At 34.3% G+C, this 144,179-nt stretch overlaps 1 protein-coding gene and 2 non-coding genes across 3 annotated transcripts; 2 read left to right on the top strand and 1 right to left on the bottom strand.

The window, feature by feature from the left end:
- The first annotated feature begins 18,059 nt into the window (after nucleotides 1-18,059).
- Nucleotides 18,060-18,261, top strand: LOC145284845 (U2 spliceosomal RNA). The gene has a single exon (XR_013868900.1). It is a non-coding gene; the product is annotated as a U2 spliceosomal RNA (small nuclear RNA).
- Nucleotides 18,262-42,740: 24,479 nt separating this feature from the next.
- Nucleotides 42,741-125,147, bottom strand: LOC145278762 (protein rogdi-like). Its single transcript, XM_080130685.1, has 11 exons — nucleotides 124,901-125,147; nucleotides 79,551-79,622; nucleotides 77,279-77,321; nucleotides 71,508-71,562; nucleotides 70,856-70,913; nucleotides 66,799-66,885; nucleotides 64,151-64,243; nucleotides 59,840-59,938; nucleotides 58,104-58,238; nucleotides 49,664-49,747; nucleotides 42,741-43,565 (listed from the first exon to the last, which is right to left on the bottom strand). The coding sequence occupies exons 1-11, from the start codon at nucleotides 124,940-124,942 to the stop codon at nucleotides 43,503-43,505; spliced, it is 831 nt and encodes a 276-aa protein (XP_079986811.1). The 5' UTR covers nucleotides 124,943-125,147; the 3' UTR covers nucleotides 42,741-43,502.
- On the top strand, nucleotides 93,692-93,764 carry Trnah-aug (transfer RNA histidin (anticodon AUG)). The gene has a single exon. It is a non-coding gene; the product is annotated as a tRNA-His (tRNA).
- Nucleotides 125,148-144,179: the final 19,032 nt, after the last annotated feature.

Below are 144,179 nucleotides of genomic sequence, written 5' to 3'. Positions count from 1 at the left end.
AGAGAATCCAAGCCAGTTTTTGTGGTGGACATTAAAGTCACCAAACACATGTATTTGTGCGCTAGTGTCGAGGGACAGTGCCGTGTCTATGCTGTCAGATACTTTGTTTATTATGGAGCAGTCCTGAGTCGAGGGAGAGCGGTAGAGAAAATAATAGTAGCTAATACTGTGTTGCACGTTTAGTCTAAAGCACATAAAGGCTTGATCATCTGTTTCTAGGTTTGTTTCTCTAGTCAAGGGAAGGGTATTACGAATGTAAACTCCAAGTCCGTGCATATGTCTGTCAGAGTCCTTACGGCAGAGTGGGAGATATCCAGGCATGTTAAAGTGGTTAGAGGGAATGGAGGAGTGTAGGTTAGTCTCACTTAGTGCTAAGATATCCGGGGTATTTGTTAAGAGAAATGCTTCAACATCAGCTAAGTTAGTTCTAAGCCCACGGATATTTGTGAATGAGAGCCTCAAGGGAGGAGGCAAGTTGAATTTGTTTGTCCCTAATCCTGGTTTAAGCTTATTTTTTTTAGATTGTACTGTCGTCATATTTTTTTTTAAGAGTTTCGGTAAGGGGGAGCTAAGCAAGAGGTTATGCGGAGCTTCAGACATGCATCACAAGTAGACCATCAGCTGACCTTTCTCTAATTAGGATTGTGGCCTCAGGAAAGCCCACCGGGGATGAGTGCAGGGTCCCTTTCCATGCGCGTCATGGCACTGCAAACAACCCGATATTATTCAACTGTTGATGGAGCAGCCGCTCTAAGCGCTACCAAAGAGTTAGGGCTCCTGTACTACCAGTCGGGAACAGCAGCCAGGAACTGTCAATCCGGTACCCTCAACCCTTTAGGAGAAGGTCAACCCAATCTAACTGCTCAGGCATATCTTATACTCAAGCACTCCCAAATGTTCAGTTTTAGGGGTGGGGCATGCTGGGAATGGGGAAGAACGGCGTTCATTGCCCTAGCCAGGAAACAAGATCTACCGCTGGGTGTTTCTGTCGAATCACTGAGATAGTGTCTCTGCGCTTGTCTAATAGGCAAAGAAGGAGTATGGAAGCCGGGCGATAGACAGAGCCTATCTACTCCTTAAGCAATTTAGGTTTGCAAACCGGTGAATTTGTTTGAGTCACCAGCTCTAGGAAGGTTGTCATCCAAGACTGAAGAGGCCTCTCTCCCCTTTGGTTTAGTTTCAGAGTTTTCCTTCTCCTAGACGGATGATCTGGGAAGATCTACTGGGTCCGTCAGCCCTGAGAGGGTTTTCTCCGCGCCTAGGTTCTAATCCAGGTATTTCTGCGACCCCGCGTTGTTAGTGTTACTGGGTTAGTTTGTTGGGGATTATATCTACTGATTAGTTACACTCCTCAAAGTGATTTAGGGACATGCTATTTACTTGTTAATGGATAAAGGGGGTGGGTGAAGTTCATGCAGTGTAAGCGTCTATGTTTGTAAGAGGGCTTGTTAGGGAGGAGATAATGTGATTTTAGTCGTACCCATTTTTTTTATTTTATTAATGTTAGCTTAGGTCTAGTATAGTGTTACAGTATGAGTAGGTATTAAGAATTGAGCTACGAGTTGTGCCCGAGCTATTTTAGATGATAGGAGGGTTAAGATGTAAGTGCAATATAGCATGGATAAGACAGCAAGTATTGAGTCATGCGTAATTAGGTGAATAGATATATATGGGCAGGTTTTCAGTAGGTGCGAATAGAGTTGGAGTTGTAGGTATTTTTTAGTAAGAGTCATGGGGCGTTTTGCATAACAAGGAGTGTCGTTTCAATATCGTAATTAATCGTTGCAAAACTCGAGACAGTTGTGTAGTGCATATCGCTTTGTTTCTGGGTACTTTGGCTGTTAAGTACCTGCCTTTGTGTGCATAGGCTGTTAAGTCCCTTACTGGATAGGAATGAGCTGTAATGCATGCCTTAGAGGTAGAAATTTATAGATGTTTAGATGACTGCTTAGTGTTAGTGTTGCAACCCGCACTGAACCGGGAAAATTCATCTATGATATGCAAATACCATAGGTTATGTTCGAGTTGATGAAGATCCATGGCTACAGTATGGTTGTAGTCATTAGCTAAGGAAAAACCAACAACTGGTATTGGTGCAGGTTTTCTTTACTTCCTACATATTTCACAATTGGCTACAATTTTTTCCAAAATTTTAGCCACCGCCACAACATCTGAGCCAGCAGACTTTAATAGCAGTTTTAATTTCTCAGCTGAGGCATGTCCAAACTTCCTGTGCAGTTGTTCTAAACTTTTTATTTTTTTCTTTATTGGTCATGTTATCAACAATTAGCACATCGGAATGGGAGTTTCTTGTATGATGACCACTACCAATAATATCTACACAGTAATGTTCACTAGATGTGAATTGTAGGTCCACTGGCTTCTCAAACATGACAGCTTTGTCTGAATTAAGATCCAGAACAGCTCCAGCCCTCTTCAACGAAGCTTTACTCAAAAGCAGAGGAATATCAGCTTGAATTACCTCAGCACTTATATTACACCTAGTGGAACCTATTATCGCCGGTAGAGTTAGCTGGGTAGAGGAGTTTATAAGTTTTCCGCCGCCAAATCGGAAGGGTCTATTAATTCTCTTAATAATAATATCTTCTTTGTTGATATTCTTTTTATATTCATCCAACCATCTTTGGCCACAAACGGTCCGAGTACAAACTGTGTTAATCACTGCCATGTTCAATGACTCAACTAAAAAAATTTTACTTGGAGAATATTCATCGTATGAGAGAAGTGTGATGTTATACTCTTCCATTTCTGTTTCTTTATGCTCCAATTCGTCTGTTTCGGTTAACCTAACAGCTTCACTTTTGTGGGGGCACTCTCTCCACCAATGCAAAACGCTCTGGCAAATAGAACATTTAGTAACTTTCCCATATCTGTTAGTAGGGTTCCCGTTTCTAAATCTATTAGATTTTCCCATATCTGATCTAGGAAAGTTACGGGATTTTTGTTTCCTTGATGTTGTTGCATATAAAGCGGTTTCCTGCTTTACAATAGGCTCCTCATTAGAAGGTATAACATTTGATTCTCCAAATATACGTTTTAATGCGGATTTCATGTTTTTATATTTCAATTCTGACGAAGCACACGCTGTCAATGCAAGTTGGCGATGTTGATAATCCAGGCCTGACTTATCTAATAGTTTAAAAGCTAGGACGGCATCCAGCAAAGTCATTTCAAACTTGGTACTTTTGAGATATCTCTGGTCGAATTCTATAATATATTCAGAGATACTCATGTTTTCAGGCCGCTGGAATTTATCAAAGTTTTGGTAAGCCTCGTACATAGAGTCTAGAGAATCCTTTAAAAACAAATTGTCTAATACATTAATAAGATTCGACATACCTTCGTCTGTGTTGAGTTCTTCCATTTCAATTCTCATAGCTGCCCGTTTTGCATTTCCGTTAAGTGAAAGGCTAACAGCCAATGCCTGTTTGTTCTTTGGTAAATCCGTCATCATTGTCCAAATCTTTATTTAATTTTTCCAGCATGGGTAGTCGTTCTCATCAAATCTAGGGGGATTTTTGTAGTTAACGGCCATTTCCTCTTTGTGGTCGTTCGTTAAAAAAAAACTTCAATTATTGTTCCGTAGATCGTTTTCGCTCGCAACTACGCTCTGCTACCATAAAAAACCAGTAAAATAATCCAACTCCGACGGTATATATATATAAGCAATATATATATAATTTATTACGGCAGCTAATACATTAATTGAATAAATATGCAACACACTCACGACTAGAGTTTAACGGTTAACAAACACATAAACATTACGACGCCATATTGAAAAGAAAAGTTTGTTAACTCTGCCTTTTTATAAGGGAGATAACTTAACAAATTATATGCATATTAATGCCAATATAAAGGGAGACAACTTAACAGCTAGAAGTAACGTTAAGAAAGAAATAGCGACAGCTAAGAGAGAATTTACGGAAACCACTAAAAAACGCATCAAAAACTAGGAACTCGTGACTTCTGGAAAATCTACTATTCCTCCACTAACCAACAATCATGAGGTTGTTTGCTCAGCAACTGAGAAGGCTAACATGCTTGCCAGTCAGTTTGCCTCAAACTCCACACTGGACCCTTCCAACCACCCCCTTCCTGAATTTCCTATGCATACAGATGCCACGTCAGACGATCTGAAAATCACCCTTGCTCAGGTGCATGCTATCATAAAAAACCTTGACACTTCAAAAGCATGTGGACCTGATCTCATCCCAGCTGTGCTATTAAAAAAGTGCTCAGCCGAAGTAGCTCCAGTTCTCTCCAAACTCTACAACAAATGCCTTAATGAATTATGCTTTCTGGATTGTTGGAAAACTGTTTCTGTGGTACCAGTATTTAAGAATTCTGGTGAAAGAACTGACCCATTAAATTATCACTCCATTAGCCTCCTCCCACTTTTTGCCAAAATATTTGAGACCTTAATTAACCATGCTCTAGTCCAGCACCTTACAGATGCTAAACTTCTGACTGACCAACAATATGGATTTAGACAAGCCCGTTCCACAGCAGACATCCTAACTGTAATCTCTGAATGTATATACCATTCACTGGACAAAGCAGGGGAGGGCAGAGCGGTAGCTCTAGATATATCTAAGGCTTTTGACAGGGTATGGTATGAGGGTTTCCTCAGAAAAATTAGATCATACGGTATCACTGGTAGAATACTTAACATAATTAAATCCGTCTTAGATAAGAGAAAAATCCAGGTTGTCCTCGACGGTCGTACATCTAAACAATATATAAATGTGGGAGTTCCTCAGGGGTCTATCCTTGGACCTTTACTGTTCCTGATATTCATAAATGACCTCCCCGACAAAATTGCCTCTGAGATGGGTATAAATGCTGATGATACCACACTCTATAACAGGCACAACAGGAAAACAAATGAACACATATCTAAAGAAATGGCAGAAACACTAGAGGATGACCTCCAATCAGTAGTGGAATGGGGACAAAAATTGATGGTCACATTCAATGCCACCAAGACTAAACTGGTTTCATTCAATAATTACAAGAAACCTTCTCTATCACCTATAGCAATGGCCAACGACTCTTTATCTGAGAGTATATCTTTCAAACTCCTTGGCCCAACGTTCACAGGAAACATGAGTTGGAACAATTACATTGAAGGCATTGCCAGGGCCGCTGGAAGGAAGGTGGGCTCTCTCTACCGTGCTAGAAAACTACTAACACCCGAAAGTATCCAGTACCTCTATAAGGCCACCATTCGCCCATGTATGGAGTATTGCTGTCATATTTTGGCTGGTGCATCTGCTACTCATCTCTCGCTCCTTGACAAGATTCAAAAGAGAGTCGCAAATCTGATAGGCCCTGAACTGGCATCTAAGCTTCAGCCTCTGTCTTGTTTACTTTTCATTCAAATATTCCATGATTGCGACAATCCATTTCTCCAGACACGACAAAGACATAATACAAAGAAGCTGGTTGAAAGATAGAGAAAAGAAGAGATGGACAATGCTTAAGCACTCTGGCTCCAAATGGTAGAGCTTGGAAGATACTTAGTAATGTTAATGCATATTCTGCAGTTTATGCATATTCTGCAGTTTATGCATATTCTGCAGTTTATGCGTATTCTGCAGTTAGCAGAGAACACAATTAAAAAAAAAAACTATATATAAGATGAGGGTACTTTTAATTTTGGTAAGATGCGAGAGGAGCAGCAAGATGTCTGTTCACATTGCACTTGAACTTCTGCATGTCAGTACAGTTGGGGAAAGCAGAATCCCAAAAGTGAGTCCCAAAGTCTAGCAGTTCTAGGGAAGAAACTATTAGATTAGAAGGCTTTCTTACAACTAGGGATCTCTACTGTGAAGGGGTGGGATTTAGCTGCTTATCGTGTTTGTCGGAGGTATTTACGTCAAGGGGCTTGTAGTTCGTTAGAGCATTCACCATTAAAGTACTTGTAGATCAGGCAGAGGAATGCAACATTTCATCGATGGGACAGAGGCTGAAGCTTAGATGACAGTTCAGGACCTATCAGGTTGGCAACTCTCTTTTGAATCCTATCCAGGAGTGAGAGACTAGTAGCAGATGCACCAGCCCAAATGTGACAACATTACTCCATACATAGACAAATGGTGGCCTTATAGAGGTACAGGATACTTTTAAGCGTAAGTAGTTTTCTAGCACAGTAGAGAGAGCCCACCTTCTTTGCAGCATCCTTGGCAATGCTCTCAATGTATCTGTTCCAGCTCATGTTTCCTGTGAATGTTAGGCGGAGGAGTTTGAAAGAAGTAATGTGTTTTTGGCCATTGCCATTGGTGGTAGAGAAGGTTTCTTGTAATTATTGAAGGAAACAAGCTTAATCTTGAAAGCATTGAATGCGACCATCCATTTTTGTCCCCATTCCACTACATATATATATATATATATATATATATATATATATATATATATATATATATATATATATATATATATGCATGTATATAATTATTCTTTGCTGACTTTGGCAGTTTTTATTTGTTGTGTATCATGGATAATCCATATATGCATCTTTATTGCTGTACTGAAAAAATACAACACTTGTGTTAAAAAGAAACAAAAAAGAGAAACAATTGATTAAAACGTTTAATTTATTCACAATTTGTCAAAGACAAACTGTAGAGTTGAATGTAATAAGCAAAGAAGAAAGCGCCCACGTGTATGCGCTTTATGCGGTTATACAACTTACCTTCAAATGGGATCAGAGAGAGAGAGATATTAAAAATGGCCAGATACCAGAATGGCATGTAGTGGGAAGGACTATTTTAATATTGAAAGATCCTGCTAAAGGGCCGGATGTTGAAAATTATAGACCAATTGTTTGCTTGAATTTGCTTAGGAAGACACTGAGAGGGGTAATCAGTTCAAAAATATATGGCCATATTGAAGTAAATGGTTCACTACCAGTGAAACAAAAAAGAAAAAGGTGTTTAGGAACGTGTAGAGTTGAATGTAATAATCAAAGAAGAAAGCGTCCACGTGTGTGTGCATTATGTGGCTATACGACTTACCTTTAGGTGGGATTTGAGAGAGAGAGAGAGAGAGAGAGAGAGAGAGAGAGAGAGAGAGAGAGAGAGAGAGATTAAAGATGGCAGCCATGGCTTTATAATGTGTAATCTCGTGGAATCGTACAAGATCACACCGTCCACTGCACACATATGTAAATAAAATGAGTCAGCTTTTTAATAAAATGCCTGTTGGCAGAGATGAGAGGAAGAACGCGTGCTGGAAGTTGATAGAGAAAGTTGACAGTGACGAATTCTAGCTGAACTTTATTTATTTTATTTATTTATTTTTTGCTGTTTACCAGCCCATTTAACTGCACAAACATTAAAGCACAATTAAAGACATGCAATGCATAGATATTTAAAGGGAAATAACTTGTACAAATGAAATTTAAATCAGAATATACTGTCCCTTGACAATAATTCATACACCATCTACCATGACAGCTGCGTATCTTGAAAACGAAGCTATTAAACCTGACATAGTAAGATGGAGCAAAAAAGGAGAAAAAAGCAACCTTAATAGAAATTAATGATACTACCTGACAAATATACTCGGTGAACCAAGTGCAAGAGAGATTAAAACAATTGTACTTCAAGGGACGCTCAGCATTTTAAAAAAGGTATCTCGGTTGGAATATATGAGATAGCGGGTGAATGTCTAGCATCCAGTAGGATGCCTTACCCCCAGCTTGAACAAACTGATAAGAAAGTTGAAAAAAAAAGAAGAATATATCATAAATAATACATGACTTTATTGCTGTATTCACAAAATGCAATGCGTGTGTTAGAAAAGAAACTGAAAAACGTTTAATTTAACATTTAACGTTTAATTTAACATTTAACGTTTAATTTATTCACAATTCGTCAAACATTAAACTAGTTCTACCAGATCAGGCTATTTGAAGATATTGGCTTCCTGAGACGAAATGCACCTAACATTTATGTTTTTCTACTTCTTTTTGTAAAATTTAATTATATTCTACAAAACCAAAACCAACAACCCACCTTTTCCCCTTTTTTCTTCTTCTCATTTCTATCTTCTCCACTTCCTGGCTGATTTCCTAACTTAAAAATGGACAAAACATTAATACTGTAACCCTTTTCCCTTCTCCCATTGCAAAACTCATTCATGTTCTGCAGGGCAGGGAACAAAAACGTTAAGATCCACGATAAAACAACCAAACCAAACCAAACACTACAAACTAGCGATTGAAGATACAAAAATCTTGAAGAATAAAAATATTCTACAAAATAACTGGATGCAACATGAATACTATTTCCAAAATAACTCGATTCGGTATTAAATAACCCGAATTGAGGTTAATATGCCATAAAGTAACCAAGCCAAACTATTAATAAATATTTGAAAATATAAAGAATTTGAAGCATAAAAACTATTTCCAAAATAACTGGATTCGGCATTAAATAACCTGAAAAGGGTTGATATGTGTAAAGCAACTAAACCAAAGACAAACATTAAAGCACAATTGAAGGCATACAATACATAGATATTTAAAAGGAAAATAACTAATAGAAATAAAATTTAAATCAGAATATAATGTCCCATGACAATAAGAATATGCTGTTAGGTTTTATTTACATCTAGATGGCAGCAGTGCTTTGATTTTTTTCAAAGCACATTGTGTTAACGTACTTATAGAGATGCCATATTGCAGTGATGGAACAGGAGGCTGGAGCTTGGCTGACATTGCAGGATCTATTAGACTGTTTGTTGGACCCTGTCTAAGAGCAAAAGACCATAGTACATGAATGATGCATCAGCTCATATAATATAGGATATTGTGGCAGGTGTGAGTAGGTTTCAGCCAATATAACCTTTGACCTTCTTCAGGTGCATTTTATTGAACTCTGGAATCTTTCTTTCGAACTTGGAAATCTATACAGAATTTTGAATAGTACTCTTTATTTAATTCACATGAGTAGCTTGCTTTCATTCCGTCAACCATTACCAGGTAAAAGTCTTAAGTAATTCGTAACTTAACATCTAAATCTGATGTCTTGAAGACCAACATAAACAAATTCCTGACGAACCGCCCCCTTAAGTAAAACACTTTATCAAATCTCCAATACTAATGATTACTACGATACTATCCCATTGATTACTGTACACGCAATAACCCTTATCCCTGAGTGGCTTCCGGACCTTGATAAGTGGTGACACCCATGTAAAAAAGAATTGTATTCTTAGTATCATCTACGTCGAAGATTGAACCTTCAACTTCCAGAAAACTGTCGCTTAGAACTGATTACTTAGCACTTATATCCACTGCTCCATAGGATAATACAAATGTACTCTTTGTAAATTGAATAGAAAATATTTTACTTTTTCAGTAAAGTAAAGCCACCTATATATATTTAAACTCAAAAAGTTGAAGAATTACGAAGATGGGAGTGATACCATTAAAACGAGCGACCTTTTGTACTCCCAAATTTATTTTTTGATATAGTCACCACCATTCTCGATGCAATTTTGCCGGGAATTTAATGACGCATCTCTGCTTCTGACACACATCCATGACAGGGGTTGCTTTCTTAGAGTCTCACACCATCAATATCTGCAATGAAGAGGATGAAGCTTATAGGTCCTGAATGCATAAGTTCAGTCAACATAACAATACAATTTGCATCCAATCAGGCAAAATAAAAAGATAGGAGGTATTACTATTCACCATTCTCAATGCACTTTTGTTAGAAATTTAATGATGCATCTCTGCTTCTGATGCATATCCCCTAGCAACTGGCATCAACCAACACAAACCAAGACTGTCCATAAACTGCTGTAAAACTCATCATCACTCTCAAAACTGACCGTAAACTAACTCTAAATATATCTTACATGCTCTTTTGTCTGACACACCTTGATTAACAATCCCATCTTAGCTTCCTTTTTTGTGTGTTAGCGGACAATTTTCTATATCTTTGTTCTGCTGAAAAATCTTTTTCTCTTTTTTTTTTTAAAAATTCCTAACACTTTTTGGTGAGAGTACTGTAACAGAGCCGCTATGTGTATGTAGTAGCAACGGCAGCATGACACGTATGCAAATGACCAAATGTGTGAGGTGACGTCACAGCGGAGGAAGAGAAGGGAAAGAAAAAAGCAGAGAGATTTTTTTAAATCATGTGAGCAGCGACAGGACAGAGAACAGGAAGCCGATACCAGCAAGAGATTTAAAAAACCCGCATGGCGGGACATGAACAAAGAAGGACTGCCATGAGAGCTTTGAAACCCGCACGGCAAAGGACGAACAGATGTGCCAACATTGGAGGAGAAAAAGTATGTGTTTGAAATAGCATAATTTTGTTAGATGGCAAATGAAGAAACTTGTAAAACCAAAATGCAGGCATAGCTTAGAAAGTTCCATGAATAAATGCCTTTTATTTCAACAAAAAAAAAGCTAAATCAAATTTCTTTTTTTCCTTTGTGAGACTTCCATGAACAATGTCAGTCCATGTTAACATATAACTACAACGTTACAGTATCGCAATTAAAACAAACAAAAAATATCTTACCTTAATATTCCCTACTGCAGTTGAATGATTCAAAAACAATCAGGCACATAGGTCATTTTAAATTTAAAAAAAATATATTTTGTTGATTGGGTGAATTAAGATAAATTAAGATGGATATGAAATTTTTTAGAACATTTATTTCATAATCATTGGATTAATATAGGCTTGTACATTATACAATTAGGTGTATATGTGTCTGTCCAGACATTCACATATTAATAAAAAAAAAAAAAAAACATGAGTAAACACGCATATTTACTTATTCAAGCATGACCAACATAAATAGAAGGCCCTTCCATTAAAGTCACATAATCTGCTGATGTCACAAAATAAAGTATAATGGTTATGATTAGGCGAATAACAACTATTACGAGGATAGTTATTATCTGTTTCAGTTCTCAAAGAAATTGCAGAGGGATTTATAAAACTGATCCAAAAGTGACTGTATTTTTTTTTTTTCTGAAAGATAAATTTAAATTTTTTTTATTTGAATACGGGCAATTAAAAGGGAGTATTTTTGCTGGGAAAATAAGTTTTTTTTTTTTTTCCAACATATATTCAATTATTAATTTTAAAATACACCTGTTTTAAAATAATTTTCATAATAGGTGTCTATTGCTAACCATGGCCTTTGTACTTTATTCTGTGATGTTTGCAAGTCACATAACTTTAATGGAAGGGTCTTCTATTTACGATGGCCACGCTAAATAAGTAAATATATGTGTTTGCCAAAACATGTTTAAAAATGGCTATAGTCTGCAAGAGATTACCAATCATCCATGGATTTTTTTTTTACTTAGAAATAATTCTACATTTCATTAAATTATGAAAAACTTTAAAATAAAATAAACAAACAAAAAAAAAACTTTTGAATATGTTGCATACCCATCTTGTTTAATAGTTGGATTTCAACAGATTCAAAATAATCCTAAAAAAAAAAAAAATATTTTTATTCACAACCTATAATATTTTATTCAAGTTATTTATAAGAATGTGAAAGATTTTTAGGCGGCATCAGCATTGGGTTTCAATTTTTGGTGCTAGTGTATGAAAGAGATCCCAAATTTCTGACCTCTGAAAATTTTGGTCATGTTGTATTTATTAGCTGACCTGTGTCACACTAAATGATATAGCATCGAATTTACATGAAATATAACCAGCATGAGCCAGATTGTCTAAAAGAGTAACTTATCTTGCCTTTGGTAACATTTATTTGCTATATATTTGCTATATTTTTATTTGCTATATATTTATTTGCTATATATTTATTTGCCATATATTTGTTATATTTATTTGCTATATATTTGTTATATTTATTTGTTATATTTGTTATATATCTGTTTTCTATATATTTGTTTGCTATATTTATTTGTTATATATTTGTTTGCTATATATTTGTTATATATTTATTTGCTATATATTTGTTATATTTATTTGCTATATATTTGCCATATATTTGTTATATTTATTTGCTATATATTTGTTATATTTATTTGTTATATTTGTTATATATCTGTTTGCTATATATTTGTTTGCTATATTTATTTGTTATATATTTGTTTGCTATATATTTGTTATATATTTATTTGTTATATATTTGTTTGCTATATATTTGTTATATATTTATTTGCTATATATTTATTTGCTATATATTTGTTATATATTTATTTGCTATATATTTGTTTGCTATATATTTGTTATATATTTATTTGCTATATATTTATTTGCTATATATTTGTTATATATTTATTTGTTATATATTTGTTTGCTATATATTTGTTATATATTTATTTGCTATATATTTGTTTGCTATATATTTGTTATATATTTATTTGTTATATATTTGTTTGCTATATATTTGTTATATATTTATTTGTTATATATTTATTTGCTATATATTTGTTATATATTTATTTGCTATATATTTGTTTGCTATATATTTGTTATATATTTATTTGCTATATATTTATTTGCTATATATTTGTTATATATTTATTTGTTATATATTTGTTTGCTATATATTTGTTATATATTTATTTGTTATATATTTATTTGCTATATATTTGTTTGCTATATATTTGTTATATATTTATTTGCTATATATTTATTTGCTATATATTTGTTATATATATTTGCTATATATTTGTTATATATATTTGTTTCTTCACCACGTTTTCGATTTGTTGTCTATATTAAAAAAAAAAAGTATTGTTTAATTTCTAAAATGAAAAAAAAAAAATTGGTTCTTTCGGTTGGGGGGAGAAGGGGGTATCGAAAGAAAAAAAAAATTGGTTCTTTCGGTTGGGGGAGAAGGGGGTATTGAAAGACCGCCTGGATCAAAAAACTAGGAGGTTATGTCATTTGATGCAACACCAGTCAGCTAATCCCATGTGACCTAAATTTTCAGAAACCAGAAATTTGGGACCCCTTTCAGTATACTAGGATCCAATTTAAAAAAAAAAAAAAAAAAAAAAATGAAAAGAGAACTTTGATATACAGCTCAAAAAGATTTCTAAAAAAAAGTAACAAAAATAAATAAATGGTTTTGTTCTTCATTTGAAGTGATTCATCCACCCACCCATGAACCCAACCCCACCCCAAATTCACAATTGTGATCAATAAGATCTGATAGTAAGTTTATTACTTTTCGTACTTTGGCATCATTCGTAAAATATTGCTATTATCATTAAATTGGTGCAAAAATAATTTCGTTTCTTGACGTTCAATTATATTTTAAAAAAAAACATTATTTTTGCACCAACCTGATATTATTGTTATTATTGTGTCCCCTGTTTAAAACTCAACACTTTAGTAACAAAACTGGAAGCTGACCCTTCGGCATATGTGACAATAAGAAACATAATTTCACCTCTCTTTGTACATCTAATGTTTTGTCAAGCAATCAGGTGAGGGAGATCTAGACACTCCGACCTGTTGCGAATAATATAAAAAACATTTTTTTTTGTTTTTTACATTCACTTTACATTGGGGGATGACACCACACTTGCCGTCAAACGATATGTTAGCTTATGGCGGATATGGCTTGTAGCAGGGATTCTGCCCACAATGCTGTCAGGAGCTTCTGATCCTTTTCATAACACTATCCTAATCCACTGTAGCGGCTCTATTTCTGTCTGCAACATCAACACTGACTTGACAATGACAGTAGCATCCTTTAAGTTCGTGTTAAAGTGATCCTGACAAACAGGACCCGGGTGAAAATCTAAGAGTCTAAGAGATGGTATTAGAATTTGTTAAGGAATGTCAAGAGCAGAACCATGAATCAATGGAATTGCTTCTGCGTCAATCCTTTGGGTGTTCGGGTCAATACCTCTTCTCGCTTTGCAGGCAATTTCTGAACCTTGCTGCTTTTGGTGTTTAAAACTCTGTAATCCTCTAGGTTAGTGGTCACCAAACTTTTTACCACGGGCCGGATAACTGAAAGAATGACAAACGCGGGCCGCATAATCATTCTATTCAATACAAGCCAGAACGAAATACCTAATTTAAAGAACAAAGCATCAGGAGGTCTCTGCAAGTATGAAAATCTCCTAAAACATAATATTCTAAACATTTTATCACAAAGTTTTGTGTTCCATACATTTTATCAAGCAAATTCAGGCCAAATGAACTTACGTCGCAGGCCGGATGCAGCTTGTGGGCCATAGTTTGGTGACCCCTGCTCTAGGTTAACGAATAGCTGCGATTAATGAGGACTTCATGCAAACCAGACAATCCTGAGGCGCAATCTTTGTGAGCTCTATGTAGAAGTCTAACTTGCTTAACAACAACTACAACAACAGTAGCAATACAGCTGACTCCCTTGGTGATTCCAGATGGCAGGTGACCTACAAACACTGCTAAGAGAAAGCATCATCATCAGCAGCAGCAGCTCTACTACTAATGATTCATATATATTGGGAAGGAGACGGATTTATTTCCCAAAATAAATTTTTTTTTTTTAAATTTTTTACACACGAATTTGTTTTCTTTTATTGTTGTCACATTCATCACAGCATTTTTATTTTTAATTGCTAGTAGATGTCATGGTACGCTAGACAACTGGGCTGGCAATTCTTTGTTTTTAGAGCGAAATTTAAAAAAAAAAAAAAAAAAATGGTATCTAATCCTAACATTGTAAATTTTCAGAAAATAATTACCTCCCCTGTTATGATATAAACTTTTGTTTATTTTTTTTTAAACAAAATTCAATTTTTACTAATTTTCTTTGAAAACTATTTTTATTAATTAATTTTCTACCTTTTTTCGTAATTTCTCGATATGTCCATTACTGCGAGATGACAATTAGTAGATATCATTTGTTTTCTGTGAAGGAGGAGATCAAACTCTACATTGAACAACACTGAAAGAAGTCACTGAGTTTACATACCTGGGCAGCAACATAGGTTCCATGAAGAGCGATATAGAAATTCGCATATCAAAAGCTGCATTGGATAAGATGCGGTCAGTATGGACTTCAAGACAAACAGACAAACTAAAAAGGCAGTTTTTGAGAGCAGTCTGTCCTTGTTTATGGTGCTACAACCTGGACACTCACCAAAAGATGGGAAATAAAACTAGACAGCACATGCACCTGTATGCTATGAACAGTGTTAAATATATCTTGGCAAGATCATCCCATAAAGCAGCAACTTTATGGCAACATACCTACCATATCTACTACCATCAGGGAGTAACATCTATGATTTGCCAGTGACTGCCAGAGGAGCAAGCAAAAGTTAATGAGAAATGTATTGCTGTGGACTCTACGGCATAGGCGCATGAGTATAGGACGACCTAAATCCACATTCATCCAGCAAATTACACATGATGCCAACTGTGATCCTGAAGATCCGAGGTAGCTGATGGAAGACAGGAGAATCTGGAGAGAGAAAGTAACATTGGTTCGGGCAAATTCAATATTTCAATTTTTGAATTTCTTCCAATAATGAAGAAGCACCACTGGATCTTAATTATCTAACTTGTGCCACAGTTCCTGCTATAATTAACCAAATAATTCAATTTGATATTTCCAATTTAAAAAAAAAAAGAAAAAAAGTCTTTTAATCTTATAAACAAAAGCTCCTGTGCCGTTTGTGTGCTTTTCCCAGGACTACAGCACAGCCCCCAAAAAACAAAAGAAAAAAAACAATAACATATTTAAAGTTCAACTTAAAAGTAGGTAGGATTTGTTCTCAATAGGGGAATAAAACAAAGTATGCTGTCACCTGTCTTTTTCGACTCATCCTGGACTGCTTCTATGCTGTTGTCATGACTGCAGCACAGTGCAACAAAAACAATAACAATCATGTCTAGAAGTCTGCTTCAATGTTATTACAATGTACATGGACAGGTGACCATTTGGGTTTTTTTTTTGGTTTTTTTACACGGAGGTCACCACTTATCAAGGCCTGGTTACCAGGTGATTGATGTATGTAAAACACAGCCCGAGTCTCCGACAATCATTTGCAGATATAATGAACAGAAATGATAATGTTAAACTGTTTATTGTGATCTGTGACCACCAGACACATCATGGCGATAGTAAACTGAATTAAGTATAAAGAAAAGAATTTATAGTTATGTCATGGGTTTATGTTTTGGCCAATCTTGTCAAACTGTACATCAAGTCAATTTTTATTTTTTTATTTTATTTTTAAGATCAAATAATTTTTCGTTAATGCAAACAAAATTGCCATTCCATTACTTATTGCTGGATTATTTTCTTTTAGTTTCGACATTTCCAGTTCTGGTACAGATTTCCTTCCCCCAGTATCTAACAAACATTTTTTTTTTAATCTGTATGATGTACGTATCGATGAAGAAACAAAAATGTCATCATCAAACATTATGTAAATTGATAATACAGTTTTTTGGGGTTTTTTTTTAAAGAAAATTGTTTTTAAGCTATTAATGGGAATTCATAGGCATTACAACATAAATATCACAAGTTCGAATCATTGAGTTATCTCCCTTTGCTTTTGTTTTGTTTTTTTTAGATTGTTTTCAAAATGGTGCACAAGATTTCTGGTACTCATAAAATTTGATTTTCTTATTAAAAAAAAACAAAAAAAACTACTAGATCAATTTACGTGATTTTTGGAATATGATATTTTTGTTCCATCATGAGTATGTACACAATACAGATTTTTCTGTTTTCTTTTTCAAATATAGGGTGAATTCTGAACAAGAACGACATTTCCTCCCAAATATTTAACAAATGAAGCTCGTTTTGTTGCCATTATTTCTACTACAAATAGATCTTTTTAAAAGAGGTATATGTTTTTATCGTTTTTAAAACAGTAAATAAAAACGTAATTAAACATTACAAACTGATATGCTCAAAATAATTTTCAAATGTTTTTTTGTTTTTTTTAGTAAACAGTTTTTAATATTAGTTTGATTTTAAAAAAAACAAAATAAATTTTATTAACTTTATTCGGTAGTTTATTATGGATGAGAAAATAAGTTCCTCAAAATTCCTAAAATAAAAAAAAGAAGAGTGCCCTAAAAATATATCTATAAATTTAAAAATAAGAGAAAGAAAACAGAAAACAAAAAAAAAGGAAATTTATTAAAAAGAAAACTAAAAAAACAAACAATAAAAATAGAAAAGAAAAAGTGAAAAAACGAGAGAGAAAAAAATGTTTCATATAAAAAATTCATTGTATTTTTAAAAATTACCAAAAACAATCTTGATTAATAATTCACAGGGATCTTGAAAAAAAAAGTTTCATTTTTTTTTCTTTTTTTTTAATGGATTTCAACTTTCAAGTGATTGACAAAACAAAACCGATTTATAATACAACCAGGTAAACTATTTACAAACATTTGATGATGGTACAAACAAAATGTTTCCCTCGATTTTGTAAGAGCCTTAAAAAAAGTCAGAATCAGAAACAGATTAAAGAAAAAAAAATTATGCAAAGTTTAATTTTGGAGTTTTGTTACCGTCAGGTTTTTGCCCTTATTAAATATGAAGATTTTTTTAACGGTACAAATTTTTTAAAATTGGGTATCATAAGAGCAAAAAAAACAACATTTTTTTTATTTTTACAATCTATTTAATTAAGTTGTTTTTGTTCACAAACTCCTGCTAGAGTTTGAGATAGAGCCCCTCCCCCATCATAAATGTATATATTTGGAAAGCACATTCGCCAGGGTACTTGGCAAAGTATATATCATCTATATATTAATACTGTAGTATGTGTATCATAATTTCCAAGTTATAAATTATTTGATCGGGAGATCCTATTTATTAAAAAGGAGGGTAGGAGGTGATAACATACTACGAACATTAAGTTATTCGTATATAGATACGCTGATTTAACATTTGTAGTATTTTATCACCTTCTATCCACTTTTTAATAAATAGGATCTCCCGGTCACCAAAGACACAATGTAAAAAAAAAAAAAAAACGAAAGAAAAGAAAAAGAAATTAAAATAAAATAAAAATAATGTCGCTTTTGGGTCAAACATGAAACTAAAATATACCTTCTTGGTCTTCTGGCTAGGATTCAAGGGTAGTATCTGTTCTGTCTAAAAATAATATAATGACATTGTGAGGTTTCTGTTCGCGCCCAGCGTCCATACAATGGAAATATGTTATAGTCTCTTATAAAGATATTGGGGACAAACTGTATTAACCAGATATATTCTGGTATTACATTAACCAGATTAATGCAACATTTTATTTTATTCATGAATCAAAACTAATAGAAATTAAAACATAAAAAGAAACGGGTACTAATCCAGAATCATTTTTGTACAATTTTTAATAGTAGTCATTACAGGACTGATTTTAATGTCTATTTCTGGAGAGGTTTTCAAGGGAAGGGTAACGAGTGATGAATTTTAAAGATGGCGGAAGGAGACACACCATATTTGCTTCCTCATAAAATTTGATTTTATCATTAAAAAAAAAAAGTTACTTGATCAATTTACATGATTTTTGGAATGTGATAGTTTCGTCTCATAACAAATATGTGCATCATGAAGATTATTATTATTATTATTATTATTATTATTATTTTTAATTAGGTTGAATTCTAGACAACCAACATCATTTAAAAATTGGTTTTCTTTTAGATTATTATAACTTAATTCTTTTAAATATTGTTAGGTGAAAGTTGCTATTTTTAAGAAATACATTTTATTTTCAATTAAAATGTTTTTTTGTTTTGCTCTTATGTTGTCTCCACTTAATAAAAAAAAAAATGGATCAAATTTTGTTTCGTTTTATGGTCAAGGAAGAGTTGTTGTTTTTTTTCTAAAAGTTGGTTATCACGAATTCATGAAAAAAAACAACATAAAATGAAAAGTAAAAATCACAGATAAGAATGAATATTTAAAGGAGAACCGTGACGTTGTTCAATAAAAAATACTAAAGACAAAATTAAAAGAACCATTTTTTTTTTCTTGTTTATTGGGGTTGTTTTGTGTTCAGCCTTTTTTTTTTTAATGATTCAGCAGAGAAATTCTTTGGCTTTCGTAAAAGATAAAAAAAATATTTAAAAAATTAATCTTAAAAATTAAAAAAAAAAATAATCAAAAAAGAATTAAAAAAAAATTTTTTTTTTCAAATCTAAAAAAAAAATCTTTTTAATCTAAAAAAAAAAAAAAAAAATGAATTTTAGAGTTTTTTTTGTTCAAAATTACTAAAAGATTTCTTGTGTCACTTTTCCTTCAAATGTAAATTATACAAATTTGAATTGCGTGCCTGTTTATAATTTCATAAGTTTTAAAAAGTTTCGAATGAGGACAGAAAATTTGTTTAAAAACAAGTCAATTAGGACTGTTTCCGTTCTTGAATGTTATTCTTATGTTTCGTCCAAGGAGACCATCGGCATTCTTAAGGTGAATCTTGTCAAACTCTGGAATCTTTCCATCGCATCCTGGAATCTGTGCGGACTTACAAACAGAACCCTTTATTCAATCCATAGAAAGATTCACGAGTTTGACAAAATACACGTGAAGAAAGTTGGAGGATATATCGGCAGAAACGTTGTGGGAATAACACTCGAGATGAGAAGGCTGTTCTGAATAAGCAAAATAATCAAAATAATCAATTCTTATCTTAAAATTTCAGAAACATAATGAATGATATTTAAAACGTTATTTTGCAAATTCTTCCATGTTATGAATTAAAAAAAAAATGACATTCAAGAGAGTTGATGAAATTCTTAAAGTCATGACACACTACATTAGTGAAAATAAGAACTAAATAAAATCAAAAGCAACGTCTGGCAATAATTTCTTAGGGATATGAAACCCAGTGTAATGTTGGTACCTGTGTGTGTTTTTTTTTTTAGGATTCTTTAGGTTTAGAGAGATCATCTGCACAGTGACTGGCATGTTCTCACCTGGTTTTCATCAGATTTTTGACGAGCACAAAACAAAACTGAGAGTCAAGATATGATGTTGATTCGCATGCTCTATCACCGATAATATTGAGTCCCCTCCCTTTATAAATGTAATCCCGCATGTGCACGTGCGTGTGGAATTAAGTCAAATATATTGATAACATGAACTTAAAACGAATATTTTTTCAAAAGAGCTCAATAAAAAAGTAGTTTTTACATACAGACTGCTTCTGATATGTAACACTAGAAGGGCACCCAGCATTGCCCGGTTGTAAAATATGCTTAAATATGATCTTTTAATTCATGCAGATTTCATATTTATTATTATAGAGCCAATCTTCTATTGTTGATTATATTGTACCCAATATATAGTAGTGATATCAAAAGTAAAAAAAAAAAAAAAATAACTCAAGTGCCATCAACTAGAATCGAAACCAAAACATTTAGATCTCCAGTCTTAGTCACTACCATTTAAGCTACCATCAGATGAAAAATAGTTAAAAAAAAAAATAAATAAATAAAAATAAAATCAACTTTAACATATAAATGTATATATTTTTTAGGCATGTGTACAAGAACACTTTAAGTCGACCTATGTCTGCTAATTTTCAATTGTTTCGATTTTGACCCCCTTAGCAGTTATTTTTACCAGCTAAAAACCCATAAAAGAATGATCTAGAAAAAAATGCAATCATTTGACTTGTGTCCACTGTGTCCTCGCGTCTAGGAGGAGAACAGACACACACACACACACACACACACAAATGTAATGAGTTTTATAAGTTGGATTATATAATGACGTAGACATGTTACATAATTATATAGCTATATTATATAAACATATACTTATATACATTATATAAACATTATGTAATTGTATATACATTACATAATAGTATATACTTTCATGTTAATTATAATTTCATAAACATATATATATATTTCCTGCTAGTGTGTGTGTGTGTGTATATATATATAATTATTATAGTAAAAAAATAATTATATATATATATATATATATATATATATATATATATTGTGTACAGAAAGTTGTTAGTTGAGACAGATCATTGGTACCGTCGGTTTCAAGCTTGAATATTGGCTGAAGAGAGCTTGATAAGGATACCTTAAACGTGCCTTATTATCGGGCTTGAAACCGACGGTACCAATGATCTGTCTCAACTAACAACTTTCTGTACACAAAATATAAATACGCTCTTACAATTTGGATTTTCCTTTTAATTGAGCACTCTGCTCGAATTCTTTTTCCAAAAAAAACTAATCATATATATATATATATATATATATATATATATATATATATATATATATATATAAAAATATATATATTCTAGCAGGAAGACCCACACACACACAAATGTAATGAGTTTTATAAGTTGGATTATATAACGACGTAGACATGTTACATAATTATATAGCTATATTATATAAACATATACTTATATACATTATATAAACATTATGTAATTGTATATACATTACATAATAGTATATACTTTCATGTTAATTATAATTTCATAAACATATATATATTTCCTGCTAGTGTGTGTGTGTGTGTATATATATATATATATATATATATATATATATTCTAGCAGGAAGACCCAATGTTACCCGGGATTGAATGAGGATCAATGAATGTTCTACACTCCCAATATTGTTATTGTCATTAAAGTTAGTGAAATCGCCTGGTCTAGTCGAGAACCCACCACAGTGCATTAGGAAGAAGCTCATATGCCTTTAGTTATTGGAGGTATTCTGATACAAAACCTGTGTAAGAACACTCCAAGATACATGAAGTATTTTTGTACAAAATTTCATAAAAATTGGTCCTGTTGTTTTTTTAACCCCAACCTACATACAAAGTGCTTTTTATATATATAATCATCCACAGAAAGATTGTTCTGCTGTATCACAGCTCTTCAGTGTGGCTAGACTAGCAACTACCTCAAGTCAGGATTGAAACGACCACTAGATGACATTTAGTGCTTCTTAGTTCTGCTATTTACCTACTGATAATATATATATATATATATATGAAAAAAGAAAATGCCAAATTAGATATTCAATGTTTCATGTTTATTTCAAGACTTTCTCAAAATGCCTCATCCTGAGAAAGTCTTGTAATAAAAACAAAACATTTATATAAATAATTTTGGTTTTTCTATTACATTTGAATATTATTTCCATAATTATCATATATATATATTATTCATACCCCCCCCCCTTGAAAATTGAGTTTATTAGGTGTAACTTTGTAAGAATTTATTGTTTACGTCCATATTGATACATATTCTTAATAAACCTCTTCTGATCATTTTCGTCATTTTAAAATCTCGGGATACTTGTAATAAAAGAAATATACAGCTATTTATAAAATCTGCAATGTTCAAAAATAATCATACCCCCTTATTTTTTCAGTATTAATCGAGTTTCTGACTGTTTGTTTCCTATTTGATTCTTATTTTGAATGCTTTTATACAACCTTTGATTAATTTCATTGCGTTTTTTGCATTTTTTCAGAATTTAAATGATATCAACTGAAAACCAATAAAAGAATAAAAATTATTAGAATGGGGAACAAAAAAGAGCTTAGTAATGATCTTAGGACTAAAATTGTGAATTCACATAAGGATGGTTTAGGTTACAAGTCAATTTCCAAGAAATTTGAGGTCCCTACAGCAACAGTACAGAGCATCATTAAAAAATTCCAGAGCCACCACACAACAAACAACTTGATTGGTAGAGGAAGGAAAAGGAAACTGTCTGCTAGAGCCACCCGGAATATTGTAAGAAGTGTTAATGCAAATCCAACCACCACTACTAAGGACATTTTAGAAAATCTGGAGTCTTCTGGCATAAAAATATCAAGGCAAACATTGCAAAGGACTCTGCATGAAAATGGTCTGAAAGGAAGAAGACCAAGAAGGACTCCATTGCACACCGGAAAACACCTTGCAGCACGTCTAAAGTTTGCTAGGACCCATGTGAATTCTCCAGAGTCCGTTTTCTCAAGTATTTTGTGGACAGACGAAACAAAAATTGAATTGTTTGGCCATATGGATGCTTCTTACGTTTGGAGGAAGAAAGGAGAAGCTTACAACCCAAAGAACACCATACCCACGGTGAAACATGGTGGTGGTAGCCTAATGTTTTGGGGCTCCTTTTCGGCTAGTGGTCCAGGTAGTTTGGTCAAGATAGATGGAACCATGAAGAAGGAGCAATATTTGGAGATACTCCAGAAAAACATTAGACAGGATGCGGAGAAGCTCCATTTAGGACCAAACTGGGTCCTTCAACAGGATAATAATCCAAAACATACTGCCAAAATAGTCAAGAAATGGTTTGAGGATAATCAAATTAATGTTTTGGAATGGCCTAGCCAGAGTCCCGACCTGAACCCTATCGAAAACCTCTGGCACATATTGAAAACTGAGGTTAAAAAGCGGAAACCTAGAAATTTGAGGGATTTGGAGAACTACTGCATTGAAGAATGGTCAAAAATCAGTGTTGATGCTTGTAAAAACCTTGTTGATAAATATCAAAAACGGTTACAGGCAGTTATTAAGAATAAAGGGCATGCTATTGACTATTAGTAAGAGAAGTATGAATAATTTTGAACTAGTGCCATTATTGTTTTTCTTTGTATAATGTTTCAAACTTGCATAATTTATTTATTTGTTGAGTTTAAATTAAATGCTTATGCTTGATTTATTGTTTGAAATCCCTTTAATATTGTCTACCTTCTGGTTTGAGCAATATTCTTATAGAAATCTAAAAGATCCGAGGGGTATGAATAATATCGGGCACAAGTGTATATCACGTATATATATATGTGTATATATATATATATATCACGTATATATATATATATATATATATATATATATATATATATATATATCACGTATATATATATATATATATATATCACGTATATATATATATATATATATATATATATCACGTATATATATATATCACGTATATATATATATATATCACGTATATATATATATCACGTATATATATATATCACGTATATATATATATATATCACGTATATATATATATATATATCACGTATATATATATCACGTATATATAGATATCACGTATATATATATATCACGTATATATATATATCACGTATATATATATATATATATATATATATATATATATATCACGTATATATATATATATATATATATCACGTATATATATATATATATCACGTATATATATATATATCACGTATATATATATATATATCACGTATATATATATATATATATATATCACGTATATATATATATATATATCACGTATATATATATATCACGTATATATATATATATATATATATATATCACGTATATATATATATATATATATATATATCACGTATATATATATATATATATATATATCACGTATATATATATATATATATATATATCACGTATATATATATATATATATATATATATATATATATATATATATATATATATACCATATATGTATATACACTAGCATTAAAAATTAGTAACAAAATACAGTTCAGTATATAATACACATGTATATAATCAAATAACATTATAATTATATTGTTATCAAATAGCACCATAAGATGGGGCAAATACTGTAACCAGGTGCTAGAAAAAACTTTGTATTCCACATCGTAACCTGAAAAAACGTATCCTAGGGATACCGTATCCCGAGGTTCTACTATATATATATATATTTAATTAAATAATATAGACAATTTCTGTATACATATTTTGCCTAAGATTCTTTCTAGTTTTTTATTAGTTTCTTTATTTCTGGCAAGGATTGGCTGATGTATTCCAGAGTCATTTTTTACCCAAGTAATGATGATTACCAGTAAAAACTTAGGTTATTTTTAAACGTGATTTTTTTTTCTTTCAGTAAATCACATTTTATTAACTATATCAATCGGTTCTTTGTTGTTGTTAAATGCATTTAAGAATATTATCACCGTTATTGAAATTTATTTTGTTAACGTTTGATTTCTTTGATTTAATTAGTAATGCTTTTCTAGCATATGAAGTTTGTTTATTAGTGGTATCTTCAAGAAAAGATGTGTTGTCTAATAAAAGTTTTCAATATTGGTAGCGGGGACAAGAATGTTGGTTAGTAAGGTGTTTAGCAATGGCACTGTTATTAGAAAGGTGCATGGTTAACCTCTTTGACAAGGTTGTAATAGTCAAGCCTATGTATATGTTCTTTCCTTCTTTGCCAGAGATACGGCCCACAATGATAATTTAAACTCATAACCTATCAGACTATAAGTGACTGTGGAAGTTATACCAGATGATTCACGTCAGAAACAAGAATAAATGAGCGTTATTCCAAAAGGATCAGATAGTTGTAAGAAATCTCAAGTGTAAAAGCTCAATGTGGCGCAGAGCATACATAAATAAATCTAATCTCATTATAAATTTATTTCAGCCCTGTATGGGCATCTTCAGATGGGACGAGCTAATCAGGCTGATAGTGGACTTAAAAAGTAAGAAACTTGCATGTTGCATGTATTTATTGCTTAAGGTATTGCAATAAATACATACAACAGCTCTGAAGATGCCCATACAGGGTTGAAATAAATTTATAAGATTGGGTTAAGTTTATATTGTATTTTTTTAACCCTTGTGTGTGTGTGTGTGTGTGTGTATATATATATAGATAAGAACAAGTAGTTAATAAAACATGTTAAAAACACTTTGAAAAAGAATTAAAAATATATTTAATTTTTAAAAGGAAGCATAAAATAAGTGGATAGTCCTTAATCCGTGGAGTTTCGAAGAAATACTTTCCTTCTCGTCAGAGGGTAGGATTTACCAAAATGCGGGATCGGATTTTGCTTGCAAAAGTATTTAATGAAACTATAAGCAAGTCATAGATCTTACTTGGTAACAAATTATTATTATTATTATAAGCTCTATTTACTATTTGGTTTTATCGAGCTTTTACATCTGGTTGAGATTACTTTATAAATATTAACTCTTCAATATTTATAATATACTTTAGTTTTGCCATCTTGGATTATTTTGGTAAACTTAATTGAAAGTCTTATTTCATTATATATATATATATATATATATATATATATATATATATATATTATATAGATAGATAGATAGAGAGAGAGAGAGATAGATAGAACGCCACAATATCAGATACAAAACAGATATCAATATAACTATGATACATGGACAGTAATGAAATTGTAGATCCTGAAAGTATGCAGGGATTTTCAATTGCTGTACAAACATTAATTTAAATTCTATAATCATATCTCAATTAGCATCCAGGAATAAGGAGCAACCCACACATAGCTACAAACAACTTTAAAATATTGTACCCCAATCAAATCATGTGCAAACATCTGTATGGTTTAAAATTCATCTGATCTTAGATGAAATTTCTTGAAAAAAGAAATGACATACAACCACTTCATACAATTCTGAGTTCCATGCAAGATTCAATTCTCCCAATTTTAAACATGTCTAAAATTGCAATTTAGTAATATAATACGTAGTTGTTGAGATGGGAACTTCCGATGGAAGCAAGGTCAGGTTCCTAGCCAAGCTAAAACACGAAGCAAGCAATGAAATGAAATATGTATCAGTTCGAAGAGCATTAATATGGAATCAAATCACATAGTTTTGGGTATTCATTAATCAAGCAAAAAACTGACAGTTACAATATGTCGTTAATTCTATGCGAATACTCTTTCAAACTTAGATCAAAATATCCCCAGCATGCACTGTTCTCTTCTACAAACTAATACAAATATTAGGATCAATTAGGGTTTAAGGATCACAGCAGATGGGTAAAACATCTCCTATATTAACAATTGATCTTGTGATGAAAATAACTCAGCTTTTTTTTTTCTTATTTAAAAATCAAAATGCCTAAGAAAAAAACAAAAAAAACTTTATGGGGAACCTCTATCCAGTCATGGCTGACGGACGGATAGCATACTACTTCCATAAAATAAATAAAAAGTTCCGTTCAAAATTTCATCCAAATTCCTGAATTCGACAAGATACACCTGAAGAAGGTTGGAGGTTACATTGACCAAAATTTTGTGCAAATAACATCCTAGATGAAAACAGTAGTCTGAGGAGTCCAAATAATATGGATCTTATAGAATTTCATGTGTTTGAATGAAGGTCAAGGTCAACCAATGTCGAGTGAAAGCTGTTCCTCTCATTTTACAAGTATTTTAATGGTGGATGCTCTGACGAACTACAAGCCCTTGTACCCCCCTCAATGAAAATACCCCCGACAACCCGACAAGCAGCAAAGTCCCACCCCTACACAGTTGATATCCCTAGATGTAAGAAAACCTTTTACTCTAATAGCTTCTTCCCCAGAACTGTAGGACTTTGGAATTCTCTTCCAGTTTCCTGCTTCCCAACTGTACTGACATGCAGAAGTGTAGTGAACAGACATCTTGTTGCTAAACTCCCTACATAGTACCCCTGCAACTTAGGTCCCTGATAGTAGCAAAGCGGCAACGTGCCTTGTTTGGGGTGAAAATGTAATAAAAAAATAAATAAATAAATAAAAAATTTGCTGGGGTCGGTCCTTCAATTCGAATATTATATATGTGTGTGAAGTGCACTCTTGAACCACTGAATGCATTCTAAATGAAATTTGAAACAGAAATTCTAAGCATAAAAGACGTTGTCAGAAGCAGATCTCTAACGTCAACCAGCATTTTAGTTGTGTAACTGATGTTGACATCCTTATATATAATTCCATATACTAACCATCCCATTTTGTTTGAAATTTTATTTCACATTTTAAACTTCCACATATAAGTAAGGCCCTTTTTAAATGGATTTTAATTTCAAAGAATAATCAGAAAGGATTTAATGTTCCATTTAAACAAAGGGCATTACTTATGCTGCACCCTGTAAAAGGATAGCGAGAGAGAACCCTAGCAGAGTGTTTGATTATTAGAAAAAAAAAAAAAAAATTTTTAATAGAAAGCTGTGCTTATATTATACTCCTTATATTATACTCCTTAAAAGTCTTCAAAATAATCTAACGAAACTGAATTTTCCATTTTGTTTGAAATTTCATTTCATGTTTTAAACTTCTCCATATATATACAAGATGCAGCATAAGTAACGGCCTTTTAAGTTAAATCAAATGCAATTCTCTATCTGTATAAGAGATAAGTACACCCTAAAATGGAGTACTGTTGCCACATCTAGGCAGGAGCTGTTCAGCATGCCCTATCTTGACTTGATAGAGTTCAAAACGGGCTTTAAAACCTAGTAGGGGATGCCCTTTTCTCTTCAACCTCTTTCCCCCAGAAGAGACATTACAAGCCTGTCTCTGCTCTATTGTTATTTTCATGGCAAGTGCTCGTCTGAGCTCCAATCTATGGTTCCCTCCTTGTCAAATTTTTACAAAAACACTCAACTATCTACAACCACTATAACAATTTCCCCCGCTCTATATCTGTGCCTAAACCTACATCTCAGATTCCATGAACAAAGCTTCTTTCCTAGAACTGCCCGCCTATGGAACTGTTCCATTGGCCTGCTTTCAGGCTGATTACAATATGGTAACCTTCAAGTCCAATGTAAACAAGTTCTTGTTGAGGCATCCCCTTAAATAATCAAAATCTACACTATTAACAATTACTACACTACCATCTTACATTCATTAACCCTTATCCTTGAGTGGCCTTCAAGCCTTGATAATTGGTGACACCCTTGTAAAAAAAAAAAAACTTTTCTAGCCCGTACATTAATAAAAGCTTGTATTTACGTTTATGAAACGGTTAAAGTATGGATGACCTTAAAACTAATATTGAGATGATTAATTGGAATCAGAATCAAGAATAAAAAAAAATCAGAACTTTTTGCGATATCGCAATCGGGAAAAAATGATGCTTATTTTCCAATGCCAAAAACGATTCCTTTAATTATTGTTATTTTTTCTTTAAAAAAAAAAAATCTTCCACTGCTGGTAGTAATAATAAAATGATAAATATTTATTGACTTTAAATTACCAGTAAAACTAAAATCGATAGATCATTTTCTCAATGTGTGTTGAGAAAATATTTGCACATTTAACGTGTGTTTTTATGGTAACCGGGGGGGGGGGGAGAAATAACAACTTTATAGTTAAATATTAAAGATTTATAAAGAATCAGAATGAGCAATTGTATTGGAATTGGGTATTTAGTACGGAATCGGGAAAATATTGGTATCATCCCATCACTACTAGAAATAATAAAATTTACAATAGCACATGTATATCCAAATGATAAAATCACGGGACGCACAAAATGAAGCGGTATCACACTCTGTAGTTTTGTTTTTCAATTTTTCTAGCGGACTGTTATCGAATGAACACTAGTCTACGAGATTATCAAAAGAAAAAATTTTTTTAAATCAATATTTAAATATTTAGGTGCCCAGTTTCTAATTAAACGTTCTTGCAAATCGATCACCCATTTTATATCCATTCAATGTATTTATGCCAAATTTCACAAATTTAGCCTTTTTTTTAGGAGATTATTTTAAAAAGTGAAATTTTAAAAAAGACCAAACTGCTTCAAAAGAGCTAAATTCACAAAATTTGGCCTAAAAAAACATCAAGTGGTTCTAAAATGGGGGATCGATTTACTGAAATGTTGCATTAGAAACTGGGCACCCCTACACTTATTTAAATATTGACTTAAAAATAATTTTTTTTGATAATCTAATAGACTAATTCGATAATAATCCGCTGAAAAAATTGAAAAAGACAAAAAAAAAAAAAAAAATACAGAGAAGGGTACCGCTTCCATACTTGGAATAGCTGAAGTATTGATGACCAGAAAAACAAAAAAATCTACAATATCACACACATTCTCCTCTCATTAAAGCACTGTAACATGCAATCGATTTGGCTACTTAATGTTTTAAACTACAAACTTATACAATATGGCCACTGCAGATTGTCCTCATCTAAAAGATGGCTTCCTGAATTTCCATCAACTTTTTTACACTTTAGATTTAAACATTGAATTACATCAAAGGAACAAAAACAATTTAAAAAAAAAAAAAAAAAAGAAGGTACTTGTACAGTTTAATCACGATATTAAAAAAATGAAAATATCGAAAAAAAAAAAAAAAAAAGGTTATATTGTACGCATCTGTTTTGAACTGAAGATCTCCGAAAAAAAATTTTATGACAGCACGTTGAAGGCAGACCCCTTGGAAATTTTATTAATTTTTGCCACGGGAGATAACTCCAGTTAAAGTGCCGACACTCCCTCCCCATCTTTAATACTAGCTTTTCTTCCTAAAAATCGAACCTTTTACTCGGTATCATAACAAACTGTTCTTTTGCTGTAAAACAAAAACTACTCGATGAAATTAAGTGAAATTTTTTTTCGGAGAACTTTGTTCCATAATGGATACGTACAATTTAAACTTTTTTTCAATATTTTCATTTTTTAATGTCTTGATTAAACTGTACAAGTCCAAAAAAAATAAAAACATTGGCTCTCATCCCCCCAAAAAAAAAACCCTATATTAAAAAACATAAATACAGGATAATTTATTTTATATGATGTAAGTTCCTGTGAAGAAACAAAAACATCATATTCCAAAAATTACGTAAATTGATCAAGTAGTTTTATTTTTGTAAAGAAAATAAGTTTAAGAGATTAATAGTAATTCACCGTAAACCTGGTTCATATGAATTATTGGGTTATCTCCCTTTGTTTTTCTTTTTATATCCTTTTGTTTTTTTTTGTTTTTTTACATAAAATTTGATTTTCTTATTTAAAAATAAAACTACTTGATCAGTTTATGTGATTTTTGGAATATGATATTTTCATTATTTTTGTTTTTTCATATGAGGGGTTTCTGGATAAGAATCGAAATTCGTGCCGCTTCAAATCATTTATGCAATTTACATCATGAATAGTTGTTGGGTTTATATGTCCTTACTTTATAGCTGACCAACCGCCAGTGAAACAGATCAATATCCTCCCAGCTAAGATGATCACATTAAAATATGATTTTTGGAAAAATTTTGAGTGCTTGTTAAGATAGTCGACAGATTCATTTTTATTTTTTTTAAATATGTCGTTTTAAACAAAAACAATATTATGTAGTTAATTATCCTAGTAATATGTCTAAAAATTACAAAAATTCACCCAGTAGGAAGTTATTCATAAGTAAAAGTAATTATTACAGAAAAATGGGTAAAATTACATTTTTCTTAGACGTTAAAAAGTAGAGTGAAGATGGGAAATAACTCAGAACGAATGTTTTAGATTACTTGTTCATGGATGCAATATTTGTCGTTTTTAGTGATAGATTTATTTTATTTATTTATTTATTTTTTTTTACTAAAAACACAATAGCAGTTGTACTCCTCAAATTTTCATAATTTTTTGATATATTACTATTTTCGACATGACAAGTAAGTAATATTGTCTTTTGCTTAAAACAACATATTTTTAAAATTGATCAGTCGACTTTATCTTAACAAGCATCAAATTTTCTTTATGGATTTTCAAGTTTTATACGAAAACCGATTTAGTTGGAAAACAAAAAAAAAACAACAATATCTTGAGGATGAGATGGAATTTCAAGTGACTAATTATTATAAAATTTATCAACTGTGAGAACGAAGATGGAGATGGCAAAACACAAAGTGCAAATTTGTGAAGAGGTTATTGCTAAATGTTACAGTTATTTGGCTTTTACAAAAAATGATTAAAAAATGGTATCTATAATTACATGTGTTTGCTGATTAAAGTTTAAGCTACTGTGTGTTTTCAATGATGGAGTGAGGGAAGAGGTAAGACAATATTTGGTATGAAAGAATTACGTGGAGGAGGGGGAGGTGCATAGAAGAGGGGGAAAAATCTGCTGCTTTTTAAATATTTAAACAAATATGGATATTTCAGAAGTTTTTGCCAAATCAGTCAATTAGGCTTCCACGCTATTTTTTTTTTAATTCAGAATTTTCAAAAAGAAAAAAAATATTTGTTGTTGTTTCACTTAATTTCATCGAGTAGTTTTTTTTGCATTTAAAATTTTTTGGGGAAAAAAAAAAAAAAATTATTTTATAAATTATTTAAATCATTTTACTTGTCTAAAATTACCCCTATGTTAAAAAAAAGAAAAGAAAGAAAACCTTGTATGATGTACGTACCATAACAAAACAGAAATATCATATTCCAAAAATCATGTAAATTGACCAAGTAATTTTATTTTTATGAAGATAATCATGTTTAAGTGATTAATGGGAATTCTTAGGCATTACAGCATAAATCTCACCAATTTAAATTATTGCTGAGTTATCTCCCTTTATTTCTTAATATTGTTCTCAAAATGGCAGAAGAATGGCCGTTCTTTGGTTACTCATGAACTTGATTTTCTTATTTAAAAATAAAAATACTAGATCAATTTATATGATTTTTAGAATATGATATTTTCCTTACGTCACAGGTACATACATCATACAGATTTTCTTTGTTTTTTTTAATGTAGGGGTATTATGGACAAGAACCCAAATTTCAGTTTATTAATCACATAAGAAAACTAGGCGCTTCTACACTATTGGGACAAGATTTTGTAATCGATAAATGGAGTTTTCAGATAAAAACAAGTATCAACTGATTTTTTTTTTTTGTCAATTCTAATAAGTTACAATGGTAGCTTCCAAATTATCCAGTCGAAATTACCTGAATATTACTGAATTACTAAGCAAAACAACTTTAATCGTGTTAGCAGGTGAAAATTGCTGCCATCTTGTTTAAATCAAAACGGAAAATTACCTCCCTTTTGAACTCTCCTGTGTTTTATGATCATTTTCATCAAATTCTATTTTAAAAATTTTTTTTGCTGATTAAAATTTAAGCTACTGTGTGTTTTCAATAATTTTCTACCTTATCGGTTTTCGTAATTTTTGGATATACTCATCTTAAAAATATGAGGAATACGTAGATACCATTGTTTTCAGGTGAAATCCAGTTTTATGATTTTTGAAATTTCGTCCCAGTGTAGAAGTGCTGAAAATTATTCTTTTTTTTTTTCATTTATAACTAAAATAATAAATATTTGTAGCCTTATTCGGTACAAAGTTCAACTTTGTAATATGACTGAAAGTAACCATATTTCTTTAAAAAAAAAAATAAATTAAAGAAGTTGTGTTTATTTAGAATTACATTTTCTTTAAAAAAAAAATAAATAAATAAATAAATAAAAACTTTTATGATGTACATACAAACTCGGCATGGAACGAAGATGGCGTATTCCTAAAATCATGTAAATTGATCAAGTATTTTTTTAATAAAGATTTTGACTATTTTATGACTGTAGCATAGTGATTTGATCAACCATGATATATAAATAAAAGGTAGATAACTCAATTCGAACTATCCAGATAAAAAATCAGCTTTATAATGAATACATTTAGTATTACAATTGAAAAAGGTTGTCAATTTTGATCTTGGTTAAAAAAAAGATTACTTAATCAATTTACGTGATTTTTGGAATATAATATGACTAATTAATTACTTATTATTATATATATATTTTTTCACCGTTACAATTTTTTGTTTATGTCATCCTTATTCAAAAGAAGGTTTTTGAAAAATATTGCTGATAAAATGTGGAGATTCTGAAATATCCTTAACAGCTCAAGCAACTGGACATTTATAGACTACACAAGTGGCAAAAAAAAAAAAAAAAAAAAAAAAAAAAAAATGGCACATCGATTATTTTAGTTGGCGAGTGTTGAACATTTTTAGCAAACATACTTTTCTCTTCTGATTAGCATTTCCAAATAAAGACGGCATAAGATAAACTGCGGAAATAACAATTTAAAGAAAATCAAAATGACAAATGTCAGCACGCCTGGAAAAAATTCCAACAACCATTCTCAAATTTAAAATCACATCATATAAAGAAAAATAAGCAAAATTGAAATGAGTTACAAGAATAATAATTCTTACCACTCTTCCAACTATATACACTAACGATAAAAAAACGTGGTTCTTGTCCAGAATTCAACCTAATAAAAAAAAAAACATAGAAAAATCTTTATGATGTATGTACCCATCACAGAACCAAAATATCGTATTCCAAAAATCACATAAATTGATCCAGTAGTTTTTTTTTTATATATATATAAAATATATATTTTTTAACAATTTTAAGCAATTAATTAGTAACTCATGGGCATTACAAGTCTGAGTCTGTTTTCTATTTTTGTCTCGATAGTTCAAATTAAGTTGTTTTCCTTTATTAGATGAAGCAGATTGAGATATACTGTTCTCGTTTCCTCATAAGATTTGACGGGTTTGTATTCCAATCCACAGAGGTACGAACAAGTTATAAAAAAAACAAACAAAAATCAAATATATAACAAATAAATGTTATCAAAGGCAAGGTAAGTTACTTTTTTACCTAACTGGATAGGTTTTTAGTGTTTTTATTTAATATAAAATCTCTATCCGCTTTGAAAAACAAATAACATTGAATGTTACCAAAGAACAAGAAAAAATGGCTGTGATGTCTCTTTACATTTTTGAAGTCTCGATAATTACTTAAAAAAAGAGATAAAACAAAATGGTGGTAGAAACCCACCCAATGAATGTTACCGTGACATTTATTGGTGGGTTCCTACCGTAATTTTGTTTTATTTCTTATTTTGAAGTTTTTGTGAAGTCTTCATCTTTATGCAGCCATTTTTTCCTGTTCTTCGGTAGCGTTAAATATTACTTGCTTTCCAAATCACATAAACATTTTACATTAAATAAAAACACTAAGAACTTATCCAGCTAGGTAGAAAAGTATCTTGCCTTTGATAACATTTATTTGTTATATATTTGCTTTTTGACAACTTTTTCGTACCTCTGTGGATTGTAATACAAACCTGATTTGACTTTATTTGGTTAAAAAAAAATTGATAAATTTACATGGTTTTTCGAAAATGACAATTTCTGTTCCCTGACAATGTATACATCACAAACGTTTTTCTGTAATTTTGTTTTTTAATAAGGTTGAATTCAGGACAAGAACAGAAAAACGTTTAAAACATACAAAATGGACCTGTGTATGCACCCGTGTGCATCTCTAGAGGTTTGTGTGTAATGCAGTGAGAAAATGAATCATTCTAGAAATATCTACAAAAAATTGTTGACACGTGTTCATTGACTATGTACAAAATCGTAAGACGTGTTTATAAATATACAATAGAAGTGTCAGGTCGGCCACTCGAGTAGAAAGTTTAAAGTTGTTCATTTGGTTTTTATTTGGTGTTGTGTGGTTTTATTTTGAATACTTTTTTGTGCAAATTTGAACAAAAACGAAAAAAAAAGTTGTTTTTTTTTCTTTCTAGCTGACATAATTTGATTTCTTAAAAAAAAAAAAAAGAGTGGGTGAGGGTTTACAACAACCCATCTTTAAAAATAAAGAAAAAAGGAGGATGTTTACAATCACCTTACTTTAAAAAAAAAAAAGAAGAAAAAGGGGGTGGGTGTTTACAATCACCCTACTGTTTTAAAAATAAAAAAAGGAGGGGCTATACAATCACACTACTTTAAAAAGAAAAAATATAAAAAGGGGAGTGTTTACAATCATCCTACTTTTAAAAAGAAATGCACCTAATTATTGCATTAATTATTCCAATAAATATAGATTTTGGAATCTCAGAGCATTTTGATAACAAACAAGTAGTTTTCATTTTATTTTATTTTTATTACGTGATAGGTGTTTTAGTTGTGTTTGTTGTTTTACGACATACAAAAACAGGTAGGTATTTTAAATGACAAAACATAGTTGTCTAGGATTCTCTAAGTTATTTTAAATCACATAAATTAATCAAGTAGTTTTATTTTTATAAAGAAAATCATTTTAAAGCAATTAATGGGAATTCATAGGTATTTTTTAAACATTAACCTAATAACTAAGGATTATTATTGAGTTATCTCCCTTCTGTTTTTTGTTTTTTTTCTAGATTTTTTTTTTTTAAATAAAACTACTTTATCAATTTATGTGACTTTTAGAATATATATCGTTTTGTCAAACATACATACACCATTTTTCTTTAATTTTTATTTTTAATTAAGAAGAATTCAGAACAAGAACCATTTATTTGCACTAATAAAACTATATTGTGCATCTGTTTGTGTTTCTCGGCTACACGTAACTTTGATAAATATACATTAATTTTTTTTTTTCCTTTTTGCATACGGGGATTTATTGAAATCAAAATTAAAATAAGGAAAACTAAAACAATTTTTTTAAATTGAATTTTAAAAAATTCGCAAAAATGATTGGTGCTTCTCGATTATGAGAACGAAATTTGAAATATTGAATTTCAAGTAAAACCAACATTTATTTGTCATGTCACAGTAATTAGCATGTCCCAAAATTAAAAAAAAAAAACAATAGAGTAGAAAATTAATTATTAATGAAAATAGTTTACGAAGACAATTAGTAAAAATTGAGTTTTGTTAAATTGACCTAAGATTTCAGAAAATTATTACCTCCCTTGTCACAAGTCAAACTACAGTTTCTTTTCTTTTTTAAGCAAAACTAAATTCTCGCTAATTGTCTTTAAAAACCGTTTTTAGTAATAATTAATTTTCTACCTTAATGTTTTTCGTAATTTTTGGATATGTTCATTACTGTGACATGTGGTTTTACTTAAAATCCAATTTTGTTTTGAATTTCGTTCTAATAGCGAAGAAGTACCAAATGATTTTATCTTTAATATTTTTTAATTGGTAATAAGTCACTGAGTTAATAAAACTTTTGAATTTTGGTAATAAAATTGATTTTTTTTTTTTTTTTAATCCAAAAGAAATAGTTTTATCAAATACTCAAACATCTAAATTGGGAATGGTTCTTGTTCTAACTGTAAATACAACACTCGTAATATTATCATGTAAGAAGTTATATTTCAAAAGAAAATAAAAAAATATTCAAGGAAATATTGGAAGGGTTATCACAATGCAAGAAATTGTTGTTGGCATTGATATTTTTTTTTTTCTATAAATTTATATATTTATAGTTTTTTTTTTGTTTGTTTTGGAAGATTGCCTTATAGCAAGCTTTTTTTTTTCTTTCAAATTTTATTCTTATGATTTTGCAAACATTATACGATTTCCATCTTCTTTATCAATGTTTTTTTTCACCGTATCCTTTTTTTTTTTGCTATTCAATAAAACACATGTAAGATATACTATATATGAATAAAATACTAGGAGCGTAAAATAAATACATCTTTTGATTTGGGAATGATAACTAACTTATAATAATAAACCTTACTTGAAAACTTCTACACAATCTAATGTGAATATTATATTTCAAGGAAAATCTTTCTTGTGAAATGGTAGGCGTTTTAAACTACCATTGAAATATCAATGATAAAGAGAATTTTCCTCAAAATATATATTACGGAGTGCAGTCAAACACACTAGATCACAGTGTAGAAGTTTGGATTTTTAAAGTAAAATTTACTAATGTATATATATATATATATATATATAATAATAAAAATTACAATTAAATTTACCAAAATGATCCAAGATGGTAAAATTAAAGTATATAATAAATATTACAGAATTAATATTTATAAAGTTATCTCAGCCAGATGTACCTATTTACTATGCCTCCCCACGGGACAGAGTTAGACACCAGGGTCGTTTTTTAACGTGGAGAAAAGGTACAAAAATAAAAATTGTCTCAGTCGTGAAGGATTTCTCCTCCACCGAAAGAGAACAAGAAATAGAAGTGCCGCATCTGAAGAACAGATACTACACTTTGATCTTGTCCCGAAGGCCAAGCGCAACAATTTCAGCCAGATGTAAAAGCTCGATAAAACCAAATAGGAGATAGAGCTTATAATTTTTTTTTTTTTTTTTTTTTTTTTTTATTACATTTTCACCCCAAACAAGGCAAATTGCCACTTTGGTGTAGGGGGCTACTATCAGGGGCAACAACTACTGGGGTACTATGTAGGGATTTGGGCAGCAAGGTGTCGGTTCACGTTACACTTGAACTTCTGCACGTCAGTACTGTTGGGGAAGCAGGGACCTGGAATGGAATTCCAGAGTCTTGCGGTTCTGGGGAAGAAACTATTGGAGTAAAAAGATCTTTTACATCTAGGGACCTCTACAGTGTGGGGGTGGGATCTAGTAGCCTGTCGGGTTTGTCGAGGGTGCTCGCGTCGTGGGGGCACAAGTGCCTGCAGTTCATCAGAGCATTCACCACTAAAATACTTGTAGAACAGGCAGAGGGATGCAACATTTCGTCGATGGGACAGAGGCTGAAGCTTAGATGCCAGTTCAGGGCCTATCAGATTTGCGACTCTCTTTTGAACCTTGTCAAGGAGCGAGAGACTAGTAGCAGATGCACCAGCCCAGATGTGGCAGCAATACTCCATACATGGGCGAATGGTGGCCTTATAGAGGTACAGGATACTTTCGGGTGTTAGTAGTTTTCTAGCACGGTAGAGAGAGCCCACCTTTCTTGCAGCGGCCCTGGCAATGCCTTCAATGTAATTGTTCCAACTCATGTTTCCTGTGAACGTTAGGCCAAGGAGTTTGAAAGATGGACTCTCAGATAAAGAGTCGTTGGCCATTGCTATTGGTGGTAGAGAGGGTTTCTTGTAATTATTGAATGAAACTAGTTTAGTCTTGGCAGCATTGAACGCGACCAACCACTTTTGTCCCCATTCCACTACAGATTGGAGGTCTTCCTCTAGTGTTTCTGCCATTTCTTTAGAAATGTGTTCATTCGTCTTCCTGTCGTGTCTGCCATAGAGTGTAGTGTCATCAGCATATATACCCATCTCAGAGGCAATGTTGTCGGGGAGGTCATTTATGAATATCAGGAACAATAGAGGTCCAAGGATAGAACCCTGGGGCACTCCCGCATTTATATCATATTGTTTAGATGTGCGACCGTCGAGGACTACCTGGATTTTTCTCTTATCTAAGAAGGATTTAATTATGTTAAGTATTCTACCAGTGATACCGTATGATCTGATTTTACTGAGGAGACCCTCATGCCATACCCTGTCAAAAGCCTTAGATATATCTAGAGCTACCGCTCTGCCTTCCCCCGCTTTGTCCAGTGATTGGTATATACGTTCAGAGATCACGGTGAGGATGTCTGCTGTGGAACGGGCTTGTCTAAATCCATATTGTTTGTCAGTCAGTAGTTTAGCATCTGTAAGATGATGGATTAGAGCGTGGTTAATTATGGTCTCAAATATTTTGGCAAAAAGTGGAAGGAGGCTAATGGGGCGATAATTTGATGGGTCTGTCCTTTCACCAGAATTCTTGAATACTGGTACAACAGAAGCAGTTTTCCAACAGCCCGGAAAGCAAGCTTCATTAAGACATTTGTTGTAGAGTTTGGAGAGAACTGGAGCTACTTCGGCTGAGCACTTTTTTAATAGCACAGCTGGGATAAGATCGGGTCCACATGCTTTTGAGGTGTCAAGGTTTTTTATGATAGCATGCACCTGAGCAGGGGTGGTTTTCAGATCGTCTAGTGTGGCGTCTGTCCGCATAGGAAAGTCAGGTAGGGGGTGGTTGGAAGGGTCCAGTGTGGAGTTTGAGGCAAACCGACTGGCAAGCATGTTAGCCTTGTCGGTTGCTGAGGAGACAACCTCGTGATTGTTGGTTAGTGGGGGAATTGTCGATTGCCCATTATTTACTACACTGTTGTAGATTTTCCAGAAGTCTCGAGTTCCTAGTTTTTGTGCTTCGATGCGCTTTTTAGTGGTTTCCGTAAATTCTCTCTTAGCTGTCGCTATTTCTTTCTTAACGTTATTTCTAGCTTCTATATACTTCAGTCTGTTTGAACTGGACTTATGTCGGTTAAACCTACGGTATGCATGCTGCTTTTGAGTAATGGCAGTTGCACAAGTCGACGTAAACCATTGGGGAGAGTGGGGCTTACTATAAAATTTCCGCATGGGAACATGCGCTTCGATTGCAGTTTTGAACCAGTCAGTGGTCTCGTTTGCACACTGTTCAGCAGGGAGAGAGAAAATATTTTTCCATGGAGCATCTCTGATTAGTTCCCTGATGGCTTCCCAGTCAGCCTTATTATAATATCTCGTTGTTTTGAGCACTGGCTCTTCAGTTTTGGGTCTAGAGTTTAGGGCGATTTCAACCATTATCACTGCATGATCAGCGTTCCCGAGTGGGCTGTGGGCCTTCGCTATGCAGTCATCGGGAACTGTGGTCAAAAACAGATCTAGAAGTGATGCGTGTTGTTCTTCCTGGTCAGGGAAACGGGTTGGAAACGTAACAATTTGTGATAGGGAGTGAGATATAGCGAAGCTATGGGTTGTGCTGCCCGCTGCATCTGTGTGAGCAGAGAATCCAAGCCAGTTTTTGTGGTGGACATTAAAGTCACCAAACACATGTATTTGTGCGCTAGTGTCGAGGGACAGTGCCGTGTCTATGCTGTCAGATACTTTGTATATTATGGAGCAGTCCTGAGTCGAGGGAGAGCGGTAGAGAAAATAATAGTAGCTAATACTGTGTTGCACGTTTAGTCTAAAGCACATAAAGGCTTGATCATCTGTTTCTAGGTTTGTTTCTCTAGTCAAGGGAAGGGTATTACGAATGTAAACTCCAAGTCCGTGCATATGTCTGTCAGAGTCCTTACGGCAGAGTGGGAGATATCCAGGCATGTTAAAGTGGTTAGAGGGAATGGAGGAGTGTAGGTTAGTCTCACTTAGTGCTAAGATATCCGGGGTATTTGTTAAGAGAAATGCTTCAACATCAGCTAAGTTAGTTCTAAGCCCACGGATATTTGTGAATGAGAGCCTCAAGGGAGGAGGCAAGTTGAATTTGTTTGTCCCTAATCCTGGTTTAAGCTTATTTTTAGATTGTACTGTCGTCATATTTTTTTTTAAGAGTTTCGGTAAGGGGGAGCTAAGCAAGAGGTTATGCGGAGCTTCAGACATGCATCACAAGTAGACCATCAGCTGACCTTTCTCCAATTAGGATTGTGGCCTCAGGAAAGCCCACCGGGGATGAGTGCAGGGTCCCTTTCCATGCGCGTCATGGCACTGCAAACAACCCGATATTATTCAACTGTTGATGGAGCAGCCGCTCTAAGCGCTACCAAAGAGTTAGGGCTCCTGTATAAAACATGTTAAAAAACACTTTGAAATGAGTTAAAAACATATTTAATCTGAAAAGGATACATACATATATATATATATATATATATATATTTGTTTACTGTTTTGGGGGAAAGAATTCCAACAAAGTGCTCGATTACAAAGAAAAACCTTTTTCAATATAAGAGCTTAATATTTATTTATTTATTAAAACCACATGACTGATGAGAGCCTAACATTATTTACGATTTACCATTAACTGGTCGCCCTTACGTTAGGCTTGAAACCGATGGTACCAATGTTGTTCTGACCTTCTGTACAATTTTAAATAAATAAATAAATATATATAGTTTGGATTTTTAAAGTAAAATTTACTAATGTATGTATGTATGTATGTATATATATATATATATATATATATATATATATATATATAGATAGATAGATAGAGAGAGAGAGAGAGTGAGAAATCTCCATCCTGCTAGATGCCACATTTCCTTATATGTTACCTAGTCCCTTCTCTCTTCCTTTGATGAGAAGCATTAGGTTTGAAATGTCTAGGTATATGATAACATATCCTTCAATCTATGTATCTTCCTTATTGAACTGATAAATAAATTTATATGCACCAATATGTATTTTTGTATTGCCGATAATTTCTTCATGCACTTAAACTCCACCTTACATGTTGAGTCTTTATATTTCTTGGATCCCTTTAAATATATATATATATATATATATATATATATATAGTATGTTTATTAAACAAACATTATTAGTTACATATGTGCATACATGTTTCAAAGGAATCTGAATTTAAAGAGACCCACCTCATCAGACCAAAAAAATGATGATGTGGGTGTCTCTAAATTGAAATTCCACTGAAACATGATGAAGTGGGTCTCTCTAAATTCAGATTCAACTGAAACATGTATGCACATATGTAACCAATAATGTTTGTACAATAAACATTCTATATACCTGCTCTGTCATCCATTGAGCACTCTTTAATAATCACATAGGTTTCAGTAGATCTATATTTAGGAAACCAAACTATGCAACCATTATTATATATAACTACTTGCGTTACCCCCCCTTTTCAACACCAAGAAGTTTTTATTTCTTGCATAACGATAGCCTCTAATACTTCCCTAGATATATATCACACACAATGCTTCAAGCAAACTACACCTTCTGAATAAAAACTACTTGTTTGTTATTGAAATACACTGAGATGTTAAGAATTTACAATCATTTGATTACTCAACGCGACAAAATGGAAGTATTTAACAAAATAACAGGGCACTTTTTTCATGGCGATGCAACTAGGAAGAAGCACCCAGAACTAGTTCTAATTTCCTGTTTGAAGAACAAGAAGAAATTCAAGCAGAACTTGTGCAGGCAAGATTGGTAGTAGGCAAACTACAAATATGGTGGGGAGAGGGAGGGATCTGCGGATGGGGTTTTGAGAAAATTTGCGGCTTTTGGTTTTTCGTTATCAAAGTCTACTGCCACGGAATGCCTCATAGCAGCAGTTGTAGAGTCATCACTCCACATTGTCTTTGGATCGTCACGATCAGCATTAACAACAATTTTTTAAAAAATAAATAAAAAGATGAAATAAAATGGCTATTTTGTTGCTTTTTTTTTATTCTTATTTAGAATTCGACTTATTTTAAAATAAAATAAAATAAAAGTAACTACAGAAAAAAACTACCACCTGTCACAGAACAAAGATGCATATTCCAAAACTCATATAAATTGATCAAGTAGTTTTTTTAGAAACTTCTTTTAAAAGTTTTCAAAATTTTTTTTTTTTAAATTGAAAATCAAAATTTACAATTTTTAGCAATTACAATGTTTTAATTATTTTAAATACAAACATCTCAGTAGTTGAATTCAGTTGTCGCCCTTGAATTTTAATACATTTTAAAACACTCCGACTCACTCGTCAAAAAATTTGATTTTCTTAGTTAAAAAACAAAATTACTTGATCAATTTATATTATTTTTGGAGTATGATATCTTCATTTAGTTATGTGTACGTACATCGTACATCATAAAAATTTGTATTTTCTATATTTTGATTTTTAATTAAATCGAATTCTAAAGAAGAACTTTTTTTTATCCATTTTTTTTTCGTTTTTCTTTTCTCTATTAAATGATAAGAACTAGATTTTGTCTGGTCTTTCATTTTTGTCTTGCTCGACTTACAACTGTTAATTGCTGCTCCTGCTGACTCCAAAGGTTTCGTTCATTTTATTTTTTTATTTATTTATTTTTATTCGACTGGAATGTTGATCTGCAGCATGTTTTCCTTTTCACTTTTTCAAAATTTCACGGAGAGGACAGGACAGGAAGATGGCCATTTGCCAAGTCTCTCCGTTATCTGTTATCAGGAAGGTTGTCCTATGCTCACATAATTTTCAAGCTCCTCAAAACGTTGCAAAGCCTGAAACTAAATAATAAAAAAGAAAGATTGTTGTAAGCAAGTTTTAATAAATTGTCAATATAAAATTTTTTTTTAAATGCCATATATTAAACTAACTTCTTTTGATAAATAACAGAATAAAAAATTATATAGACATACATATGTATATATGTATGGCACAATTACGTTGACACACTGGTTCTCACCAGATCACTGAAGTTAAGCAATACTGAGCCTGGCCAGTAGTAGATAGGTGACTCGGCGCTGTATGTATCTTCTGGGAAGGTTGAGCATGGGGCCAACACCCTCACCCTGAAAGAAGAACTCCTCACTGCAAAAGCATCTAGAAAGTTGTAGATGGCCTATGCCCCTTCAAGGGCTCAAGGCTATGGATGGGGATGGATATGTATATATAGATAAAAAGTTTTTAAATATATATAGCTATATATATTTGGATTTGGATTCTTCGGACTACTGCTCTTATAGTGAGTGTCATTTTTACAATGTTTCAGATGATATAACTTCTGACCTTCTTATCTTGTTGAGCTCTGTAATCTTTCTGTTTAACTCGAGAATTTGTATAGATATATGTATATTAAGTTTTGAAAATTTCTAATAAAACCTTTGGTTGTATTTAGATACTTTTCATCTTGAGTTCTATTTTCACAACATTTTAGTTGATTGTATTATTCGGATTCTTCCGACTACTGTTCTCATCTTCAGTGTCATTTTCACACTGTTTCAGTTGATATAATCTCTGACCTTCTTCAGGTGTATCTTGTCCAACTCCGGAATGTTTCTAGTAATAAATATTATAAATAGATATTAACAACTAGAAATAAACATAGGTTTATGGCTCCTAAAATTTGTACCAGAATTGCCTGCAAGGACCCATGGCACAGTTGTTAGAGTACTTAGAAAAAATCAATTGTAAAAAGTGATCTTCTGAAGGTTGAAGTGTGTGGGCGACTGAAAAATACAATTGTGAATTACTTAGGACCTCTACCCAGTTATGGCTGCCGGAACAAGAGCACGCTACTCCCGTGAAGTAAATAAAGGGTTCCGCTCAACATTCCGTCCAAATTCCCGAGTTTGACAGAAACATTCCCAAGTTCAACAAGATACACCTGAAGAAAGTCGGAGGTTACATCGACCGAAACATTGTGGAAATGACACTCAAGATGAGAACATAGTTCGATGAATTCAAATAATATGAATAACCAATCCTCATCTCAAAAATTCAGAAATGTCATTTAAGTTGATGTAACCTCAAATTTGTCAAATGGAACCCTTTATTTAATTCATGGCAGTAGCATGCTCTCGTTCTGTCAGCCATGACTGGGTAGAAATCCCAAGTAATTTGCAATTGTATTTTCAGTGTTGTCTGCAAATAGAACAAGTAAAAGTTTTAAGTAATTCTCAATTGTATTAATAGTATCGCCTGGACTGAGGATTGAACCACCCACCTCCAAAAGAATCTCACTTAGAACTGAAGTACTTTCTTCTTTATACCACTGGCCTAGAGACTGAAGCTTCAGTCCTCAGTGTGGGTAATACTAAAAATATGCTTGTGAATTATTTAAACCTTCTACCCAATCATGTCTAATGGAACAAGTGAAACCAACTCTGTGAATTAAATAAAAGGTTCCGTTCGGTATTCCATGCAAATTTCCAAGTTCAACATATTTTATTGTCTATTTCTTTTTTCCATGTTAGCATTTTTGTACATTTTCATCTTTTTGATTCAATAATTGTTTGTTGCATTTATCCTGGTCAGGTTGAACCAAGTTCTTCCTTGAACTGCACTTCGTCTTGAAGCACGACAGCCCATGCACGGCAGCCCAGAGCAAGGTTGCATGAGACAGCTAATGAATCGTGATTACACCGTTGAACCCTGGCCACCTACAAATCAGACGTTTAGCCATGTCTTTCTTGATGAATGCTGTCTAGATACTCCACCATTAAACTCGTTCACCAATAAACTTGGGCCACTCAGGCAAAAAGGTAGAGAAGATTACGTTACAAATCAATTTTCCCAGCTGAGTAAAGAACTGCATGCCTAAATAATTGAAGACATTGCTGTAACAAGACAGACAGTAGAGATTTTATTTTGAGCAGTTAGAAAACAGTCGACATGTTGACAAAATTCTGCAGAGGCAGTCATTGTCAAAAGATTCCAACTTTCGCTGATTGATCACTGTCATTGGTCATGACGCACTTAACTCAATAATTTCTCTTTCTTTGAATATTTTCAAGTCAAAGGTGGGTTAACATTTTGATGTGTCCATTTTTTCAATCCCTTACATTTTCACCTTCAAAAATGAGTTTGTTATTGTTAACACTAAATATAAAACTGAATGATCTCCCTTGAATGAAATTTTAAGTATTGAGTAACATGCTGATATCTAGTGAGTTTTTTTGTTTTTTTGTTTACATAGGCATCACCACATTATCAAGGCCAAGAGGCCACTCAAGGATAAGGGTTAAAGAGTGTACATTAGAAATTGGACAATATAGTAATCATTAGTAATGAAAATTTGATAAATTTGATACCTTATATGGAACGGCTCATCAAGAACTTATTTACGTTAGACTTGAACACAACCATATTGTAGTCAGCCGGAAAGCAGGAAAACGGAAGACAATTCCACAGGCGTGCAGTTCTAAGAAAGAAGCTTTGTTCATGGAATCTACGTTTAGGTTTAGGCATAGATAAAGAGTGTGGGGAAATTATTGATAGTGTTTACAGCTAGACGAGTGTTTCTTGTGAAAGTTTTGCGAGGGGGGACCATAGATTGAAGCTCAGTCGAACACTTTCCATGAAAATAACGATACATCAGAGACAAACTCGCAACATCTCTTCTGTGAGATAGAGGTTGCAAGGAGGAGAAAAGGACATCTCCTACGAGGCTACGAAGTCTATTTTGAACTCTATCAAGGCAGGCCAAGTCCTTTCTAGCAGCTCCTGCCCAGATGTGGCAACAGTATTCCATCCTTGGACGTACCTGGCTCTTATATAGATAGAGAATAGCATCAGCAGTGAGATATCTACCGGATCGATAGAAAGATCCCACCCTTTTTCCAGCGGCCTTGGCAACAGATTTGATGTACGTGTTCCATTTAAGATCAGGAGTAATGGTCAAGCCCAGAAGCTTGTCAAAACTTGAGGCCTCCTGAAGACGAGAGCCATTCATTTCAATTGATGCCAGATGTGGATCAGAATGTTGATGATGTAAAGAGAGAAGCTTGGTTTTAGATGCATTAAAAGTAACCAGCCACTCCTTACCCCATTGTACTACGTGCTCAAGATCAGAGGAGAGAGAATTGGAGAGAACTTGGTCGTTTACTGTCTTAGATGTGCTACCATAAATGGTAGTGTCGTCAGCATAGATGTCTACAAATGATGTAAGGATGTGATTTGGAAGATCATTAATATAGATCAGGAAAAGAGTTGGGCCCAGGATGGATCCCTGAGGGACACCGGCATTAATACTGTGAGCTTCTGATTTTTGCCCCTCAACTACTACTCTTATGAACCTATCAGAAAGAAATGATTTAATAATTGAGAAGACATTTCCAGCAATACCATAGCTAGAGATCTTATGAAGTAAACCTTTATGCCATACCCTATCAAAGGCCTTAGATATGTCAAGAGCAATTGCCCTAGAAAGGTTGCCTCCATCGAGAGATTTGCTAATCCTATGAGATATAACTGTAAGCACATCTGCTGTAGATCTAGCAGAACGGAAACCATATTGAGTGTCACTAAGAAGGTTATTTTTGTTGAGATGGTTGATTACTTCTGTATTTAACACAGATTCCAGCAACTTACTCATGACGCACAGGAGACTTATTGGCCTGTACTGAGAGGGGGATGAGCGATCACCTGAATTCTTAAATACAGGGCATACTGATGAAATTTTCCAGGGAGATGGGAAACTATCCTCCTTAAGACAATGTTTAAACAGTTTTGTAAGTATGGGCGCTAGTTCAGGTTGAAGTTTTTTTAGTACTATAATTGGAATACCGTCAGGGCCAGTTGCTTTACTCGAATCAAGGTTTTTGATTAGCTTGGCAACATCACGTACAGATATACGTATATCACATAGCGTGTTTTCTGATACAGGAGGAAATATTGGGGGTTGGCAGCCTTGATCGCAAAGGGTAGAATTAGCTGAAAAGTTCTTGACAAAGAGTTTGGCTTTGTCTGATGCTGACGAGATTACCTCAGGTCCATTGATAATAGTTGGGATGGAGCACACGTTTCTGTTCAGGATTCTGTTTGCTATTTGCCAAAACTGGTGGGAACCAAGCCGCTGCTCAGCTACTTTGGACTTAACAGATTGAGCATACAACTCTCTTGCGTTCTTTATTACTTTCTTACAATGGTTGCTGGCAGTCCTGAAAGCGGCTTTAGTTTTCATACATCTATTACGTTGGAAACAGTGGAAAAAGTGATTTCTGTGCGCAATGGCAGCAGCACATTCTGGAGAGAACCATAGCTGGCTGTTAGGTTTTTGCTGAAACTTTTTCCAGGGTATGAAACAGTCAATACCTACAATTAACCATTCCGTCAGGTCTAATACTATAGAGGACACATCCTTTTTAAACATGGAATGCAGAGGTAGATCAGATATAAATGTACGGAAGCTATCCCAGTCAGCCTTAGTGTATCGATATACTGTACGATGGAGAGGTACGTCTGGGGACTTATTACATTTCATTTTTATCTTAATTGATACAACAGAGTGGTCGGAAGATCCAAGAGGCGACAGAACAAAAACTGAACATAGTTCAGGGCAAGTTGTGAGAAAAAGGTCTAGTAGGCTCGCATACTGGCCGTCATTGTCAGGCACACGGGTGGGTTCCTGAACAATCTGAGTGAGGTCATAGGCAATGGAGAAATCATGACAGAACCTCCCCTCATCATCGGTCTTGTTAGAGTGGGTCAAAGGTTTTATGTACAACATGAAAGAAATTTTTTTATCTTTCTCATCTAAAGTACTCTGTTATTTCATTTGTGGCGATTTTTAATATTTGTTTGTCTCTGACGAGTTGTATGATTGTACAATGGACTATATTTTTCATCAGGACAACGAAACATGTGCAAGACAATAATGGAATAAATATATACTATAAGTAAAATAGTTAAGAATAAGAATAACAAATTATAATTATGGACCGATTCTGTTCTTTAGCCATTAAAATGTAATTTGCCAGAATATGAAAGGGAAAAGATAAAATATTGACGTCTTATGTACAACATGAAAAGAACCTGAAATCTTAAGAAAATCTCCATTTCAGTAATTATAGGAGCAACTGAACTCATGAAAAAAACAAATTTCAAAAACTATCTGGCAAATATACCCGGTAAACCAAGTGCAAGAGAGATACAAACAATTGGGAAGGTTAGAATTTTAAAAAGATCTCTTGGTTAGAATGCATGAGACAGTGGGTGAATGCCTGGCATCTGGTAAGATGCTCCATTCTTAACTAAACCAAATAGACTATATTTTTCATCAGGACAATGAAACAAGTGTAAGACAATAATGGAAAAATACATAAGCATTCACCTATAAATAAAATAATTAAGAATAAAAAATAATAAATTATGATTGTGTATTGATTTTATTTGGTCACTGCAATGTAACTTGCCAATATATAAAAAGGTAACGAAATACCAAGGCTTTATATACGACATGAAAAGAAACGGGAATCTTAGGAAGATCTCCACCATTCCTGTAATGATAGAAGCAACTGGACTCATGGAAAAAGAATTATGAAAACTACCTGGCAAATATAAGTGTAAGAGAGATACAAACAACTGCACTTAATAGGATGGCTAGAATTTTAAAAAGATCTCTTGGTTAGAATGTATGAGAAAATCTGGTAGTATGCCCCATCCCCAGCTAGAACAAAATAAGAAAATTAAACTTTTATTTTTTTTTTTTAAATAGATAAAGAAAATAAAAAAAATGTTGAGACGCGTATTATTTGTTCTAATCTTGAGTGTTATTTTCATTACATTTCAGGTGAACATTGCCGAAATGATTGGACTGAATTATCTCCCCTGTTTTCAGATAACTTGGACTTCATACGATAAAACTGCAATTTACACCACTCACCTTATCTTTCAACTGTTGGATTTGCTGAATGGCTAACGTGAATAACATAATTGCTTCATTTAACCACTTCACTGTACATTCCACCTGAAACGCACAAAAAGAATAAAGTTAAAAAATTAGCAAAAAGTATTAAATATATGTTGTAATACTATAAAGTGGACCTGAGGGGGACTTGAGTCACTAAGTGCTGGGGGGGGGGGAGCAATAGACAAATGAACAGAAAACAATAGATAGGAAGTAACAAACAATGAATTTCTCTAGGTATTTTTAGATCGAGCTTTTTAGAGTTGACAGAACAATAGAAACTTATAGATAAAACAGGGAAAGGCAGCTTCCGATAGCCGTGGTGGGGTAGGGGTGTTAGGTGGGCGACCTCAGATACCAACGTAGAGGAGACAGTGAGTTGACAACTAGATGCCTGTCGTGGCAGATGGAAGTTGGACAGTTTTAGAGTTGACTGTGAAACAGAAATAAAGACGAACGTAACATCGATAGAACAAGGAGAAGACACACACACAAGTCCAACAGGCAATTATATGTGAACATTGGCGTTTGTGTTTTTCCTTTCTTTGTTCTACGACTTATTGTATTTCTACTTTTGTGAAACCGCTTGTGCTTCCATCGACAGTCGCCAGTGAGAAAATGATGATCCGGCCATAAGAGGAATAGTCAAACGAAAAATCCACGATACACGACGTTGGGAGTTGGCGATCTGTCAGAGTCGCGCCTGTCTGGTCACAATGTGAAGGACAGGTAAAGAGCTCTTAAGGTGTGATAAGCAATCCCTAGAGACGTCTCAATAAATCCATTGGTCTCCATCACTTCACTGAATTGGCAGATATCTGGCTGATAAAAATTCTTGATTCAACTAAAGAAATGACTTCCAAAGAAAATGTTATATTTCGGGTTATGTAGTTTAATGACCTGGTTAGAGACAGGTAAATTCCTGGTGTCTTCCTTGACCCAACTTTCACCTCCCAGGTTTTGCTGCAAATAGTGGGAAGCAGTGGGTAGCCGCAAACTGAATCAGAACAAGACACTGCAGAACTGCAGCAAACAAACACAGGTGGAGATAAATAGACTGCCCAATTTCCCCGAAGTATAAAAAAGCCCCCCCCCCTTCCGAATGCAGACCACCGGATCTTAAACTGTTCAGTCACTCGATTGAAAGGAGACTATGTGACAGCCATCTCTCTGACGACAATTTATCAGACTGGCTAAAAAATAGCAGTATAGAGGTCTAACCCATATCACTCTATATCTGTGCCTAAATCAAAACGCGGATTTCATGAGCAAAGCTTCTTTCTTAGAACTGCACGCCTGTGGAACTCTGTTCCGTCTGCCTGCTTCCCTCCGGACTACAACTTGGATGTCTTCAAGTCTAATGTTAACAAATTCCTAATGAACCGCCCCCCTAATTAAACACTTCATAAAATCTCCTCACTAACGTGATGTACTTTCAATAACCCTTATCCCTGAGTGGCTTCCGGGCCTTGATAAGTGGTGATCACTGTGTAAAAAAAAAAAAAAAAAAAAATGACACTACTACTAGAGATAAATTAGTTTGGAAGTCAATTTTGAAAAACATGTAAGCATGCAGATCACAGTAAAAAATGATTTTCTTTTTAAGTTGGAACATTTTGTTTTTTAAAAACCTTTTTCTGCCTAAATCCAGACTGTTTGTCAGAGAGAAGATTAGCTTTTGTGAGGTGGTGGACTACTGCCTCATTAATTAAGGTCTCAAATATTTTAGCGAAGAGGGGGAGGAGACTGATAGGGCGATAATTGAGAGGGTCAGTCCTTTCACCAGAATTTTTTTTTTTTTTTTTTTTTACACAGTGATCACCACTTATCAAGGCCCGGAAGCCACTCAGGGATAAGGGTTATTGCAAGTACATTACGTTAGTGTGGAGATTTGATGAAGTGTTTACTTAAGGGGGCGGTTCATTAGGAATTTGTTAACGTTGGACTTGAACACATCCAAGTTGTAGTCCGGTGGGAAGCAGGCAGACGGAACAAAGTTCTACAGGCGTGCAGTTCTAAGAAAGAAGCTTTGTTCATGGAATCCGCGTGTTGATTTAGACACAGATATAGAGTGGGGGATATTTTTCACAGTGGATTCAGCGAGACGGGTGGTTTTTCGTGAAAGATTGGCGACTTGTACACTGGTACCACAGAAGCCATCTCCCAGCTATTAGGGAAGCAAGATTCAGCAAGGCATTTATTGTACAGCTTGGAAAGTATGAGGGCTAGCTCAGATGAGCATTTCTTAATAAGTATAGTAGAGATGAGATCAAGCCCACATGCCTTGGATGTGTCTAATTTGTTTTATGATATCGTGGATGTGAGACGGGGTGATTTTCAGATGATTAAGTGTGGCTTCCATCTACATAGGGAAATTTGGGAGGGAGTTGTTTGTGGCTTCTACTTGTTATTAATTGCCCTTTATTCACTATTATAGATTTTCAAGAAATCAATGCATTCTCTGATTATTTCAGCATGCTTTCTTTTGGCCGTCACTATTTCTATCTTACAATGATTTCTTACATCTACGAATTTTTGTTTATTTGTATTTGACTTATGACGTACGAAACGGCAGAATGCATACTGTCTTTGTGCAATGGCAGCTTCACAATCTGTAGCGAACTATGGGAGTGAGTGGAGCTTGCTATAATACTTCCGTGTCGGAACATGTGCTTCGATGTCTGCTTTTCACCATTCAGCTGTCTCATTGGCATACTGTTGAACAGAAAGAGAGAAGAAGGGGCATCTCTGATGTGTTCTCTGATGGCTTCCTAGTCAGCCCTTTTGTAGTACCTTGTTGTTTTGAGCAATGGCTCCTCACCTTGACGTTGAGATTTAAGTGTGATGTCAACAACTAGGTGGTCTGTGTTTCCAAGTGGACTGTGGGCATTAGTCACACAATCCTCGAGTACTGGTGAGGAATAGGTTTAGACATAAAGCTTGCTGGCATTCATGATCGGGAAGGCAAGTTGGGAACATTACTGTCTGTGTGAGGGAATGGGCTATGGAGAAGCTATTAGGGTGTCCAGGTGCATTTGTGCAACCTGAGAAATCATGCCAATTTTTATGGTACACATTAAAGTCACGAAACACATGTATTTGAGCATTACTATCTACCGGAAAACACTGGAAAGTAAAATAATCGATTATTATGATTGTAATTGTTTAGATAGAAAAAATTTATTAACGCGAAAAGATCTGTTACGTTAAAATATCTATATTTAATAGTTCTCAGGAATGTTAACTTGATGGATGGAATTTAAGATACGTGACAAAATCACACAGCAACGATCTTTAGGCGATGTGTAGTGATGACGTAATGGAAAAGATAGATTTTGAAAGTTTAGTTACAAGAAAGATCAGTTCGATACGCAACGTGATAGCAGATAGGTAGGGTTTTGGACAGGATGCCCGTGAAAGTCAGAAGGGGGCGACTTAGCAAGTGTAGCCCTATACAAAGCATGTCAACTCTGAAAAAGAACCCAGCAAGAAATAAATGATTTTATCAAAATATAATTCGCGCTTTAGCGTTTTCACTTTCAGAGAAAGGCACTTTTGATTTCAGGACACATGAAAGGAAGATTGGAGATATGTGTTTTTTGCTGGTGTTCCCAACGATAATAATGTCCATCTCTTGTTTAAAGCCTGTCGATAAACTGTTAGCATATATATGCACACATCAACACAACAAAAGAGAACACTAAACAATCACAGATCACAACGCAGTTAATAGGATCATAAATGTTATACTTTTATAAATATACACTAGACGAATCACATATCAGAACAAGCCTGAAAGAAGTGCGCTCATTATCGATGTTACTGTCCCAAATGATTTTGGCCTTAATAGAACTGAACCAGAAAAGATAAAATATCAGGACCTAAAAATGATTTAAAAACAACATGGTTCCTTAAAGAAATCAACATTGTGGGTCCTCGATATGACCTTAAACTATATCCGATGGTGAGGCGCCAGCTTGCGGGATTTGGGGAGTGTAGAGCCACCCTTTAATTGCCATTGCTCCCAGGTCCACTCTGACTCGGAGTGGTAGTACCTGTTAGGATCCCAACTATGGGTTAAATAGAAATTGACTTGAAAAAAAAAAACAACAAAAAAACAAATATATTCTATTAAAATTTTTTTTCTTCAAAATCACTAGATTTGGCATTAAATAACCTGAAAAGGGTTGATATGCCGTAAAACAACCAACCAACCAACCAACATACCAGTTGTGATAGGAACAAATGGCCTAATGAAAGAAATTGAGAAAAATTTGGAATCTATCCCTGGCACGAAATACAGATAGCAGTCATAAAGGGAACAGCGTCTATTCTTAAAAGAGATCTCGGATATAAATTCAAATCATAACATAATCAAGTGTTGTTCCAGGAGGGAGCCCTTTGATCTTTTAAAACAAGTCAAAGTAAAATAATTAAAAAAAAGTCAGAATGTTTAACACTCAACAAAGACTTGCTATAAAATATTATATACTATTATCATAAATTAAATAAAATGAAATAATAGTTCAATCAAAAATTATATGTAAACCAGGAACAATCTAAAAAAAAAAAAAAAAAAATAACCAGCCTCTTCCCTTGAGGCTTGCATTTACGAATATTCGCAAGCTTAGAACTAACTTAGATGACATTGAATCATTTCTCCTAGTAAACACCCCGAATATCCTAGCATTAAATGAAACTAACCTACACTCCTCCATTCCCTCTAACCATTTAACATGCCTGGTTATCTCCCACTCTGCTGTAAGAACTCAGACAAACATGTGCACGGGCTTAGAATCTATATTCATAACACCCTCCCCCTGACTAGAGAAACAAAACTAGAATCAGATGACCAGGCCTTTATGTGCTTCAGACTAAACATGCAACACAATATTAGCTACTTGTATTTTCTCTACCGCTCTCCCTCAACCCAGGACTGTACCCTAATAAACGAAGTCTTTGACAGCAGAAATATAGTACTCTCTCTCGTTACTAGTGCGAAGGACATGTATTTGGTGACTTCAATGTCCACCACAATAACTGGCTTGGGTTCTCTACCTACAGATGCAGCTGGTAGCACAACACATCGTTTCGCTATATCTCATTCCCTATCACAGACGGTTACATTTCCGACACGTTTCCCAGACCAGCAAGATCAACATGCCTCACTTTTAGATCTATTTCTGACCACAGTTCCCGATTGTACAACAAATGCCCACAGCCCACTCAGGAATGCTGATCATGTTGTGATAATGGTAGAAATCACCCTAAATTCGCGACCCAAAACTGAAGACCCACTGCTCAAAACAACAAGGTATTACAAAAAGGCTGACTGGGAAGCCATCAGGGATCTCAGAGATGCCCTATGGCAAAATAACTTTTCTCTTCAAGCTGAACAGTGTGCAAATGAGACCACTGAATGGTTCAAAACTGCAATTGAAGCACATGTTTTCACACGGAAATTCTATAGCAAACCCCACTTTCCCCAATGGTCTACTTCTACTTGTGCAGCGGTCATTGCTCAAAGGCAGCATGCGTACCACAGATTCAACCGACATAAGTCCAATTCAAACAGACAGAAGTATATAGAAGCTAAAAGTAATTGTAAAAGAAAAATAGTGACAGCTAAGACAGAATACACTGAAACCACAAGAAAACGCATCAGAGCACAGAAATTAGGAACCCGTGATTTTTGGAAAATCTAAAACAGTGTAGTAAATAATGGGCAGCCAAACCTGCTTGCCAGTCGGTTTGCCTCAAACTCCACACTAGACCCGGCACACAACTCCCTCCCTCCCTCCCTTCACGACTTTCCTTTGTGGACAGACACGACATTACATGATTTGAAAATCACTCCTTCTCAGGCACATAGTATCATAAAAACCTAGATACCTCAAAAGCATGTGGACCCGATCTCATCCTGGCTGTGCTGTTAAAAAATGCTCCGCTGAGGTTGCTCCAGTTCTCTCCAAACTTTACAACAAATGCCTCAACGAATTTTGCTGTCCTGACTGCTGGAAAACCGCTTCTGTTGTACCATTTTTCAAGAATTCTGGCGAAAGAACTGACCCATTTAATTATCTCCCCATTAGCCTTCTCCTGATTGTTGCCAAAATATTTGAGTCCTTAATTAATCAAGCTCTAGTTCATCACCTTACGGCTGCTAAACTCTTGACCGACAATCAATATGAATTTAGGCAAGCCTGTTCCAGATCAGATATCCTAACTGTAATCTCTTAAGTATATGCCGTTCACTAGACAAAACAGGGGAGGGTAGAGCAGTAGCCCTCGATATTTCTAAGGCTTTTGACAGGGTATGGCATGATAGTCTTCTAAGGAAAATTAGATAATACATAATGTAATTAAATCCTTCTGAAGTAAGAGAAAAATCCAGGCTGTCCTCGACGGTCGTACATCTAAACAATATGATATAAATGCAGGAGTACCTCAGGGGTCTATCCTTGGACCTTTATTATTCTTGATATTCATAAATGACCTCCCTGATAAAATTGTTGATGGGTGTATTTGCTAATGACACCACTCTCTATAGCATCAGTTCGGAGGCCTGCAATATAAATGCTGGAGTCCCTCAGGGGTCAATCCTGGGCCCAACTCTCTTCCTGATCTACATCAATGACCTCCCTAAACACATACTTAAATCATTCGTTGACATCTATGCTGATGACACGACCATCTACGGCAACACATCAAAGGCTGTAAATGACAAAGTTCTCTCTGATTCTCTCTCCTCTGATCTCGAGCGCGTGGTTCAGTGGGGGAAGATGTGGCTGGTTTCCTTTAATGCATCCAAAACCAAACTCCTATCCTTGCATCATCAACGCTCTGATCCCCAGCTGGCATCAATTGTGATGGATGGCTCTCGTCTCTGGGTGAGGCTCAGTGTTTTGACAAGCTTCTGGGTTTGACCTTTACTCCTGATCTGAAATGGAACACGTACATTAAGTCTGTTGCCAAGGTCGCTGGAAAGATGGTGGGATCCTTCTACCGCTCCAGAAGATATCTCACTACTGATGCAATTCTCTATCTATATAAAAGCCAAGTACGTCCAAGGATGGAATACTGTTGCCATATCTGGGCAAGAGCTGCTAAAAACAGCCTATCCTGCCTTGACAGAGTACAAAATAGACTTCGTGGTTTAGTGGGGGATGCCCTTTTTTCTACCCTGCAACCTCTCTCCCACAGAAGAGACGTTGCGAGCCTGTCCTTGTTTTATCGTTATTTCCATGGCAGATGCTCGTCTGAACTCCAATCTCTGGTCCCCCCTCGTCAATCTTTCACGAAAAACACCCGTCTAGCTGAATCCACTGTGAAAAATTTCCCCCACTCTATATCTGTGCCTAAATCAAAACGCGGATTCCATGAACAAAGCTTCTTTCTTAGAACTGCACGCCTGTGGAACTCTGTTCCGTCTGCCTGCTTCCCTCCGGACTACAACTTGGATGTCTTCAAGTCCAATGTTAACAAATTCCTAATGAACCGCCCCCTTAAGTAAACACTTCATCAAATCTCCACACTAACGTAATGTACTTGCAATAACCCTTATCCCTGAGTGGCTTCCGGGCCTTGATAAGTGGTGATCACTGTGTAAAAAAAAAAAAAAAAAAAAAAGCATGCATGAGGGAAAAACAAATGAACACATATCTAAAAAAATGGCAGAAACACTAGAAGATGACCTCCAATCTGTAGTAGAATGGGACAAAAATTGAGGGTCACATTCAATGCTGCCAAGACCAAACTTGTTTCCTTCAATAATTACAAGAAACCTTCTCTACCACCAATAGCAATGGCCAAGAACACATTACCTGAAAGTATTTCCTTTAAACTCCTCGGCCTAACGTTTACAAGGAACATGAATTGGAATAGATACATTGAGAGCATTGCCAAGGCTGCTGTGAAGAACATGGGCTCTCTATCATGCTAGAAAACTACTTGCACCTGAAAGTATCCTGTACATCTATAAGGCCACCATGTATGGAGTATTGTTGTCACATTTGGGCTAAATCCCACCCTTTCACAGTAGAGATCCCTGGGTGTAAGGAAGCCTTCTACTCCAATAGTTTCTTCCCCAGAACTGCTAAACTTTGGAGCTCGCTTTTGCAATTCTGTTTTCCTAACTGTACTGACATGCAGAAGTTCAAGTGTAATGTGAACAGACATCTTGCTACTCATCTCCCTTCATAATACCCCTGCAACTTATGTTCCCAATAGTAGCCCTCTACTTCAAAGTAGTGCTGTGCCTTGTTTGGGGTGAAAATTTGAATATAAAAAAAAAAAAATTATATAATATACTATTATATAATATAAATTAATGTAATATATTATATAAATTATTCAAATCTTTGTTCATGAAAACAGGCAACAACTTTTATGACCTGTTTTCTCGTCATGTGCTCACCTGGTGTCTGGTTAAGATCTCCATCTTTTGGTTTTGTGTATTGTGGTTCAAATGGTAAAGAGCCAGAATCAATTTGGAAGTGTGGATATAGAAACTCAGAGAGACACTGTTCGGCACGGCTGGTTGAAAGACTTGCTGTAGGAAATCAAAGATAAAAAATGAAAACATTCACGATTAGTTCATAAAACGTTTTTCTATTCAAAGGCAAGCATACAATTGAGGTGGGAAGCAGTAAAGTTCAGTAGAAAATGCAGCTTTGTGTTATTTGGATCATTCAGATTACTATTCTCATCTTGAGTGTTATTTTCAAAATGTTTTGGTCGATGTAATCTCTGATATTCTTCAGGTGTATTGTGTCGAACTTGGGAATCTTTCTGTTGAAGTTGTGAATCTGTATAGAATTTCGAATGGAACCCTTTATTTAATCCATGGGGTAGTATGCTCTCTAAAAATTTTGTGCAGATTCCCAAGTTTGACAAGATACACCTGAAGAAGGTTGGAGGTTACATCAACCGAAACGTTGTGTGGATTACACTTAAAATGAAAACAGTAGTCCAGAGAATCTAATTAATACAAAGAACTTATTATCTCAACTTTTCAATAATAAATTTAGACAATCTAGTTTGCCACTTTTGCACATATTAGCCCCTTTGAGGTTATTTAACACTAACATACAATCCCTATTGTATATGATCCTTTGTATAGAATCTACTGAACACAAGTTGCTATTTTTTATCTGCAGCTTGTAGGAGGGGATCACAACTGTCACAACAGTATGAATGCATAACTGAACCAAATAAATTCATTAAGAAAACTTAGTTGCAAACATGCCGAAGAGAATTTTTGAAGTAATTCGTAATAATGGAGGCTATACTAAATACTGAGCCCGTTTTTAGTAATTTATAATTGCCTTTTGTTAGATAAATTATCAGTGGTCTTATAATTTTGACCAGGTGAAAATGTTTATCTTTTTTTAAATAATTATTAGATCAGGGTTAAGGTTTCGAATAAAGCAGATTTAATTTTTTTCCATCATATTTTCCCTTTTGGCAATGGTTTCAACCATTTGTTTGATTAAAAATTCGATATTATGTGTAAACGCTTACTTTCTTAAGTGGTCTTATGATTTTGACCAAGACTGTATCTACTTGACTTTTCAACTGATTTTTAATCAAAAGGATTCCATTTATAAACACCTTTTCAGAATTTTGACAGGGAAATCATTTTACATGGTAAAGTAAACCTCCTCCTCCTCCTCCTCCTCCTCCTCCTCCTCCACCACCACCACCACCCATAAATAGGGACAGTAAGTTAAAAAATTAAAACATTATAATCTGAAAACTTAGCATAAAAATTTTTCTCTATTTTTGTGTTTTAGATAGACAAGCACCATTTTCTTTTACAAAAAAAAATGTTCATAATCTGAAGATGTTATCATACAAAGATTTTTTCATCCTCTGATAAAAGGAGGCTGGACCTGTAAATTCACATTCATCCATTCATCTGTCCGCACTCTTCTCAATAATATCTTAGAATTTTTTAAAATTTTGCACAAACATTAAACATGATATGAGTAAAAAAGAAACAATGGATTTTCCGGGAAAAACTCTGGTCACTCAGCGAGAAAGTTCATTTAAAAACTGACCTTTAAAGACGAAAAAGCTAAATGCAAATGAGCCAATAGTAATTGCGACATTTTTAACAACTAAAAACTCAACGAATAATGCAACACTTACCATATTTTGATTGTTCAGCAATTCTTCTACGGATTTACGCCGAGGAAACGTCAAGCAAGCTCTTCCTTTCTTTATACTTTCCATCACTTCATCCAGAAACTAAAAACAAAAAAATAAAAAATATAAAAAAATATAAAATGATAAAAAAATAAAAAATAACTGTAGAAACAGACTTTTGTTTAGGAAAAGGAGATAAATAGAATTTCAGTTTTTGTACTAAAATAATTATCAGCTAAAATAATTATCACTTAAAACAGGGTTCAGAAAAGAGTGTATAACTAATTAATGGTACTACTCCTGTTTTCATAGCTTTTCAACTTTTTAAGTTAAAAATAAATAGGACGCTTTACTTTTGAAATGACCCTTGTATTATAACTATTATGTTGACATTCTATTCAATTTTACATTTTTTTTTAACTTTGATGCCACTGCTACTGTGATTAAAAAGTCATACGAACAGGAGCATTCTTGGTAAAGATTGTGCAGCAAGATGTTTGTTCACATTACATTTACATTGGTGCATGCTGGTACAGTCTGGGAAACAGTGAGCAGTACAAGAAAAAAAAGTTAGTGGAGTAGAAAGTCTTCTAGTATCTGGGGACCGCTACAGTGAAGGGAGGGATTTGCTGAATGCAGGGTTGTTTGGGATATTTATGTCAAAAGGGGCATCAGTGTAAGAAGTATGTAAAACAAGCACAGGGATGCAACAATATGGCGATGGGACAGAGGATAGAGCATGGTAGACAGTGTGGGGCATATTAGAAGTTGATGATTCTGTTCCTCTTTTCTGCTTTTATGACAACATCTACGCACCCTTCAATACATACGAGTCTTATTTTCTTTCTTTTTAGATAGAGTTGACTAACATCGAGCAAAATATGTTGTGCATAGTCATTAGTTTCCTGGTCCACTGATCTAGGTTTGTTTCCAGTTTTAATGCAATCCGGGTCTAGAATGCCCAAGTATATATAATTTTATGTTTACCAATTCCCTTCGTAATTTCTTCATTGGACAGCTCTAAACTTATTTCATCTATTTGCATCTCTATAAAGCCACCATTCATTCATGCATGGAGTATTTATTGTTGCCACACCTGGACTGGTGCATCTACCACTAGTCTCTCACTCAAAGTTCAAAGAAAGAGTCTCCAATCTAATAGTTCCATACTATCAACCAAGCTCCAACCCCTGTCCCATCATCGCAATATTGCATCTTTGTGTTGCGGATTAGGACCCTATGAATGTAAAGACTCAGTACATTAGCTAGTTTACATAGCTATACAGAAAAAACGTAGAAACAAGTTATGGAAATAGTAAAAAGGAAATTAATTTTGTAACAATGAAATAATGGCAACTATTTTGTAAAATGGCTAATCCTTTGTTATTGTCAAACATTATAACATTACAACAGGTCGTCTTTGCTAAATTCTGAATCCCATTTAAACTATTTTTGTTATACAAAAAGGAATGTTAGAAATCAAGTTATGAAATAAACTATAATGGAATTTACAATGATCAGAATATGGTCAAGATAATTACAATAAACGATTACCTTTATTCGGTGTAAATATCTTAACCATAACGAAATAGTTTAAGTGGGATTCAGAATTTAGTTTAAGCAAAATATATTAGAATATTTACATTGGTATATATATTTAAGCAAAATATATTAGAATATTTACATTGGTATATATATTTACATTGGTATATATATTTAAGCAAAATATATTAGAATATTTACCTTGGTATATATATTTACATTGGTATATATATTTAAGCAAAATATATTAGAATATTTACATTGGTATATATATTTAAGCAAAATATATTAGAATATTTACATTGGTATATATATTTAAGCAAAATATATTAGAATATTTACATTGGTATATATATTTACATTGGTATATATATTTAAGCAAAATATATTAGAATATTTACCTTGGTACATATATTTACATTGGTATATATATTTAAGCAAAATATATTAGAATATTTACATTGGTACATATATTTACATTGGTATATATATTTAAGCAAAATATATTAGAATATTTACCTTGGTATATATATTTACACCATTAATGATGACTACACTACCAACTTACATTCATTAATCTTTATCCTCGAGTAGCTTTCGGGCTTTGATAAACGGTGAGTCCCTCAAGTAAAAAAAAAAATAATTTGGCAAAGTTGACCTGTTGCACAACAACAAAGGATTGACCATTTTACGTAAGTGGTTACATAAACAAGAATGATGGTTGTTATAACTGGGGGAGAGTTTCCAGATCAGGAGTTGAGTTGAGAGTCAAGTTATTGAGAGGTCAGCTTGCAAGAGATTGTCTCTTCTGTTCTAGAAGCTTTAAAGGAGCCATATAGCAAGATGTAAGAAATTTAGAGAAGAGGTTGTAAAACTCCAGAAAAACCCACAAACCCATGAATACATGAAATAAAGTTATATAAAATACTAGCCTGGGTGCCCGGTGTTGTCTGGGTGTTTAGAGATGTGTGTTGAGTGCAAAATAAAAAAAGTGGTAGTAGGCAGGCAGGCTCGAACCCATACCGCGAAAGAGGAAAAGAATGTGAAAAAAAAAGAAAAGAAAAGAAAAATGTGACGTCTTTGCCGTTGTGCCTAGTGACAAACCAGAAGTTTAAATTAATGTTTGCCAGTTGAAAAGAGGGGATGACTTTCAAAAATATCAGCAAAAAAAGCAACCCCCTCCCAGTAGAAAAGTGCCCAGTTATGGGTGAAGGAATTAATGTTTTTAGCTAATTTTTTGAGTATTATAATTGGAATTCATTATTAAGATGAGTATTATTCTATATTAATTTATTTATTGCGGACTATTATTCTCATCTTTATTGGTTGTTGTTTCACGACGTTTCGGCCAACTCTTCCTCTGGCCTTCGTCAAGTGGTAAGCACAATGGATAGGAACTTCGAATCTCCTAACTGCATTCTCAGCAATCACTGCCATTCGTAGTTGTTGTCGTCTCACCACGTTTTGGCCAAAAAACGTGATGAAACGACACTAGCAGCTGCATCAGTTGTTAATTTGTTAAGTTACCAACTTGCTGTTAATAACTCCGATAATGTTTCTAGGATGAAAATCCAGCCGAAAGAAACTCCTTAAAAGCCAACCACCGCATCATTTGAAGAAAATAGAATTTCGGTAAATACAAAGATTTCTGTATATTTTCTCACTGACCAAAGAATTATATTTTAATATTTTTATTATTAGATTTTAACCATACATAAAACATTTGATTGGAAGTTTGTGGTTCTTATCTCCCTTTTATCATCAACGCTATAAACTTTCAAAGCTAATAGCAGTAGTATTAAGAAAGTGTGTTTACTTGTAAATATTATTTGTATGTTTTGTTTTATGCTAAAATAAATATTTCTTTATTTTAACTCCAAGTTTTATTAGTTTTTTTTTTCCTTTTAAGTTGTTGCGCATTGGACAGACACACTACAATGTATAGTTATTAGTGATGGGACGATTCCAATATTTTTCCCGATTCCGATTCTTTATAAATTTCTAATTATTTAACTATAAGATAGTTATTTTCCCTGATTTTCATAAAAACACATGTTAAATGTGCAGAAATTTTCCTAAACGTCAAAATACACTTGTGGATAGTGATCCATAGATTTTTTAGCTTTAAAATCAATAAATATTTATTAATTTATCATTATTACCAGCAATGGAAGATTTTACTTGAAACAAAATCAAATAAAAAAAAGAAAATTAAAAGAATCATTTTGGCATCGGAAAATAGGCATCAATTTTTTCCGATTCTGATACTCTCAAATCTTTCGATTTTTTCGATTCCCAATTCCGATTCATCGTCCCAATACTAATAATTATACATGTTTTGTGAACTGTTAATTTAATGTATTGCAAACACACACACACACACAAAATGACAATGATGTATGTATTTACAGTTTTAGAGACACATTTGGTGTGTTTATATATGTCCACACCCAATATACAACTTACACGTTTATATCAACGTGTTTATATATACACCCTGCTATACAACACCTGTGTCTGTTTTACAAATACTTTAATGCAATGTGCTGACAAACTCATAGCACTTGCGTTCCCCTCAATGTAAATACCTCCAACTAACCTGACAAGCAGCAAAATTCCACCACTTTACCATGTAAAAATTTAAATGTAATGCAAACAAACATCTTGCTACTTAACTCTCTACATAGACACGGCCCAAGATAGCAGCCCCTTATGTCAAAGTCGCAATATTCCTTGTTTGAGATAAATAAGAGTTTTAAAAAAACAACTTACCAAAGTGACTTCCCTCACTGATTTGAATGCATAGTCATCCTTGGTTGATATTGAGAACGAAGCACATCTTAAATGATTGCAGGCATCTTGAATCTGAAACGGATACGCCAAGGAGAAATAATTAGTAAAAAAAAAAAAAAAGGTTTTATTTTCTTCGTTGTTATTTTACAAATAAAATAACGACAATTACGTCTGCTGACAACTTCAGGAGATAAAGAGAGAGAACGACTTTACTGTCACTGAAAGAGGGAGAGTAATGTGATAACTGACTAAACTTGTTACTCACACGTATCAACAAAACACAGCTGTTAATTGATCACGTAAGTAACAAAAGGTCTGTTGATAGAAGGACGGACAGTAACTTTACATTTGTAATCAAAATAAATTCATAACGTTCATTTTTGTAAATAAATATGTGAAATTTAAAACAATTAAAATTCATGGATTTTATAATTTTACAAATTCAGTTTAAGGAGTTATTTTTTTTTTTTTTTAGATGACTAAAGTCTTATCTACCTCCACCACGAGATGCTAAACCACAACAGTAGGTTGTCGGAATATTTTCATATTATGCTCAATAGATTTCTCATTTTTCAAATAAAATTTGATGAATCCTGCTTAGCGGATTTCACCAACTTCAAAGAAGAACTCGAGCACGCTTCACTTACGACAATTAATCCTAACATACTCCTAACCGTAGAAACCGACGCTTTGGACTTTGCTCTGGGTGCCACTCTCAATCAGAACAGCTGTCCAGTTGCTTTGTTTTCCCAATCTCTTTCAGTCAGCAAACAACATTACTCTTCAGTCAAAAAAGAATCACATCTCATCCACTACCTTATCAGTTCCACCTTTAAACTCATTAATGCTCCGTAGCTTTCATGTATGACCTGAAACACTCAAGCAAAATACAGAATAAGAAGTTAGAATGCTGGAGAATTATATTTGATGTAATATAACGTCCAGGGAAAGATAATGCAGCTTTCTCGAGTGGTTTGCTCCTCGACTAATTCAACCAGTCTATGAGACCTATACGTTTTATTGTGTCATCTAGGCATCCATCGAGGATGTTCGACAAACTATTAGGAACTGTTCCATCTGTGCAGAATTAAAACTGCGATTTTTTCATCGCACTAATTTTAAACTTAGCAAAGCGACACAACCATTTGAACGCTTAAGTGTTAACTTTAAAGAATCCCTGCCATGTAATAGTCGAAACAAATATATATATATATATATATATATATATATATATATATATATATATATATATATATATATATGCGTTTTATTTTTTATTACTGTATCTTTCTGTTAAGTTACATTATTGTTTCAGCTACCCGGCCGTTTTTTTGGCCGTCTGTAGCTTCCTCAGACTTTTAAACAGTATTGAGCACTTTCTTCAGTTTTTATTAATTACCATTTCCACTAAATATATATATATTGAATATTCACACTTTCCCTTTGCTTTACCTTGTCAAGATATGTCTTTACAAACAGTCATAAATTGTTTCTGTCAACTATTTTCACTGTTTGGCATGCAATTCTCTTTATTCACTCTGACAGAAGTCCATCATTCCTTGCAACAGAACAGATTTTTTGCATAGCAATGAGATGCACATCTGCCTATAACCTTCAGGGAATGGCCAGTTAGAATGACTAAATGCCACGTTATGGAAAGCAATATCACTAGCATTGAAGTCGCAAAGACTGCAAATTTCTCATTGGGAATCAGTTTTGCACGATCCTTTGCATCCTATTCGTTCATTATTGTGTGCTGCCACTAACACTACACCTCACAATAAAATATTCCAGTATAATTAGAAATTAACATCTGGTACCTCTCTTCCCAGTTGGTTTTTGATCCAATCCACCCATGTTAGACTTCCAACTGGAAAGAAGGAAACAGTGTTGCTACGTCAACTTGCCCCAAAACCACAAAATATAGCACCTAATACTAATGACTGTTATCTCACCGGAGACTCCATCTCTACAACCAGATACCTCATTTGAATCGAGTGTATCCGAAAAACCTTGTGAAACCTCACAGGTGGATACAATGCTTGATAAGAACCTATCGAAACTCATCCTTAGACAACAACGTGCCCATCCCTATCATCTAAGAAACAGAGATGCTTAAACTTGAACCTATGTATATCATTTCATAACCCCTCCCTCAACTCTTTCCACTTGGGGCGAATGTCATATCATTGTTACTTTGTGTAAAATTTTATCAATTTTTCATTCTTCTATTTCACCATGCATACTTGTGATTCTAGATAGATAGATAGATAGGGTGGCTCCCGAGATACTTTTTTTTCAGATTACGATGTAGAATACAATGTTTTTCCGGACCCTGGTTATATTTGCCCACCTTATGGTGTTATTTATAATGTTATTTGATTATATACAAATGTATTATATACTGTACTGTATTTTGTTACTAATTTTTAATACGTATTGTATAAAATTTTGCTTAGGCCCCGCCATACAGCAATTTCACCAACTCCAGAAAAGATGGGGTTCTACTTCTGTAAGCCTTGTTAACTGGTTTTCATTCATCTTCCATGTTCTGAATCATTACAAAAACAACAAAAACAGCTAAAAAAAAAAGAAAAAAAGTGTATCAATATGAATGTGAAACATACTTGCTGTAATTTCCAAGGTAAACTTTGATGAATTGAAGTCTTACACAGAATATGATGGTTTCCTTGTTTGTGTTTAAAGTTTATGTCCTGAAAAAGAACAGATAAAAGAATAAGGATATAAAAAAAAAAATCAAAATTGATTTAAGTTTTTTTTTTTTTCATTTATTCAATTTTCACCCCAAACAAGGCACAGTGCCACTTTGAAGCAGGCGGCTACTATCAGGGACTTAATTTGCAGGGGCATTATGAAGGGAGATGAGTAGAAAGATGTTTGTTCACATTACACTTGAACTTCTGCATATCAGTACACTTGGGAAAGCAGAATCCCGGAAGGGAGTTCCAAAGACTTGCAGTTCTGGGGAAGAAACTATTGGAGTAAAAGGCTTTCTTACACCTAGGGATCTCTATTGTAAAGGGATGAGACTTAGTAGCTTGTTGGGTTTATCAGGGGTAGTTACGTCGAGGAGGTACAAGTGTTTGCAGTTCGTCAGAGCATTCACCATTAAAGTATTTGTAGAACAGGCAGAGGGATGAAAAATTTCGTCGATGGGACAGAGGCTGAAGCATAGATGACAGTTCAGGACCTATCAGGTTGGCGACTCTCTTTTGAACCCTGTCCAGAAGTGAGAGACAAGCAGCAGATGCACCAGCCCAGATGTGACAACAATACTCCATACTCCATACATGGGCGAATGGTGGCCTTATAGAGGTACAGGATACTGTCAGGTGTAAGTTGTTTTCTAGCACGGTAGAGGGAGCCAACCTTCCTTGCAGCAGCCTTGGCAATGCTCTCAATGTATCTATTCCAGTTCATATTCCCTGTAAACGTTAGGCTGAGGAGTTTAAAGGAAGTACTTTCAGGCAATGTGTTCTTGGCCATTGCTATTGGTGGTAGAGAAGGTTTCTTGTAGTTATTGAAGGAAACAAGCTTAGTCTTAGCAGCATTGAATGTGACCATCCATTTTTGTCCCCATTCCACTACAGATTGGAGGTCATGCTCTAGTGTTTCTGCCATTTCCTTGGATATGGGTTCATTTGTTTTCCCCTCATATCTGTTATAGAGAGTGGTGTCATCGGCAAATATACCCATCTCCGAAACAATTTTATCAGGGAGGTCATTTATGAATATCAGGAATAATAGAGGTCCAAGGATAGACCCTTGAGGTACTCCCACATTTATGTCATATTGTTTAGATGCACGACCGTTGAGAACAACTTGGATTTTTCTCTTACTTAAGAAGGATTTAATTACATTATGAATTCTTCCAGTGATTCCATATGATCTAATTTTCCTTAGAAGACCATCGTGCCATACCCTGTCAAAAGCCTTAGATATATTGAAGGCTACCGCTCTACCCTCCCCTGTTTTGTCCAATGAACGTTCAGAAACTACAGTTAAACTTGAACTCTTCAACCCACTGTTCTCATCTTTTCACATTTCGACCAATGTAATCTCCAATCTTCTTCAGATGTTTTTTTTTTTCAAACTTGGAGCCCTGTGCTTTAGTTTCATCAGTCAGATCCTAAGTAACTTGCAATTAGATTTTTAGTATCAACCGCCATAAGGATTGGACCTTCAACCTCCAAAAGAGTTTAACTTTACAACTGTATTTTATCAAGTACTCTATCCACTACGCCATGGGTCCGATGAGAACAGTAGTTTGAAAAATCTAAATAATACAAATAACCAATCCTCACCTCAAAAATTCAGAAACGTAAAATATTTAAAACTTGAGAGCTTAAATATAATAATAACAGTAATAAACAAAACAAAATTATATATTGGTATACATAGATTTATTTGTCGATGTAATAAAGAAAAGCTATAATTGGGATAGGTATTATATGCCATTTATACCTAGATATCTTGAAGCCTAATGCTTCTCATCAGAAGAGGGACTAAGTGGCTAAGTTACAAATATTTTAATGCTACAACTAAGGGGATAGTTGGGGGAGATATTAAGGTATTTGATATATAGGGGAGTGGTGGACAAGAGTTGTACGGGGTATCTGTGGAGGTTATACTGACGTAGGTGAATTTAAGCTATTTAGGGACTTGAGAGAAATTTGGAATATGGGATATATGGGATATGAGAAATATAGGGATAATATGAGGGAGGATGATGATGATTTAAAGAGAAAACACACTCATTAACCCTTATCCTCGAGTGGCCTTCAGGCCTTGTTATAAAAAAAAACGATTGTTACTACCATGGAAGATGCTGCTTGACTGAACTTTAATCTTTGGTTCCTTTCTATAAGACATTTATAAAAACCACCCATCGTTTTACCACAACAGCAACAAAACAGTTTATTTCAAAGAACTTTTCATCTATGGTACATGGTACCACAAGATTGCTTTCCGATGATGATCATCTTCAAATCCAATGCCAAGAATTTACTTTTCATATACCATCCTCATAGGTTATCAAATTTTATTCATTCCATTCATTATTTTAAATTCTCATACAATATTTGGTGCTTATACCAATAAAGACAAGAAAATCATGTTTCAAATAAAAATTTGTTGATATACTTATGTATAAGTATCTTTAGAAAAAAATGGAAAAGTGAGCGTATAGAAATGCTAATATTTACGGAAATGATGGACTGAATTATCTCCCCTGTTTTCAGATAACTCTTCAAAATTACTTAATACGATCAAACTGCAATTTACGATAAATTTGATTTTTACTTTTGATAGCATTATAATTTTTCCTCATTTTTGGTGAGAATACTTATTCTTACCTGATGCATAAGTTTTTATTTGCAACACAATTTTTATCTGTGTCTTTATCAATATAAGCACCTAATATTTTTCATTATTTTATTCAACCGACAATCTGTTATGGAGTTTATAACATGAATAGCGCAATTAGCGCGGAATATCATTGGGTGTGATGGGGGTCAAAAGGTTAAGACTTATCAAACCCGGTGACACAGCTGTTGTGAATGAATTGACTGCAGGTGCATCTGGTCAGAGATCATGCACCCCCCGATCCTCAATATTAAAAGGAGGAACGCACACGTGCTTGGAGGAGTTCGGTCGAGAGTTTAGTCAGGGCAGTTTGTCAAAGCAGTTAGAAGGCAATTAACGAAATTTGAAGCAGATTGGTCATCTAGGAAATATGAAGAAGAGAAAGAAAAAGAAAGAAATCAGAAATAGGTTGCGTGCAGAAAACCTTTCCAGAGAGTGTGAAAACTATCAATAAAGACTGTCTTCACAGATAGGAAACACATTGTGTTTTGGGAGCATGGATCTTGGTTCCAGGTCAATGAGACAAGATGAAAGACCAAGGGAACAGAGGCAGAAGGTAGAACTTTCATTATATGCATATATGTTATACACACAAATATACATGCACATACAAGAATATATATAGACCTGGACATGCAACAAATCTATCTCATTAACCCTTCTTGAGTGATGTTTGGCCTTTATAAGTAGTAACTAACAATAAAAAAAGGAAAAAAAAAAATTAAATATTAGGTTCTTACGCAGAATTCCCCCTTCCCCATATTAAAAAAAATCAAAAAAAAAAAAAAAAAATCTATGATATGCGTACATGTGACAAAATGAAAATATATTCTAAAAATCATGTAAAGTGATCAGGTAGTTTTATTTTTATAAAGAAAATCATTTTTAAACGATTAATGGGAATTCATAGGCATTACAACATAAATCTTGTAAGTTTAAATTACTGAGTTATCTGTCTTTGTTTTGCTTTATTCTTTTTTTTTTTTTTAATTGTTTTCAAAATGGTGGACAAGACGGTCTTTTGTTACTCATAAAATTTGATTTTCTTATTTAAAAATAAAACTAATTGATCAATTTATGTGATTTTTGGAATGTGATATTTTTATTTTATCACGGTTACATACACACACAAATTTTTCTTTTATTTTTGCTTTTTAATATATGGGTGAATTTTGGAGAAATATCAAATTTTGATATATGACAGGTCATAATTATGACAGATCATATTATTTGAGTAAGCTAACATGCCATAATGCTTTCTTGTAATCAATGTGAACTGAAACACCTTTGAATACTTACTGCTTCAGTGATGTTGTCACCATGAAGTGTCAAGACGCACTTGATGTGAGCAGTCCCACTACAAATAAGAAACAAAAATTGAAATTCAATTTAAACATATACACAATGTTGGACGATTATTATTAACGAGTCAATATTTATTGGCAGTATTTTTTTCATTTCATGTGAATTCTTGGTTTGAAAGGCTTTTCAGTGCAGATTCAGTAAAATTGTAATGCTGACATCAAAAGTAGAAAATTAAAAAAAACAAATTCAATCAAAATAGGCATTTTATTTTGGTTTTTAATGTTAGATTTTTTTTTTAGAATTAATTTTCGTTTAAGTAATGAGCATCAAATATAATAAAAATAAATCATCTATAATAAATAAATCTCGCATGCCTGTTTAAATGTATGTATGTATGTTTGTATGTCTCGCAAAAACTTTCGACAGAGGTGATGGATTTAAAGTAAAAAAAAGGTTTTTTTAATAAATTTTTCAAAATTAGAAGAAAAAATTTATTTTTGTAATAAAATTAAAAAAAAAAAAAAAAAAAGTAAAAAATAAGTAAAAAAGTTTTTTCAATAAATTTTTCAAAATCAAAAAAGAAAATTTTTATTTTCCAAATTTTTCCCTAAATTTTTTTTTTTCAAAATGGGGTTGAACAACTTACTTGGGACCAGAAAGTAAAATTCTCTGTGGTTTAACGCAGCTAAAATTGGAGTCTTCTGCAAAAGATTGAAAGATGATTTCACCATTATTCATTTTAGAACACACAATGTTTTTTTTTTATCGGTGAATTATCTATCTGAATCGCTTTAGTTTATTTTAAAAAAATGTAACAACGATGGACATTTTGTTTATTAATATTTCAAAGAAAACACACAACTTGATTGCTCATCCTAATAAACATTTGAATTTTTTGACTGAGAATGAGTAATTAATTAATTGAATGATCATGTGAAGAATAAAACTAATGTAAATAGGGTTTGGAATAATGAAAGGTAAATGTAGTTTGCTTGAAGCATTGTTTAGTGTGTATATATGAAAGTAATTCATAGAATGCAATAAATGGAGAGGTGTAATGAATAAGCATGAACTGAAGCAAATTAAGATATATAACAGTGGACAAGTAAAGATGAAGAAATTCTGGCCCTTAGCCTCTTCTGATGAGAAACTTTTAGTTTTGAAATGCCATGGCCTAAAGAGGTTTTTTCTTAAATATCCCTTTAACTTTTCCTTATTGTTCTGATAATATAATAAAGTTATATGTAACTTTTATTCTTCATCTTTCATTTAATATTACATACATATATATATATATATATATATATATATATATATATATATATATATATTAGCATTACAAGTGTATGCTGTATTTTTCTGGACATCGGCAATATTACATACCTAATGTGCTTCAACAAGTCATATCTTTTTAATTTGTGGGTCAATTTTTAAAAGAATTACATTAATGGAAAAAGAATAGAATAACCATTCCAATGATGTTAATTTATTTTGCTTTTATGTGTTCAATGTTTTTATGCTCAAAGTTAAAAATGAAAAATCGGTAAAAAATGATAACAGCAAAAAGAGAAACTGTTTTTTCAATGTTTACCTTTCATACATTACGTTTGGATACACATGCGCGGGGTTAAATTTGATTGGATATGGCTGAAATTTTACAGGCTATATGAACAAAGAAGTCCGTCTCTACTGGTGTTTGATTTTTATTTTTACAACCACAGGAAGTAAAGTTACAACCGAGCAAAGTTGACAAAGAACATTTCAAAATTGATAAGATAAATCAGTATATATCATCCATTTTCATATAGATAATAGTTTCAGAATTATTTTCATGTATAATATGTAAATATTTGATAATTATTAATTGCGCGGAAATTTCTTTAAAATGTTATCTTTTATTTTCATGTATAATATGTAAATATTTGATAATTATTAATTGCGTGGAAATTTCTTTAAAATGTTATCTTTTATTTTCATGTATAATATGTAAATATTTGATAATTATTAATTGCGCGGAAATTTCTTTAAAATGTTATCTTTTATTTTCATGTATATTATGTAAATATTTGATAATTATTAATTGTGTGGAAATTTCTTTAAAATGTTATCTTTTATTTTCATGTATAATATGTAAATATTTGATAATTATTAATTGCGCGGAAATTTCTTTAAAATGTTATCTTTTATAGAACTTCAAATCCACTTAAAGGGACAATGGCTTACTATGCGCTGACCAACGCTGAGCTGCCTACAGTCAGCGTATTAACGTGTTTATATTCTCTTAAAAATAGAAAACTGTTTTTTTCTGCTTTCAAAACGAAAGCAGAAAAAAATTTCATTTTTTATTCTGAGTTTGTCAATTTAAAAAAATTATTAGCAAGTTTTTCAAATTTGATTTCCAAACAATACTATTTTGTTGTTTTTAACACTTTTAGTACACATGCACTAAAAGCGTTAAAAAACAACAAAATGTACAAAGTACATTTTGTTGTTTATCTTCTTATTTGTACTTAAGGTAGAATTGTGTTTTTTAGTGGTAAAAAAACAAAAAAAACGAATAAAAAGGTACTTGTGCACTTATGCTACCATGCTGAAATAATAAAGTTATTATTTAGAAACCCATTCTTAACATGGGGAAGGAAGGGTGTTTTTTGTTAACTATTCTGTACTTTTACCTAACAATTAAATAAAATATATTGTGAAACTTGAATTTATTTTTAACTCATTGCAAAGACCATTTTTTCGAATCTGTAAAACAAACCAGTTTTTTTTTAACTGAAAATATCTAAATAATAATAATAATAATAATAATAATAATAATAATAATAATAATTAGGCAGTTCGATAAAGAATTTCATTGTTGATGCATTTTGTAAATTTTTACCTTGTTTTCACCTTAACATTTTTCTTTAAAATGACTACCTCTTAAGGTTTTCGGGTATGCTGAAAACGAATATCGCATTTAAATTTTCCACAAATAAGTAGCTTTCCAGATATTAAGCAATGTCATTTCTTATGGTATTGCTGGTGGCCATCTTGGTACGTGCGTTTGCGCATACTTTCTCGGGGTTATGTTTGCGTGCTCGGGCGTACCAAGATGGCCACCAGCAATAACATAAGAAATGACATTGCTTAATATCCGGAAAACTACTTATTTGTTAAAAATTTAAATGCGATAATCGTTTTCAGCACACCCTAAAACCTATGAGAGTAATTATTTTAAATGTTAAGATGGAAAAAAAGGTAAAAAATTACCATTTTATTTTTTGAATTTTCAGTAAAACAACAGAATAGAAATGGCAAAAATTACCATCAACTGGTGAATAGATAGTTGTTGCTTATCAGGATTCCTGGTATCCTGGTACTGTGAAAGTTACATCAAGGATTCATGTAGAGTACCATTTATGGTTGCATCTCAGAAAATAGGGGTATATTTTGGGCCAGAGAGGATTTACATTGAAAATTAGACTGGTCCCAAAATGCATAAGTTCTGGTTGACTATGGGAATTTTCATCTTTTACAAAAATTCAAAATCTATATGAAAAATTTTCTTCAATTTATTTCGGAGATTAATTCATATCTACTCAATTTTTTTTTTTCTTTGAGGGGAGTAATAAATACCAGCCATGAATGCTCTTTGGGTATTCAATGGCTACACCCCAGATTAAGCTCTCCTTTGGTGAGGAGGCAGGAAAATGCCAGCTCTCAATAAAGCTATATTTAAATACCACTATAATACTTAGTTTTGTTCGTGAATAGACACCCACTGTATGATACCATGCGCCAGTTTAAAAAAAATTGAAATTTGTACATCTGAATTTATAATTCATGGCTTATGGTAAAGAGATACATCAGATTTGACTATATAATCAGAAAGAACACAGAATTTTACATAAGAGTGCCAAGTTTCATGAGAATAGCTTGAAAAATAAATAAATGATGGTGAAATTACCGAATTTCTTGAAATGTTGAGGTCCGTAATTTAGCCCATTTTTTCTAAAGGAAAATGTTTACGGAAAAGCCTAAATTTTGGCACTTACAATTCTCATAACTTTTGAACTACTGATGGTATTTGCATAAAATCCAAACGGTTTTAAGCATCTTTTACAGAGCTGTTTTCATGCAAGTTGATAAAATAACAATTATCTAAAAAGAAAAAATCAGCTTGTAATACTATATATATATATATATATATATATAATTAATGTGGAAATATGTTTTTTCAATTATATTGCACCTTTTATTTATACTAATCCTTTAATTTATGAAGCTCAATGTAATTACAGAGCATATAACAAATAAATGACAAAAGTCTATATTCCAAATTTTAAGATATTGATCATCTTACTGTTTATTCCTTTAAGTAAGTTGGCATGCACATCACACATATATATAGATATATATATAGATATATTGTATATTGATAAATTCATTACACTAAGGACAACTGAAGGTCCGGTTGAAAATTTTATTTTGGGGAAAAAGGGTCAGTTTTTTTTTTTTTTTGCAAAAAATGTCATTTTTTTTTTCAAGATAACATTTTATATTAATGAATTAAGAAAAGATATAGACTTTTATACTTTTCGTATTCATATTTTATATACATTCTTATACATACACTCATGGACAAAATAAATGAGTCAAGAGTGAAAGAAGGAAGAAATCGATTTTTCAATATTTTTCCATGAATTTTTGTTAATTTTAACTGAAAATTTAAATTTTGCAGATCATTATTTTTATAGCATATAATAATAAGTGGAAAAATTAATCCTAAATATGGTAAGACCGCATCTTGGCGAGAATATAAAAAAAACGAATTGTAGGATTAAAGCAGTCCAAAATGACTTACAAGCAGATTTTTGATATTTTAAGAAAAGAAAAAATGAAAACATCTCTTTCTGTAGTGAAGCGAATTGATCAAAGGTTCGAAGTCGAATGTTTGGTAAAAGGGAAATCTGGATCTGGTCGCCCTAGAGCATTCACTTTGAAGGATGACCACAGGCTTAAATTAACTTTGAAGGATTGAAAGAAAACTTATGTTGACCATAGCAAAGAATTCAAAACAGGGGCTGGAAATTCTCTTTCTAGATATACAATATCTAGACGAATGAAAGAAATAGAATTTTCTTCTAAAAGGTGTGCAAAGAAGCCATTTTTATCTAAGAAGAACATCAATGATAGAAAGAGATTTTTCTCGTATTATGGCAAGAAAGATACAGACCGGTTCAGGAATGTTTTCTGGTCAGATGAATCAAGATTTTGTCTTGTTATTGATGCTCCCGAATGGTGCAATCAAAGAACTGGAGAAAGATTTTCACTAAGTTGCATAAAAACGACAGTTAAACACGGGAATGGAGGGATAAGGGTATAGGGAACTTTTACTGCAACAGGAGTTACGGAACTTATTAGATGTGAAAAGTCAATCAATGCAAAGGAATACATTCAAATATTAGAAACAGGACTGTTACCAAGTCTTCAGAAGCTGGGAATATCTCAGAATATTATTTTTCAACATGATAATGCCCCTGCACACACTGCTAAAGTCACAAAAAATGGTTTTCTGATAATTCAATTAATGTGATATTTTGGCCAGGTCAAAGCCCCGATTTAAACCCAATCAAGAATATTTGGTCCACAATATCTCGTGTATTGGACAGAAGAACCTTTTTGAACAATGACAAACTGTGGGAAACTGCGCAAAGCGAATGAGATAGCATCTCCTCTTCAGTGTTTCACTTTGATTGAGAGCATGTCTAAAAGGATTGATCTTTTAAAGAAATCAAAAGGGAATGCGATTCCATCCTAAGCATTTATTAAAGTAAATGTCTTGTTCTGTGTTATTAGTCTTGTTTAAGTTTCATGGTTCAATTGTTCTTTGTTCAATATAGCTTTTAGTGCAATAAAATGTATAAAATTTGTTTGGCCCATTTTTTTTTTTGCTCACGAGTGTATATGTGTCAATGTGAAGTCAAAACTCCAGAACACACTGATGCAAGTAAGAACAAAATGCAATGTTAAAAGTATTTTTTTTTAAAAAAAACACACACACACAAACACATGTATATATATTGTTTTAATAAATACATCTTGATTTGCTTCAGTTTGTGTGAATAATTGGTAATAAATAATTACAAAATTAAAAATATTTTTTTAGAGGTTTCTTTTTTTGTCCTTTACAGAAAATAAAAAGAAAATTAAGCTGCTGACAGTGAGCCCTAAGTTGGAGATTGCATGAGTTTTAATCTTTTAGATAAGGGATTGTGAATGCCAAAAGGTTTGGAACCCCTGTTCTAGAATATTCTATTAAGTAATACACCCCCACACACAGACACTCAATTCATTTATTAATTTTTTAACCAAAACAAAGACTCAAATATTAACACTAGATTTCATAAATGAAATACAAATAATTCCTACCGGTTTCTTTGTCCTTTTCTGTGAGGAATCTTTGACTGCATTCCTGCAAAAAAAAAAAAAAAATCCAACTCATTATTAGCAAGGTCAAGAATGGTTAACCTTTAACATTCCATCCGTCAATGTTTTTTTACACACACAGGGCTCTACATTGCGAGTAAAACAGTCGCATTTGCGAGTGATTTTTCAAAGTGGCGACTAGAAATAATGGAACATTCATTTTTTGGTGATTGTATTTATTTCACTGACAATCTTCCAAAGCTCACTACTGAGTGAAAAAATATCTTTTCAGCTTTTTTTTTTTTTAATAAAACAAACAAAGTAAAATTATTTAAACAATAAAAGTTTAATAGAACAATATAATTTTTTTTTTTTAACGATGGCTATTTAAAAAAACATCTGAAGAATTTAGAATGTTTATACCTTCATGTATCAGCATAAAATTTGTTGTATATTTAGAATTACACTTATTTAAAAAAAAAAAAAAAACAACAAAAAAAACCCAAAAATCTTTATAGATTTTTAGAACGAAGATGTCATATTCTAAAAATCACGTGGGTTTGGTTAGTAACTTTTCTATTTGGCTAGTAAACGAAAATATTTAGTTGTCAAAGGTCGACTAAAGATAAATTTGTCCATAGAGCCCTGACACAAGTTCAGGTGCACCACACAATTTGACGCAACAATAATGTATGCTCTATTATTTTTTGCATCCCTGTTCTTGTTTTACAAGTATTTTAATTGAATTTGCTCTGATGAACTCATTGCACAAGAAGCAACTATGCACCAACCAGCACCCAACTGTGCTAAGAGGAAGCTACTGCTCTAGTAAGCAACAGATGTTTTGCAAAAACGTCAGAATAAAAATAAACACTAAAGCTAACTTGGTTTTGTTGGGTAGTTCTATGGCAAATCAAATGTTTCCACATCTGGGCAGGAACCGCTTGGTGCACCCTATCAAGCCTTGACAAAGTTCAAAACTGGCTTCGAAATCTAGTAGGTGATGCCCTTTTTTCTTCCCTGCAACCTCTTTCCCACAGAAGAGACATTGCCTGTTTCTGCTCTATCATTATTTTCATGGCAAGTGTTCATCTGAGCGCCAATCTATGGTCCTTCTTTGCTAAGCTTTCACAAAAACACTCGACTAGCTACAACCACCATCAACAATTTCTCCCACTCTATCTGTACCTAAATCTAAACACAGATTCCATGAACAAAGTTTCTTTTCTAAAACTGCCCACATGTGGAATACTGTTCCATTGGACTGCTTTCCAGCCGATTACAATATGGTAGCCTTCAAGTCCAATGTAAACAAGTTCTTGTTGAGACGTCCCCTTAAATAATACAAATTCTACCCAATCTACACCATTAACGATTACTAAACTACCACCTTACAGTCATTAACCCTTATCCTCGAGGTCGCCAGGTCTTGATAAATGGTGATTCCCTTTGTAAAAAAAAAAAAAAAAAAAAAAAACTTTTTTCGTATTATTCAATGATGAATCCAATCATTTTAGTAAAAGTTTTTTATGCTTGAAATTTTTTATATCTTCAAATATTTATTTGCAGTGTTTGGTTTGAATATTTTGTAGAAGAAAAATTGCTATTTTTGCTTTCAGTTTTGCAAAATATGATTGAAATTAGCATAGCAAAAAGAAAAACAACAATAACACCATTACTTGGTGCATTTTAGGTCAAGAATCTGGTATTTTTAGAAAGCCTGCTCTGGTAGCACCAGTCAGTCTAAAGCTGAACCAAACAGAAAAGTAAAATTAAACTTTTTTTATGAATTTTTGTATTTAGGATTGATAATTTGGGTTACTTAAACTCACACTCTTCTGGATATTTCCCTCTCACCGTGAGAAATGTGACACAAGGGTCAGAAAGTGGGATTGAAAAGTCAGCATCCCAGAGGAGGAGCATTCTGACCTTGCCAAAAGATGCCTGTGCAGCCCTGTCAGCATTCCCCGGCAGAGATGCCTCAGGCAATTAGCAATAAACTAACCTCTTCTCAAAGAGAGAAGGCCAAGCTCCAACCTCTGTCCCATTGCTGCAATGTCGCATCTCATTGCCTGTTTTATAAATACTTCAATGACGCACTCGTGCCTTCTCAACATACATACTCCGTACAAGTAGCAAAATCCCACCCCTTCATTGTTCAGGGGGATAGGATACAGGTACAAATACAATGAATAAATAAATACTTTTATTTTTATAATGCTACTAGCAAACTGTCCACTTGCAACCGCGAAACAACAAAAGACAATTTACTTACTGCCAACGTAAACTGCACTTGCACGAGCACATGGTGCAATTCTTCATGAAGTAACCAATCAAGTTCTTTTTTCTGAAATGAAAAAAAGAGAGAAAGAAATAGTGAAAGTGCGTAAACAGGATCAAATCTTAAGACGTGTTCAATCATTTATCATTTCAAGCTTGATCAAAACAGATAACAGACAGACACATAAAATGCTATTAATGTGTGGAGTGACTATTTCCGATTCACTGGGTCCCTGAGTGGCAGATTAGGCTACAACTGTGAAGGAGGGTATAAAGTGGACCTTGGGCTTACTTTCAGCAGCCTTGTAACTCTTGTTTCCCTTATTTTGTCCTTTAGTCCTCACATTCCATGAATAATGTTTCAGGCAAAGGGGGAATAATTGCTGTTTTTTTTTAGCTTCTTTCATCATATGTGAGCTGTTATCGGGAAAAGGAAGAACTCTAGACAGACGTAATTACAAAGTCTTTTGGAACAACCTTTTCTTTCATGATATAGTGGAAGTCAATCCCTGCACTGATCCTAGTTCAAACAATGTGCTTATAAAAACAAAAATCAAAATGAAATCTCAGCTTTTCGTTGTTCTTTTTTTTCTTTTTTTAAAAAAAAAACAAAAAAAAAAAACAAGGAAGTCACCACTTATCAAAGCTCAGAGGCCACTCGAGGATAATGCTTAATGAATGTAAAGTAAAGTAAACGTTAGTGGTACAGATTGGTTAGAATTTGGATTATTTAATAAGGGGAAGGCTCAACAAGAACTTGCTTATGTTGGACTTGAAGGCTACCTTATTGTAACCGACCGGGAAGCAGGCCAGTGAAACAGTGTTCCACAGGTGGGCAGTTCTAGGAAAGAAGCTTTTTTTTATGGAATTTAGATTTAGGCACAGATAGAAAATGGGTGAAATTGTTGATAGTGGTTGTAGCTAATCGAGTGTTTTTTTTTGTGAAAAGTTGGCAAGTGGAGACCATAGAGTGGAGCTCAGCTGAAAATAACAGAGACTCACAATTTCTTTTCTGGGGGAAAGAGGTTGCAGGGAAGAGAAAAGGGCATTACCTACTAGGTTTTGAAGTCGGTTTTGAACTCTATCAAAATAAGATAGGGCGCGCCAAGCAGCTCCTGCCCAGATGTGGCAACAGTACTCCATTTTAGGATTTACTTGACTCTTCTACGGATAGAGGATTGCATCATCAATGAGATACCTTCTGGACCAGTAGAGTGATCCAACCATTTTCCAGCGATCTTGGCAACAGATTTAAGACACTGGGCAAGAACTTTTCACTTTTTGAATGTTGTCTAGATTTCTATAACTGATTTCGGATATTTTTTCGATGCTGAATCAGAAACTGGCATCACTTCCTCTCCATCAGGTCAAGTTTTTGGTGCTAAGTTGCTTTGAAAAAAAAAATCAGATTTTCTAACAACATCGATTTCATTTTTGTTGCGTTATCAGCAGATTTTGTCAACACATATCATCTAAATATGTTTTTAAGAAAAAAAATGTTTTGCTAACAAAATATATTGATTACCTGATAGAAACATCGATTACTGTAAACTGAATTGTGCGTATCAATAAAGTAAGGTACCCATAAATTGCATGTTGCTTCACCATTGTTCAAACTTCAGGGCTTGAACATCCGTTTCTTTGAATTCCTGGAATGCTCAGTGGTAGGAAGGTTTCTCTACAGATTCCAACAGTAGTCAACCACCATGACTGCATCCCAGTGTCCCTGATACCTGGTTTCTATCTCGTTCAGGTCCTGATGGAATCTCTCTCTATGCTCGTCACTCATTGAACCTAGGCTCTCAGGAAATGGTTCATATGTGAAAACAGGTATATTGCATCTTGACGCTTATGTTGCTGCTCGGGTTTCTGAAAGCAATCAGCATGTTTTTGACAAGTTTTGTGTCGTTTCTGGCCTTTTTGTTGCCAAGAAAGTTCTTCACTAACAAAAGAAATACCTTTCACGATTCCAGTTCCACTTCCTTAATTGACTTTTCGAACGATGGATCTCTGACAAGCTGCCAGATCTGAGGACCATCAAAGATGCCAGCCTTCAATTTCTCCATGATTAATCCTGGAAAAGCCTGGCACAAGTAAGTGAATCAGCCACCATTCTTGTCCAAAGCCATGGTGAACTGCTTGATTAAGCCAAGCTCGATGTGCAGCGGTGGGAAGAGTATTCTGTCTCTGTCCATGAGAAGGTCACTGAGGGCGTTCCTTTCTTTGCAAGGCACTAATTCCTCCCGTACAGCCAGTCTTCATTCGTGTATGCTGAGCACCAATTTTTGGAAGATTTCTAGCTTCTATGACTTAAAATTGATCCCTTTGTCGATATAATCACCCAGAACTATCAGTCCTGAATATTTCTTGTCATTAAAATAATCATTTCCAATCAAAACAATTATTCAACATGACATTTTACTCTCACCAACTTCTAAAATGTTACACACATTCATAAATGTGAACAAAAACGTAAAAAAACAAAAACATGTAGCCACAGCTCAAAAACTTGGCCTAATTAAGCAAAACCAACAAGATTTTCAGATTCAGTGCATCAAATTCATCCTAAATCAGCTGAAAAGATGCAAGCAAAAAATTTGTTGTTGACCAGTGTTATTATTGGTTATAAAATGAGATGACATTTTAAGGACAAAAATTTGTTATAACAACCGACTCGATCTTTTCTGTTCGATTTTTTATCTATTCTCCCCTTTTTAATTTTTTTTAATTTTTCGTCACCTTGGCAGTTATTCGCTATTATAGTATCAGATTGCCACCTGCGTGTCTTACAGACATTTTTTAATGGAATCCCTGTATGTAATTGCAGGTATGACATTTTTTTCTGTCTGGTCTGCATCCCCACCCCCACCCACCTCTACTCACCTCAACACCACTATCACATGACCTGTGTTCTTCTCCATCAAACACATCTTTATTGTATTGATATTTCGCCTGACATTCATTTCTTTTATTGATTCTTCCTCTTCTTCTTCTTCTTCTTCTTCTTCCCCTGGGAACTTCTTTTTATTGGTTGCTTCAATTTCCTTAAAACTCCGACCTTCCCCACTTCATCACATCCTTTGGTTTTCTTCAACAACCCCATCCTCAGTTATTCTCTATTCTTTTTTAAAGAAGAAAAAAAAAATCTCTGTTCTTCACCATTTTATAATGATCTACTTGTACCGTATAGTTATTTATAGATCTTGGGTGTATATTTGCACCTCGCCCTCTTTTAGGTTGAGCTCTCTGGTAAGAATTTTTTTTTTTTTTTTTTTCAAAAGGATTATCATATATCAAGGTCCAGAAGTCACTCAAGGATAAAGATTAATGTGTTTATTGCAGTCATTAGAACAGTAGTGTATCGTTTGTGGTGGAAGTTTGGTATGATTAGATTATTTACGAGGACGGTTCAATGAGAACCTGTTTATGTTGGGCATGAAGACAATATTGTAGTCAGCTGGAAAGCAGACCAACGGAATAGAGTTCCACAGGTGGGCAGTTCTAGGAAGAAAGCTTCGTTCATGGAATTCATGTTTAGGTTTAGACACTGATAGAGAGTAGGGGAATTTATCGATCATGATTTTGGCTAGCTGATTGTTTTTTGTGAAAGGTTGGCGAGAGAGGAGTATAGATTAGAGCTCAGTCGAACACTTGCCATGAAAATAATGATAGAGCAGAGACAGACTCATAATGTCTCTCTTGTGGGAAAGAGGTTTCAGAGTAGAGAAAAGCGCATCTAGATTACAAAGTTTGTTTTGAACTCTGTAAAGGCTTTAAAGAAGCTGGAACCATTATGGATTCCATCATCATCATATTTGGTTTAACGTCCATTTTACATACAGGCATGTATTGGATGGCTTTTAGCAATCGACTTCCAAACCAACCTCTGGCATCAATTATAATGGATGGTTCTCGCTTAGGAGAAGATCAATGTTTTGACAAGCTTCTGGGCTTGACCTTTACTCCTGATATGAAATAGAACACGTACATCAAGTCTGTTGCTAGGGTCGCTGGAAAGATGGTGGGATCCTTCTACCGCTCCAGAAGATATCTCACTACTGATGCAATTCTCTATCTATATAAAAGCCAAGTACGTCCAAGGATGGAATACTGCTGCCATATCTGGGCAGGAGCTGCTAAAAACAGCCTATCCTGCCTTGACAGAGTACAAAATAAACTTCGTGGCTTAGTGGGGGGATGCCTTTTTCTCTTCCCTGCAACCTCTCTCCCACAGAAGAAACGTTGCGAGCCTGTCTTTGTTTTACCGTTATTTTCATAGCAGGTGCTCATCCGAGCTCCAATCTCTGGTCCCCCCTCGCCAATCTTTTACGAAAAACACCCGTCTAGCTGAAGCCACTGTCAAAAATTTTCCCCACTCTCTATCTGTGCTTAAATCAAAACGTAGATTCCATGAACACAGCTTCTTTCTTAGAACAGCACGCCAGTGGAACTCTGTTCCGTCTGCCTGTTTCCCACCTGACTACAACCTGGATGTATTCAAATCCAACGTAAACAAATTCCTGATGAACCGCGCCCTTAAGTAGACACTTTATGAAATCTCAACACTAACGTACAACGTACTGTACATGCAATAACCCTTATCCCTGAGTGGCTTCCGGGCCTTGATAAGTGGTGACCTCCTTAAAAAAAAAAAAAAAAAAAAAAAAAACCAGGTCATTATTTAATCCTCTTTCTCTCAAATACATTTTTATCACTTCTTCCCATGTTTCCGGATTCAATCTTCCTCTTAGGTCATCTGATCTAAGCTCATCTTTAACACTCACATGGTTAATTAATAATTAATTTTTTTTTATTTTTCGTCACCTTGGCAGTTATTCGCTATTATAGTATCAGATTGCCACCTGCGTGTCTTACAGACATTTTTCAATGGAATCCCTGTACGTAATTGCAGGTATGACATTTTTTTCTGTCTGGTCTGCATCCCCACCCCCACCCACCTCTACTCACCTCAACACCACTATCACATGACCTGTGTTCTTCTCCATCAAACACATCTTTATTGTATTGATATTTCGCCTGACATTCATTTCTTTTATTGATTCTTCTTCTTCTTCTTCTTCTTCTTCTTCTTCCCCTGGGAACTTCTTTTTATTGGTTGCTTCAATTTCCTTAAAACTCCGACCTTCCCCACTTCATCACATCCTTTGGTTTTCTTCAACAACCCCATCCTCAGTTATTCTCTATTCTTTTTTAAAGAAGAAAAAAAAATCTCTGTTCTTCACCATTTTATAATGATCTACTTGTACCGTATAGTTATTTATAGATCTTGGGTGTATATTTGCACCTCGCCCTCTTTTAGGTTGAGCTCTCTGGTAAGAATTTTTTTTTTTTTTTCAAAAGGATTATCATATATCAAGGGCCAGAGGTCACTCAAGGATAAAGATTAATGTGTTTATTGCAGTCATTAGAACAGTAGTGTATTGTTTGTGGTGGAAGTTTGGTATGATTAGATTATTTACGAGGACGGTTCAATGAGAACTTGTTTATGTTGGGCATGAAGACAACAATATTGTAGTCAGCTGGAAAGCAGACCAACGGAATAGAGTTCCACAGGTGGGCAGTTCTAGGAAGAAAGCTTCGTTCATGGAATTCACGTTTAGGTTTAGACACTGATAGAGAGTAGGGGAATTTATCGATCGTGATTTTTGCTAGCTGATTGTTTTTTGTGAAAGGTTGGCGAGAGAGGAGTATAGATTATTCAGAACCCAGTTTGTTATTTGCCAAAATTGGTGGGAATTAAGCTGCTGCTCAGCTACTTTGGACTTGACAGATAGACATACAACAAAAGGGAGGATGATATTCAATGAAAGAGTTAAAAGAGGACGGATGTTGTCTAAACTGACAATTCTGTTTTTCATTCATAACCAATAATAAAAAAAATATGATTTATAGTACACGAAAACGATGTGTAATCTAGATAAATAAAGGTCATAATTTTCTTACACCGAAACACATCTTATTTGGCATGCACTTTTTTTAAACTTAAAATTTTTTGCACAGTGCTATTTAATGACCAAACCATTGCCATTACTAACATTTCTAGCAGAGTGTTAGCACTGTCGACCAAAGGAAGAGTTTATCAGATGTGTGTCCGTGATACATGAAAGTAAAAGCAAGTTCAGTTGATAGAAAGAAGACGAAGGAAAACATAAGGAAGATGAGGGAACAAAGAATAAATAAAAAACTGACCAATTTTTTAAAAACATCTAATGCATGATGGGCTTTTCTTATGAAAAGCCTTTGCTGGTCTGGTTACACTCTCTGCTGTCAACGAAGCGATCTCATCAGAGAAGCCATCAATCTGGTTCCTCCACAGGACTGGGAGAATCCATGCGGCAGGCAGCATAAAATGTGGCTAAGAATGGTTTAACAAGATACTGAACTGATTCTGGGTATGACTGTGGCACAAAAACCTTGTGACTGTGGGTGAAAAACCTTTGAACTCACCACATTTTGACAGTCGTTTATAAAACTCAGTTGAGTCAAAATCATCCGAGACCCCCAAGTGGGCAAAAGGTCATCCTTGCATGCTGACATCTGTAGAAGTGGAATCGAACCCAAGACGCCCAGTTACAAGACCAGAGTGGTCTTGGCATCACCCCCCCCCATAGAAGTAGATTCGCCCGCTTACATGAGAGGCGAGAGCGGGCTACTTAAACAAGACATTTACGGCAACGAGTGTTCTCAAATATACGTCATCTTGCTGACACTTTACATGGCGCCGCCGATATAGGAAACCTGCTACAAACAACGTTGGAATATGGACGAACAAACACAGCAGACATTACTGCAATGGATCCTTGAGCTACAGCAAGAGAATATCGCCCTGCAAGGAGATGGAGGACAGTTGAGCAAGGAGACCTGACAGACCTACCATAAAACCGGACTCAAGTGATGGTGACTGGGCAATATACATTGACTCCTGGAATAGATACAAGGAGATGTGTGGGTTGGCGGAGCCAACAGCGTTAAGAAATGAGCTGAGAACAGCCTGTGCCCCAGAAGTAAACAGGCCGTTGTTTGACATGATAGGGGCAGAAATACTGAACATTGTCACAGAGGAACAGCACATAAAGCTTGTAGCCGTCAGAAGCCTACACAAAGAAGTGTACCAGCAAGAATTCCACTCTGTAAGGCAGAAGGAGGGGGAATCCATTACAGACTTCATGGCATGACTTCGATCAGTCGCAAAATTCTGTGACTTTTAAGTGACTTGTCCAAACGGGATAGGATGCAGTTGGAAAGTCAGCTACAACGATATGGTAACAGGACAAATGGTGGCAGGGCTGGCAAACCTGGAGCATCAAAGCAAGGTGCTGTCTGAGGCTGCAACACTTACGACACTGGAAGAAAAATCCAACAGGCTTATCAGCCTAGAGACTACAGACAAATCTATCTCCACAATAGTGTATACCCTACTACAATGAGCATACAAAGGTTAAGCCGCAGACAGCGGCCTCAGAAGAACCTGCCAGAAACATCCGAGGACCAACCGGTGCGTCGTAGCAGAAGGGTAACACAACCACCTAGGAGCCTATCCCCACAGACATGGGGCACGTCGCACGACTATTCCAGAGCCTCAAAATATTGAACCACAACTCAAGTATCTTGTCGCCCTGGAAGGGGGAAGGTGTATAGAGGTGGAATCGAACCCAAGATGCTCAGTTACAAGACCAGAGTGGTCTTGGCGTCACCCCACCATAGAAGTAGACTCGCTCGCTTATATGAGAGGCGAGAGTGGGCTACTTAAAGAAGACATTAATAGCAACGCGGGTTCTCAAATATACATCGTCTGAATTTAAAAAACAAAATCTTCAGTAAAGCATAAATTTCTCTTTCCATCATTCCCTTTCTCTCTCTTGCAAAGAGAAAAGAATTGTATTGTTTTAAGCAGTTGAATCGGGATAGTGAATGAGACACGTGCTTTGGCTCTCTTAACTGTTTGGGCCATGGTCGAGAATAAATTTCAAAGCTGAAATGCTTCTTACAGTTAATAAAATAATTTTATTTTCATAAAAAAATATCTTGTGTTCTGTGTTTTGTTCAATTTCAGTAAACGGCCCCTGCTATCAACAATGATAGAATGCTGCCTATCAAGATGACCAGACCCACACCAGCACGTCAAGTCAACCCTAATGATTTATCTTTGAAATCTTTTTTGTTTTTTTTTAATTCAAATTTTCACCCCAAACAACGCACAATGCCACTTTGAAGTAGAGGGCTACTATTGGGGACATAAGTTCCAGGTTAGGGTTAGGGTTAGCAGAATCCCAGAAGCGAGTTCCAAAGTTTAGCAGTTCTGGGGAAAAAACTCTTGGAGTAGAAGGCTTTCTTACACCTAGGGATCTCTACTGTGAAGGGGTGGGATTTAGCTACTTGTCGGGTTTGTCGGGGGGGGGGGTCACGTCGAAGGGGTACAAGTGCTTTAGTTCGTCAGAGCATTTACCATTAAAGTACTTGTAGAACAGGCAAAGGGATGCAACATTCCGTGGATGGGACTGAAGCCTAGATGACAGTACGGAACCTATCAGGTTGGCGGCTTTCTTTTGAATCAAGAAGTGAGAGACAAGTAGCAGATGCATCAGCCCAAATATGACAACAGTACTCCATACATGGGTGAATGGTGGCCTTTTAGAGGTACAGGATACTTTCAGGTGTAAGTAGTTTTCTAGCACGGTAGAGAAAGCCCACCTTCTTCGCAGCAGCCTTGGCAATGCTCCCAATGTATCTATTCCAGTCCACGTTCCCTGTAAACGTTAGGCCAAGAAATTTAAAGGAAGTACTTTCGGGTAATGTGTTCTTGGCCATTGCTATTGGTGGTAGAGAAGGTTTCTTGTAATTATTGAAGGAAACAAGCTTAGTCTTGGCAGCATTGAATGTGACCATCCATTTTTGTCCCCATTCCACTACAGATTGGAGGTCATCCTCTAGTGTTCATATGCCTATTGCTTATTCTCCTGGGGAGCTGGTTGCCATGCCAAGACATAACAACAGCTCCAGAGATGTCCCCACGACAAACCAAATAACTCTCCCTGTCACATAATCATAGCATATATGGTGCCGTAAAAGCAGGAAACACCTTGAGAAAAAAAAAATCCCCAGAGAAAACAAACCAAAAAATCAACAAGTAGACGAAGATAAATCCACTGAAAATGCAACAGCGACCAACCACTAGATGAAAACAACCCAAGAAAACGTTGACTACACGAATCAAAATCCACAGCCTATACAAACGACCAGACCAACACCATCAGATGTACCTATTTACTGTGCCTCCCCACGGGACAGAGTTAGACACCAGGGTCGTTTTTTAACTCAATGTAGCTCGTCAAGTGAACCCTAGTGATTCATCTTTGATATTTTTTATCGTTTATGTGCCTATCGTTTGATATCGTTGGGGAACTGGTTGCCATTCTCAGAATGTAATAACAGTTCAAGAAACGTCTTCACAATAAAACCGAGTAATTCTACCCGGCAAACGATCGTGCTACATGACAATTTATGTTGTTAGCCATTGGAACCATGACTAGTTGTCGATATTGTCAGCATTGGCAATGGATGACTAAGTTTGATTAGTGAATTCATTGGAAGCAGCCAACTTAATCGATACAGGGTGAATGCTGCCTCAAGACAAGAAGATAATGTATGGCAATCTGTAAAACATTAAACAGATGATGATGATGATGATGATGATGATGATGATGGCCAAAGCAAACGACATATTCAAAAATAATTTTAAAAATTGTAGAGCAAAATTTAAAGTAAAAAGAATCCCGGACAACACTGGATGTTGTGTAGCAGGGGATCACATTAAAAGATGATGCGGAGTTCATATTGGGGTACATATATTTAAAAAAATTTTTTAATTACATTTTCACCCCAAACAAGGCACATTGCCACTTTGATGTAGGGGGCTACTATTAGGGACACAGGATACAGGGGTGGGGAGTTGGGCAGCAAGATGTTGGTTCACGTTACACTTGAACTTCTGCATGTCAGTACAGTTGGGGAAGCAGGAACCTGGCAGGGAGTTCCAAAGTCTAGCGGTTCTGGGGAAGAAACTACTGGAGTAGAAGACTCTCTTACATCTAGGGATCTCAACTGTGAAGGAGTGGGATTTAGCTGCTTGTTGGGTTTGTCGGGGGTATTTAGGTAGAGGGGGTACAAGTGCTTGCAGCTCGTCGGAACATACACCGTTAAAGTACTTGTAGAACAGGCAGAGGGATGCTACATTGCGTCGATGGGACAGAGGCTGAAGCTTGGATGATAGTTCAGGACCTATTAGGTTGGCGACTCTCTTTTGAACCTTGTCTAGGAGCGAGAGACTAGTAGCAGATGCACCGGCCCAAATATAACAACAATACTCCATACATGGGCAAATGGTGGCCTTATAGAGGTACAGGATACTTTCAGGGGTCAGTAGCTTTCTAGCACGGTAGAGAGAACCTACCTTTTTCGCAGCGGTCCTGGTAATGCTCTCAATGTAATTGTTCCAACTCATGTTTTCTGTGAACGTTAGGCCGAGGAGTTTAAAAGACGTGCTTTCAGATAAAGAGTCTTTGGCCATTACTATTGGTGGTAAAGAAGGTTTCTTGTTATTGAAGGAAACAAGTTTAGTCTTGGCAGCATTGAATGTGACCATCCAGTTTTGTCCCCATTCCACTATAGATTGGAGGTCATCTTATTTACATGGAAAGGGGACAGCCCTTTTGCATGTAACACCGGGTATGTACAGCTAGTTTTCAACTAAAGCATAAAAGTTAATCTTTATTAAAAGTACATCTTGAATTGGAAGCCATGTTTAATTTCAGATGAGTTTGCAATGGGTAGCTATTCTATACAAGTCCTGGATATACTTGAATTAATTTGAGTCATCAGTTCCTATTAGCAGCATTTATAAATAAAATCTCCCAACTTTCAGAGGTCATACCTCCATTATATATACAAAATATTGCAACAGCTTTCATCTGTGATCAGCCATGAAGACGAGAGAAAGAAAATTGTGCACATATTAAGTCAACAAAATCAATGTTGGAAATATCGGTTCAAATCAATATAATTATTTACAGAAGACAATAAGCAAGTGGATACTCAACACAACCACTCTCCCATAACTGTCACGGCTAAAACCTGTTACCTCAACTGATAACCATTACAAGGTTCTGCTTCATGTTTTTTTAATGGCATATCAACCTGTTCCTGTGCATTTAAAGATTAAACAGAGGTCAATACTCGCGTGGTCTGATTACTCAGCTTGAAATGTTAGAATCCAGTTAGTTCTATAGAATCATTTTCAATCGCAATTTCGGTAATTCCATATGGTTTCTCTCCAAGACGTCTGCTGCTGACAAACTTATCCCAACTTCAATATAAGAATGAAAAAAGAGCACAAAGCGTGGCCTCAAAGAAGTTTGGAAGAAGAAAAATGAACTCAAATGGTGAAATACTCCTAACGAAGTGCTCTGAACGCCATTGGCAATCCCAAACACATTCTTCAACTTCCCAGATAAATGGTACAATTCCAGAAGCATCCAAGATCTAAGCAGCATACTCTTTTGGATGCTATCATTTCTAGGAGGTCTGATCTGTAGAACTCTCGCAGCACCAAAGTTATTTTATGATCTGTGCCAAAACATAACATAAAAACCTCCTCCTATGACGAAAAAAGGGTCACAACCTCCCAAGAAATTGAACGTTGAGAAGTTGACGAGCCAAAGTGAGAAGGGCAGGCTTATGACCATGATCAACGAAAATCTAATGGTATCAACTTGTACTGATGAAGAACGGTAGGAAACCCTGAAAGATAGTCTATAGTGCTGCATCAGATGTCCTCAGGAAACCTACCACGAAGCACGCCAATTTGGCTTGATGAATCCAGTGAAGAAATTATGGAATTTATCAGCTTAAAGAATTTGCTGTTTCACAAGGCACTAACTAGTAGACGTACTAGAGCAACAAAAAACAAATACAAGCCTAAAATCTGCAAAAGAAACTACAATGTATGAAAAAAAACTGGTGGACAAAGAAGATGACCAAAATGACTCCAAAGCATTCTTCACATTTTTTAAGGAAGTATATGGTTATCATAGTGACCAATCAGCATTGAAGATGGTGCTGGCAGCATCCCACAACTACCTATCAGGTATCACATGTACAAGCCGCCAACCGCAGAAGAATTGAACATTGCTATTAAAACAATGAAGTGTGGAAAATCCATGGGACCAGATGGTATAGCACCGGAAATATATTAACATGGTGAATCAACATAACAAAATAAATTTTTGCAATTATTCTGCAACATATGGTCAATGACAGCAGAAGTCTCCCAGGATTTTAAGGCTGCTACCATTTTGACAATATACAAAAAAAAGGAGACTGTGCAAAATGTGGAAATCATAGAGGATTTTCACTTCTTTTAGTAGCAGAAAAGATATTAGTAAACATTCTATAATTTCAATTCTTGACTGAAGACATTCTTCCTGAGAGCGAGTGTGGATCCAGAGGAAAGAAATCAATTCAAGACATGATATTCACACTGCGGCAACTACAAGAAAAATTTGCTGAACAACGTCAACCTCTTAGTCATCTTTGTAAACTTCAGCAAGGCTTTTCACACGATTCACAAAGAAAATATTGAGACACTAAGGTTTTCCACCAATCTTCATCAGAGTGCTACGCAACTTTCACAAAAGCAAGTCTTTGCACCAACTTTATTTTCCTTGCTGCAGTTCTTCATGTTCAAGCCAGAAGTGATGGAGACCTTTCCAACCTCAGGTAACTGACAGCAAAGAATAAAATGCTGATACAAGAACTTCTTTTTGCGGAGGATTCTGCACTTGTGACTCACAATGTTAAGGCAATGCAAAATCTACTGACAACCTTTGCTGGAGCATCAAAACGATTTGGACTAACGATCAACATCAAGAAAGCAGAAGTTCTAATCCAAGAAAACTATAACATAAAGTCGAATCCTCAAGAAGTTGTCCTAAATGACATCCAACTGATCGCAATAGACAAGTTCACCTACTTAGGCAGTTTCAACAATGGAACAGTAGACACAGAAAAGAATTCAATCTTCAGCTTAAGCTTTTGGGAAAGTGAGAAGCCGTCTGTGGAATGAGAGAGGAATCCATAAAAAGGTTACAGAGCGATTGTAATTCCAACACTTCTGTACAGCTTGGAAACATGGACCCTCTACAGACAGCACATAAGGAAACTTGAAAAGGTACAATAGATACACCTTCGCCAACTAATGAACATCTTGTGGAAAGACCAAGTCCTGGAAAGGGCAAAAGTGTCCAGTGTTGGAGAAATGATCACCATATGTCAGCGAAGGTGGCCGGGACGGGAGAGCAGCAGACTACCAAAATCTATTCTCTATGGAGAGCTAAAAGAAATATTAAGGAAAGCTGGAACACAATGACTATGCAACAAAGACATATTCAAGAGACATCTATAGACCATCAATGAGTACGATAATTGGAGAAGAAAGGCCGAAGCTCATGTCTCTTGGTGGTGGCTGGCACAGGAGATGCCATCAAGAAAAAGACATGCACAGTTGTGGACAGACAAGAGATTACGCAAGCTGAAACCTGTATCTCTATTTGCTGAGGTGGCTTATGTGTCAGTTGTAGTTAGACTTTTAAGAAAGCGATTGGGTTTGCCTCATATTTACATTACAGGTGTTAAGTATACTCCACTCCATGTCATCATTAAAATACAATGGACTGCTGCTGCTGATGAAACAGACGGATACTCGTGCGATCTGATTATTCAGCTTGACATGTTAGAACCCGGTTCGTTCTATAGCGTCATCTATACTATTAATTCTAAATGTTCATTTATTTATTTATGTGTGTGTGTATATATAAAAATAACACTTTTGAACGGATGCACCGAATTGAAAAATTCTTTTTTTTTCCCTGAAAGGTGTGAGTTCCTAGATTGTCCTTATCTATATATGGTTCATAACGAACAACGCTAAGTCACACAAAAAGTCCGAAATAAGGGTTTTTGGGCTGCTTCATGCAATTGTCGAAAAAGTTACCTGCCCATGTCAACGGAATTTAGTACTGTCTGTATACAGTCGAGGTAATATTTTTCGACATACGAACAGGACTTGTGGCGCAATGGATAACGTGTCTGACTATGAATCAGAAGATTCCAGGTTCAAATCCTGGCAAGTTCGTAACAATTTTAACCATTTTATCCAATGTTTACTGATTAACCTTACCATTAGTTAAGATATTTTTGTTTTTTCAATGATTTTATTTTGTGCATATGGGAATTTCCCATACTCTGCATTCACAAGGTAAGTGTTGATGGCAAGACGATGTTGAGTGTACTAATCTGATATGCAACAAAATTCCACCCCTTTACTGCTAAGGTTATTAGATGCTGGAAAGTCTTCTACTCTAATAGTAGGTATCCCAAACTAGCCTAGTTTAGGATGCGAAAACTGGTAAATAAAGTTAAATTTCCCTTAACTTCAACTTGCAATATCTCGTTTATTTTTTGGGTTATTTTGATAAAGTTTTGATTTAAATAAAGTTTAATTTTTTTGCTTTATAGATATATAATTTTTTTTCTTGTGTTTTTAATTTTTTTTTTTTTCATGCTACTTCAAGTTATGTCACTAATTTTGGTGAACACGGCTTATTTTTTTACACAAAAAAAATGTTGGTGTTTTTCAAATTTGGTGCGTGTGATATTGTGAGTCTCTACGTATAAAAAAATTGTACCATTTTGAAGAAAAAAAAGGTTACTTATCAATATGGTCAGCTTAAAAAAGGGTTTTAAGTTATTTTTCACAAAAAAATCCAACTTGAAAACTTCAGTGAAAGAAATATGAAAGAAATTCAATTGAAAAAATTCCAAAAATCGCACCGTTTTGTAGAGAAATATCTCCTCTTTAATAATCTGTTGATATCATATTACTAGGCTAATAAATCAAGTGACCAAAGTACGAAGTATCATCACGAACATCAACTGTCAGCACGACCCAACAAAAACATTCACTATGGATTTGTTTTTGTTTATTTAAAAGTTATAGAAAGTTATTGTTTAAAATAATATTTTTAGTGCGACAAGCGTGTCAATAAAAGAAATGAAAATTTACAATTTAAAAAAAATGTCAGTTGTTTATTTTCTATATCTTCTTTCAAACTTTCATATGTTCTTTGCTTTACCTTCTTTCGGTTGGATAAACTTCAGCATTGTTAAATTATCTTTTGAAAATTAAACTGAGTACATTATAAACCAAAAAAACATTTTTAGTTGCATGTGACTGTGACGGAAAATTTTTTTTTTTCATTTAAAAAAATGTGCCTCATTTTTTTGTTTACTTATTTCTCTTATGTTCTGTCGGGCGTGTTTGATATATCTAACATTTTGTTAAATTATTTTTTTATTTGACTGTATAGTTAAATTACTTAAAAAACAAAACAAATATTAACAAAAATCTAGCTAAGTTTTAAGTTACGTGCAACAAGTCATGTGTAAATAAAAAAATTAATTTCACGTGAATTTTTTGGTTTATGTTCTATCGAGCGTTTTTGATAAATTTGAAGATTTTGTTAAATTTTTTTTTTAATTACACTTAAGAACTGAAAATATAATTAAGTTATGTGCACATGGTACTTAAATGAAAAAATTAATTTCACTGTAAAAATCATTTTTTTTTTTTTAAATAATTCCCGAGATGGTACTTCTACAGTTTATTGCTGAAAGTGGAGATGCCATTTTTTTTTTTTTTTGCGCACCTGTCGTTAAAATCTGAGAAATCAGTATTTTAAACTATGACCGAAGTTAGAAATAAATAACAAAAAAATTAAACTACATATTAATTATTTTCGGAAAGAACTATGAAAAAAAGTAAATGAAGAAAGTGAAAGAGAACATATATCCGTGATTATTTAATTGAAAATGTTTCAATTTAATTCATGAAAACGGGAAAGTTTTTCATGAAACGTATATATATTTTTATTATTAAAAACAGAGAATGAAAAATTATTAAAAACAGAAAATGAAAATGACATATTCATAATTGTCTAAACTGGGCGAGCGCCACTTGAAAACCAAAACAGTTACTGTATAAAAATGTATCGAAATATAATTGTAAAAACATTTATTGAAAAGTTTGCGTGAGAAAATATAATTTTAATAAAATAATTTTGTAATGAAAGCAACATTGGATTTTTATAAAATAGTTTTTTTTTTCTGAACAAATAAATAATTTTAATAAAGCATTTTTTTTAACTAAGGCAACTTTAAAGGGTCAACAAAAAATTAATTCAAATGAAACTGAAAAATCATTATCTAGTTTAATTTTTTCTTATTTATTTCATGCTTCGGTCATAGTTTAAAATACTGATTTCTCCCCCCGGATTTTAACGACAGGTGCACAAAAAAAAATGGCGTATCTATTTTCGGCGGTAAACTGTAGAAGTACCCCCGAGACCTATATGTTCTATCAGGTGTTTTTGATAAACTTGAACTGAAATATCTCAAGGTTGTGTTGGGTGTCAAAATCAACACCAGTGGAAATAAACTTCAACTGGAAGCTGCTCTGTCTACTTGAAGAAATCCAGTTGATTCATTTCCACCTCCAAAGTAACAAAAAAGTCCCTTAGTGAATCTGCTGAACATTCAGATAACTCCTGCAGTTGTGATGAAGAACCATCTCAGGATATCTTTAGTTATGAGCATCAAGGACAATGGGTTGCTGTCTACTATGACACCAACTTTTACATTCGTCAACTCATTGAGGTTATATCTGCATCCAGCACTGTAATAAAATTTTTATCGCAAACCAAAGGTAGAAAAGATTTTTTTCTATGGCCTTTGTTAGATGACATTGTACAGGTACAGTCAGCATTTGTTTTACAGATGGCGTTTTGAGATAATGCCAGTTTCAAGTGATGGTAGGATTTGGAGTGATCCTGATATATCTACCATAGAAGAATTCTGAGAGAAAATAAGGAAAGGAATTGTAGTAAGACCTCTGCCTATAAAATATCTTACTTGTTTACTTGTCTTTTAAGTTGAAAGTTTTTCAATGCTTGAAAAAAAAAATGAGTTGTGACTTTTTGTATAACAAATTTCTAAATCTTATTGTTGCCAGTCCTTTTTTGGCAAGTTTAAATTCCCTAAAGTAAAAATATTTCTGTGGCAAAAAGTTTTGTTATTAGAAACAAGGCAAACATTTTTTTGAATTCCTCACCCAAAAATGAGTAAAGTTGCAAAGTTTTAAGTTTCTACTTCCAATGGTTACATTTTTACAGCAATTTCAGTAATGTATACTTTTGACTCATTTTTTCTTTTTTACCCTTTTTTGCCTTTTTTACCAAATTGTCTGTTCGACTGCTTTTACATGATCCACAATTGAGTGGTTTTATCAATTTATAATCAAAAGAAAAAATTATCTTGATCTCTAATGTGTTATGAATCATACTAAGAAGATTCAATACATTAGCTATTGAAATTAAATTGATATGAACAGTCAAAGTTGCATTTGCGTGTCATATTTGCACTTTTTCCCGTTGGTAGTGGGATTTTGCCTAGTGTTTAGGTAGGTTTCATCTGATAATTATTGCTTTCATTAGTATTAATTTTCATTTACCACAAGATGACATTACATTTATAAGGATTTTCACTTGTTAGTAGCTTACATTTTTAGTTATATACTATGAAATTTGACTTCTGGACCATGATAGTAAATTTTCAACTTTCCAACAAACTTTGAACGATCCTAACTTGATGGCTAATTGAGCTATCAAAATAAATTTAGTATTTTTGTTTATGGTTTAAACAAAACTCTATATGACCACATTAATTTTTTTTAGATATAATGAAAATAAAATTTTGGTTTGGGATACCTACTAATAGTTTCTTCTCTCAGATTGCCAGACTTTAGAATTCCCTCCCTGTTTCCTGCTTCCCTGATTGTATTGACATGCAGACATTTCAATGTAAAGAAAACAGATATCTCACAACTCAACTCCCTACAATCTCCTGTTAGACATGATCCCAAATAGTAGCCCCTTATGTTCTAAGTTGTAATACACCATGTTTGGGATTTAAAAAAAAAGTACAACAATAAAAACCCCGAAAAAAAAAAAAAACAACAACAAAAATATCATTTCCACCATTCACCAATAAGAGCTACATCAAGATACACCTAAAGAAGGTCCGAGGTTATATTGTCTGAAATGTGAGAATAATAGTTCGAACAATCAAAATCCTTATCTAAAAAGTTCAGAAACAAAAATTGTTTTGTTCTAAACTCTTGTTTGTCATTTTGAGGTCTTTCAACAATGATGATATTTCTCTCCCACCATGAGAAATGTGACACAGGGGTCAGAAAGTGGAATTGAAAAGTCAATGTCCCTGAGGAGAAGCATTCTCACACTGCAAAAAATGTCTAGGCAGCCCCGTCGATATTCTATTGTAGAGGCACCTCAGGCAATTAACAATAAACTAACCCCTTCCCAAAAAAGGAAGGAAAAGCATAGGAATGTGAACCTCCTAGAACTGCACAAGACCAGCATGATATTGTAGTCAACAGAGAAAAGGAAAAACTTCATTACAAGAATAGTCTAGACTCTGTTGATTTCCCCCCACCCCACCCCCAAGGGAAAAAATTCTTGGCTCTCAGCAGTGATACTGTGAAAAAATTATGGTAACCATGAATGATTTTTTTTATTAATTGTCATGTCAGAATAACTTTTTCATCAAAGTTTCAACATCTGTTACAGTGTGTGCGTGTGTGAGAGAGGAAGGGGTTACATTTTCACCATAGGTTTTCTATTCCATTAAATGTACCCGTTATTCCATGACATACATTGAAATTTTTGTTAACCTACTGGTAACAAATGTTAAATCTGTTTGCAAATCACAAATAATCACAATCAACAACATCTGGAAATTCACTGAATATTTTATATATTTTGTGATTCGTTCCATCAAAGATTTCGTGTCCTTTTATGCATAGTTTGTTGCATTCCCATGGTTTCATTTTACTAGATGTTTTTTTTATTTTGTTTTAATCATAATGATCACAAGATGAAAGAACAACAATTTGCCACCCCCTCCTCCCCATCTTCACAAGTTTTCTTTACTTTTATAAATTTACATCTGCGTTGTGATCAAATGGTTAGAATGGAAATGTTCTAATCACTCAGGCCTGGGTACATTCCCACCTAGCCAGTGTTTCAAATATGGTAACACCCCTCCACCTCACCTCAAAAAAAAAAAAAAAAAAATCTATAGAATCTATATGATTATACAACTCTTGCTTGAATCTGGTCATCCATGATGGGGGGATTCCATCTTTTAAAAAAATGATGACAGGTGAAATATATATATATATATATTTGTAGTCATCGACATACAGTCCTGTTTCGTTGTATCACAACTCATCAATGGCGCTAGATTAGCATCTCTCCCAAGCCAATGATTGAACCAAGAACCGTCGTGTTGACAGTCGGCAGTTCTCCCACTCGACCATGGAATCGACGCCTGTAAATAACTCGTCGGAATGTCTATTTAAATAGACACCCGCCACCACTTTTATAGTGCTCAAATCGCCTGTTCGTAAACAAACAAACAATGAGCTTCGCATTTTCAGCCAATTAAGTAGCGGGTGACATTATTTACGACAGTGCTCTACCTCTATATATATGTGTGTGTGTGTGTGTGTTTTAACTCTGTGGACCTTATATATGTATGCATCATTACAAAATCTGAAAACTGGGGGAGAAATTGCAATTATTTAAGGAAATAAATGGTAAGATGGTCAACATCTTGAAATTTGAAATATAGACTTTTATCATTTATTTGTTATATATATATAAGTTCAATATAATAATAAGAATTGTCTCTATAATAATAAATATATAATCTGAATTAAAATATATTTAAGCGTATCTTATGACCGGAAAATGCCGAGCAGTTGTCCATGAAATTCACAATTCACAATCCTTTCTGCAAGCCAATCCAAATTAATTCCCATGCAAAACAAAAAACAAAAAAACTTGATTTTTTTAAGTTCAGCAAAGGTCATCAAAAGCGAAGCCTCTTTTTAAAACTCACATTACACATCTATCATTTCTCTTCATGCAACACATGTCCTCAACCCTCATTGGTTTCACTTACATATATTATCAGAGTGCATACATATGTCTGATAGACTCTTGCCTTGGTCGACAGTGGTAGCGCTCTTTTAGTTAGTAACTAGCTGTATATACCCGGTGTTGCCAGGCTGAAACATATTGGCAGGCGGAGGGTTTAGTCCTATGCTATATAAGATAAACTGAATATCTTAACTTCTTACAATTTTCATTAAAGTGGGTCATATGTTTTTTTTTTATAAATAATTTTACCAATAATTCCTCATAAGTTTTAGTTTCGGTTTCGATTATAGCTAATGGTTCTCCAATAATCTATTTTTTAAAAATAATTTTATCAAGAATTCTTCATAAGTTTTGGTTTCGATTTAAGCTGATCAGCCCAAGTCATGTAGATATATTTTTTTATTTTTGAAATCGCAACTTTATAATATATAAAAATCGATAGAACATTAACTCTATAATTATATATACAAAATCTGCAAGAATTAAAATATCATATTTAAACATATTTTACGACCCGGCTACGCCGAGCATCCCTGCTACCTTGAATAAATACTTTTGCAGTTTTAACAAAAGAGCTACAATAATGTCAGAGCGTCTCCATTTACACTGAATATCTACAGAATGCCAGCATCAGTATATCACATATGAATAAGAACTGCTAGACAGGATTCTGCTTTTCCAACTGTACCGACATGCAGAAGTTCAAGTGTAATCTGAACAGACATCTTGCTATTCATCTCCCTTCATAATACCCCTGCAATTTATGTTCCCGATAGTAGCCCCCTACTTTAAAGTGGCACTGTGGGGTGAAAATTGAATATAAAAAATTCTTGTGTAACCAATGTTTACAAATACCACAAAAGATTGAATTGCACTAGACTCCCTTTACCACAAACTGAGCAGAGGAACTTTCCACCATTATTTTCTTTATAAAATATGGCAGATCAAAACACCATGTCTAGATTATTCATTAAAATTTGATTTTCTTTGTTAAAAAAATGACTTGATTAATTTTACATGATTTTTAGAATATGCCATTTTCATTCCATGTCGCTACGTACATGCAAGATTCTTTTATAGTTTTTTTTTAAATTTTTTTAATTAGGTTGAATCCTGGACTTGCACCAAATTGTCATTTGTATCATTTGAATTTTTGAACCACTCTTCTCATCTTGGTTGTTATTCTCCCAACGTTTCAGCCAAAGTAACCCCCAAATTTGTTCAAGTGTAGCTTGATAACAATTCTTATTAATGAATGATGAAAAATAAAGTTATTGTTTTCTTTTCTGTTTTTTTTTTCAAAAGAACGATAGTCGTAAGAATTCAAAATGTGTGATGTGTTGCTGAAACGGAAAGAGCGTTGAGTCATTTCCATTTTCATATTTTAATTTTTTTTTTTTTTTTACACGGTGGTCACCATTTATCAAGGCCCGGAAGCCACTCAGGGATAAGGGTTATTGCAAGTACAGTACGTTAGTTTGGAGATTTAATGAAGTGTTCACTTAAGGGGGTGGTTCATCAGGAATTTGTTTACGTTGGACTTGAACACATCCAGGTTGTAATCAGGTGGGAAGCAGGCAAACGGAACAGAGTTCCACAGGCGTGCAGTTCTAAGAAAGAAGCTTTGTTCATGGAATCTACGTTTTGATTTAGGCACAGATAAAGAGTGGGGAAAATTTTTCACAGTGGATTCAGCTAGACGGGTGTTTTTCGTGAAAGATTGGCGAGGGGGGACCAGAGATTGGCGTTCAGACGAGCACCTTTGTTTTTAGATAAAACCACACAAATATATTTTAAATTCTAATGACTATGGTTTGTTGAAAAAAAAAAAAATTATTTTCACGATTCACCAATAAGAACCATTGTCAAGGTACACCTAAAGAAGGTCAGGGATTATATCGTCTGATTTGGTCTTGGTAACATTCACTCAGAACTTTACTGTCCACAACATTCCTCCCACTCTTTAATTTCACAAGTAGACCATCCAGTATTTTACAAGCGAGCCCCTCACAGACAAGCCATACAAAATTCCCTAGGCCAGTGGTTCCCAACTAATGTGCAGCAGAATTATTAATGGTGTGTCGCAAAGAGATAATAACTGGAAGCCATTTAATTTCATTTTGTATAAGAAAACCATTTAATTTCGCAATCATAATAACACCACTCATTTTCAACTCTAATTAAAAAAGCCATCAAAATTTTGTTACAATTCCCAACTTCACACCTATATGTGAACTGGGTTTTTCTTACCTAAACAACATTAAAAATAAAAACCCGAAAGATTTAAAACTATTGAAAAAGAGTAAAGAGTATATCTCTCTCACATTCGCCCACGTATTGCAGCAGTAGTTAAATAAACACCAATTCTCATTATATAATCTTCTTTGTTTTTTTTACATGGTAGTCACCACTTATCAAGGCCCGGAAGCCACTCGGGGATAAGGCTTATTGCATGTACAATAATCAATGGGATAGTATCGTAGTAATCGTTATTGCAAAGGGGCTTTATAAATAGAACACAGTATTTTTTCATGATAGGTGTGCCGCAAAAATTTAAATAAATTCAATAGTATGCCGCTATGTAGAAAAGGTTCGCCACCACTGCCCCGGGCAATGTTTTTTTAGATACAAAACAAAAAAAAAACAAAACAAAACAAAAACAAAAAAACAACAAAACAAAAAAAAAACTCAGTACAGATCCTTAATGTACTCTTACTTTAACATTAAAGCTGCAACTAAACTTGCTGTTAATTTTAACACAACTTTGAGAAATCCCGAAATGCCGATGTGCCTTCTACTCTAATAGGTTATTAACTCGAACTGCTCAACTTTGAAATTCTCTCTCGGTTTCCCACTTCCCTGACTGTACTGACATGCAGAAGTTCAAGTGTAGTGTGAATGGACATCTTGCTGCTCAACTCCCTGCCATAATGCCCCTGTAGATTTGGTCCCAAATAGTAACCCCTTATGTCCAAGTGACACTGTGCCTTGTTTGAGGTGAAATAATAAAAAAGAAAAAAAAATCTGTACATTGCTTGAAAAATCTTCACAAATCACTCGTCTGTCCCTAATTTATGCAAAGTCTACCAGGCAACATCTCTTGGTACTCTGTCGAAATCTTTCTCTGGATCCACAAAAGCAAAATACAGGTTCTTCTTCTTACCAAAGTACTTCTCTTGCATCTGTCTCAGGCTAAATATAGCACCAGTGGTATTTTGACAAGGCATAAAATCAAATTGCATTTCATCTTTGCATATCTGACATATGTGCTGCTCAATTATTCTCTTCATCATTTTCGCGACGTGGTCCATCAATTCTAAAACTCTGTAATTTCCTCTAACAAGTATTTCCCTCTTATCCTTGTAACAATTCATAATTATACTAACCTCTTTTATGATCGAGTTTGTCAAATATGTGACAATTTCAATGCCATTTCGATATAAGGGGGTAAGGTTACGTCGAACCATGCTTACAAGGACTATTGGTATTTTGACGAGGCATAAAATCAAACTGCACTTCATCTTTGCATATCTGACTTATTAGCAGCTCAATTATTCTTTTAATTACTTCCAAGACTTGATCCATCAATTTTAAGATTCTGTAATTTCCTCTAAGTACTTCTCCTTTAATCTTGTAAAAAATTTACAATTGTATTAAGTTCTTGGTCTTTCATGATAATCACTTCTTTTATGATCCAAGAATAAACATTATTTGTCATTAAGTTTCATTTTTTTTTTTTTTTTTACTTGACAGGTTCACCACTTATCAAGGCCTGAAGGTCACTTGAGGATAAAGGTTAAATGTTAGGCAGAGGTTGAGATAACATGATCAGTAATAGTGCAACTCAGGTGTAGCTAGATTATTTAAAAGGACAGCTCAACGGGAACTTATTTACATTTGATTTGAAAATGATTATGCTATAGTAATCCGGGAAGCAGCCCCACAGTACTGCTTCACAGACATACAGTTTTAAGAAACAAACTTTGCTCATGGAAATTTTTTCCAGTTTTAGACACATAGAAAGAGTGAGGGAAGTTGCTGATGATTGTTGTGGATAGACGTGTATTTGTTGTAAATGTTTTACAAACAGGGACCATAGATTGGAGCTCAGTCGAGTACCTTCCTTAGAAGTAATGACAGAATAGAGACAGACTCATAGCGTATTTTCTGCGAGAAAGCGGAAGCAGGGAGGTGAAAAGATCTTCACCCACTAAATTTTGAAGACAGTTTTGTACTCTGTTGAGGCAGGAAAGTATACTCTTAGAAGCTCAACTCCGGATGTGGCAACAGTATTCCGTCTTGGGATGAATTTGGCTCTTACACGAGTAGAAGATTGTGTTGGGAATGAGATACTTCCTGGTGCAGAAGTCTATAATTACTTTCTAATTTACTAAGCTGATAATCTTGTTCTTTGATATGACAGGGCTGCATAAAAAATGAATGTTTTACTTTTATTTAGAAGCACAAATGAAGTATAATATTGATGTCTGCTTATTACGATAAAAACAAGTCAGCCATTTTAATCTTTTATTAATAGACTAAAATGGCTGATATGCCGTTACTATTGTGATAATTTGATACACCAAAGTCTTCAAATCGATAAACAGAAATTAATTTTTGGTTTAAAAGCAAAGGTCAAGTATTATTGTTCATTCATGCTGCTAAAAAAAAAAAAATCAAAAGAAAACATTCATTCTCTCAATCACGTCTGATAAAAAAAAAAATAGCGATACAGTTAGTTCAGAGAATTGATAAAAAAATCGTTTTCAAATATCAGAGTAAAATTGGAGGTTAAAAAAAAAAATGGATTTTCTTCTTTCCCCTCAATTTAACAATTTATCGATTTACAGGTTTAGTCAAATATGAAGAAATTTGATAGAAAGCCAAAATTTCAGATTCAATAGAAGAAACGATATTTGAACAAAATATATTAGACAAAACACATAGACATACACACATATATATAAGAGAAAGGAGAGAACTTCAAAGCCTATGGGAGAGAACTTGTCTAAGGTCTCTCTGAATAGGGGTTTGTCAGGACAACCTGGCCTGAGGATACTTTTCCTTGCAAGTAAACTCTGACTAAATATTCAAAATCACAAAGTATTTGTGGCCCAAATAAGATCTCTTCAGTATGACTTACTTACACTGGCTCTTACGAGGAATGATGCACCTTCTCCAAGTGATGTTACCTTAAGACAGTGTGGAGCTGGATCTCCACCAGACCAGATGAATTCTTGTCCTAAAATCTGGCAAGACCAAGAGACCACAAGAATTATATACTACAGTTTAATCCAGATATAAGAGGCTTCTTGTAGTGGGATCCCTACAACTCTCTTATATCCGGGATTACTCTGTATATTAACAAAGGCTCTAATTTGGCCCCCTCCCCTGGAAAAGATTAGCACTCTCTTATATCAGGGTTTTGGGGTTAGAGTATCTTATATCCGGGTTATACTGTGTAACATATTTAAATGGCCAGTTGAGGTGAGGAAAATTGTCCTCTTCTTTACTAACTCACTGTTTGAGATGTAAAGGAGAACGTTAATAGAATATTTGAATATCTATGTATCGCGTATAGAGATCAAGTGTTAGCCCTGGAAAGGGGTCCAGGGGGCCCCTTGATTTCTAAAAACTTCGACTGAAGTTTAAAAAAAAAAAAACAATAATAGAATATTTTATTTTTATCATCAACTTTTCCTATTTCTTTAATTGCTCTATCTAGTGTATCGAGCTTTTTATCATCTTGATTGAGTCTCAATTTAAGTGCAACATTCATATTATTTAGATTCTTCCGACTACCGTTTTCATCTTGAGTGTAATTTTTACGTTTTCCATGGATGCAACCTCTGACCTTTTTTAGGTGTATCTTGTCGAACTCAGGAATCTGCACTAAATTTCAAACGGTTTGGTTGTTTTGTTTTTTACAGCATATCAACCCTTTTCGGGTTATTTAATGCCGAATCGAATTATTTTGAAAAAAAGTTTTATGCTTCAAGTTCTTTACATCTTCAAATATTTATTTGTAGAGTTTGGTTTGGTTGTTTTGTAGAAGGTTTTTATTCTTCATGCTCTTTTTATCTTCAATCATTAGTTCGTTGTGTTTGGTTTGGTTGTTTTGTAGCGGATTTTGTTTGTTTTTGTTCCCCCTGCCCTGCAGAACATGCATAAGTTTTTTTCAATGAGAGAGGGAAAAGAGTTAGAGCTTTAATGTTTGGTACATTTTAAGTAAGGAAACCAGTCGGGAAAGTGGGGGAGGGAGAAAGAGAAAAGAAAAAAAGGAAGGAAAGGTGGGTTCTTGTTTTTGGTTTTGCAGAACATAATTAAGTTTTGCAAAAGGGAATAGAAAAACAAAAAACGTCATTGTTAGGTGCATTTTATCTGTTTTTAATAAAATATGACTTGGGTGCCATCAGCTAGAATCAAAACCAAAACATGTCTCCAGCATTATTCGTTATCATCTGAGCTAAATCCATAAGCATATGAAAACTTTAAAAATTAATGTAGTTAAACGTATAAATGTATATTTGCGCATGTGTAGAAGATACACATTTAGTTGACTTACGCATGCCAAGTTCCAATCTTTCAATTTTGACATCTTAGCAACTATTTTTACCGGCTAAAAACAAAACTGAATTTGTTCCACAGGTTCAAATCCTCCTATCTATCAATTTTTAAGTCTGCAGACAAACAATTGATAGAATAGTTTGTTTTTTTTTAATTACATTTTCACCCCAAACAAGGCACATTGCCCCTTTGATGTAGGGGGCTACTATCAGAAACATAATTTGCAGGGATACTATGTAGGGAGTTGAGCAGCAAGATGTTCACATTACACTTAAACTTCTGCATGTCAGTACAGTTGGGGAAGCAGGAACCCAGAAGGGAATTCCAAAGTCTAGCAGTTCTGGGGAAGAAGCTATTAGAGTAGGTTTTCTTACATCTAGGGATCTCAACTGTGTAGGGGTGGGACTTTGCTGCTTGTCAGGTTTGTTGGGGGTATTTATGTCGAGGGAGTACAAGGGCTTGTAGTGCAGAGGAATGCAACATTTCGTCGATGAGACAGAGGTTGAAACTTAGATGACGGTTCAGGACCGATCAGGTTGGCGACTCTCTTTTGAACCCTGTCCAGGAGTGAGAAACTAGTAGCAAATGCACCAGCCCAAATGTGACAACAATACTCCATACATGGGCGAATGGTAGCCTTGTATAGGTACAGGATACTTTCAGGCATAAGTAACTTTCTAGCACGGTAGAGAGAGCCCACCTTTCTCTGCACCAGCCTTGACAATGCTCTTGATGTATCTGTTCAAACTCATGTTCCCTGTGAACATTAAGCTGAGGAGTTTGAACGAAGTACTTTCAGGTAATGTATCATTAGCCATGGCTATTGGTGGTTGAGAAGGTTTCTTGTAATTTAGTAGGGACCGTTCCACACATACAAACAAGGTTTTATATATATATATATATATATATATATATATATATATATATATATATATATATATATATAAGAGCAAATAGTTAATAAAACATGTTAAAAAACACTTTGAAAAAGAGTTAAAAACATATTTAATCTGAAAAAGAAACAGTTGTATTTTAACATGTTTTATTAACTATTTGCTTTTATTATAAGCTCTATCTCCTACTTGGTTTTATCAAGCTTTTACATCTGGTTGAGATTACTTTATAAATATTAATTCTTTAATATTTATAATATACTTTTGTTTTACCATCTTGGATCATTTTGGTAAATTTAATTGTAATTTTTATTTTATTTTATTTTATATATATATATATATATATATATATATATATATTATATATATATATATATATATATATATATATATAAATATAAAAGGAACTTTGTGTGTCTGGAAGTTCATCCCTTATGGACTTGAAAACATCTGGGTCAATTTTTACGAAATTTCACACAAAGGTACTTTATGTAACTGGCAGGGTTCTTCAATAGGTTTTGTATTGGAATGTCTTCAATAAGTATTGATAATTAAAATAATCTGATGAAAGAAGGAACAGACGATTTTGACCAAAGTTAACATCATACACAGCCTAACATCACAAATGCATTTGAGAAGTTTTATTACCACACGAGGGATAAGACTCGACATATAAAATCAACTGTAGGTTCTTTGATATGACAGAGGCGCGTTCAAAATGAATGTTTCTGTTTAGAGTACAATTGAAACATGATACTTGACTTTTGTATTTTAAACTTTAATGCAAGCCATTATATATATATATATATATATATATATATATATATATATATGTTTTTTATAAAATTAACAGCAGGTTCTCTACAGTGCAATATAGACTACAATGTATTGTGAACTAATCACTGCGGGGAGGCATGTGAAGCTTCCTCAAGGTGCACCTTGATGGATTGAAAAATGGTCGATTTCACTGATTTCGATGACAATAAAAATATGGAAGTGTAAAACATTCGTTGATTATCATTCAATCCCAGGCACCGTCAGGTCACCCTGCTAGTATATATGTAGGTATAGATAGATGTGTGTGTATCACACGTATAATTTTTTTTTCTTTTTACATTCTGGTGTTATTGACTTGTAATTCTTTATTTATTGTGTTATTTTTAGATGAACCAAACAATAGAATACACAAGAAATGTGACCATTTCACATTGGCAATAGAACAAAACAATAGGTTCTCTGAATTGGTTCATCATTTCCAACAAAGGAATAGAAGAAAGGTAGTATAATGAGACCGGGGGGGGGGGTAGGAAGATGCGAAAAAATAAAGAATGAGAGAGAAAAATATAGAGAGAAAAATAGAGAGAGAGAGAGAGAGAGAAATATATATATATATATATATATATATAATTATTTTTTACTATAATAATTAAATACCTACAGACACTAGAGTTTCATCCTTTCGGGAATCTTCAATGCAGGATGTAATGATTAATATATATATATATATATATATATATATATATATATATATATATATATATATATAGAGAGAGAGAGAGAGAGAGAGAGAGAGAGAGAGAGAGAGAGAGAAAGAAAGATAGTAAAAAATTAGAGAACAAGACAGAAAAAAACTGGCTGTGATCTCCTGGTTGTTAACCTTTGACCTCCTCTGTTCTGTTAACATACTCATTACTGGCATATGGTCCCTATATATAACACTTTGATATAACAGGATTGATATATCATGATCCAATTATTTATCAGAGCGAGTTGCTTGGTTTGTTGTTGGGACATTTCTTGAACAGTTGTTACGTCTTAGGAATGGCAACCCGTTCCCTGGGTGTTAGACACGATCAAACGATGATAGGCACATGGACAATAGAAATATCAAAGCTGAATCGTTAGAGTTTAGACACTTCATAACGGCGTTTCTTTTGGTTGTCGTTCAATTCATGAGGCACCCATTTACCAAGGTTTTTGTCTCTCCAATCTTTCTCAAGTGGTTAGAAATCATTGTATATATTACATCTAATTCAGAAGCAAGTTCTCGAACAGTTGTGCGTGAATTGGTTTCAACTAAGGCTCTTAATTGATCGTTATCAACATCCGATGACCAACCACTACGCTCATCATCTTAAAGACTCTCGTCGCCGTCACAAAATTTCTTAAACCACCATTGTGCTACATACTGATATGGGGTGATTCTAGTTTCTGATTGGTCGATAGTTGGGTGCTGTTCCATTTGATAAATCAGTTCCTATCACCCTTGTCTATAAATAGAACCTTCTAATTTTTTGTAATTGTACTCTTATAGAATACCAAAAATACTGCAACACGAACAGACATCTTGCTTCTCAACACCCCACATAGTGCCCCTATAAATAAGGTTCTACATAGTAGTCCCTTACATCTAAGTGACAATATACCTTGTTTGAGGGTCAATAAGACTAAAAGAATAACTAAATAAAAATTAAAAATATAGCATAATCTCATTAAATCATCAAAGTTAAGCAATGTTGAGCTTGACAGGTGACTATTTGGGCATACCAGGTGCTGTCAACACCTCCCTGTTAGAATTGCAACAACCTAACAGTTATCTTCTTTGATGAGAACATACAAGTGACTTGGGATTTCTTGTGAATTTGATATTCTCATGAAACTTTCTCCTTCAGAAGAAGCTGGTTCAACCAATCTAGGCTGAGTGCACTACTTACTTGTTTTTGCAGTGGCATTCACCTGGGGTGGGTTGAACCAGCTCTAATGGTGTTAACCGCATCACGCGTTAAGGTCATCAAAACTAGTCAGTCAGCAACAGAGTCAATGGCATGATCTAGTCATTTGCAATTCCAATGTCAGACACTAAAAAATGCGAGGCCTAGACATGTTCTATGTCTACTTTGACCATTGTGAGTCACACCTTGAGTTGACCACATCGGCACTTTCTCCAATCAGTAAATGTATTGAGCGCCACCAGTTTATGGACAAACTCCTCACCAGACCAGCGCAGCACGTGGCTGAACCACTGGAGTCTCATTTTGAGTTTCTTCCAGGCCAAGAATGTTACATCTATTGCGGATGGTCAAGTTGGAGATTTGGTCAGAGAGACAAACACACAAGATGCAGAGGAGGCAGTAGTGATCGAAGACCTCAAGTTGATGAAGATTTTCTTTGCACAATAGCCAGATCTCGCATCCATAGAGAACAATTGTTCTAATGATGGCTTTGTAGATTAACAACTTTATGGATCGTCTTAGCTTCTGGTGAGAACAATGGCAGTTCTAGCCAGATTGATACGAATGGTGATTTAGTCTTTCGCTTGACCAGTGGGTGTAGAATTGGTGTCCAGATATTCGAAAACTATAGTATGGTACTTATTCAAAGCCTACAAAGTCATTTTTGGTATCTAGCGTTCAGACAGAAATTAATTTTTGGTATTTAGAATTCAGACAGAAATTAATTTTTGGTATTTAGAATTCAGACAGAAATTAATTTTTGATATATAGCGTTCAGACAGAAATGAATTTTTATTACTAGCATTTATACAGAAATGAAATCTCGAAAAAGTCCACCATTTCTACTTGTGACATCATGATAGCTGTGTCTGTGATATTCTCTATTGAATATCCTTTCCCCGGTGCCATCAGTAAGAGAAAAGCAAGGTGTACACAGATAAATAGAGACTATGGTGTATTTCTCTCTTTCTTTTTTCTTCCTACATTGAGCCAATAAACAAGCAGATAATGGATGCCAATTTCCCATCTCCCCTACCTGAATCCAAGGTGCAGGTCCTAAAAATTGATAGCATAAAACACTAAGAGAGAAACATTAGGAGTACTGAAGCAGATTATACTCATTTCAAAGTCAGACCACATAATAGGGATTTTTTTTTTTAAGGATCTTAATAACAGTCAAAGAAAAAAAGTGTGAATTTTTAACCGAGAGAAAAGTTCAGACTTACTTGCCAGACGAAATGTGAAACAAGGCTTACAAACAGATATTTAAACTTATATCAATAGTTTACCGATATCTTTTGATGAATTATTCTCAACATAAGTAAAGTCACCTCTCTAGCAATTCTTTCCACACACTTTGGTCATAAAACTGTTTTTTGTCATGCTCCAACTCCGCTTCCATCGCTGCTACATAGCATCCCTGTGCACGTTTTATAAGTACTTTAAAGGAATGTGCTCGGACAAACTCATAGCACTTGTGTTCCCTCAAAGTAAATACTACCAACTAACCCGGCAAGCAGCAAAATCTCACCCCTTCACCATAGAGGTCACTAGATGCTGGAAAGTTTTCTACTTTAATTGTATCTTCTTACGAACTGTTAAACTTTGGAATTGCCTCCCTTCCTGACTGTATAAAGATGCAGAAATTTAAATGTAATGTGAACAGACATCTTGCTACATAGTGTCCGTCTTAGACATGATCCCAAGAAGTAGCACCTTACATCCAAGATGTAAAATATGCTTAGGGTGAATAAGTTAAAAAAAAATGCTACTCACATCACACCATCTCACTTCCCAATAATACGACTTCCCTCATGGACTATTTTTATGAAATAAAACTTTTGTCAATTTTATATGTTCACTAGCATGGTTACCCAGTGTTGCCCAGGTGGAGAGAGGTGGTATACTGAGGCTACTGAGCAACCCCTAGAAAAAATAAACTTTTGTTTCAATCAAAATAGCAGCAAGTGCACATGCGAGCACAAAAAAAAAAAAAAAAAAAAAAAAAAAATTAGTCGCAGTAGGCACATGCGAGCACAAAAAAAAAAAAAAAAAAAAATTAGTCGCAGTAGGCAGGTAGGCTCGAACCTGTAACATGAAAGAGGAAAAGGAGGTGAAAAAAGCAAATGCGCTAGCTGTCTCGGCCACGGCGACTTATTACGTCACGGGCCTTCGAAATAATGTTTTATAAACATACGTTGAGATTGGTAGGCGTAGGATTTGCAAAAAATGTCAATGCAAAAAATGATCCTTCCTTGCAAAAAAACGGCGCAGTTAACCAACACAGAATTAATCTTTAATTTCAGAGAATCTTTAGACATCTTTCATCCGAAAGACCGATCTTTCTAATGATACCAATTTTGTCAGACATACAAACACACACACACACATTTTCCCTTTTATATAATAGACTAGTGGGGGGGTTCCCGGCGTTGTCCCGGGTGTGGATAGGTTTTATGGTAAGGGTATTGATCAACGGAGCGCTAAACAGAAAAAAAAAAAAAAAAATTACCCCCCACCCCCACCCCCCAAAAAAAATGAAAATAGCAGCGAGTACCTGTGCGAGTGCAAAAAAAAAAAGTAGTAAGCAGGCAGGCTCGAACCTGTAACGCAAAGGAGGAAAAGAAAGTGAAAAAAGCCAACTGCTTAGTCCCCATGCCCACTGCGACATATGTCACTGGCGTTCGAAATAAGGTTAGTTATTGCAAGGCGCGAATGACTTTGCAAAAATGCTGATGCAAAAACTGACCTCTCCTTCTAAAAATTGGCCCAGTTGACTGTTAAAGAATTAATGTTTTTAGACAATTTTTGGATATTTGCCATCCAAGAGACTGACCTTTCAAACACTACCAATTTTGTCAGTGTTGATCGTGTGTGTCGAAAGTTTTTGGCAGACTTACAAACGCAAACACATTTTGCTTTTTATATTATAGACTGATGGGGATACCTGGCATTGCTCGGGTGTTTGGAGGTGTAGAACAAAAAGAAAGTGTTAGTAGGGAGGGAGGCGTGAACCCGTGATGAACCCTGAGGCGGAAAAGATCGTGAAAGAAAACGTGACATCTTACCGCTACGCTACGAGGCCATAGGAAGTGAAAAGCGTTCAAATTTAGCGATGTCAATCCAAAAATTGACTTGCTAAGTGAATACGCAGGTGCAGAAATGAATGTTGGCTGAAGGCCAGTTCAGCTTTCCCCCCGTTTCATTTATTTGTTTCCCTACGATGTTGGGGAAACCAAGCTCCCCTGAAAAAGTGGGAGCTCTCGAATGAATGGCAATCGTCTGATATGAAGAGTTTTTCCCACATTGATCAAAGCTGATTGCCTTCACAATGTGCCGGCCACGAAGGCCAGCGAGCTGATTTGATTCGATTCAGTTTCACTTTATTTATATGAAAAAAGAAAACAAACACACGAGAATTTTATAAAAGTCGATTAAAATAAATCTAGAGATGACGTCCCTTCGTAAATCATAGATATTATAATCTAAGGAGTATATAAAAAATTCTAAAACATAATACCCCCCCCTCCCTGAGAACCTCTGCAAAAAAAGTCTTTGCTGGACATACAAAAACACGCACGCCACTTTTGCCTTTTATATATCATAGATGTTTGGTGTACATTATGTTTTGTGTTTCTTTATCAGGTCTCACCTGTACATAATTAACCTCATAAATGATTCTTCATGACCTGAACCGATTATGCCATTGTCCAGACAAAAATAAAAACTCATTAATCACAAACATGCGTGAACTTTTTGTTATAGGATAAGTTGATCTGATCATTTCATAAATAATGGACTTACCCAGAGGCTATAAATATAGTTACATCTAACATATTATGCGGTAGTGATTTGTGGCAGCTATGGCCCCAGAATCATGACGTGTACTTCATGGTTATACTTTTGCTAATACATTTTTGTTAATTATGCTACTGTTTGTCTTGACTACGTTATCTTAACAAAATAATTATAGCATTGGTATGACGTCGTACATTTATGATTTATGGTGTGCTTCAAAACATAAATTTAAATATAAAAAAAAAATGAATAGGCAAACATTATCAATTGCGTTTGAAAATGTTTTAATAATCAAAAACAATTTATTTTGCTTTCACTATATATTGACATTAAAAACAATTTAATATTCAATATATGGGTTGTTGGGTTCGTAATTTTAGTTGTTTAAATACAAATTAGTTATTGATATTTTTTTGGAATAATGTTGCTTTCTGTTATAGACTAGCAGAGTGCCTAGTGTTGCCCGGTCATAAAATATGCTTAAATATGATATTTTAATTTATGCAGAATTCGTAATTATCATTATAGAGTCAATTCTCAATTAATTATTATATTGTACCCAATATATAGTAGTGATTTCAAAAGTAAAAAAAAAAAAATATGACTTGGGTACCATCAGCTAGAATCAAAACCAAAACATTTAGTGCTCCAGCCTTAGTCATAACCATTTGAGCTATCATCAAACGGATAAGAAATACTTAAAAATGAACTGACTTTAACATATAAATGTGTTTGTGCATGCGTACAAAAGTACTTTAAGTGAACTTATGCCTGACAAGTTCCAATTTTTTTTTTCAATTTTGACCCCCTTAGCAGCTATTTTTACTGGAGAAGATGCACTTTTAAAAAATGGAGAGAGACAGAGATAGGGAGTTTTATAAATTAATGTTGATGCTTTCCTAAGAAAAAATAATCTTTATAGAAATGGAGTGCCATGTTTTGAAAGAATAGATTTCATCATTGGCTGTAGCAACTGTTGATATTTTATACATTACTAGCAGGTCACCCGGTGTTGCCCGGTCATAAAATATGCATAAATATTATATTTTAATTAATGCAGAATTATTATTTATTATAAACAGAAATATCGTAGTCATTAAACATAACGTTAATTTTTTTTTACAAAAAAATTATGTAAAAATAAAAAGAAAATAAAAAAATAAAAAACAGAAAGAAACCGAAACATGTATATGTAAGTATTATGTCTTTTTTCTAAATAGTTCAGGTCTTGTAAGTAAAAAAAAAAATACTCCAGCTAAGATCAAAACCTAATGACAGTGAGTCAAGGATGATAACCATTAGACCAGCATGATACAATGTTTAAAAGGTGTTTTCAAACTTACTTATTCTTAACATTAGTAATCTGTAATGTGAACTATTCGTGCATTAGTATTCGTGAAACAGTTGACAAACAAGATAAAAATCCAATGTTTCCAATGTAACCAATTTTTCATTTCTAACCCCTTAACAACCCTTTTTTCTGAATGAAAACAGATTAAAAAGTTTTTCACATGTTTGAATATCTTATATACCAAATTTCAAGTCTGTAGATCAAACATTTGTTGAGTATATAGGTTGAGAAGTATCCTCGCACACGCATTCTTACTTTTATAAAAAATTTTCTTTTCTTTTTTTTATTAACCCATCCTCCTTTGACGGATTTAAATTACCAATTTGCCATCTTCACATTTCAATCAAATAGACTGAATAATATATGTAACTGAATAATATTATGATCAATCAACTGCTTTAATTCAAAGGTCAGTTAAGAATGGTGGAATTTATAAATATTAGATACCAGTGTTGCAGAGGTGGAAGAGATAAAATTTGATTCAGAGTTCCAGGATTACAAAATATTCAACTCTGACTCTTTATTCTAAATATTCAGACTCTCCGTTGATTCTTCAAAGATTTAAAATATCTGATCCGGACTCTGTACGATACGCTACTAAAAAAAAGCACCAAAACATAAAAAAAATTCAAACAGAAATGGACTCCAAAACAATGTTACTATCCAAAATAATTCCAATCTGATTTTCTTTTATTCTTTTAATCAGAAAAATGAATATTAAAATCTTAGGAAATGTTTAAATTCAAAACAATTTTTTTTAATCAGAAAAATGTTTAATGAACTATTTGAACATCTAAGTATCTCATATAAAGTTCAAATGTTAGCCCCAGGTACTTCAGTAATTTCTGAGAATTTTTATGGAAAAAAAAAAATGAAACAAACTAAAACACCATAATTTTTTAATAGAATATAAATTTTTAAATAAAATATTTCTAAATTTAAAAATAAAAGAGAAAGATTCCAAAAGAATGCAAATTATCAATCCTCATCTCCAAAATTTTAAACATAAAATATTTTTAAAAATTCATATTTTTAATATACTGAACATATCCATGCGATATACATACTAGGTTCAACTAATTTTTTTAATGGAAATCGCTCCAGACAAAATGTGAAGCCACTTTATTTAAGGAACTAACAAGAATGAAAAAGATGATTATCGCAAAAGTAGTAGATGCCTTTGTCTTAAAAAGACCAAGGTTGTAGGTAGGAGGAAAACAGTTTGCAGGAAGAGAGTTCCACAAGCTTGCAGATTTTAGAAAGAAGCTACTGGAATAGGAATCTGTATTAGAATGAGGTATGAAGACAGTGAAATGATGAAGACCACTAGACCAACGAGTCAAACAAGTCAGAACAAAGGAAGCAGGGAATAGATCAGACAATTTTGAAGAACACATATCATAATAGTATTTATAGAAAAGACTGAGACTAGCAACATCGCAAGTGCACGAGAGAGAGGGTGCAGAGAAGAAGAAAGGGTAGGCCAATTAAATTACAGATAAGTTTCTGCACCTTATCAAAAACTCTCAAATGAGACAGAAACTCACCAGTTCAAATGCGACATTACTCCATATTGGTTTACAAAATGACATCTCATTAATGCACTATTTGTTATGGTTTTCCAATTCAGTTTTTTTATTTTATTATTAAGAGTTTTATTTTTGCCTATATTACAAAACAAGAAATACGCATTTTGGGTAGAAAGTGTTTTTCCAACTAGTTCCATATCAACTTACTACTAAGGGTTCCTCCCGGCTTGGTAGGAACAAACTGTAGTATCTGTTCTGATGACATTTAGCCTATTTTGTCCTCAATCAGTGAAGAAATCCTTCTAGATTGAAGCAATTTTTTTTATTTTTGGTTACAATTCAGAATGCCCCTTTTTGAGGAGCTGGATGCCCCCACATTAAAAACCGACCTTGTGTCTAACTTTTCATTTGTGAGGAAGAAAGTAAATAGGAATACAAGCAAGCAAATAAATGAGTGAGTATCCCCACCCCCGGGTTAATAATTATAATAGTAAAAACAATTTCATCCTAATTGCACTAACTAAACTAAAAGAAAAAAAAAATTTCGAAAATCAATCTGCCTTTTTACTGAAAACAACAATAAAAAGGTATCTTTTTTAATGTATTGTTGCTGAGTGTGTAGACAATTTTGTGAAATAAAACCATTCAACTCTTTGTTTTACAAAATGAAGTATTGTAAAAAAAAAAAAAATCCAATTGTATTTTTGGTACAGCAATCAAGAAAATGCTACAAGTATAAAAGAGACTTGTTTTCATCATTCGAAAATAAAAGATTGAAAAGATTTTTTTTTTGTTTTTACAAAATAAAACTTGGACAATAATAGTACAACAAAGCTGAAACGTGATTGTATTACTGAACAAACAACTGTTGGTTCGCATTTGGAAAGCTGAACACAAAACGATACTTTACAAATTTGTACTCTTCAAAGTAAAAAAAAAATAATAATCTATATGAAATTTTTAGTGCTTTTCCAGAATTTCTGTACAATGTAACATGCCCATAATAGAAAGAAAATATCGTACTCCCAAAATCACGTAAATTGATCAAGTAGTTTAAAATTTAAGATGAATAATAAATTTTTATCGAAAATATGAACAAAATAGATCCACTTCAAGATAGAGTAGTTCCCAAATATTTTTTTTTTAAATATTTGACCATAATGCATCAGTAAGAGTAAATGTTGGCATTTAATGAATAATGGTTAATTATTTTATTTATTCTTTTTCCATTGGCTAAATTAATGTTTGCAAAGCTATTAAAATAAATAACTCTACAAACACTTCAGATGTTATTACTATTGCTAAAGTTTACTTTATTAATAGTTGTTTTTTAGATTTCAAGTTTCTATTTATTATTGGTGTGCGAGCCCTTTCTAGTCTCGCACAAAAACACGCGTTCACATCTCAAGCCATTTTTCTTGTCATACACATACACGCACATAAACATGCGCGCGCACGTACACACATGTAGATATATTCACGTTCACATACATACGCCCACATTCACGTGCATACACATATGGGCAACGTCACTTCCCCTTAAAGGAAATCCACACATGCGCAAAAGACCACCGGAAACAACTACAAAAGCAAGAGACCTGAGCTGTTTCCTTCTTTTCGATTCGGTTCCCGACCTGGGCAGTTGACAAACCAATCGCTCCCTTTTGGGGTGCGCCTCACGTCCCCTGCTACTATGTATGGGGCAAGAGCCAACTGACAGTACGTACACCTTACACGCTTTCTATCTCCATGGCCTGGATTGACTTTCTCTCTCTCTCTTTCTATACAACAATAGACTTTCCCTCTCACCAGTTAACAGTGAGAGACGCGCGCCAAACTGGATTGACTTTCTCTCTCTCTCTCTCTACAACAATAGACTTTCCCTCTCACCAGTTAACAGTGAGAGACGCGCGCCAAACTGGATTGACTTTCTCTCTCTCTCTATACAACAATAGACTTTCCCTCTCACCAGTTAACAGTGAGAGATGCGCGCCAAACTGGATTGACTTTCTCTCTCTCTCTCTCTACAACAATAGACTTTCCCTCTCACCAGTTAACAGTGAGAGACGTGCGCCAAACTGGATTGACTTTCTCTCTCTCTCTATACAACAATAGACTTTCCCTCTCACCAGTTAACAGTGAGAGACGCGCGCCAAACTGGATTGACTTTCTCACTCTCTCTCTCTACAACAATAGACTTTCCCTCTCACCAGTTAACAGTGAGAGACGCACGTCAAACTAAACACGTGCTGTACCCTTTTCTTTCATTTGTTTCTTCATGAAATAAATTCTAGTTCGTTTATTTCAATAAACGCGTTGTTCGTTCCTTTCTCAATTCAATTCATTTTTCCTATTTTATACGACTGGGGGTGATATATATAACATATCCACCAGTCCACTACATTGGTTTGTTCAAGTATAGATGTCTTGTCAAGTAAAATTTGGAGCGATACATGGTTAATCTCCTCAACAAAGTAGTGGTAGTCAAACCCATATATATGCTTTCACTTTTATTATCAGAGACAGTCTCCCAAAGGGCATTTGAACTCATATACTAAGTTAGTCCTAGCAAGTTTCAAATGTCTCTATATAAATTTCAAATATCCAAGTAGGCTTCATAAATTTTATAAGAATTAAATGACAAAAACTAATTGCTAATTATATTTCTACAATTATATAAACGTAACTGTGTCTGTCTGTGTGTGCATGTGAGTTCGTTCCTTATAGACTCTGAAACGGCTGAACAAATTTTCTTTAAAATTTACAGAACTTTAGTGTATAAGTCTGGGAGTGAACTTAGTTAAGTTTTATCTCAGAATACCCCTGATAATTGATAATCGAAACCATTATTTTAATTTATCTATCATCGGTAAAAACATTTTTCCCATGTTGTCACTTAGCAACAATGATAGAACAATGGACCTGAAAATTCTACTGTGGGTAAGTTCATAGTGTTTTTTGGGGTTTTTTTTTTTTGCATTATGTAATGTTTTTTTTCGTTAACTGGAAAGAAGTTTATATAAAATAATTTTATAAAAGAAACAGTAGGTTCTCTAGAGTGCAATGTAGAATAACACATATTTTGGACTAAGTTACTGCATGGAGGCATGTGAAGCTTCCTCCTGGCGATTTCACAGATTTCGATGACAATAAAAATAAAGGTAAGGTAAGTTTTAGTTTAACGGCACATCAACCCTATAGGTCATTTCATGCCATAAAAATAAAGGAGTGTAAAATATTCGTTGATCATCATTCAATCCCAGGCAACGTCGGGTCTTCTTGCTAGTAAATGTGTGTGTGTGTGTAACCTTGTTTTGTGTGAGGAATGGCCTCTACCAAACTACTCTGTCAGTTTTTGATCTACAGATTTAAAATTTGATATATACGGGGATTTGGACCTGCGGAACAAATTCAATTTGGTTTTTCGTCTATAAAAATAACTAAGAAGTTAAAATTAAAAAAAAAAAAATGGAACTTGGTAGATGTAGAAGGGGGGAGCTTAAGGGAAAATAATTAAAAATATAATAAGTTTTACAATTTTTTTAAAATAGGATTTTTAAAATCCATTTTAGTTTTGCATTAATTTCTTTTTGATTTCAATAAATATTCCATTACTTTACATAACTAAAAAAATAAACACTTAAGCTATTCATCAAATAACACTGAAATCAACAGAAACTACTAATCATACATCAAAGATGGTTTATAACGAGTAAAATCTTTGTTTGGTTAGATGAATAACGCATACAGAAACATATCGGCAAGTTGAAATGCAAGATGTTCATTTCAACTTGCCGACATATTTCTATCACTTTTGCGCATGCGCAAATTCATTCTTTGCTTGAAGTGGTCTAATTTTAAATCTTTCTTATATACCTGTCGATAGTAGGGAACGCGGTTGGAGTGCTAAATGTTTTAATTTCGATTCTAACTGATGGCATTTTTTTAAACTTTTGAAATCAGTACTATATATATTAGTTACAATATAATATTCATTAGAGACAATATGAAATCTGCATGAATTAAAATATATTTAAGCGTATTTTACGACGGGGCAGGCAGCATCCCCCCCCCCACACACACACCGTTATTAATAAATAAAAATAATTCAAGTTAACTATGGACGAAAAACGCACACAAACGCATGAGATATTATTGTTCGACATTTGGACTATTATCATCTTTGTTTATTTAATATAAAATCACGGAGGTAAATTGTCCTCATTTCGACTAAAAGGTTCCCAGGTAAAAAAAAAAAAAAAAAAAAATGCATTACGGAGGTTATGTCGGTCGAAACGTTGTAAAAATAACCAAGATGAAAATAACAGAAATTATTAATCCTCGGCTAAAGAATGTCGAAACCTTGGCCAAGGTTGTTTAGCTTTCCGGTGATTTGCTTACAAAAAAAATAAATAAAAACATTCGCATGAAAAGCTTCCTGCATCTCACGTGAACGCAATCTGTCAAAGTCCACGTAAACACACAGTCGACATATTAAACAATAAATAAGCATTGTTATTGGTTTTGAACATAAAAACGTGTTAAGACATAATCATTTTCCTGCACTCTACCGACATTTTCAACAAACTTGGAGATTATTATTATTATTATGTATTATTATTATTGTGTATTATATATTATTATTGTTATTGTTGTTGTCATTATTATTATCATGTATTATATATTATTAATATTGTTGTTATTATTATTATTATAATTATTATTATTATTATTATTATCATGTATTATATATTATTAATATTGTTGTTGTTATTATTATCATGTATTATATATTATTAATATTGTTGTTGTTATTATTATCATGTATTATATATTATTAATATTGTTGTTAATGTTATTATTATCATCATGTATTATATATTATTAATATTGTTGTTATTATTATTATTATTATCATCATGTATTATTATCATGTATTATATATTGTTGCTATTATTATCATGTATTATATATTGTTGTTATTATTATCATGTATTATATATTGTTGTTATTATTATCATGTATTATATATTGTTGTTATTATTATCATGTATTATATATTATTAATATTATTATCATTATCATCATGTATTACATATTATTAATATTATCATCATCATCATCATGTATTATATATTATTAATATTATCATCATCATCATCATGTATTATATATTATTAATATTATCATCATCATCATGTATTATATATTATTAATATCATCATCATCATCATCATCATGTATTATATAGTATTATTATTGTTATTATTATGTATTAAATAATTCTTATTATTTTTACTCACTAACAGCAGTCACCATCAATTGAGAACAACTTGTGGTATTCTCTGGAGTTTGAGTGACAACAAGTCCTTCGCAGATTTCTCCACCTCTTTCGATAACCATTGCAGATGAATTTATTATTATCATCATTATTGTTGTTGTTGTCATTATTATTATCATTATTGTTGTTGTCATTATTGTTATCATTATTGTTGTTGTCATTATTGTTGTTGTTGTTGTTATTATTGTTATTATTATTGTTGTTGTTGTTATTATTATTAACAATAAACAAAAGATACTGTGAACACTGACTAACTTGAATTATTATTATTATTATTATCAACAATTTAATAAACAAAAGATACTGTGAACACTGACTGACTCGAAAATCCTATGTAAATAATAATGTGAAAGTCACATAGAGACGAGAAACGGACACATTTTTTTTTATTAAAATAAGGACTTGTTTATTTACTAAATTTTTAACTAAATTGAAATGTAAATGATTTGATTTTTTTTTATTCTTTTTTCTATTTCAATAAAAATATCTATTTAAATTTTATTTTCTTTCTGAATTTCAAATTAACTTTTCACTATAAGATAAAAACTGATTTTCTAACATTTTCTATAATTTATAACGTTTTTTTTTTCATTTGTTTATTCTCTTTTTGCTTGACCCAACCTGACCTTCCTTGTTTTGTTCTGTTTTTTTTTTTGTTTTTTTTTCTCCCAAGATGACTTTATGTTTTTTTTTATATATTTTTTTTTATTTCGTCAATGAAATAAAATTTAAACTTAATTATTATATATTTTTAACATCACGTGTATGTATGTATGTATGTATATATATATATATATATATATATATATATATATATATATATATATATATATATATATTACTCATATCAAGAACCGAGTGTAGAGTTTGTAAGCAACAATTTAATTGTAATTGCAATAATTAATTGAGTTCAATGTTATCAAAAATCGTATCAATATTTTTGGTTTATTACTTATTTACTTTTTATCTTACACCTGGGATGGTGATCAAGTGCAAGTGGTGACTGACTCACTACTGACGACCGAGTATTCCAAGTTCGAATCCTACTTGTTCCACAAAAATCATTTTCAATAACATTGCCAACCTTCACATGGTTAGTCTCTTCCGATGTCTTTCTAGAAAGAAATCAGACTAGAAAAATATCGGGGAAACCAATGCCAACAATAGAATCTTCGGATTAACACGATGATGATGATGTATTGTATTTACACCTATATAACTACAAATACTAAAACTACTATTAATGTATTCATTACACACCAACTTCAAAATTCATAACAAAACAAGTTGCATTATTTAAACAAAACAAAACATTATAATCAGCTGACATATTTTTAGCTAAATTTGATAAAGAAAAAAATAATCATTAATCGAATACCATAAAAAATCAATAGGAATAAATCGAATACCATAACAAAAATCAATAAGAATAAATCAATCTGCCTTTTTGTGTATTTGTTGGTGTGTCTATGTTTGTTATTAAAAATGATGACAATTTTTCAAAACACGAACCGTGCTGAAATAATTACGTTAGAAACCCATTCTTAACAAGGGGAGATAGGGGGGGCGTTTTGTAACTATCCTGTACTTTCACCTAACAATTTAATAAACAAAACAAAAGATATCGTAAAAATTGAATTTAATATGAAAATCTTATTTAAAAATAGTACGGTCCGTAAACTGCATAAGTGTACACGAATATAAGTATTGCTGCTGCGTCGAGTCTTTATTTTTCATTTTTTGCCTTTTTTTTAATTTTTTTTTATTAGGATTTTATTAATACAATATTGTTTGGTCATTGTATTTTTATTATAATGAAATCGTTATAAAACTATACTTAATTTTTTTATGATAATGCTGTTTTAGTCTTTATTCATAAAATTGTCAGGCGGACCTGAACGAGAATCAGTAATCACCTCCTCAGCCTCACCTATATATTAGTGTCCAATCAATAATAATCCACTGAAAAAAATTGCAAAAAAAAACAACGAAAGCCGTTCTTAACATGAGGAGGCTGGCTGGGGGTGTATATTCCGAAAGTCGTTCTTGGGGGGGGGGGGTGATTCTCGTTCAAGTCCACCAATTGTCGGATGTTAAAAAATCCCAAACTTCCAACCTTTTAACTGAATGAGAATTTAAGATGTTTAAAACCAAAAATTGCTTTCTATTCGACAGTTTAAATGCTTCCAAAATCTGAAAAGTCACAAAATAATTCCTTCTCTTTAGCACAAAAATTAAAGTCGCTGATTTGTTTACGAAGAAATCGAAATGGATTCTGGTGGAATTAATTCATTTTTTAATTTCGTTTTATTGTACGTTATTTATTTATTTATTTATTTATTTTACAAGGTAATCAATCACCACTTATGAAGGCGAAGGCCCGAAGGCCACTCAAGGATAAGAGTTAATGAATCTTCGTTTATGGTGTAGATTATTGGGTAGTATTTTTTTTTTTTAAATTGATTAATAGTGAATAAAATATTAATTCAATTTTCATAGTCGCTAGAATGAATGCCAGAAACCCGTGAAGTGGTCACACAATATTATTATAAGATTATTATGGCGTCAAATAATAATAAATAAACACTATTTTGGACATGGTTTAACGCTCCAAACCGATGAATCGAACATGGACAAAAACACTCTTCATTCTGACCGAAAAAAAAAAAAAAAAGAAAGAAATAATGTTTATTATCAGATTTAAATTATCGAGCCGAATAATAAAAAATAAATCGTGTTTTAATTTATCATTTAATAACAAAATCTCCGACTCTCTTTCTCTTTTTTCCATTTCATAATTCGATCACACCTTTTTTTTTTTTTTTATTCATACGATTTCTCCGCACCGAATAAATGTTTGCGATTGCCAATTCCCAACATGCCAAGAAAAGACAGAGAGCACCATCGTACGATCTACATGCTCAGTTGTCAGTGAAAGACGAGGTGGAAGAAAAAAAAAATAAAACGAAAAATCAACGTACCAAAGCAGAGATCTCTTCGTCTAAGTCGGCGACCGCCATCATGTTACGAGGTCAAAGGCTACGAATGACGTCACTTCCGGATTCCCCCCCTCCCACCACTTCTTTTCTAGTAAGAATCCACAACAGCACGTGTTTATCTCCTTGTTGTCACGCTTCTCATTTTTCTTGTTGTTGTCATTCTCACAAGTAGAGGAAATCTCAAAACGTTAACCGAATTGTTGTATAACAAATTATTTTTTTTTAATCTGGCGACTCTTCACGTCTTAAGTATAGAAAAACAAAAACAGCGTATGTGTGTGGTAACATCCAGAATTCACGTGGACACTTTGTTTTGTTTTTTGTTGTGTGTGTGCGCGCGCGCGTGCGTGTGTGTTTAAGGGGATATTGTTTCAACCCAAATTTACAGGTATACTAAGTAGGGGGTTGAGCAACGAGATGTCTATTCACATTACACTTTAACTTCTGTATATCAGTACTGCCAGGGAAGCAAGAAATCAGGAAGAAATATATAAAACCTATCCATTATAAAACTTTAATTTTTTCAAATTTAAAGTTTTATAATGGATAGGTTTTCCTTTTTTGGAATTTATCAATTTTTCTTAGTGCTTATTCATTTTATGGAACATGTTATTCATTTATTTATTTTAGATAGGACTTTCAATTTCAATTCCTTTTTTACGGTGTTCTTTGTTTATTCAATTGTTAGGTGAAAGTACAGAATAGTTAAAAAGCCTCCTCCCCATGTTAAGAATGGCTATCTAAATAATAATCTTATTATTACATCATGGTCCGTAAACTACACAAGTATCACTTTGCTTACTTGTCTGAATGATTAAATTCAACAAATTGATCTGCTCCTGCATAGCAGCAAGATTAGTCACACGGTAAATTCATAGTGGGGAATCCTTCTTCTTGAAAAAGAAACACTCTGATTTGACTTTTTTTTTCTTTTTTTACATGGTGGTCACCATTTATCACTCCGGGATTAGGGTTATTGCATGCACAGTAATGAATAGGATAGTATCGTAGTAATCATTAGTATTGGAGATTTGATAAAGTGTCATTACTTAGGGGGGCAGTGCATCAGGAATTTGTTTATGTTGGACTTGAAGACATCCAAGTTGTAGTCAGGTGGGAAACAGACAAACAGAACAGAGTTCCACAGTCGTGCACTTCTAAGAAAGAAGCTTTGCTCATGGAATCTACGCTTTGATTTAGGCACAGATAAAGAGTGGTGAAAATTAATGACAGTGGTTTCAGCTAGGCGGGTGTTTATTGTGAAAGATTGGCGAGGGGGGACCAGATATTGGAGCTCAGACGAGCACTTGCCATGAAAATAACGGCTCGCAACGTCTCTTCTGTGAGAGAGAGGTTGCAGGGAAGAGAAAATGGCATCCCCCACTAAGCCGCGAAGTCTATTTTGTACTCTGTCAAGGCAGGATAGGCTGTTTTTAGCAGCTCCTTCCCAGATGTGGCAGCAGTACTCCATCCTTGGATGTTCTTGGCTGTTATATAGATAAAGAATTGCATCAGCAGTGAGATATCTTCTGGAGTGGTAGAAGGATCCTACCATTTTCCCAGCGACCTTGACAACAGACTTGATGTACATGTTCCATTTCAGATCAGGAGTAAGGTCAAGCCTAGAAGTTTGTCAAAACATGGAGCCTCCCCAAGACAAGAGCCATCCATTTCAATTGATGCCAATGGGGATTAGAGCGTTTATGATGTAAAGATAGGAGCTTGGTTTTAGATGCATTAAAAGTAACCAGCCACCTCTTCCCCACTGTACCACGTGCTCAAGATCAGAGGAGAGAGAATCAGAGAGAACTTTGTCATTTACGGCCTTAGATGTGTTTCCATAGATGGTTATGTCATCAGCATAGATGTTAACGAATGATTTAAGTATGCATTTTGGGAGATCATTGATGTAGATCAGGAAGAGAGTTGGGCCCAGGATGTTCTTTGTGACATCATCCATGCAGCCGGCTTACTTATTTACATATGTTATCTGTCATATGTAAAAAAAATAAATAAAGATAAAAAGGAAACAAAAAAGCTGAAATAAAAAGTGCCACATAGCTGAGGAAGCAACGGAGAAGCACGTATTTGAGACATGGCTGGAAAATAACAGCAAGCAACACATGGGTGGCGAGCATGTCTTATTATTATTACATGTCTTATTATTAGTAGAAACTCTGAGCAGAGTACTAGAAGCATATCCTATTGGAGGAAACTAGTGTATGGACAGTAAAGAAATTACAGTCTAGGTGGATGCAGGGACCTGGAATGGAATTCCAGAGTCTAGCGGTTCTGGGGAAGAAACTATTGGAGTAAAAAGATCTTTTACATCTAGGGATCTCTACAGTGTGGGGGTGGGATTTAGCAGCCTGTCGGGTTTGTCGAGGGTGCTCACGTCGTGGGGGCACAAGTGATTGCAGTTCGTCAGAGCATTCACCACTAAAATACTTGTAGAAAAGGCAGAGGGATGCAACATTTCGTCGATGGGACAGAGGCTGAAGCTTAGATGCCAGTTCAGGGCCTATCAGGTTTGCGACTCTCTTTTGAACCTTGTCAAGGAGCGAGAGACTAGTAGCAGATGCACCAGCCCAGATGTGGCAGCAATACTCCATACATGGGCGAATGGTGGCCTTATAGAGGTACAGGATACTTTCGGGTGTTAGTAGTTTTCTAGCACGGTAGAGAGAGCCCACCACTGATTCGACGTGTGAGCACAGGTGGATTTCTGAAACTTTAACTGGAAACGCACATGTGAACAGGAGTGCAGCTGATAAGATGCTAGTCAGGCAACAGTGAGGAAACTTACAATCACTGGCGGAAGAATATGGATTGATCAAAGACGTGAAACTCGTCAAGTCCTATCAGAACCGTGCAGCTGGTCTCATCAGAGTGCCACATAGGTGGGTGGATCTGCTCAAAGAAGGAAAAGAAACGGTACTCGAGGGTTGCACAATGGTAGGAAGACGACTGGACGAGGACCAAGTAGCTAATATCCATCATCAAAGTGGACATCCAGGTTTGAAGCGGACTTTACACTTCATCAGAATTACTAAATCAATTGTGAAAGCCTTTGAAACCTGTAGATCGATAGATCTGGCATCTATTCGCTAAGAAAAAGGAGACCTCAGCATAAAAAATAACTGGAGCAGGTTGGCGATGTATATAATTCACCACAATGGTGAGAATTTTCTACCTCTCATCGACTGTGGTCCTTCTAGATTTGCAATATGGTGGCCACTGTTATCTATCAGTTGAAGAATATTTTCCTTGAGTAAGGCCCATTGATGGAAATAGTGCAAAGACTTTAGTGAATTTGCAAAGAATTGGGATGTGTATTTGTGATTTCACTGTGCCTATTTGCCGAATAAAAACAGATTTGTAGAACGATACCATAGGACCATTAAGACCACCACAGCCAGAAAGAATTATACAATATTGGAGGCTGTCTACTGGCACTACGTCACCCTGAAAGATAATGTTTTACATTCCATTGCATTGGCTGACGCAGTCCATAGATACCATGTCTGAATGAAGGACATTGAGGCTGTTATTATACGTGATGTAGTTCCTAACTTGTAAGTAACTGTGAGTCAGCATCCACCAATTCATAATCAGGATCTATCAATTTTTAAGACCGAGGTTGCTAGGAATCTCTAGAAGTTGAAAGTAGTAGAGTATCCGCAGGACCGTTAAAGGTAAATTTAACGAGATCTCTGATTAACCTTTTTTGGACCGACCATAGCACTTGCTTTACGATTTCGTTCATTTTTAAAATATGAGTTCACCATAGCTTAATGACTTTATATATAAAATTTGAACTTTATACGATATCAATTTTTTATTTTATTGTGTGTTCCATTTAAGGAACATTGGGAGGTTACAGGTGAACGACATTGAAATTCTGACAATTTATTCCTTTGTAAAATAAGTGATCTCTTATAAAGCTATAAAATAAAATTCCATGTAAAATATACTAGATCTAAAATATAAGAAAAGAAGTGTTTATTTTATATGTTTTCATTGTTTCTTATGATATCTTTCAAAACACAATTTTCCCCTCTCCGCATGTAACCGAATATTACACTTTCTGCACATATTTTAGTATTTTTGCTGCACACTTTGCATCTCCCTTGTGTTGTGGACCCTAATGTATGATCCATTCCATCAAATCTTACATTGGCGGGCAATGTTCCAGCCGACATAGATATTCTTCCACGTTGTGGTCCTGCCTTTAGCAAACACAGTGTGATTTGACTGCGAAATTCCAAATGAGATAGTATTTTTTGATCGGTTTTGCAGTGAAGCCTCCATGCTGCTATCACTGACAAATTTATTACATTGATGAAGAGTGGGCAGTACCACTTTTTACCCCGTATACTAGGTCGATAAGATTCAGCTAGTCTATCCATTAGGTCGACACCACCCATTCCTTTATTGTAAGAGTGTACGAGATGCGCCTGCGGAACGTGCTTTTATCCCCCTTTTACACGACGTCTTACCTTATGAACAGGCTTATGGTTTTCCCAATTGTTTGCGATTGTTACAATTGAGTTGTCATGCCATTTTGCAACATAAACTTTTCCATCAGAACAATAATCAAAAGCTCCCCTTTCCTTTTTCTTGAGAATTTTGCTGCAGATGAGCTTTTTTGTTGCATTAGATGTTCTTGTTTCTCTTACTGTTCCAGTTGCTCTAACACTTTTATCACCTAGTTCAGACAGTAGATTGTAGCTTGTAAAATAGTTATCAAAGTACAATTCGTGGCAAGTAATATCCGTATTCGACATTATAACATCTACCATGCCGTTGATTACCCTAGTACCAAGGGGCAAATTTTCAGGGTTGTCCTCCTTTCCCTGGTAGACTTTCATATGATAAGGAAAGCCATCATTGCCGCAAATACACCAGATTTTATATCCGAAATGTATTGGCTTCCCTCTGATGAACATTTTAGCACAATGACGTCCATAATATGGACCCACTGACACATCTATACTGAGCAGTTTGTGAAAAACACCAAATTGCACAAGATTTTCATTCATCATATCTTATAATGGTCAAATTTTACTCATTTTATTACCTGCAGTAAGCTTCAGATTATCAGCAAAGTGTGAGTACTTTTTTATTTCAAGATACCTGTTTCTACTCATAGTTTTAGCAACAATTTCTACACGAAAATCAGGCTGGGTTGACCAATACAGCTTCTCTCGTGGTACAAGATGATATCCTGATAACAAGATGATCCCTAAAAATTGTTTCATTTCATGTTCTAATATTATGAATTTTTCAACGTTTTTATCCCTATTAGCATACAGGTTAGTTTGAAAAACTATATGTTGCAACATTTCGGTAGAAAATATTAGCTTCCAAATTTCATAAGGTGTCATTCCTTCAAGTTTTTCAAGCTTCTGATCTATAACGGTAGCATTTTCAACTTGCATTGGCTTGCTAAATATAGCACTCTTCTTCCAAAAATGTTACTATTCTGTTTCCTTTTTTTTTTTTTGAAGTGGCAGGATTTCGTGATCAGACTCGCTTTCCATATTTTCTTCTATTTCAATTTCTCCAGCCGGCTCATACTCAACTTCCGGGTCTTCGGGAATTTCCTCGATATCACTTTCTGGATCTGCTGCATCTCTTGCAGTAGGAGGTAGCACAACAATGGCTGCAGGACCTGATGATTGCTCAGTTACCTCACGAGCTTCAGCAAGTGTAGAAACTCTTGTCGTCTTTCTTCCATAAAATTTATGAGGATCCATCTATGAAAAAAAGGATGAATATTGTCAGAAATATAAAATTCATATCTATAATTTTTAAAATATTTAGTGCATACCTTATAAAACGTACAGTATTAGGTAATAGAATACAAGTAACCTCCCAATGTTTTATAAATGGAACATTTTTTTATTTTTCTCATATCAAATTTTTTGTTAGGTGTATTATATTTTTAACAGCATACATACAAACCTTGATTGCTGCTGAAGGATATCCTCTTGATCAAAAACTTCTCTCAGGTTGCTTTATGGTTATTTCAGGCCTTCCAATTCTCATCCAGAAAAACAGTGATTATAGCTCTATTTTAAATTCCATTTATTTTAACTATAAGAATAATTTATAAAAGTTTTCATAAATCTGGAGTAAAATGAAGCTACTTTAATAGAAATAACTTATAAAAATTGAATTTAAAGCAAAATTACAATTTCTATAGTATGTTCAAAACTATGTTCCATTTAAGGAACATTGGTACAAAAAAGGTTAACAAAAGTTTTTCACCAAATCACATCCTCATATACATAAAATAAAAATATGAATAACTCTGGAAAATTGATTAAAAAGATTACTAATTTTTATGGACAGAGTGTCACATGTGGTTTGGGCATAGTTATTTTCTGAGGGGGCAAAAAAACAGTCATTAAATCATGTAAGCATAATGCAAGTGTGTGTGTGTGTGTTCATCGCATAAGAAAACAGTAGTTCAATAAAACATTGTCAAAAGAAGATTGGAATTCTCGTTCGACGTGGTAATTTTCCATGGTGAGAATTTAAGGTTGGCACGCAAATTCAAGACAGAGAATTTTAATGCCTTCCAAGAGCAGAGTTATTTTTAGATTCAGTCTTTGAGACAAGAAAAGACACTGGAACAAAACTTAACTGAACCGATTTGATTTTCGCGGCATTCTCAGCAAAGCCATTTTACGTCTGAATAAACGGAATTTAGTATATGTGATGATCATGGGCAGCGGTGATGTTTACTTGTAGAGCTGCATCCATCCGGGACTATTTAAATTTTGGCGGTCAAATCCTTATATACGAGTGTTCGCGAACATTCTAGCCTATTTGCTGTATCACTGCACGTGGAAGGCAACATAGTTCTTTTATTCCATGTGTGCGGATGGTTAAATTGCAACATTGCTTGCACATTCCTATATACGCGGACATCGCAACGGTGATTGCTATGGAATGTTCCTGCTAAAGATTTATTCCAGCCGCAACAAGGTTAACCTGCTGCCTGAACAAGAGATGACTAAGAGGAAGTATAAAAAAGTAGACATCATTTGGATTAAAAACCTACGCGGCAGGTGTATGACAAAATACAGAACTAGTCGTGTTACTGAAGTGATCATCCCACAGTCCATGAAAAATTAATCACATTAAAGACCTCTGACCACCAATACAGATGCAATTATTATCGAGTAACAAAAGCAATTCTAAAAATAGTGGGTGTTTAATCTAAATCTGACTTCAAATCCGCTGAACTGGGATTCCGATGTTAGTAGCCTTCCAACTGATAGTCTATCGAAACTGGGACTGCAAGCTAGAGCATGTGTAAGGGTGAACCCTGATTTGTTCCTCTTCAAAGGAGTATCCGACAAAAATAGATATTACTCCCGTGCCTCGATTGTAATCATGAGATCAGGAGTGAGTGTTATGTTGTGTGCGTATATGAATATGTTCCATAACAACGTACATGTTGAATAGTAGGTTTTATATTTTATCTGTATATTCGTTTATGTATAAATGCGTGTATGTATATACGTCATATTATTTAGTTGATCATCTAGTGTGTATATTTTAACATTTATGCAACAGTTCTAAAAGGAAACGATTGACGTGAACTAATCGAAACAGTTGCAGACAAGCAGTTCTTTTTAACAGATGTAAATAACACAACACATACCTGAATTATTTACGAACATTTATTTTCATGATTCCATCTGGCATCTTCAGGGATTACGTCTTCACATCTTGGAACTGTAAAAAACAAGATGCAGGCATGGTTCGAAAAGTACCATTAATAAATGCCTTTTGTTAAAACTTAAAAAAGGCAAGCCGAATTTCTTTCCTTTGTTCACAGATACATGAGGAAAAGATCTCTGGATGAAATATAAATCGTTTGTAGCAAACTATCCAGCTGCTTTCTACGCGTTACGTTTACAGGCAACAAGACCGATCCGGATTGCAGGTTTGTCTTAATTGCCTTGAAGATTTTGTTTTGGTTTATTTCCTGATTGAAAATTTCCACCTTTTCTATAACGAATGAAGTTCATATTATTTGGATTCTTCGGACTACTGTTCTCGTCTTGAGTATCATTTTCACAAGGTTTCGGTCGATGTAACCTCTGACCTTCTTCATACATATCTTGTTGAACTCTCTACATACAACGTGTGGGGCCAAGTGTTAAAATGTAACGACCATGTTACACACCCACACCTCATTTGGCACTAAAATTTGCATCATTTCGATCATTCGGACTATTGTTTTCATCTTGAGTGTTATCCTTATGTTTTGTTCCATGTAACCTCTGACCTTTTTCAGGTCTATCTTGTCAAACTCGAAAATTTGCATGGAATTTCTAATGGAACCTTTTATTTAATCCACAGGAGTAGCATTTTGAAGCGCATTTGCATCACGTGATGTAAGCAAGAGGGGAAGTAACTCAGTTGTAATAAAATTTCTCTTTTTTTATTGAGTCAAATCGAATGAAATTGCTTGATTTTGCTCGATTTTACAGATTTCTTTTTTCATTCATAATTATTTTTCTATCTTATCATTTTTCGTAATTTTTGGATATGTTAGTATTTGGAACATGGCTATTTCGTAGGTACCATTTGTTTCACTTGAAATTCAATATTTTTATTTTCAAATGTTACGACGTAGAAGCATCCAATAAATCATAACAAAAAGATGTAATTTGGGGAGGGCGTAATTTCTTTTTTCTTTTTGCATTCCTTACTGTTATGTTCATGGCTTTTTCTAAAAAAGAGTTAATAATCACAGCATACGTCTAAAGCCGCATGAAGCTAATTTGGCCTAGATATAACCTTGTAATCTTCCGTAACACTTTAACAAATTCAACACGTTGTAAATGAAAGTCTTGTTTTAGTTGAAACTCAATATTTCAAAGCACTTGTTATTGTTTTGTAGAAGTTACATGAATACAAATCTTCTTTTTTTTTTTTTTTTTTTAACTAGCAGGCCGCCCGGCATTGTCCGGTCATAAAATATGTTTAAATATGATATTTTGATTAATGCCAATTGCGTATTTATTTTTTTACATTCACGTTCACCCCTAACACGGCATATCACAATACATAAGGGCTACTATTTGGGACAATGCCTAAGAAAGATTAATAAGATATTAGTTTACATTACATTTAAATTTCTGCATATCAGTACAGTCAGGGAAGCAGGCAGCAGGAAGGGAATTTCAAAGTTTAGCTGTTTGAGGGAAGAAATTATTAGAATAGAAAACTTTCTGGCATTTAGGGACCTCAACAGTGATGGGGTGTGATTTTGTTGCTAATCGGGTTTGTTGGGGATATGTACGTCGAGGAACCACAAGTGCAATGAGTTCATCAGAGCACAATCCATCAAAATAGTTGTAAAACAGAGATGCAACATTGTAGCAATGGGACAGGGTTGGAGCTTAGTTAAGAAAGTGGGATATATTAGATTGGAGACTCTTTTTTGGACCCTATCCAAGAGGGAGAGAGACTAGTGGTAGATGCACCAACCCAGATGTGGCAACAATACTCCATGCATGGGCGAATGGTATCCTTGTAGAGGTACAGGATACTCTCAGGTGTGAGTAGTCTTCTAGCATGATAGATGGAACCTATCTTCTTTGCCGCAGCCTTTGCAATGTCCTCAATGTATTTGTTCCAGTCCACATTGCCCGTGAAGCTTAGTCTTACTGGTATTAAATGTTACCATTCATTTGCGGCCCCATTCCACTCTGGTCTGGAGGTCATTTTCTAATGATTCTGCAATTGTCTTGGATTTATGTACATCTGTTCTTCCCTCATGCATGTTATAGAGCATACATCATCAGCAAACATGCTCATCTCGGACACAATATTATCAGGGAGGTCGTTTATAAATATCAAAAATAATAATGGTCCAAGGATCGACCCTGAAATACTTCCACATTAATGTTATGCTGTTTGGATGAACGACCATCAATGGCAGCCTGGATGGTCTTATTGTCTAAGATCTAATTATGTTTAGTATTCATCCAGTTATACCATACAATTTAATTTTCATTAGCAGCTCTTCGTGCCAGACTTTGTCAAAGGCCTTGGATATATCAAGGGTTGCAGTCCTAGTTTTGCCTGCCTTATCCTTATGCGTTCAGAGATGACCATTAAAATATCTGCAGTAGAACGACATTGCCTAAATCCAGACTGTTTGTCAGAAAGACAATTAGCTTTTGCAAGGTGCTTGATTAATTAAGGTCTCAAAGATTTTAGCGAAGAGGGGGAGGAGACTGATCGGGCGATAATTGAGAGGGGCAGTCCTTTCTCCAGAATTCTTGTACACTGGTACCACAGAAGCCATCTTCCAGCTATTAGGGAAGCAAGATTCAGCAAGGCATTTATTGTAGAGCTGGGAAAGTATTGGGGCTAGCTCAGCTGAGCATTTCTTAATTAGTATAGCAGGAATAAGATCAGGCCCACACGCCTTGGCGGTGTGTAAGTTGTTGTATGATATCACGGACATGAGAAGGGATGATTTTCACATCATCTAGTGTTACTTCAGTCCACAAAGGGAAATTTGTGAGAGAGTTGTTTTTTGGCTCCAAGGTGGAGTTGGAGGCGAATTGCTAGACAAGCATTTCCGCCTTTTCAGTTGCTGTGCATGAGAGCTTCTGGTTGTTGGATAGTGAGGGAATTACTGATTGCCCTTTATTCACTACACCATTATAGATTTTCCAGAAATCACAAGTCCCTGTCTTTTGCAATTCTATCCGTTCCCTGGTTATTTCAGCATGCTTTCTTTTGGCTGTCGTTATTTTGATCTTACAATGATTCCTAACATCTATGAATTTTTGCCTATTTGTATTTGACTTATGACATACAAACTGACGGAATGCAGGCTGTATTTGTGAAATGGCAGCTGCACAATCTGTAGTGAATCATGGGGGTGAGTGGGGCTTGCTGTAATATTTCCATGTGGGAACATGTGCTTCAATGCCCACTTTTCACCATTCAGTTGTCTCATCGGCACACTGTTCATCAAGAAGATATTGGTCCATGGGCCATTTCTGATGTGTTCTCTGATGGTTTCCCAGTTAGCCCTTTTGTAGTACCTTGTTGTTTTGAGCAATGGTTCCTCTCCTTGACGTTGGGATTTAAGTGTGATGTCACTGTGTGGACCCGACCTCATCCCAGCTGTGCTATTAAAAAAGTGCTCAGCCGAAGTAGCTCCAGTTCTCTCCAAACTCTACAACAAATGCCTTAATGAATCTTGCTTTCCGAGCTGTTGGAAAACTGCTTCTGTAGTACCAGTATTCAAGAATTCTGGCGAAAGAACTGACCCATTAAATTATCGCCCTATTAGCCTCCTCCCACTTTTTGCCAAAATATTTGAGACCTTAATTAACCATGCTCTAGTCCAGCACCTTACAGATGCTAAACTTCTGACCGATCGTCAATATGGATTTAGACAAGCCCGTTCCACGGCAGACATCCTCTCTGTAATCTCTGAACGCATATACCATTCACTGGACAAAGCGGGAGAGGGAAGAGCGGTAGCTCTAGATATATCTAAGGCTTTTGACAGGGTATGGCATGAGGGTCTCCTCAGGAAGATTAGATCTTACGGTATCACTGGTAGAATACTTAACGTAATTAAATCCTTCTTAGATAAGAGAAAAATCCAGGTTGTCCTCGACGGTCGTACATCTAAACAATATGATAAATGCGGGAGTGCCCCAGGGATCTATCCTGGGACCTCTGCTGTTCCTGATATTCATAAATGACCTCCCCGACAAGATTGCCTCTGAGATGGGGATATATGCTGATGACACCACACTCTATAGCAGGCACGACAGGAAAACAAACGAACATATATCTAAAGTAATGGCAGAAACACTAGAGGATGACCTCCAATCAGTAGTGGAATGGGGACAAAAATGGATGGTCACGTTCAATGCCACCAAGACAAAACTGGTTTCATTCAATAATTACAAGAAACCTTCTCTACCACCTATAGCAATGGCCAACGACTCTTTATCTGAGAGTACGTCTCTCAAGCTCCTTGGCCTAACGTTCACTGGAAACATGAGTTGGAACAGTTACATCGAGGGCATTGCCAGGGCCGCTGCAAGGAAGGTGGGCTCTCTCTACCGTGCTAGAAAACTTTTAACACCCGAAAGTATCCTGTACCTCTATAAGGCCACTATTCGCCCATGTATGGAGTATTGCTGTCATATTTGGGCCGGTGCATCGGCTACTAGTCTCTCGCTCCTTGACAAGGTTCAAAAGAGAGTCGCAAATCTGATAGGCCCTAAACTGGCATCAAAACTTCAGCCTCTATCCCATCGTCGAAACGTTGCATCCCTCTGCCTGTTCTACAAGTATTATAATGGTGAATGCTCTGAAGAACTGCAAGCACTTGTGCCCCCACAACGTGAACACCCTTGACAGACCCGACAAGCTGCAAAATCCCACCCCCACACTGTAGAGATCCCTAGATGTAAAAGATCCTTCTACTCCAGTAGTTTCTTCCCCAGAACTGCTAGACTTTGGAATTCCATTCCGGGTCACTGCTTCCCCAACTGTACTGACATGCATAAGTTCAAGTGCAACGTGAACCAACATCTCGCTGCCCTAATCCCTACATAGTACCCCAGTAGATGTTTCCCCTGATAGTAGCCCCCTACACCAAAGTGGCAATGTGCCTTGTTTGGGGTGAAAATGTAATAAAAAAAAAAAAAAAAAAAAACTTGATACCAGTAGGTGGTCTGTATTTCCAAGTGGACTGTGGGCATTAGTCACACAATCCTCAGGTACTGCAGTGAGGAATAGGTCTAGAAGTAAAACCTGCTGATGTTCACAATTTGGGAGGCAGGTTGGGAACATTGTGTTCATACTAGTCAACTAGTCAAGGATACATCCTCAGCACCTAGGCCGACAAAGGATGGGACGTTGTGGTTTCTTCTGCCTTTGTTGTGTAAATGTATGATTCTGTTCCACCTTCCCAAGCTTTACTTACTTTTTCAGGACGAGTAAGTATATTGTTAATCACTTGATTATTTATCTTTATCATTTAGAAAACAATTATTAAGGATTTTCTTTTCAATGACTTGTTCGATGACGAGAAATTTTACACTCATATTAATTTTTTTCCAATAGTAATAATTAATGATGGGACGATTCCAATATTCCCCCCACCCCCGATTCCAATACAATTACTGATTTCAATTCTTTATAAATCTCTAAATATTTAACTATAAAGTTAGTATTTTTCCCGATTATCATAAAATAAAATATTTAACTATTTAACTAAATTAGATTTTTCCCAATTACCATAAAAACACATGTTAAATGTGCATGTATTTTCTCGAACGTAAAAACACTCTTGTAGGAGGTGGGAGATCTACATATATATATATACATACTGGTAGTTTAAAATCAATAAATATTTACTATTTTATTATAACTACTAGCAGGGGAAGATTTTGTTTTAAAGAAAATCAAATTAAAAAAATGATAATTAAAGGAATCGTTTTTGGCATCAGAAAATAAACAAATTTTTCTGATTCCAAACCCCAAAAACGTTCTGATATCCCAATTCTGTGATTCGAGTAATAGTCAAAAAAGTGAAATCTTATCAAAATCAATAAACAGTAAACTCAAGATGAAACAAAAAATCAATTTATTGGAGAGAAACTAATTTCATATGTAACTGGTAAAAAATGAAAGCTTGTCGCAGAAGCTATCGTACAGACGTGAGAGATGGTATAGATGAGCCCCAAATATCTAGAATACTATGACTCTTGCTAGCGAATAAGAAGAGAGCTGCTCTCATAAATAATAGTCATTATTTTTCCTAGCAGTGTTGGAATGTTGCCTGACATCTTGAATCAGTAAGGGTTAGTTTGCCACAGGGAATGATGACGATTTCTCCTAGTAGTATTGAATTTCGTAAAGTTTTAGCTTTGATACAACAACTGTTTTTTTTAACTCTTTGCTGCCAAATTGTGCTTTCAAGTTGCCTTTCAAAAAAGGAAATATTTCTTACTTTTATGGCTTGTCAGCCCAACTAGTCTTCAAAGTACAGGTCTTTATCTTTATCTGTACCTAAATCAAAATGTAGATTCCATGAACAAAGCTTCTTTCTTAGAACTGCACGCCTGTGGGACTCTCTTCCATTTGCCTGCTTCCCAGCTGACTACAACTTGGTTGTCTTCAAGTCTAACGTAAACAAATTCTTGATGAACCGCCCCCTTAAGTAATCCAATTTATCAAATTTCCATTACTAACAATTACTACAATATTATCCCATAGACTAATGTACGCTCTATAACCCTTATCCTCGAGTGGCCTCTGGGCCTTGATAAGTGGTGACTCCTATGTAAAAGAAAAGGTCAATAAGAGAATGTTTATGTTAGTGTATCAGTTGCATGCTAACTTCCGTCATGCATGGATGGGTTTTAGGATTAAAAAATTTATTGCATAAAAACATTCCGGCAGTAACGAGTTACATGCATCCAAGTTCTGCACAGGTTGTGCATCAGGAATGTTTGGTCTGCATGAAGTCCTTCTCATTGGTTGTACAATAGAACCCTGTGACTTGTTTTTTTTCAGGTTATGATGTGGAATACGTTTTTCCAGCTCCTGGTTACGGTATTTGCCCCACCTTATAATGTTATTTTGATTATATACATATGTATTATATACTGTACTCTATTTTTAATGCTGTATTCCGTGGTTCTTCTGTATATGCATATATATATATATATACGTATCACATTCTAATTTATGAAGATTTGACGTATTTACCCTGCCTTGTTATTCATAATGATATTTGATTATATACATGTGTATTACATACTGTACTGTATTTTGTTATTAATTTTTAATGCTGTATATTGGGATTCGTTATAGCTGCAGATTCAGTGGCTGCATATGAAATCATGGAAGATTTGGCTAAGTATTCTCCATGTATTTACCGTTTCCATATCTGACATGTCCTTTCTCGCCATAAAAGCGAAGATGATGAGAGGACGACAGATTCTGATGTTGACTCTAGAATTTTCACCAGATCCTTGCTAGTTAGTTTGTGGCTCAAATGGAGCTTGGCAGTGTGGGACCTACACAATTATGAGCTCTTTTTTGGACCTTATCTAAAGGGGGAGAGCATAGTGGTTAGTATACCAGTCGAGATGTGACGACAATACTCCTTGCAATATTGTAGCAATATTAGCAGGTGTGAGAAGTTGTAGAGAAAGAGTACAAATCCTATTTCATTCATCCAAATTATTTCAGGTGGAATGTTTCTCTCACCATTCATATAATGTAAAGAAAGGATCCGTCTGTTGCCTAGAACACCGAGCAAAAGCGATACGTAGTAACAGCAACCAGAAGAGATGTACAGTTTAAAGAAACCCTCCAACAAAACAACTATCCAGAGAGTATGACATTAGCTCTAAGAAATTTGGCTTAGGCATCAAAGGACACCACTCAAAAACTAACCATAATTTGTCTTACATATTCTTTGAAGATTTTCCGACAAGTCTTTCATGTATAGACATGAAAGACTTATGGAATCCATATGACATCAGGACAGTATTCAGGAATGATCCAACTCTCTGGAAACGGCTTGTGTGAGTCAAGCCTCCTACAGCAAAAAATACTGACTAAAAATTGTGTGTATGAGTAGGTGTATCAGAAATTTCGTGAAAATAGTGAATAATTCCACCCCATCTTTCCAAGCTTATAACTCCTCGAAAAATGTAATTCAAGCCCTAATTTTTTTTTTCAATTAAAGAAGCAAAGACCAAGGTTTCATTAAAAAAAAACAAAAAAAAAAAAAAAAAACAATGTGTTTTTTTTTAAAAAAAGGTTTTAAACTTCGGACCTTACAGGTAAATTTCTAAAAAACAGTTTTTTTTTTGTTTTAAATTTGAATATATCATTTATTGACCTTTTCTCTTCAATTTATGATATATAAAACTATTCAACATAAATTAATTATTTACTTTTTAATAGAAACTTGAAAATGGGGGGGCGTGAATTTAAAAAAAAACGTTTGTCTGAAATATTATATTCGGTTTATTGGAAAGAACATAAAATTTCACATTGACTCTGAAAATATCGTAAAAATAGAACCAATAGAAAAATTTTGATAGATTTTTAAAGTTTAAAAATTGAAAAATATTGAGTTTGGAAAATTCATTACTGTTTTAAAAAAAAAAAAAAAATATTTCTATTACTTTTAAAACAACTTTAATAGTTTATTTTGGAAGTATAATCCATAAAGAAAATAAATAACCCACTTTTAACAGAGAAATTACGAGATTTTTATATTTTATTCGCAGTTTCGTGTTAGGGGTGTCAAAAATTCCTACAAAAATTCTGATACACCTAGTGTATGAGATTCCATGTAAATTTGAATAACTATATAACAGTGAGACATGTCGTCCACTAAACATAAGGCTGGAAGAACATTGAAAAGCTGTAATACATGGAGAGATTGAAAAGATTGAAGCAGCACATATGTTGGGTAACGATCAATTACAAAGTAGACCTAGTACAGAATTTAACACAATATTGGAACCATTAATCTTCTATAATATAAATCTCACCTGTCTGTTTAAATGTATGTATATATGTTTGTATGTCTGCCTGTCACCTGATAACGTCGGGTTCACTTGCTTGTTGCAGAGCAGTCTCTTGGGTGGTCCTATTGACATGAATTCAGGAGATTTCGCATGATGGAATCTAATAATGAAGATGATGGTGATGGAAGGAGGTAGGTGTTTTTGATAGATAATCGAAGGGAATCTCACCTACCCCCCACCACCACCACCAGAATGGCTAGTCGAAGGGTACCTACGCCTGGACTGAAAGTCATAAAAATAATTCCCAAGCTGGGCTCTTGTGTCAATCAATAGACCTCCGAAGAAGAGATAACATTCTATCAAGTGGTTACTTGGGGGAAATTAACCCTGAATGCCACTTGACGAAGGAGGTGGGGGGGGGAATGTTATTTCGAGACAGCGGAATGTGACAGCTAACAGCAAAGTCATAAAAAGTCGCAGATCCACGGGGCCTGGTGTTTGTTGTGTGACCGAAATAATAATTATCCGTTGTTAGAAGACCACCACGAAAACGGGTCAGGGGGACCCGTTGAGTGGTAATTGACTGTGACAACCCGCCCCTGCTGGCGTGTGGACATTTATTGCCTTTACTGACGTGGTAATTTAGTCTAGGATCGTTGACAAGAGGAGTGGTGAGCGACGAGGTTCGTTAAAACTGAAAACCATTTTCTCTTCAATAATTTTTAAAAAGGTTTTTTTTTTTAATTTAATTTTTTTTTCTTCTGCGAATGGGATGTTACTGGACCCTGAAACAAAAGCATAACCATTGATTGGTTGACAGCCACTTGAGTAAGTATTGGGAGAGGCGGGGTTGCAACAGCAAACACGTCATGTTTTTTTTGTTTTTTTTCACATTCTTTTCCTTGTCCCCGGTATGGGTTCGAGACTGCCTGCCTACTACCACTTTTATTTTATTTTTTTTGCTTAACACACCTCCAAGCAACCAGGCATCTAGGCAAGTTATAAATAATCGATAATATTTACAGTAATAAGTAAAACAACAGTAATTATTTTTTATATATCTCTTTACATTTACAGTAATATATATGACATGTAGTAATAAATAGTAATATTTACATGTAGAAATAAAATAGATTTATGGCCTCCAAAATTTGTACATGGTTAAAGTACTTGGAAAAATTCAATTGTAAAGTGATATTCGCCTGAAGTATGAAGGTTCAATCCCTAGCGTTGGCAAGTGAAAAATACAATTATGAATTACTTAGAACTTCTATCCAGCTGACAGAACAAGAGCATGCTATCCCATGAAGTAAATAAAGGATTCTGTTTAAAATTCAATGCAAATTCTAAAGTTCAACAAAGACATTTCTCAAATTCAATAAGATACACCTGAAGAAGATCAAAGGTTACATTGACCGGCACGTTGTGAGAATAACACTCAAAATGAGAACAGTAGTCCGAACAATCTTCATTTAAAAAATTCAGAAATTTGACATGTTATGACAAGGGCTAGGACAACAGCATATTCTTTTCATTGTTTTGATTCTTGAGTGTGTATCTGTTGATATCTTATATGACTTTATATAGAACTAGCCTGGGTTGCCGGTGTTGCCCCATTGTTTGGAGGTGTGTGTTGAGCAACCATACCGCAAAGGAGTAAAAGAATGTGAAAAAAAAAATGTTGTGTCTATCACCAAACCAGAAGTGGTGAAGGTTTAAATTAAGGCTAGTCAATCGAAAAGAGGGGATGACTTTCAAAAATATCAGTGAAAAAAGCAACTCTTCCCTGAAAAAAAGTGCCCAGTTGAGGATGAAGAAAATGTTTTTAACCAATTTTTCAATATTTGTCATCCAAAGGGTCGAGCTTCAAAATGATACCAATCTTATGAAAATCCATTGCCTCTGTCGAAAGTTTTAGGCAGACACACATACATACATACATACATTTAAACAGATAGGTGAGATTTATATTATAAATGAAGTGGTTCTCAGTTAATTAACTGTCTAACTGTTGTAATATTTTTGATGCATAATGGAGGGCTGGTCCCTCACAGTTGGGAGATTCTATTTATAAACGATGCTACTAGGAACTGACGAATCAAATTAATTCACGTTCTGCTACCAACAAGAAACGAGAATTGCTACATAAAATTAAATAATTTTCTTTAGCAATCTTGCATTTGTTTTCTTCATGTCAACACGGGAAGACTCTTTTGCTGCTCTGTGGCTACAAAATTATAAAGTCAGGAACCTGAACAAAACAACTGTCCACTGAGAACCAGTCACCTCCAGGACTTGTCGATGCTTCCATTCAGTCTTGAAAGACAAAGGATACCCCCTGTAAGAGCAGTTGCATATGTAATTGTGTGCCAGAGATTGCGCAATTCCCAACACACACCTCTCCTGAATCGACCCTGTTTGATTCCAGTGGCAAGGACAAGTTCAGGACAACTAGAAACAATGCCGAGATAAGCGGAGAGCAAATACAGCACCTGAATGTCCCAAATGGTCACCCATTTAGTACTGACCAGGTTCAACGTTGCTTAACTTCGGTGATCCAGCGGGAACTGGTGTGTCAACGTGATTATGCCAAGACTTGTATAGAACAACTAACCACCAGAAACTGTTCTGAAACTAAACATGGCTTCCAACTCAAGAACTGTGTTGCATATATACTTTTACTGGCTTTCCCC

This window comes from Euprymna scolopes, chromosome 1 (assembly GCF_053919585.1).
Source record: "Euprymna scolopes isolate OS-2025 chromosome 1, ASM5391958v1, whole genome shotgun sequence".
NCBI classification, from domain to species: Eukaryota; Metazoa; Mollusca; class Cephalopoda; order Sepiida; family Sepiolidae; genus Euprymna; species Euprymna scolopes.
This window is presented reverse-complemented; position numbering and strand designations above follow the sequence as displayed.

Bases quoted from the DNA above. Each gene is read 5' to 3' on its own strand.
- LOC145278762 (XM_080130685.1), bottom strand. From the start codon at position 124,942: ATGATGGCGGTCGCCGACTTAGACGAAGAGATCTCTGCTTTG. The intron at 71,563-77,278 runs GTAGGAATTATT...AATCTTTTGCAG, and splicing joins AGAAAAGGACAAAGAAACCG to AAGACTCCAATTTTAGCTGC. The intron at 70,914-71,507 runs GTAAGTTGTTCA...TCTTATTTGTAG, and splicing joins ATTTTACTTTCTGGTCCCAA to TGGGACTGCTCACATCAAGT.